At 37.9% G+C, this 144,179-nt stretch overlaps 4 protein-coding genes and 1 pseudogene across 5 annotated transcripts; 2 read left to right on the top strand and 3 right to left on the bottom strand.

The window, feature by feature from the left end:
• Positions 1-37,044: 37,044 nt before the first annotated feature.
• Positions 37,045-39,277, bottom strand: LOC132129711 (rRNA methyltransferase 2, mitochondrial-like; annotated as a pseudogene).
• A 473-nt stretch (positions 39,278-39,750) lies between these two features.
• nudt1 (nudix (nucleoside diphosphate linked moiety X)-type motif 1) lies at positions 39,751-42,307 on the top strand. The gene is made up of 4 exons (XM_059559019.1): positions 39,751-40,021; positions 40,282-40,436; positions 41,501-41,646; positions 41,748-42,307. The coding sequence occupies exons 2-4, from the start codon at positions 40,285-40,287 to the stop codon at positions 41,918-41,920; spliced, it is 471 nt and encodes a 156-aa protein (XP_059415002.1). The 5' UTR covers positions 39,751-40,021; positions 40,282-40,284; the 3' UTR covers positions 41,921-42,307.
• Positions 42,308-43,391: 1,084 nt separating this feature from the next.
• On the bottom strand, positions 43,392-57,708 carry LOC132149618 (sorting nexin-8-like). The gene is made up of 13 exons (XM_059559010.1): positions 57,561-57,708; positions 56,504-56,631; positions 56,192-56,321; positions 54,205-54,395; positions 49,673-49,793; positions 49,212-49,348; positions 49,016-49,096; positions 48,729-48,889; positions 47,591-47,720; positions 47,444-47,512; positions 46,120-46,269; positions 44,351-44,500; positions 43,392-44,235 (listed from the first exon to the last, which is right to left on the bottom strand). Exons 1-13 carry the CDS (start codon positions 57,580-57,582, stop codon positions 44,146-44,148), a joined length of 1,560 nt encoding a protein of 519 aa, XP_059414993.1. The 5' UTR covers positions 57,583-57,708; the 3' UTR covers positions 43,392-44,145.
• Positions 57,709-59,958: 2,250 nt separating this feature from the next.
• Positions 59,959-123,196, top strand: LOC132149587 (protein tweety homolog 3-like). 2 transcript variants are annotated; one of them, XM_059558969.1, is made up of 15 exons: positions 59,959-60,912; positions 83,566-83,735; positions 91,929-92,040; positions 92,200-92,420; positions 96,683-96,778; positions 98,864-98,936; positions 103,228-103,303; positions 108,155-108,210; positions 111,349-111,441; positions 112,741-112,833; positions 113,735-113,871; positions 117,046-117,219; positions 117,512-117,587; positions 119,437-119,537; positions 121,513-123,196. In XM_059558969.1, exons 1-14 carry the CDS (start codon positions 60,787-60,789, stop codon positions 119,515-119,517), a joined length of 1,584 nt encoding a protein of 527 aa, XP_059414952.1. In that variant the 5' UTR covers positions 59,959-60,786; the 3' UTR covers positions 119,518-119,537; positions 121,513-123,196. The 2 variants fall into 2 exon arrangements, with proteins under 2 accessions (XP_059414952.1, XP_059414961.1); XM_059558978.1 differs by lacking the exon at positions 119,437-119,537 and having other exon boundaries at positions 59,960-60,912.
• Positions 123,197-132,567: 9,371 nt separating this feature from the next.
• LOC132149576 (beta-1,3-N-acetylglucosaminyltransferase lunatic fringe-like) lies at positions 132,568-140,779 on the bottom strand. Its single transcript, XM_059558958.1, has 8 exons — positions 140,225-140,779; positions 135,662-135,710; positions 135,319-135,421; positions 134,955-135,105; positions 134,765-134,850; positions 134,502-134,667; positions 134,320-134,405; positions 132,568-134,218 (listed from the first exon to the last, which is right to left on the bottom strand). Exons 1-8 carry the CDS (start codon positions 140,642-140,644, stop codon positions 134,152-134,154), a joined length of 1,128 nt encoding a protein of 375 aa, XP_059414941.1. The 5' UTR covers positions 140,645-140,779; the 3' UTR covers positions 132,568-134,151.
• Positions 140,780-144,179: the final 3,400 nt, after the last annotated feature.

The following is a 144,179-nucleotide window of genomic DNA, read 5'->3' as shown; positions in this document are numbered from 1 at the left end:
TAAGGCTTTTTCACTTTGAATCGATTAGATACCAAACAAAACTACTCTTGACGAGAGTCTGACTGACAGGAAGATAACATGTACCATACAAAAAAACATTAGATAAGCTCATGACCAAAAAAAAATTGACACTGATGGAATTGATTTTCATCTGAAATACAGAGATGTCAGTAATGATTGTTTATCGTTTGCTGCCTGCCACTTGCAGATGCCAAAGACAAGCACACAGGCTTAGTCTGATAAAAAATGCCCGTAATGACCTGTGTGAGAAAAATCATATTTCACAGAAGTGTTTATTTCAGTAACAGCCAAAGATACAGTGTGTGGGTCTAATTCAAAAACAAAGCCGAGGATATTGTTTTTCTGTCCACAGATTAATTAGCTGATGGTAATAGGAACAAATCTCTCTGGATGCATTTATGTTTTAGAAAATAACTATCCTGCATCATTGCTTCTGAGCCTGTCACATTGTAATATGGTACTTAAATGAGGCTGATGCGTGCGGTAAGTCATCCTCATTATTTTCCTTCACAAAAACAATCGTGTGGCTAAGTGGACAAAAACAATGACCGTGTCATCTGCCATGCCCTTAGGAGACATTAAACTGAAAGTGGATGGCACGTATAATTTCTACAATCACTCAAAAACATTTGATGTATTTTACGACCAACATGAACACCAATATCCAATTAACACCCAGACAGGCCTCACTCAGATAATGCACATATTGGCAGAAGTTCATTGAATGTTTGTCTCATCACATTATTTCCTTTTTTCTACTCAGCCTCGGCTTTCATCTCAATCCGAGTGGAAACTAATAACGTTTTTTACGGCAAGAATGTTAAATCAGCTGTCCTCCGGAGACTGCCATCTGAAATATGATAACGTTTTAGCGGTGAAATTGGTTGACTACTAAACTAAACAAAACACTATTTTTTGTTTCTTTTGCCCTCTAATGTGAAAAGGGCAATTCATGGGATGGAAATATATTCAAAACATCTCAAAATCGTCTCTGAAAACAAAGCCTTGTTATGAAAATGACAGCCTGCTCTAATTGGCTGAAGCAGCATCTCAGACAAGAGCACAAAGAAAAAAACGAACATGACTCAAGGGCTCTATCCGAAACCTGACACATGTGACCTTCGCAGACAGTATGCAAGGCATCAAGGAGACTAGACATCTATGTCATTACCGGGACAGGACCTTCTCAACAGGACCTCCTTTCCATTTTGAAAGGGGCCACAAGGCTGGATATTTAGCATCAAGCGCCGTACTTCTAATACAAATACAAAATACTAATTTTTTACTAAGTTTGATAATGCATACTTACCTACTATAAAACTGGTGAAAAACAGTATTTCAAAAGAGTCACATGACCATGGCTATAGGACAAATGTGTTCGAACTACATTCATACCACACACTTTGATATAGAACATTTATTTAAAAGTCACAAAGCAACTACTTATTCAAAATAAAAAGTTACTCAAAGAGGATGCAATTTGGTAACACTTTAGAGTAATGGTCCATTAGTTAATGTTAGTTAACTACTTTAGTTAACGTGAATGTGACGAGTGGGGCGGGGCCGAGGGATGTGGGAACACGAGCGAGGCCGGTGGAGTGATTGGGAAATCCACGACCCACCACCGGTCTCGAATCCCACAGAGGAGATGGAGGGATATAAAACGGGAGCGACGACAGTGAAGGACGAGAGAGGACCAGGGCTGGGCTTTATTTTATGTTTTGGTTTTGGTTTTACTTTGTGCGCATCAGTCGTCCGTGAGGGGCTGATGCACTGTTTTGTTTATTTTGTGATTATTAAAGTTTCATTAGATTGTCCTCCGGTTCCGGCCTCCTTCTTCCCGATGATTATGGAGTTTTGTTATTACAGTGGTGCCGAAGCCCGGGGAGAAGGAGGGATGCGCTGCTGAAGATCCCTCGCCGTTGTGGTGAATCCGTGGTGCCTTGGAGCAGGCGAGGAGTGTGCCGCCATGGACACTCGAGACGGTGGGCTGGAGTGAGTTGCCGGGGACGGGCGAGCTCGCTGTCGGCCGCCCGCGATGTGGAGGGGCGGCTGCCGTCCGTGAGGGAGCGGAGGAGTCGGCGCCGTTCGCCAGGGGGCCGGAGCCTGCTGCCTCCGTAAAGGAATCCGGAGGGGCAGGGAACGGGGGACTCCTGCCGGCTGCCCAAAACCGGAGGAGCCGTCGCCGTCCACCAGGCGGCGGAGTGTCGTGTCGTCCGCCGAGGGCCGTCCAGTGCCACTGCCAGGCACCGCGGAGGAGATCACCCAGCTGGTGGAGGGCCGAGCAGCAGTGCGTCTGGGAACCGGAATTTTTTTTTTTTTTTCTCTCTCCCCTCTCTCGTCTCTGTCGCTCCTCCTTTCATCTCCTTTTCTCTCGCCTTGTCTGTCCTACCCCCAGGTTCCCGCAGGTCCCCATGAGCGGTCCAACCCCGGAGGGAGGGGGGGGAGTAGAGCGCAGTCTCGGGAGTACCCCCCGGCCTGCGAGGGGCGATGGGGGTATGTGACGAGTGGGGCGGGGCAGAGGGATGTGGGAACACGAGCGAGGCCGGTGGAGTGATTGGGAAACCCGCGACACCTGCGACCCACCACCGGTCTCGAGTCCCACAGAGGAGATGGAAGGATATAAAACGGGAGCGACGACAGTGAAGGATGAGAGAGGACCAGGGCTGGGCTTTATTTTATGTTTTGGTTTCATTTTGTGCGCATCAGTCGTCCGTGAGGGGCTGATGTGCTGTTTTGTGTTTATTTTGTAATTAAAGTTTCATTTTGATTGTCCGCCGGTTCCCGCCTCCTTCTTCCGGATGTATATGAAGGTTTTGTTATTACAATGAACTAAGCAAGAATAATCCTTCTACAGCATTTATTCATTTTAATTAATGTTAATTTCAAGACTAATCCATTATTCAAATCAAAAGTTGTGCTTGTTAACATTAGTTAATGCACTGTGAATTAACGAGAAATAACAATGAATAACTGTATTTTCAATAACTAACATTAACAAATACAGTAATAAATGTATTGTTTGTTGTTTGTTCGTTAATTAAAACATTAACTAACATCAATGGACCTTTATTCTAAAGTGTTACCTGCAATTTTTGATGCAGATATGTGTAGTATGCAGAATTAAGAAACAATTTCATAAAAAATTATTAAATGCTCAAGGGCAACTAACAGTGCAAATAATTATACATATAGGCTACATATGTGTGCATTTCTTGTCACTGTGTGGTGGTTAAGATATCAACAAAACAGACAAAAGAAGTCTATCGGCAATCAGGGGTGGTGTACACAGGTTAAGTGTCTATACTAACAATACTTTTTCGAAGAATGAAAAACTTAATCCTCATCTGTTAAAGCATGCAATGTCATGTTGGAGTGCTCTCCTCCTCTGCCTGCTCTCAGCATTAGTATGTAAATAGAAAGTGGATCCATGGATATGACAAGTAGGAACATCTCTTTAATTAACTCTAATCCGCTTTAGACCGCTTGGCAATCTGTTCCCAGAGTCTGCTACATGCCGCTTCATTCATAACTCACAGACACCTGCATATTTCCATCGTGCTAGATTAATTCAAACAGAAAGATTTTTTAAGTGGCATATGCGTGGAGTTCTGTCAAGATTTTATTGTGAGTGTTTTTTCTTTCTTTTCATTGAGCAAAGATTGCCTCTGCAAATGTGAAACATTCTCTGAATGCTGCTTAATCTAATGACATATCAACTGTGTTTACTGCATTAGATAGATAGATAGATTAGATAGATTTTCCCTAATTAACACCTCATTTTAGAGCCAAAAGATATCAGACAGTTAGGGTTGACCGCATCTTCACATCCAGGTTCTGTGGTTTTGCTGTGTGCTTATATAATCACAGGGTTAAGTCAGAGGTGAGGCAATTCCTAAATGCCTTTCTCTTAATTATATCCTTTGACAACTCATGGCACCTTGCTGACATTGGGTTATTTAACTGTGAGCAATAATTAGAATATAGCCGTTGCAATCAAAACCGCTGCTGAGGTCTGCCAATGTGCAATTTGCTAAGAGAATTCATAAATTGATTCCCAAGCCAAACATGAGATATAGCAGGCTATCTTTAGTGAGCAAAATTAGTCTAGACTCATATCATCAGCATAATGTGCTGTTTAAAAAAAATCACCAGCAAAACAAGTTACTTGCAAATTTAAAACCTCATCACATTAAGGCAAAAGGCTGTAGAAACTGGCCAGCTAAAGTCACAAAATCAAACCGATTAAATATAATGAGATTCAGAATAAAACATTTCGGTGACCCGAATTCCTGAAAGCATCCATGATAAGATGGAAAAACAACACAGGCAAAAAGCACTTTATTTGTGGCATGAGTGTTGGGCACAGTCGACTAAATAGATATCGACTTGGAACAAACATACCTTGATTGAGCTAAGAAAGTGAAAATGAAACACCATGGCTCATGCTCAATTTGATCAAATCAAACCTGAAGACAGATAAAGCTTTTCGATGTTCAGACACATCCTTCTTGGCATGGCTATAAATAGGGAAGTTGGTTGCTAGTATGTGACAGACAATAAAGCATCATTTGGAAATATTTGCAAGTTGTTATATCTCATAAACAGCTGTTAGTGTAAAGGTAGCTGATATTAACCCTGTGGAGGAAAAACTACCCCTTATCAGTTGGCAGAAGTAAGACTAGACTAGAAACTAATAGCGTTGAGCTTCAAAAGACCTTATTCTTGTCAGAAATTGGAGATGGATGGCCTCTGAAGTCATATTTACAACAGGAAACTCTCAGATAATTTTATAATTTTGATAAACAAGTTTCTGAGTTGGGAAGGCCATACACTTGAAACATGGTGGTGAACCATAGCTGTAGTATTGTGAAGTTTCTCCCACAAGTTTTATATTGCTTTATCTTGCCATTACAGTCATGTATAATGACGTAAAGTAACCATCAGATGTATGAATGATGTTTGATATTGACTCAATATCTTCTAAACCTTTTGGCTTTAATAAGATTTCTGCAAGAAATAAGCAAGAATGAGCTCATGAATGGGCCGTCCTCCATGATTCCTGTTCTTTCCAACAGCAAAGCACTTGAATGTGACAAACTCGTAATTACAACTTCCAATGTGGGAAGTAGGACATTTCCGATATCATATGAAGGTAGCATTCATAGCTACTACTTTGTCTTTACAATGGCATGCACCATGTAAAAAGGTCCTAAATGGCATACTTTTCACAACTAACACCTTTTTTAAAACTGTTTAATTAGCCAAGTTTCTATCCACTTTTGGAAAGTCGTATGCTGTTAAGCAACAGTACTATCCATTGAACACAAAGTACTTCTATGCCTCACAGCCTCCGTTTCATGTCAAAAATTAAATATGGTGCTGCCCTGTAAGGTCTATGGCCGTAAACAGACTAAGCTTTGAAACATAATTTTGAACATCCTTCTGGAAAAAAATAGCTTCAGCTAAATAATATATCTCAAACTATATCAGGTCATTTTCTTTTTGACACAGTTTTTATAATGTTACTAGGCACTTTAAAAAGGACACTTTTAATACAGGCGACCGCGAAATGGAAAAAGCAGGGTCTCATGACTCATTTCGTTTGTACTTCTTTTAGCGTTACTCGTGAACAAAACGCAAAAAAAAAAATATGAGGCAAAACAGTCAAGACATTCATCAGGCGCATGTTTAGATAAAAAAAAAAGAAAAAGCTCACAGTCAAGCCATTGTGCCTGTGAATGGTTAACTGCGGCCTTCCAAGTGGAATGAACAAACCAATTATTACTATAGCCTACTTACGTGCAAGAATCTAGAATTGACAGTGCCAGAGTAGCGGAGCTGAGATGATAATATTACAGTCTGGAAGAAACTCCATACGTATAGACATAGATGGTAGTGAAGGACTTATTTATTTTCCCTGCTAACTTGCATATTTATTATACATCCAAGACAGATCTTAATATAAATTAACATATGTATTAATAAATTGTTAAATTGAAAATATTGCATATTAATAACAACAACATATTACTAACTCGAATACCTCAATGATACTAAAATAACAATGATGTGTCAAAATATTGGAATTGTGCATTCAGCATTGCAGTGTGATCAACCTTGTTGTTTGTGATTAACACTTTTTGATTAAAAAAAAAAAAAACTGAAGACCAGTCACTATTCTTAATGTATTGCTTTGTTTAGTAGTATTACCAAAGTCTCTATAATCTTTGATATTGCTGACAGGTTATGAATTAATTACTTGCAAGAACTTTTTTACTTTTTATTAAGAAAAATTTCACTGTTCTACATACTGTTGTCTTAATTTAATGTGTATATTAATGTTATAAAAAAATTTGCCATTGTATCAGTTTTTGGTATCAGTGACAGTGGCAATCCAGGGCTTTCAGAACTTACTGTATATTTTTCTATCCTCGCATCTCATCCTTTTCTCTTGTAATTTGCTTAATGAGGAGGACTGTCTTGATGAGTTCCACTCTGCTGAGAATGCATAGTATTAAGCGATAACACAGTTAGTGTAGTACAGTAAATTTTTTTAATGATGTCTGTGTGTACCTGGCCCACAGTGATCACCACTGTGTCTGCTGACGTCTAACAATAATTTAACTGCTATAATAAACACTTCTCTTGCTGACACCTTGAAACAAAGAAAGCTACATGTGCAGTTCAATAAAGCAAAACTGTTATGCCATGGTCACACTAGACTTTTCATTCCATTGGTTTCCATTCATACGCAAACAAATGCGTCAGACCGGAAACACAAGCCCGTGCAAAAACAAAAATTGCATTTCAAGCTTGGTGAACTTGCATCACGTGATACCGTGTGAACAACTATGGAAGGCCGTTTCAGCATAAAAACGTTCCAGCGTTACTCGTCGTAATTATATTTTTACTAGTAACAATTAAATTAAAGAGCTCTATAATTTAATTTGTACTAGTAACAATTACAATTATAGAGCTCTATAATTCAATTTTTACTAGTAACAATTATGATTGTAGAGCTCTCTAATTCGGTTTTTACTAGTAACAATTATGATTGTAGAGCTCTCTAATTCGATTTTTACTAGTAACAATAACAATTATAGAGCTCTACAATTAAATTTTTACTAGTAACAATTACAATTACAGAGCTCTATAATTAAATTTTTACTAGTAACAAGTATGATTATAGAGCTCTCTAATTCAATTGTTACTAGTAACAATTCCTATTAGAGAGCTCTACAATTCCTTTATTACTAGTCATATGTCTCCATTGACTTCCATTCATTTTTAATTATAGAGCTCTGTAATTCAATTGTTGCTAGTAACAATTACAATTATAGAGCTCTCTAATTGAATTCTTACTAGTAACAATTGAATTACAGAGCTCTTCAATTGATTTATTACTAGTAAAAATACACATTAAAGATATGTGTAATTGCAGGGCTCTATAATTGAATTACAGAGCTCTCTAACTGAATCGTTACTAGTAACTATTGAATTAGAGAGCTCTCTAATCGTAATTGTTACTAGTAACAATTGAATTACAGAGCTCTATTATCCCAATTGGTACTAGTAACAATTCAATTAGAGAGCTCTGTAATTCAATTATAGAGCTCTATAATCAAATTGTTACTAGTAACAATTCAATTGTAGAGCTCTCTAATCGCAGTTCTTACTAGTAATAATTAAATTATAGAGCTGTCTAATTCAATTGTTACTAGTAACAAAGCCTAAAAAAAACTTTAGGCTAGATTTAACCTCGAGTCACAATTTATAAAAAAGTTTAAGACTATTTGGCCTAATGTTTTCTATTTTACTAAACAACAAACACAATCTTTCTATTATTGCATAACAATACTAAACACTGTAAATATTTCAAATTAATTTATACTCCTTAATATCAAGTTTGTCAAAAGGCTTTCATCTCAGGCATCATCTTAATTTTGCTTTAATGTGAACATGATTAATATGTTACCTAAGTCATCTGTAAAATATTTAATAAAATAAAATAAGTCTGTAAAATATTTCAGGATACTTTAGAACCACGTTACAGGGCTTTTATTTTGAAACGCACTTTTGTAGGCGGGAAATCTGCAATCTGTTTTGCATCTCATGAATTGGAGTTTCTACTAGTAATAATACAATTATAGAGCTCTGTAATTAGAATTGTTACTAGTAAGAATTGAATTAAAGAGCTCTCTAATTCAGTTTTTACTAGTAACAATTACAATTAGAGAGCTCTATAATTCAGTTTTTACTAGTAACAATAACAAATACAGAGCTCTATAATTCAGTTTTTACTAGTAACAATTGAATTAGAGAGCTCTGCAATAGAATTCTTACTAGTAATAAATTAATTGTAGAGCTCTCTAATTGGAATTTGTACTATTAAAAACTGAATTATAGAGCTCTTTAATTCAGTTGTTACTAGTAAGAATACAATTGCAGAGCTCTATAATTCAATTAGAGAGCTCTAAAATCATAATTGTTACTAGTAAAAATTGAATTATAGAGCTCTATAATTGTAATTGTTACTAGTACAAATTAAATTATAGAGCTCTTTAATTTAATTGTTACTAGTACAAATATAATTACGACGAGTAACGCTGAAACGTTTTTTACAGCTAATGAGGAACAAAAATTGTAACACCTATACATCTATAACATCTCAAAGTTAGTGTTTTTGAAGCAGCTGGCACCACTTTATCTTCCCACTTACAACATCAAGCTGTTGACCCCTCTCTTGTAAGATCATATGTATGTAGGTGTATAATATGTCCTCCTAGCTAGTTTGCTAATGTCATTTGAGAAGCAGCACTGTGAAAATAAGTTGGCAGTGCGATGTGCTTGTGTGGCAGTGAGGTTCTGCAACAGTAGGTGTATCATGTTCATTTTAGACATTATACTTTATTGCCATGGTAATGTGAAAAGTATACTTTAGAAAAGTCCAAAATAATTTTGTTTAAACATACTCAGTCTAATGGCTGTCCTAGTAGGCTTTTCTAATTATGACTGTGTTCCGGTTCATTTTTTTTATGCCCTTCACTAGCAAACTTCCCTCTGTCTTGTTTACTCGGATGTACGTCATTGATTACGTTGCATAAATGACCACTGCTGGCGGAACCCTTGGAATGGGCTTGATCACTTAGAATCTTCTATGGAGTTGGTTTATTGTTTATAATTTTCTACTTATTCATTTGTTTGGTGCAGCATTCTCTCTCACTCTCTCTCTCTCTCTCTCTCTCTCTCTCTCTCTCTCTCTATATATATATATATATATATATATATATATATATATATATATATATTAAGGTATGCTGGGGCTGTTATACATGTAAAAAAAAATATTATAATAATAATAATTTACATATTACGGAGTTGTTTGGGGTGGGGATAAATGCGATGACATCACAATCGTGTTGCATTGTGGTCTGTGAAGTGGTCTGAAGTGTGCATATGAAGCAGGTTCGCTCCCTCTGTCAAAATCGAGGGGTTGAGGGTCTGTCCATATAAACTTCCCTCGTCCACTTCACGAAGTGGAACGCACTTCAAAATGGCAGTGGGGATTCCCCCGAGGGGAAGTGATTAGGCAACTTTGCAAGTGTGTGCCTTAATGTGGTGTGGAATGTTGCCTATATCTAAAATGATCATTTTAAAGAGTTTAAAGGGATAGTTCACCTAAGGTTCTGTTATAAGCGCATGTCAAAGACTGACATAGAAGAGAAAAAATTTTGTTTGTGTTCTGAATATGAACAAAGTTCTTACAAATGTGAAGCAACATGAGGGTCAGTAATTAATTACAGAATTTTCATTTTTGTTTGAACTTTCCCTTTAAGGGGTAAAAAGTGTTGAGTTTGTTGTGTACTAAAATGCACCTTTTAGGGGTAAATAAGGTACAAAAATGTACCTTATAAAACCAAAATGACAGCTTTTGTATTTATTTCTAAAAGAATGTAACATAGAGACTGTTACATTTGTTTTTTTGTTTTTTTTATCATTTGGACATTACAAATAGTACATGGTGCATTAATTTTTAAAAACCTTCAAAAAAGTAAGTACGCCCCACATGAATCTCAAACCCATGATGATTTCAAGCAGCCTACAAACACCATCATAATGTTTTTATGTCCTCTGCTAACAACAAGCACAGATGGTGCTTTCTAAGACACAGTGAGAGACATGCAGTTTGTGTGATAGGACTAAATGACTTCTCCATCTTTACATTTTCAATCACATCATAGTTGAGATAAGCCTCCAAAAACACAGCGAACATATTTGTGCAGCCTAGTTTCCACCAGAATCCTAATGATTTGCTCTTTATCAATTTTGCAGTGACATTGCACATTCTGTGCTGTGATGTAGGCTGTGCTCATTTCAATTTTGTCACGGATAATGCTGCTTCATTTTCTGCTGTAAAATCCAAACAAAACATCCATCAAACTCCCCCCTACGATATCGTACTTGACAAGGCATTTAAAAACAAAAACACTTTACAATCTGAAGAGGGGGACCACTGGCACAGTGGTGGAACTCTTGTGGCTGCGCTGGCCAATGGGCTGCAAAACCACTTTCGGCATGTGTTGTTCTCCATTTCTATCATATTCCAAGAACATGCTGATCACTGTTGACATTTCATTCCATTTTCTAGATGACTATCAATTTGCAGTGTTGCAGCTGAAATAAGCAACCTTGCAAAGTACACAAACAATGAGCACCTATTGGCAGGACCACCACATTATAAGTCATAGGATAATATTTACTCAACAGCTTCTCTACCAGAAGAAGGTGATTTCTATTATCCGTACAGCAACAAGCATTTCATATTGATACGCATGTACTTGATGGAGGAGATTTTTAGAGAGATTTTATCAATGCATGTGCAAATGCAAAAGTTTGAGTGGATTTTCAGTACTCCAAGTTTGAGTGAATTAGACCCAGTAATCCATTCACCACAGACTGGAGCGGTAATGGAATGGAAGCAGGGCACCGCTGAGCATGTTCTGTGAACTGACACTAATGGATTCTGTGCTTGCATTTAACGAACACTGCTCGAAATATGAATTAACCCTATTCCAAACATTGCGCAGTATTAAACACGTAACAAATAATTACAAGCTATGGTTTTCTAACGCACAATAACAGGTGTACAATTCTGATAAGGCATGGTAAGCAAGTCCACAACTTCAGCATATTGTTGTGTTATTTGTCTTTAATTTGTTGACAAGCGGTGAAAAATGAATTTGTAAGTACACAGTGAGGCCTAATCTAGATTGACATGGATTTGCGGTGACTTCCCACTATGAGATAAAGCGATCAATAGTTATCGTTGTAGGAAAGCTGTTAGCCTGTTTTGACTGAACCCAGTTTTCCCGGCCTGGCAAATGAACTTGTCTTCCTCTGGTTCTTGTTCTTGTTCTCCATCAATGACTGGAAATCACAAACTCTCTAAATCAGGCGATGACACTTAAGACAGATCTTAGCTCTAAAGCAGTAGTTCTCATCCCTTTCCTGGAGGACCCTCTGCCCTGAACATTTTGTATGTCTCCCTCATCTATCGCACCTGATTCAATTCATCAGCTCATTAGTGGAGACTGCAAGACCTGGAGTGGGTGTGGCAGATATAGGGAGACATACAAAATGTGTAGTGCTGGGGGTACTTCATGAAGAGGTTGGAGAAGCCCTGCTCTAAAGCTTTCCACAGTTGTTTAAGACTCTCACAAAAACACAGTGAAAATCTCATCAGCTCCAACCCAAATAATAATAAGATTTTAATGCAAAAAAAAGAAAGAAAGAAACTGTAGATCTGAAAAAAAAAAAAATAAACAATTACAACACAGGTTTAATGGAATACATTTTCAAAAATGAAAATCAGTAGAAATTTAGTCACCCGCAGGCCCTCAGCCCATCGTATTTGTTTCTTCATCGAAAGCATTACGTCACTTTCTCACCAATGGATCGTCTGCAGTGACATCAGAATAACAGCTGATAAAAACATCATAATAATCCACATGTAATCCTCATGACTCCAGCCCATCAATCAATCAGTCTTGTGAAGCAAAAAACTGTGTTTGTAAGAAACAAATTCATCATTCATCAAGATATTTTTAACTTCAAACTAGGAAATACTAGTGCTCTGTCCATAATATTGCTTTTCTGAATCAGGAGAGAAATATGCACAGATCAAGCACTGTTTACAAATGGAAAAGAAAAAGTTCTAAATTAATTCTGACACTATATTTCTGTGGATTTTTCACTGGACGAAGCATTGTTATGGATAATGGTATTTTGGACAGAAGTGGATACATCATACAAACATGCAGCTTTTCACTTCACAAGACATTAACTGATGGACTGGATTATTGTGGGTTACTTGCAGAGGAACGACTGTAAAGCAAGTGATATAATGCTGCATTTCTCCAAATCTGCTCTGATAAAGAAACAAATGCATCTACATCTTCAATGCCCTCAGGCTAAGTAAATTTCCAACAATATTTTTGGCTGAACTATTCCTTTAAATTCAAGGCATGGAAAGACATGTTAAACTCAAGCCTTCATAAACCAACTAAAATTCTAAAATAGTGTTGTGTAGAGCTCATTATTTCTTTAAAGTTCAAAGGCTAGTGTATTCACAACGGTGAAGAGACTGACTGTAACTAAATATTTTCTGCTTATGATTTATGACACATCAATAATATGGACGATGTGTCTGTGCCCTGTGATAAACTCACTTCATTTCACTCCATTTCTCATGGGTTTACTCTCCAGCGTGGACTTTATCGTTATAAAAATGAGGCTTTACTGAGGCATCACCAGACATTACAATATGAAGATTTTATGCCTCTGTTTTCTAGTGTGATGTTTTTATTGGTGAACTGCTCCTTGGAGAATAACAACAATTGTGAAATATTATAAATAAGTTTTCTTCTTCAAGATAAGTCCCATACTGTTTAAAAAAAATGTGTAGAGCTGATTGTTTAATCTTGTGTTTCTCTAGTCTGCTATACCCTGGTGGGTAACTAACAAAATGAGAGAAGAGAGTTGCATCCCACTGAAGCTAGAGTGTTCATTAGAAACTGAACTCCAAATGCAGTCTATATCTGTACTCCAGTCCTGGTGCATCATGGTTGTACAAATGTCCTGGTATGAACCAAATTGTAACAAAGCTGAAAATACAGATGATACTGAATATGCAGATGATTATTTGAATGAAATGAGAAGGCATGAGTAGAAACACAGTCCAATCCAGTTAGATAAAATAAACCAATAAGAGTGAAACAACAGCATAAACTATGATAAATCCATCAAATATATTAATATGAAAGCTCAGAATTGCAGACAGGGCTGAAAAGTGCGTGTTGATAAATCATAGCATATAATAAAACAGGAAATGGAAACCAGGTGTATGCAATGAACAGTTCAGTGAATCTTATCAGTGACTAAGTCTACTGAGAGCTCCTTGTGCTGGGCCGGTGGGTGGGCCGCAGGCTCAGATGTTACAGTCAAGAGGTCACAGTTTGGCTGGTTAGCAAGGCCCTGTTAGTCTCCGGTGGTAGATGCCATAGCTACACCATCTGGACACATTGACAGCCAGTCAAAAACATTTCTAAAATCAGCATAATTCAGTAATGTAATAGCTTATACTATTATAGTGAAGGTTGTAACAGTGCCAGATTCTGTTTTGAAGGGCTCTTTAAACATAAGACTGATCTTTCTTTATATAGCTCCCTTTTATTCCATGTTGACATAAAATATTAATCTAAATATAACTGAGAGACCATGGCTGAGAGGACTTTAAATTATACAGATTTTGTTTATTTTTTCTGTCTGTTTGTTTTTTGCTACTTACACAGTGTTCAAATGTTTGGAATCCGTAATACTGTTGTGAAATATTACTTCAAATTAAAATAATTGTTTTGTATTGTGATTTAATTCGGTGATGGACAGCTTAATTTTCAGCAGTCGTTACTCTTGTCTTCAGTGTCACATGTTCCTTCTGAAATCATTCAGATATACTGCCTTATATTATATTATATTATATTATATTATATTATATTATATTATATTATATTATATTATATTATATTATATTATATTATATTATATTATATTATATTATATTATATTATATTATATTATATTATATTATACTATGTTATGTTATATTATATTATATTATAATCAACCAAACTTACTGAACCCAAGCTTTTGAATGGTAGTGTATTTTCTTCTCTTTTTGCTTTATATAAATCCATGTATTTTGGTATTAACATTTATATATATATATATATATATATATATATATATATATATATATATATATATATATATATATATATATATATATATATATATATATATAGGGTGTTTTAAATAAGGACATTGAGAACTGATTGCAAAAGAAGCATGTACATAAATTATGAATGGTTTACTCCCCTGAAAAAAATAAAAAAGTAGAAATGTTAATCTTGACAGAGTAGATAATTATTTAATTAATAACATTTCACTGCCCTTGTAATGGCAATGATGTCTTGAGCAAAGCATTCATTATATCCAATATATTATACAATTTATATATATATATATATATATATATATATATATATATATATATATATATATATATATATATATATAAATTGGGGGTTTGGGGGTAATTCCAACACATTTCCTATCAACAAAAACCAAAGCAGGAAATAAAGCATAGGTTTGCTTTATGTCTTATTTGAATGTTCTACAAATAAATCCTATTTCCTTTTGTGGTTCCCGAAAATGAGTTACCAATGCATTGTATTCAAAGAGTGTTGCCCCTGTTGATAAAAGGTCAGGTCTTTTAATGCAAGATAGGCTAATTACTTCAAAACATTCTCATCGTTAACGGGCCTACCTGAGACAAATGAGCGTCCACTTTATTGATTTCCCTCAGACAGCTGTTCATTTTGCAGTCTGAGCATGGAAAAGCAGAAAGCTGTGTCAATATTGTTTCATGCAGAATACTTTCTTACTTTTCTCTGAGTGTTTGCCCACTTCTTGTTTAACTTTATCACGTTTATTCCAGACACTGGCACTAATTATCTTTTACTTTCATGCTTCAACAGGGAGAGAACCTTTGAATTACTTGCTCAACTCTTGTCTGGTTTGGCCTATCAAGAGGCAACAGCATACATAATTCATTTGCACAGATTTCCCTGCGACGTCTCTGAGCCATCATCAACCGTTCCCCAGTAACTGCAAAAAATTACAGACAGAAATGTGTGGCGGCTTCAAACACTGATCTAAAATAAATCACAGTTGAAAATCCATAACCCAGATGATTATCCTCCACTGTCAGTGTCATCAACCTCTATATCAAAAGGGAAGTACTAATCTTTCCTGCTTTAATAGATACAGATTAATTAGAAAATGAAAACTATGTCCTTGAATGCATAAAAAGAATATTCAAGAAATCCCTCATGCTATAACAAAACAGAGATTCTATTCAGTTCTGTGGATCAATAACATGTCACTGCATTAAAGGGATAGCTCACATGAAAATGAACATTTTCTCATAATTTTTTCACCCTCATGTATGTCTTTCTTATGAGTGTGTTTCTTATGCTGAACATAATAAAAGATATTTTGAAGAATGCTGGTAATCAAACAGTTGATGGTCCCCATTGAATTCCATATCATTTATTTCCCTACTATGGGGAGCGTCAACTGTTTGGTTCTATAACAAATTCTTCAAAATATCTTCTTTTGTGTTCAACTTAAGAAAGAAGCTCATACAGGTTTGGAACAACATGAGGGTAAATGAGATAGTATTTTCATTTTTGGGGGAACTATTCGTTTTAAGGCCCATTCACAGCAAGGATTATAACTATAATACTATAATAAATACAAAGTTTTTATATTTACTTATATCCTATGAAAATAGCGAAGTCCACACCACAACTACAGCAATAGCGACACAGTAGAGCAATGTTTTCCAGATGATGATGAATGATAAAAACATTGACAGCCAATCAGAATCAACCTGACTTTAAAGAGCTTGAGCATTTTGCACATTTGCACAAAGATTTTGAGCCTGTGAGAGATAGAAGCACTGTGTATGGCATCAAACCAAACCCTTAATTGTAGATTTCTGAGAACAATCCCAGGGTGCACTGGGAATGCCACTCCCGAGGACTGCTCTTTGAGAACAGGAAATAACTTAATTTTTGTGGAGAAAAAAGCAGTATAACTAGTTTATTGAACTGGTGCATAAAAGCAATCACACTCTCAATCGTGCTGTAGATTTGAATTTCAGTTTTAGAAACAACAGCACACTTGTGGCTGTGATATTGCTTAATTAATCGCTTTGTTAATTTATTTGTTTGTTTAAAATTAGAGTGTCTTGTGCTATTTTCAATAATGGATGGCATTTCCGAGCTTTACCTATAACAATTACTTCGAAAATGCAAATATTGGCTCATGAAAATGAAGTTGTTTTGACTAAGAGATCCATGTACTCAGGCTCTGCCTCTGCCTTGTTTGTGTAAAGTGTTGGTTTTCTATTATATATTTCCAAGTCTGGAAATCCAGAAACGAAACCAAAGAGAGAGTGGCTAAAACTTTCAAATAAATCAGGCCAAATAAAGATAACTCATGCTGAGATTTGATGGAACATCTGTACCAAAGGCTCAGTCCTATGAGGAACAATGCATTTCAGATGTATTTCCTTCTTATTTCTGCACTCAATTAAGGCTAATTATCAAACTGCATATTCATGAAGACCTACACAGAATCACCAAGGGACAGCAATCTGGAGATCATCACAGATCTGTATGTAGTATCGGGAAGAACTCATTTTCCCGGATCAATGCATTGTTGAGTAAATAAGGCCATGATACCACTGGTGACTTGACTTAGATAATAGCTTGCCTAGAACACATAAAATCTATGGTAATTGGATTTAATTATTTAGATTATGTGCAACTGAATAACATAGCCTACTGGATGTACAAAACAAGATGTATGATTAGTACAGGACTGTCTGTCTTTTGTGGTTTTGCTCAAGGTAATCACCTGAAGATTTATAATGTTTTGTAACAAATACAACAGAAGTGTATTTCTGAGGATGTCTATCAATTTTGGGACATCATCCCTCACATTTTGGAAAAGGAAATTGCATTTAGTTATCTACATTAAGCCATACACCCTTCTTTCATTCTCTTATTGCAAGACACAAATCTCATTTTTCAAATCACCAAACACAGACACATTAAGATCAGACGTCCACACTAATATCTTTTTTCCTTTTTATAATAATAACATTTTTTTTTTTTTTTGCACATGAGTCATTTTACATTTTTGTTAAAATATTTGTTGTGATCTTCCTTCTCAGATATCCATGGGATATGCTTTAGCTTTACCTTGCTTGGCAAAACATATGCAGCAGATGGCAGATAGAACTTTCAAATAATCTGATAGTTTTTTATTTTAGGAAATCACTGCAGGAAATTATTTTATACCAAATTTACACTGCAAATGTGGCACAGAAGAAGACATGTAGCTATCTTTATACAGATGGTTTGATCCTGCTTAGAGTTGGTATGAATGCATTTACACAGCAATTGCATCTTTACACAATACTCTGATACTAGTGTCTAAAGGGACAGAGCAGGCATAATTTAGTCTGGCTTTTATGTGCAATTGCATCTTTACACAGAATTGTGTGTAGGCACAGAGCAGCCTTAACTTGGCTGTGCAGAGACATTAGCAGACATTAGAATTTGTTGTTCTATCCGTGGTTTTGGTTGTAAGGGTTAAAAAAAATAATTAAAAAAAATTATTACAAATATGGGATGCAAACAGGGTCAGGATGTTTTTATAGTTTTTTAAAAAAAAAAAATTTGTTGTTGTTGAACTGTCGCTATACACTTTAAATTCCTTGTTCAGCTGCAACAAACTAAAAAAGAAAGTGTTGGTTCAGAAAGCAGCTACAGTCTTTGTGCTACAGTTTCTCAAATGTCTAATTGGTGTACTAAACCCAAACCTGCCTTGATCACTCATCCAGATATATTGAGCCAAACACGGTCTCTAAACAGTGTCAGTCAAGCTAGACCCTCACTTACTCAGAGGATCTCGTACACTACATTCCTAGCAGTGTAGAAAACAAAGCTGCTTGGCAAGAGAATATAGATAGTAATTGTGCCCCCTGGGCTTTAAGAAACCCTGAATCTATATATAGCACACTGAATTATGAAAGGCTTCAAACTCAGTATCACTCCCACAGAAAGACAGGAGCCAGGCTTGAGGATAGAAAATGAGTGCTTTATGTCATTGGACATATTAGATCTTATAAATGAGACTATTTGTTTTTAAGCACAAATCTTAGTCCTCCTATAAGGTTTCAGGTCATTTGTATTGACATATTGACAACACATGACATTTGACCTTTCCATCTTAACTGTTCCCTGTACTCTGTTGCAGCACATTGATTGACAGGCTTTCAATATCAGAGTTAACAGCTGCTTTAGTGGGTTGCCTGCGGGGAAACACTGTAGGCCCCACATCCTAAAGTGTAGCAACTCCATCCAAGCACCCGTTCATTTCTATTCAACCAAGATAATACTTTTTGACTGCTGAATATGAAGCCCGGCTCATGGGGGATTTCGGAAACATTTAGGGTGATGATTTCATCCAAATCCGTTGCCCACACACAACAAAATATGTTTCAGTTCTAGTTCCTAGGGTCTTAGTATGATAGATGACTGCATGTGAAATATTATTCAGAAAGAATGTGTGAAAGAAAGTATGGAAATGAGTAAAGGTGCAAAAATGTATTGAGAAATTGAAGCATTTACTATGTAAAAAGGTTTACTTGATATAAGTGTCTATCCATAAAAGTACTTAAGTCAAAGTATTTTAGAAAGTAGTATTTTTCAGTTGATTTTTGAAGAGAAGAGAGATTTTAGAGATTTTCTCATTTGAGTATTTTTGATGCCAACAAACATTCTAAAGAATCCTGTTTCGAATGTATTTTTTTATTACTATTTTCACATTTTTCTGTTTGTAGCATGCAAAAGTCAGATTGAAAGCAATGTCCTGAAATTATTTACCTAATTATTTTCAGCTAAAATAAGCAGCAGATGATTTTACAGGGTTTTGACATTATAGTGATTTTCATAATACAGTGATTTTTAGACTAATAATCAGGAGTGATCATGAACTCAAGTTCATTCATTTACTGTGATGGTTATTATGCAAATGCAGGCAAGCGAATACGAATAGAAGATCGATTTCACTTTTCAATATATAAAGCTCATTTGCCCTTGGAAGCTATAGAATACATTTCATGACTTGTATGGACTACTGTTATAATGCTTTTTTTATGCGAGCATGATTGATTGGTTTGTTAGTCACATTAGAGTAAAGAAAAGTATGATTTATATTTTCAAATCATCGAGGAATAATGATGACATATGGCATGTTTGTACTTTTAAGCGATCATAAAATCAGAATAGAACAGAACTCAAAAAAAAAAGTTCAGATTCTTCCCAAAAATACTCAAGTATAATAGTTAAGTATTGTTCCTCAAATACTGGAAACTAAAACTCCTAACCTATGCTTTGTGCAAATATAAAACCATAACACACTGTGTACTGACTATGAATTTATAAATACTGTGTCAGTTTATTTCTGAGCCTCATGCTTGCTGTCTGAGATAATCTGTGTCTGTTCTCCTAAAGACAGACATTCTCAGTACTGACATGTTCAATAGTTCAGCCTAATCCTAATTGAAAAATGAACCATTATAGACAACATATCTCAACTTGATAAATGTCAGGCAATCTGATGAAAAGCATGTCAGCAGTCTTCTCATGTTAGCCCATCTGAGAGCATAACAATAATCTTTCATTCATTAGATTTTTTCTTCCTTTTTTGGCAGCTACCCAGAACCAAAGTAATAGAATGACTTGTCTATTATACAAAATGTTTGATAACAGCAGATAACCACTGGTTAAGACTCCCATCGGCTTTTGAAATAAAACAACTACTTTAAGCTCACAGGTATCTGACATCCACGGAATAAATGAATCATGATTCTAGAGTTGGGGTGTTGTTTTTTCTATATTAATTTAATGGCTGTTCCTGTTACAAAATACAAAAATATTTCACCCTTGAAAAAAAGTAATGTTCCTATTTTGTAAATACAAGTTCATTACATGATCTGATGTAGCTATATTAAATATTGTAATATTACTACAATTCAAATTTAATTTTTTTGTAAAAATAAATAAATAAATAATTCCTCAGTGTCACATTGTTACGGATCACACAGAACACAGGAGTAACAGATGAAGATGTTTATTACGAGACACAAGCAGAGGAGCAGGTAGTGAGAAGTGAAAGGAAGTTGGGATCCGTGCAGGTAGGCTGTGACTTCTCGAGGGATAGGTGAACCACACACACGCACTTCGGGGAATAGGATCCTTCGGAGAATATCCTTAGAGAGAGAGTAGAAGAGGAGTTAGTCCTAATAGTAAGCATACAGGAACGATCTTGTCGCGAACGTGACCGGACGATGACTGAGTGCGTGTGTGTGGCTTTTATGGTGCAGCGCTGATGAGTGGGTGATGGGGAGCAGGTGGTGATGGTTCAGAATTCAGGTGAGGGTGTGCGCTGTGATTGTGTGGAGGTGGAACCTGGCGTGTTTGTGACAGTACCCTCCTCCCCAGGGCCCGCTACTGAGGGCCGGGGACCCCGACGACGTGGTGGGCGTCCTCTTCCCCTGGGAGCTGGTCGATTGGGGTGAGTGGAATGGAAGGCGTCCAGTAAGGCGGAATCCAAGATGTCGTTGCGTGGGACCCAGGAACGTTCCTCTGGACCGTATCCCTCCCAGTCCACTAGGTATTCCAGCTGCCCACCACGCCGCCGGGAGTCCAGGATGTCCTTGACCGTATAAGCTGCGCCGTCATCTAGGAGGAGAGGAGGGGGGGCTTCCGTCTCGCCAGGTTCTGTGGAGGGAGAAACAGAAGGATGGTGAGGTTTCAGGAGTGACACATGGAATGTGGGGTGAATCCGGTACTCAGGAGGAAGCTGGAGTTTATAAGTAACCGGATTGATCTGCTGGGTGATGGTAAACGGGCCAATGAATCTGGGACTGAGCTTGCGGCAGGGTAGACGCAGGCAGATGTCCCGGGTGGACAGCCAGACATTCTGACCGGGTTGGTACTGGGGGGCCTCGGACCGGCGAAGGTCGGCTGTCGTCCTGCGTCTGCGAAGCGCCCGTTGTAACTGGTGATGAGCCGCGTCCCAGACCCTCTCGCTCTCCCGGAACCAGTAGTCGACTGCGGGAACATCTGAGGGCTCTCCAGACCAGGGGAACAGAGGTGGCTGGTAGCCGAGTACGCACTGGAAGTGGGTGAGTCCTGTGGTGGGTTAACGGAGGGAGTTTTGTGCGTACTCGGCCCACCCCAGGAATTGGTTCCAGGAGTTCTGGTGGCCGTGGCAGAATGTACGGAGGAAGCATCCGATCTCCTGGACCTTCCTCTCCGTCTGCCCGTTCGATTGAGGGTGATAGCCGGAGAATAGGCTGATGGCCACATCTAGGAGGGAGTGGAATGCTCTCCATACCCGGGAGATGAACTGGGGGCCTCGATCCGACACGATATCTTCTGGGATGCCGAAGTATCGGAAGACATGGTTAAACATCAGTTCTGCCGTTTCCATGGCAGTGTTTAGGCCCTTCAGAGGAAGACAACAAGCTTTAGAAAATCTATCTACTATTACCAATATACATGTGTGATTGTCAGAGGGTGGAAGGTCCGTGATGAAGTCCACCACTAGGTGTGACCACGGGCTATTGGGAACGGGCAGAGGATGGAGTTTGCCAGATGGTATGTGGCGAGGGCTCTTGGACATGGCGCAGCTGGTACATCCACTCACGTACCTTCTGACATCCTAGGCCATGTTGGGCCACCAGAAGCGTTCCCGTAGCAACGAGAGGGTTGACCAGTGCCAAGCGATGTATGGGTGGAGTGGATAAGTGGGGTGCGCCGTGTCCTAGGGATGTACAGGTGTCCTGGTGGGCAACCCGGCGGGGTGTTGTTGGGAGGTTCGGGAGGAGGGAGAGTCTCAGCTGAGCAGGTGATAAGTGCGACTATGACCTCGTCCTGGAGGATGGGTTCCGGATTCTCTGACTTCTCTTCGGGGGTGTAACACCTGGACAGAGCATCGGCTTTCACGTTTTTTTACCCCTGGGCGGTAGGAGATGGTAAATTGGAAGCGGGTGAAGAATAACGCCCAGCGGGTCTGGCTGGGATTGAGTCGCTTGGCCGCTCTTAGATATTCCAGGTTCTTGTGGTCAGTGAGAACTTGAAACGGATGTTTGGCTCCCTCTAACCAATGTCTCCACTCCTCCAGGGCGAGTTTAATGGCTAGCAACTCCCGATTCCCGATGTTATAGTTAACCTCTGCCGGGTTGAGTTTCCTGGAGAAGAAGGCACATGGATGGAGGCGGGTGGGAGTCCCCTGCTGCTGGGAAAGGACCGCACCCACTCCGGGTCCGGATGTACGAGGAGTGGGGCGGTCGTGAAGGCTTGCTTGAGGGCTTGGAAGGCTTAAGTGGCGGTAGGAGTCCAGAAGAGAGATTTGGGTTTCTGACGGAGAAGGTTGGTGAGAAGGCTGGTGATTGTACTGAAATGTTTAATGTATAGTCTATAGAAATTGGCAAAGCCAAGGAATCGTTGCAGCTCCTTGATAGTGGTAGGAATGGGCCAGTCCCTGACTGCGCTCACCTTCCCCTCGTCCATCCGGATGCCACTGCGGTCGATGGTATACCCAAGGAACTGCACTGAGGGCTGATGGAATGAACACTTCTCTGACTTTAGATAGAGCTGGTAGTCCCTCAGGCATTGCAGGACCTCCGCAACGTGGCGCTGATGTTCGGCCAGGCTCCGGGAGTAAATCAGGATGTCATCTATGTAAACTAGGATGGACTTGTGGAGGAAATCCTGGAGCACCTCGTGTATGAAGTCCTGGAATACGGAGGGGGCGTTTACAAGCCCATACGGCATGACGCAGTACTCATAGTGGCCAGTGGTAGGAAGCTTGAGCTGACGGCAGAGGGTGCCGGAGATGAAGTTTCCGGCTGACCCAGAATCAAGGAGGGCGGAAACTGGAAGAGATACATCAGCGGCAGTAAGTGTCACAACAGTGGTGAGTGGTTTCTTTTGGTATCGTGAAGGGATAATGGCACTCACCATGGGACGAAGAGGACGGACGGGGCACACAGCAATGGTATGCCCCGGTGCTGCACAGTACAGACATAGATTCTGGGCCAGCCGTCTTTGACGCTCCGCCATAGTGAGGTGGTAGGAATCCACAATCATGGGTTCGTTGGCTGGTTCTGGGGAGCTGACGTTATCTGGTCGGCAGAGTGGAGTGGAGGAATGTGCCTGGCCCTGGTGCTCTTCTAAGCACGACTGCATACGAGTGGCGAAGCGGATGGACAGCTGGATGAATCGCTCGAGGCCGATGGTATCCTCGTATGCAGCGAGATGCAACTGCACTCGGGGTTCCAGTCCTTGGCGGTAAGTCGTTAGCAAGGCCTGTTCGTTCCATCCACTGGAGGCCGCCAGAGTTCGGAACTGCAAAGCATATTCATTGACAGACATTTTCCCTTGTTTTAAATTGAACAGTTTCTCACCTATCGATGAATCCCAGGCAGGTCTGCCGAAAACTTCTCGAAAATGGTCAATGAAGCTAGAATATGACTGAATAACTGGGTTATTTTGAGTCCAGAATGAGTCTGCCCACAGTAGTGCTTTGCCTTGCAATTGGGAAATGATAAAGGCTACCTTAGAGCGATCCATTGGGTATGAGAGCGGTTGCATCTCCAGGACCAGAGAACACTGAAGCAGGAAACCGATGCATTCCTCCGCCGAGCCAGAGTAGGCCGCCGGCCTAGCCATGGCACTGGCGTGCACGGCAGGTGAAGGAGTGATGACGGGATCGGTGGAAGTGCTCGCTGGTGGTGGAGATGCTGGGGCTGACATGAGTGTACGATGAAGTGCATCAACCAGGTCTTGGAAAGGGTCCGTGAGGCTCATGCTTGTGCCTGTCGGTGCTGGTCCGGTCATCTGTTACGGATCACACAGAACACAGAGGAGTAACAGATGAAGATGTTTATTACGAGACACAAGCAGAGGAGCAGGTAGTGAGGAGTGAAAGGAAGTTGGGATCCGTGCAGGTAGGCTGTGACTTCTGGAGGGATAGGTGAACCACACACACGCACTTCGGGGAATAGGATCCTTCGGAGAATATCCTTAGAGAAAGAGTAGAAGAGGAGTTAGTCCTAATAGTAAGCATACAGGAATGATCTTGTAGCAAACGTGTCCGGACGATGACTGAGTGCGTGTGTGGCTTTTATGGTGCAGCGCTGATGAGTGGGTGATGAGGAGCAGGTGGTGATGGTTCAGAATTCAGGTGAGGGTGTGCGCTGTGATTGTGTGGAGGTGGAACCTTGCGTGTTTGTGACACACATGATCCTCCAGAAATCATTCTGATATGATGATTTGGTGCTTATGAAATTTTTTTTGTTATCAGTTGTGAAAACAGTTATGCTGCTAAATGTTTTTGTGAAAAAAAAAAATTTTCAGGATTTTTTGATGAATAGAACATTCAAAAGAACATCATTTATCTTAAATAGAAATATTTAGTAATATTGTAAATGTCTGTATTATCACCTTTGATAAATTTAATGTATCTTTGCTAAAATAAGTATTAATTATTATCAACAAAAACTTACTCACCCCAAACTTTCGAATGGTATTGTAGATGAAGTAGCAAAATATCTATTAAATATTGCATATATGGCAATACTGTATGCATATGGTAATCAGGCACCTGTGAAATTGAGTAAAACCTCATATAAACTCATGGAATAATTTCTTTGGTTTTCAGATACTCCCACAGCGAAAGTCATTATCAGTTAGCTGTTTGTTCAAGTCAAAATATACACTGTGAAACAGCAACATGATACATATGACAAGAATCATACCAAGTCACTCCTATTAAGATGTCTTGGCTTTCAGGATCAGCGAATCCCGGGATTCCTCGATTATGCTTCAAAAGCCAGTGTGTCACGAAAGATAACTGATAAATATAAAAGTGAAACGTTTCATGAATTTAAATCTAAACCTTTAACTGAAAGCTATGTTTCAGTAGCTAGATCAGTCATGCTCCTTTTGTGTGTCTTTCCCACTGTTATCCATCATGAAGGATGCATTAGACACTTTGCCAAAAGTCTTGTCTTTGGCCTCCTGCTGCCAGCCGAACACACTCCTTAGGTGAGACTGCACTTGTCATGCATGAGAATGGCAGCAGCCGAGAGATTACTTTCCCAGAGATGTTGGAAGGCCTGCCAGGCCCTGTGAACGGCAAGCAGGGGGTATCATGGCTTCAATGTGTGACAAACCCAGCTCTCCCCTCTCTAGGACCCCCGTGGATCTGACTACAGCGTTGTGTCAAACCATGCCTTCAGCATCTTTAGAAAGATTAATGACCATGTGCTCTAAAAAGACTCCCCAGCCTCCATCTGGGCTCCTTAAACAACCCGGAGGGAAATTCAGCCAGAACTAGAAATGCTAAGTGGATGTGCTAGACTCTGTGGGGTTTGAATTCAGTCATCATTTATTGAAATCAAAAGCCAGCGTGAAGGTGATGAACTCTGAGCTGCTGTTAAAGAAAAGACTTAAAATGTAATCATACTTGTTCACCTGAGCCTCTGCCACAGGGATGAACAGGCTATGTTGACTACATATGCTTGCTTCACACACACACATACTGTATGCATATGTGTCAAGTTTAGTCATGAAACTCTATAGATGGCGTGGGCTGATAGGTCTTTACATGCAATCTGTTTGCAACAGACCATGGGCAGACATTTTTGGGTGGCAGGTGCTTAAATGACAACTGCGAAAGCTTGTTTCCACCACAGGATTAATAATAATAAAAGAAAACTCAAAATGTTGTCTTTTTTTCCACAGAATTGAGAGTTGAGAATAATCTAAAGAAGAACTGTGAGTTAAAAATTCACAATGACCTTTTCATTTTTAATTCTGTAGTGAAAAGAAGAAGAAAAAACATTCTGAGAATTCTGAGAAGAAAAAATTCTCAGAAATATCTCACTCTTTAACCAGTTCTTACAAAGAAGGTGGCTGTTGTCTTTATGAATGGCTGATTAAATAATTGACTCACCAGATTCTGTAACAAATGTTGAACCATCCAAGAATGACACACCACTCTGTGCTGCTGAGAGATACAGCTATTCTTCTTTGACTGGAACTTTTTTCATTGGTGGAATAGAGCAAAATCAGTCCAAACCGACAATGTTGTGTTTGAAACGGTCACTTAATAACTAACTAACTTATGTTTTGAGCTGTTGTATAAAATGAATATCACATTTGTAGTCGTGCTAATATTCAGGAAAATAGCACTCGTGCTTATCTATGTTATCTTGACACAAAAAAAACAAGAACTTATAAAATGGTAATCCATATCTTGAATTTTGGGGGCATTATTATTATTTGAGGGGGCATTTCTGACATTGCATGATGATATTTTAAGCCATAATGAAAAACTTAATAACCCAAACTTTTGAATGTATACATGCGTCATAAAACATACATAGCCTATACATACATGTACAGAAACAGAACTAGAATTTTTCATTAACATTACAATAATATTGCAAACATGATTAGGAAAAAATAAAAAGCGCAAAATTTAAACCATCCTTTGAGTTGTATATTTGTAAAATCTACAGTAAATATGATAATATTATTTTAAGAAGCAGAGCACATAAAAAAAACAATTGCAGATATCTCTCTTAAAAATAATGTTTGCACTGTGGTGTAATCTGTGAAAACAACAGATAAACCATGTAGGCAACTTTTTGATTGTTTGATTACTAAACATTTTGTTCTTGTCTTTTCCAAGAGTCTTGTTTGACAGGTTATAGGTTGAATAAAGACATCCCAGAATTACTTTGTGTACCATATGTCAGTCTCCTGCTATTGTGTCCTCATTTCTAACTTCTAATTTTGCTGTTGTCCACCGAGAGACCATATTTGCTGATCCCATGCACCAATCCACACCTGTCCCCACACAGGTTAATTAAAGGATAGGAGTAATTGGTCCACTGTGGATGATCCCAAATTCTGTGAACTGTCAAACAACCAACATATTAAAAGAGAGCATCTACTGAGCATCTGAAACTGAAGCTCTTCTAAAATTCAATATATGTATGTCTGATGCTACTACAACATGGCCTAGAATGAGAAACATATATTGTGTGGATATGTCATGATAAGTGCAATGATCTTGAAAATGAATTATAATCGAGCTTTATATTTAATGGTGCTTAATTCAAAGAAGGTCTACAATACCTTGAGCTTTCATTCTTATGGTGTAGTTAGTTCCAGCATCCCACCCACAGGGACTAACTAGATCATGCTAACCAGCTAACCCCTCGTCCTTTAGGTCTAAGGGTATTTTTGGGGTCATGTTACTGGATCAACATGCTTGTTGAACTCAGAACAACACTCCTGTGAACCGATCAGATTATACAGCAGGTTTATATTTAGACATTCTTATAAACCAATCCCTTCCAACTGATTTTAAGGGCAGGTTGTGGTAAAGTATAGAAATGTATTATATTCTCACTTTTCCATTTTTCTCCTCTAATAAATATTAGTTGTTGTTGTTTTTTTCATTGAGTATGTTGCATTTATATCTTTTTTTTTTCCTCCTCTTTGGTCCCTGTGATGAAGTTAACTGAAATTGATTGTACAACAACAATAACAACAACAACAACAACAACAACAAAAATAATAATAATAATAAAGCATTGTGGAATAAAGAAAGTAACAGTAGTAATAAAGTTATAAGTAAAGCAAACAAAGAAACAAAATGCATTTTGGAGTACTTTTGATCTGTCCAAATGTTAGAAGCCGTAGCTGTTTCTCACATAAAAAGGATTAACAGGATTGTTTCACATACTGTAGGATTAATCTTAGGTTTTTGCACAAGTTCATATAAAGCCACTAAATTGTGATAGAGTCTTTGGTATCACATATGTTCTGAAGGAGATCAGATCCAGACACATATTTGATTATTTTGGACATTTGTCAGAATAAGCATTAGTGCCTGCTGCGCATTTGCAATCTTGGTAGCCAGGAGCTTCATCAGAAAAACCTCTTTGCAATTTAGAGGCTCTTCACGGGCAGAAACCTATCAGAACACAATTCTAGCAACCTAATGTCTGTGAAGCAATGAATATTCAGGCTCATGCTCCACTTCCCATTCTTTCTGGCAGGAGAAGGCCTTATAGCTCTGATGCAAAGCCACTCATAACTAGTGTTGCGTAGCCAGACTTATGGCCAGTGACTAATACACAGAAAGCTGATTTTAGTAAACACTGCTGATAAGAAGGTCAGATGAACCACCTGTTGATTGAAGAATAATAGTCTTTGTCTATTATTTTTGCCAAAGTGACTGAGTCACAGTGAACTCTATCATACATCCAAAACATCCATTTAAATTTGAAAACTTATCTACAGAGAGAGGGGGATGCATCAAAGCAAAGCGTAGAGTGACCGAGTGGCAGAGTGGAACCCCTCCTAAGAAAGCACTTAGCTCTAGTTCACAACAAAAATGGATCAAATAGAAAGATCTCGCCATGCATGCCACCATCTTTGAACATCAAGACAAAAGTGGTGCAACAGTGGCAACATCTTGAAATCACAGCTGGTGAATCTGAAGTCTAATATGACTGTCCATAGTTCTATGAATGCCTGTTGGGATATCCAGATGCAATGAAACACCTTAATTAATTTCCTTCAGGCTTCACGCATTAAATCAAACACTTCTGAGTAAACAGCAAGCGCACAGTTACATGCAATGTGTCAAAATATGCTTAACCCAACATCTACTGCAAATAGAGGATTTTAACCAGGCTTAAACGTCATTAGCAGTTAAGCACTATAAGTATAATTATATGCAACTAATATGCAACATTTGTGCTGCTTAATAATTTTGTGGAAACCATCCTAAGAAATGTTCTGAAACATTATGAAACATAATTTATGTGTTATTGAAATGTTCTGTCTTTACTGACACTTTTGATTAATTTAATGCAATAAAAGTACTTAAAAAAAATCATACTGACCTCCTTGAATAAAAGCAATATCATGCTGTTGTACTTAATATCAACACAGCTGTAACTACCTGCAGTTAACCCATGCCAATATTCATCATAACGGTGCTCTTGCCCATGAGATATTGCTTAAATGTGTCCCGAAAGCTCCCTCAGCCATCTGAGTTTTCTCATTCAATAGGCCTTTATGACAGACCTGTGACAAGAAAACTTTCTGAGAAAACATTCTAATCTCTTTCCTCCAGACCCACAGAAAACAGATTTGTGTTCATTCAGCACTGGAAGGTGTAAGTATCTGTTTATATCAGAGGGGTTCGTTGTCAGTCTCTGCAGCTTTAAACTCCATACAGAGCATTGCACAGCTGCTGAAAATATCTAAGCCGGCACTCCATCAAATGTTTTTAAGCATATCTTTATTTGTATATCACCGAACAAATCAAGTTTTCAGCTAAGTAACTTTATTTCTGCTGGGTTTCTTTGCCGGAAGCCAGAAGATTAAAAAGCTGATCTCGAATTCTCATAATTAAATTGTAGGAAGTATACATAGTCTCTGCCTATAATTTATCTTCCTTAATTGACTGATATTTACATACAAGCCACCAGCTGTCCTAACAAAAGTAAATTAACCTGACAGTGCACCATCCCCCTGGAACGCTCTTGGAACAGATTCATTTAATATCCAAGTGTGCAAATTCTCACCTGTGTGAAACAGCACAGCAACTGCCGGGGAATTGCTTGATTAAATACAAATATATTTTAGCTTCTATAGCCATGGGAGTAGTATCAAATGTGATCAAAACACTAAAGAAGGGAATTAGTGGAGGGAAAACAGCCTCTAACTCTGCTTACGGTTATTGCAATCATCCCAACATGAGAGACAAGCTGTGTTTTATTGGGTCACTCTCAAATTTGCTGGAACAACAATAGCCTGTTTCTCTAAGTTCATAAATGCATGCAAATAATACTGCTATAATGTTTACAAATTACATTGCATAGATTAATAATTTAAGACCCATTTTAGGTCTAATCTGATTGCAACAAGGCTATTTACTATGTTAATTCAAAAGCCATTTATTCATACAAAATATGTTACCCAAGGCAATGCGTTAATTGAATAAAAATAGACGCATTAGGAATTTTGGTTACCATTAAGGATGAGCTATGTACAGTTTCACAGTGAAGAAAGTACCTTGACGAATGCTGGTAATCAATGAGTTTTGGTTGCATTGGCTTCCATTGTACAACAAAATACAATGTTAGGAAGTGGGTACTAAAACTGTTATCAAAATTATTCAAATTATCTTCTTGTCTTTTCAGCAGATGACAGAACGGAACAACAGGTTTGGAACAACATGAAGGTTAGTAAATAATGACACTATTTTTTTTCTTTTTTTTTTTTTTGGTGGACTCTCTCTTTAATGATCCTCACTTCCTAATTTCTGAGTGTGAATCTGAATTGTGGATATTGATGGCAGGATAAGGAATTTACACAGCAGCAACAGGGGCGCCTCCAAGGGGTGGCCAGGGGTGGCCACGGCCACCATTGTATAAACTCTGGCCACCCCTGTGGCCACCCCTAGGATGATTTGCAGTGGGTACTATTAATTTAAATGCAGAATGTAAATTCACAATAGTTTAAGAAGTGAAAAAAGGTTTGCAAGGTATGAAAAAGATTGCAGATTGGCGCCACCAGAGTAGCTGCCCTTCAACCCTCCCCCTCCCCCCGTCCAATCAAAACACAGAGTGTGCATGTACATGTGATGTTCTAGACTAGTGCTCATAATCATTTAAAGTGCGTTCTTTCACTGGAAATTTAGAATTATCAAATTTGTCAATATATGGGACAGAACATTTATAGATCTATATAATTTCATATAGTTACTATCACACAAAGAGTGACGTTTTTCTCCAAAAGTCAGCATAATTACAAATGTGATATTGATTTTATACAACAGTTCAATAAAAACAAGAAGTTAATATCAAGAGACTTACCTTTTAGACAACATATTCCCTCACTGAAAAATCATTCCAAACACAGCCACTGTTTTGAGCAACATGATAGAGTTTCGTTCCTGAATGAATCAACCGTTTAAATGATTCGGTTCTACTGCAATCTATTGTAACAGTGACTCGCTGCCACCTACTGGCGGTTTTAATTTCACATTTAAGGTACCTTATCATTTTTTAAATAATTTCAAACATCAGTTTTCAATGTTTTACATTTAAAATATCAAAACACGATTTATTCATCTGTAAATGCAGGTTAAAGTATTCCATGTCCCACAGAGCTGTATTAAACAGTGTGTAAAAACATCTAAATGGCACTTCAGATGCAGCTTCTGTTTTCTCTGCATTGCAAATATAAATTTTGTTGATACTGATTGCATTTGATTGGTAACAGCCCAAATGCAAGTATTTGACCTAAAAGATGGTGCACACTTTTAGAATAAAAAAATGGCTTTAAAAAAAAGGTAAAAAAAAAAAAACCAGAAATCACAGATATTGTTTTATTTCAATATTACAAAACCCTTATTATTATTATTCTTTTTTTTTTTTTTTTATGTGCCACCCCAAGATTTACTGTGGCCTCATCTGGCCACCCCTATTAAAATTTTCTGGGGGCGCCACTGAGCAGCAATTCACTATATCACACAACAGAGGAACATCATTCATGAAGTAATTAATTAAAATAATTATGCATGTTTATCATCTTATTCAGAGAATACATTTTTCTGAAAAATTCACTAAATTATATTCAATACTGTCAAAATAATTAACTTTGTCATTTTTTGTCCTACAGCACCACCAAAATATTGACCAAGTTATTTTAAAACCATTTTACCAAAATAAACATTTGAAATTTTTTATTTGTTGACTACAGTATAACAAGCTTGAGAATTTAAAGCGGCAGATGAGCTCGCTCTTCAGTATCAACAGATGATATTGTCAGCTAATGTGGATGCTAAAATAGGTATCTTTATAGTTATCATTCTTGGTGTTACAGGCCTTAAAGGATGTCATGGAAGTCTACGTATTGCATACTGCAAAAACAAATATCAAAGGGTTAGTTCACTTAAAAAATTTAATTCTGTCATTAATTAGCCTACTCACCTTCATGTTCTTCCAAACCTGTAAGACCTTTGTTCATCTTCAGAACACAAATTAACAGATTTTTTTTTTTTATGAAATCCAAGAGCTTTCTGACCCATGGACAGCAACACATCTGCAATGTTCCCAGGCCCAGAAACGAAGCAAGGAGGATGTCGGTTAAACAGTCCATGTGACATCAGTGGCTCAACTTCAATTTCATGAAACTATGAGAATACTGTATGTGCCCAAATAAAAAAAAACTTCTCCCAGAGTTACTGTCTTCTGCCATTTTGAAGAGTGCCACGATGCATGTGCACACTTTCCCCAGAACATAATCAGCGTTGTTTACGTTCAGGAGAAAACGTCTGCATGCTGAACGTTAAACAAGATGAAAGTTCCGAAGAGGTCTTATAGGTTTGTTATGACATGAGGGTGAGTAATGTCAGAATTTTTATTTTGGGGTAAACTAACCCTTTAAAAAAGTCCACAAACATGTTTCTGTAACTGATTTTACATATTTATGAAATACATTACACGTTTTTCAGATGCATAAGCATAAAACGGTGTGAGTGTTGAATCTTGACACCCATATTGACAGTAGGTTTGCACATCACAGATAGTGATGTTTGGTCTTTCTTGACATTGAGGCATGGACCACAAGGACATGCGTTTCACTTTATACAAATACATTTTGTATCATAGACGTGTCATCCACATGGATCTGGTGTTTTGGGAGAAGAAAAACAATATTTTTTAAAGCGTGTCCCAGAGTGGATAAATCTGAAAATGCTGCCCTTGTGTTTTCATGTGGACAGCAAATCTGTATATTTACTGAAGCGATGACGTCATCAGCCCACGTCTCGCCCTTATTCAGACACCGTTACGTCATGTAACAGAAACAAAAACATGAACAAACACTGAATGATTATCTTTTTATTCACTAACATTATCACAGATTAATAAATGTGTTGCTCCATGTTCGTCTGTATACCCCGCAAGGTTTATGCACATAGTCCAAGTCTTCTTCTTTTTCAGTGTATCTCTGTGGCAGAATTACATCGCCACATAGTTGTCTGGAATGTATACTACATCGTTTTGTGTCAGTTTTGTGGTTTCATGTGGATGCTGATATTTCTTAAGATGAGAAAAAAAGGCTGTGAAACATATTAATTAATTGACACTCCTAATTGAGATTGTAGATAGCGTGTCAATGGTCCATTTGAGAGATAGGTGGCGGTAATGCACGTATAAGTCTGCAATCCACCATAAAAAAAGAAACGTATATCAGAGGTAAAAAACAATATAAATACTGTTCAGTTTCTTGCACAGACCGATCGTTTTGTGTCTTTACACATCAATGTATCGTCACGAGCCACAGGGTTTAATTTGGTTTTGTTTGTGTATGTTTTTTTAATGTTATTCTCTGTATGTTTTAGCTGTGATTCCCATCCACTTGCATTATAAGAGTGACAGACTGCAACGGTTTTAGTTAAAAATCTTGCTTTGTGTTCTAGAAACAAAGTCACCTACATCTTGGATGCCCTGGGGGTAAGCAGATAAACATCACATTTTTATTTTTGGGGCGAACTATCCCTTTAATGGTGCACAACCTCAGAAACGCAAGTAAAAAGTTTTGCCAAAAGTTTTGCTATATCCAACTCTAAATTCAGGTCTGTCAAAATGTTAGACAGCACATTATTACAGTGCGCTGGAGTGCCTGAACTCTGACCTTTTGAGAATTTGAGACTTCCAGGAAACCAGAAGGAAGCGAGTTACCTGCAATGAGCCTTATACAGCTAGAAAGAATAAAAGAGCAGAGAAAAACTTCTAAAACCAGGATGATCTCTTCAGGGGCCAAAAAAAAAAAGCTGTTATAAATTACTTCAACCACTTGTACTATTTTCATATCATTCAGTGTGGCTGAACCCCTGCAGACACTAGTTTCCACTTTTATAACCGTTAACAGGCGTATAAAACTAAGCTCTCAAATAAATTCCTTAATCTTCCATAATGAATTCTCCAGGTTCTTTTGACATGTCACTGACGCAGGAGTGGATTGTCCCTCAAGTGTATGTGTTGGATATGTCAGAGCGATGATCGAAAACCACAGCATTTAAATTGACCGAAGCGGCACACACATTAAACATGTTGCTGACACAGGCGCTCAGATTAAAGAGTGAGGATGCAAGAATTTCCATTCGAATATGAAAGCACCAGAGCTGCCGGGTGAATTAATTTAGGTATATTTGAGTCTCTCAGTTGAAGATTCTCTGAGCTTGAGATTAGAGCAATCCAGGGTCGAACCTGACATTCTTTTTCTGATGCTTTCAAATCCAACCTACAGCATACAGTGTGAGTTATTAAAATTTGAGGAGATCTCCTTGTACCTATAACTATAAAACTCCATGAGGCTTTAGTGATGAATAAAATCAGATCTATCCTCTATGAATCATTAAACCCCATTTTATTATCTCTGATGTTTCTGTTGTGCATACTACTAAAGGTTAGGTCTAAACTCTCCATGCAGCTCAAGCTGGATGTCATTCACAGCTGGACTGTAGAAAGCGAGTGTCTGAGATAATATAATGTGTCAGGCTAATATCTACGAGACTGCATTGCTACAGGGACAAAGGATTCTCATTAGTCATAGTGTCTATAAGACACTTATCCATCCTCTCTGCAGCTCCTCGGCTTATAATGAGAGAATGATTGCATTTTCTACACGGCTGGAAAAACTGATTTTCGGTATTGCGCAAACAATTTAGCTTTCCGGTTAGGGGAACACAAAATTAAAGTGTTGTCAAATAAGCCACACTTCAGGAGTTTGCTAAAATGCAGATGACAATGCTGGATTTTTAACTCTTGAACACTCGACTCTCAAACGATTGGGAAAAACAGTGTTCCCAGTAACAGCCGATCCACGCCGGGGTGTGAGAGTCTGGGTACAAATATTAGTCTGCTGCTGCTTTCACGTTGCAACTCAAGAGCACCATCTTCTGACAAGCTGAATGTCTTCCGTTCCAGTGTTTCTTGCACTTTTTTAGGTGATGGAACTAAAGAGCAAAAGCAAAATTACAGGCTACCTTACATCCCAATCTAATTTGGATAGTGAACCAGAAGGCTGAGGCCCATTAAGCAGCCTTACGGACTAAAAATAATTGCAAATAAGACAAACCATGCTTTAAAATAAATTAGCTTATTTCTTAAAGGGATAGTACACTCAAGAATGAAAAACATTTACTTACCCTCAAGTCGTTCCAAACCTGTATGCATTTCTATTTTCTGCTGAACAAGAGAAGATATTTTGAAGAATGTTGATAACCAAACAGTTTCGGTTCCCACCGACTTCCATTGTATGTATTTATTTATTTTTCAGTCAACAGGAACCAAAAACTGCTTAAGTACCAACATTCTTCTAAATGTTCCACAGAAGAAAGAAAATCATACAAGTTTGGATGGAGTGACATGAGGAAGAGTAAACGATGGCAGAACTATCCCTTTAATTTAATTCACCCCCAAAAAGTTTATTTGATTTTAATTTGAATCTACTGTATGGACACTTTCTTTATATTAATTCTATAATTTTGTCAGATTGTCATTTTGCTGTTATTATCAACTGTAACTAGACAGTTACTAATGAACCTAAATAATTAGACTTTTCTCTTCATAGGAAGTCGGACCAAACACTTGCATTTATTATAAATGTACATACATTATTCACATAAATGTGACTATTTATAACAAACAGAAACACTTTGCAAAGTCTTTAAGAAAATCGGCTTCCTCAAAACAATTGCTTTTATGCTGTTTAAGTTGTTTACAAAATTTGTAGCCTAACGATAAATCATGAAATTACTTTTGCTGATGCATAAACATGTTCTTTCATGTTAATTTCATTGGAATTAAATACATTGCTACTTTTAGCAAATGAGCATTAACTAGTAAAGCCTAATGTTAAGGCAGCATGAACACATTTTTAAGATGAAACAACAATATGTCTATTGAAAGTTTTATTTTCTTTCTCTAGGTGAGACATTCTATCAACTGAACAATCAGTATGATGTTAAACAACGGTCTGTTAAAGTGAGAGAATACAAACATAAATTATTGTCATATTGCTAATTTATTGTCATAAGTTGGTGTTTTTTCTTTTTTGTCAATTATAATTATTTTATTTTATTATCTATTTATCTTTTTATTTTTAATCAGTCAAAAAAAATCTAAATAAAAAACTCAACTGGAATCGTTCACAAACCACTGTTTGAGAAACACTGATTTAATCCAGCAAATAAAATATATATTTCTCCTTTTTTAATATTCTCTCTGTGCTTCTGTTTTATTACTAACAGAAGAGGGGAAAAAACACACTATAAATAGGGAATCACTCACTAAAAAGCGATTTAGATGCATGCCAGTCATTTCTTTATAAAATTATTTGTAACTCTAACACTGCTAGTCCTCCCTAATAAACTGAAAATGCAAATCTGGTTTAACATAATGTTATATTCAACACCTAAATCGAATTATTCTGCTGCAGCATTTATATCCAGGGTCTGTATTGAGTTTCTGGTTTTAAATGCACTGAATCTGGTTGCAGGCAAGTGTTTATATATATAAATATATAAGTAATAGGAACAAAACTATTATATATATATATATATATATATATTTTTTTTTTTTTTTTTTTTACAAAACATTTATTAAAATTCTATATATTAAAAATACTTTTGCATGAAAAAGACTTTATCCTATCTTATTCTGAACATCCTCGCCAGAAAGAAAAGCTCCAGGGACTGCTTGCTCTTGGTTTTACTGTTTTTACATCTTGAAACATAGAGGAAAGCCTTTGCTGGAGCTTACGGGCCAAAGCTCCATCCCAGTATTTACAAATCAAAGAGCCTCCAGGGTGCAAAACCTTGTCAGTTAAGTCCAGCACTGATAGACACATGGTGACCAGTCTTTGATGATCCAGTTCCCTGAGCCCGCTGGCATTGGGGGCCATGTCACTGAGGATGACATCTGCTCGAGCTTCAGGGAGGAGCCTCTCCAGCGCCATGTGAGTCGAGGGCCCAGTGATGTCATGACTGGACAGCAGCTGAGCTCCAGCCAAGGGGGAAATGTGTAATATATCTATTCCTATTACGCTTCCTTTAGGAAGATCCACACCTGGAATGAACAAAGGTATAGTGTTTATATCCTCATCAGCTAAAATAAATGACACCAAAGAGTGCATTTAGAACTGCACCAGAGGGGTTCAGCTCGGATTAGGACTTGGCTTTCTGCAGACCAGTCAAGTTCTTCCACACTGACTGAATCAATCATTTCTTTTTTTAACCTTGCCTTAAACACAGAGGCAACACATAGGCACTGTCATGTTAGAATAGAAAAGGGTCAGGTCCAAACTCTTGCTATAAAATTAGAAGCAAACCATTCCCTAGAAAATAATTTTATGCTTAAACATTAAGATGGAAATGACTAAAGTAGTCAAACCTGTTCATCGGAAGGGGGTTTCCCAATACTTTTGGCAGTATATTGTTTGTTTAAAATTAGTTCTGTAGGCATATATAAATTGCACTTATATATGAATAACTTAAAAAATAATAATAATAATGAAGATGGATTGAACAGTTGAGTAAAAACAACCAAGCGCTCAGAATGCAAGTAATTAAAAAAAAAAATCTATATATATATTTTTTATTATTCATTTATTTATTCCATAATGCAATTCAAGGTAATAAATGTATTTAATATTATTCTTAATTTATTTTTTATATATCTATTTAAATAATACAGACAGAATGTAATGAAAAAGTAGGTGTATCTAGACGTTTTGACTGGTAACATGTCTAATCTATATTCAAAAGTTTGGTTTTTTTTTTTTTTTTTAGAAATAGAGCTTTATAAAATTATATTTAAAAAATAATAATAATAAATACAAATAAAAAAATGCTCAAAAAGGCTGTATGTATTTGAAAGTGACATGACATTCAGCCAAGTATGGTGACCCATACTCAGAATTCGTCCTTTGCATTTAACCCATCCGAAATGCACACACACACAGAGCAGTGAACACACACACACTGTGAACACACACCCGGAGCAGTGGGCAGCCATTTATGCTGCGGCGCCCGGGGAGCAGTTGGGGGTTCGATGCCTTGCTCAAGGGCACCTAAGTCGTGGTATTGAAGGTGGAGAGAGAACTGTACATGCACTCCCCCCACCCACAATTCCTGCCGGCCCGGGACTCGAACTCACAACCTTTCGATTGGGAGTCCGACTCTCTAACCATTAGGCCAAGACTTCCCACTTCCCATTTGATCAAAAATAGAGTAAAAACAATAATATTGTTAAATATTATTACAATTTGAAATAACTGTTTTCAATTAGATTAACTTTTAAAAATGTATTTTATCCCTGTGCATTTTCAGCATCTTCACTCCAGTCTTCAGTGCCACATGATTCTTCAGAAATCATTCTGATATGAGTATTTGCTGCTAGAGAAACATTTCTTCATATTTTTAATTTTGAAAACCATTGCGCTGATTCATATTGTCGTGCAAACCATGAAACCTGGTTTTCAGGATTCTTTGAAAAATATAAAGTCCAAAAGAACAGCATTTATGTGTACAAATATAAGTGATTTTACTCTCCGTTGATCAATTGAATATATCTCTGCTAAATAAAATCTATTATTTTCTTTCAAAACAAACGAAACAAAACGTTTTGGCTGTAGTGCATGTACCCTAAGATGACATGCATAGATATTATATGATGTTACATTTGGTGATTCATAATTCAGCAGCAGCTCATTTACTTTCTCCTGTTGAGTTGACTCTCTGGGCTGCAACCTGACTCCATGCACCACGTGAACCATCCTTTCCACATCGTTTACAAACAAGTGATCTGGAAAGATACTTTTAGAACGTAAGTACAAGAAAACAAGGAGACACGTGTGCGTCTATGGTGTCCTCATACTGTCATAGATGCGCGCATTTTAAATCAATGAGTTATGCATTATCGTGCTTTATATGTCTTTGGGATATTGTTACTTATTTAGATGAAATGCATTTATCAGTTAGTGATCATTTCACTGTTATGCACGATTATCTTTAAGTTGTTGTGTCTAATGCTTGCTTTCAATATCAGTCGAGAATATTTAACTGTTGCACACTCAACAGGAGGACTCGTTCTTTTGAGTCGGATCTTTTCAATTATTTACATGTGGCGAAATGAGGAATAATAGCCTTTAGTAGTCGTATAGCAGAAATGTTACAATGCACTTGAAATATATTTACACTTTGGCCAAAACAACTTTTTTTTAGTCCGTTTCTGTAACTGAATGTAGGTTAAATTCGTTTTGTTCTGTTCAAAAGAACCGATTCACTGAAATGAGTCGCTTTTCCCATCGACAAAATTTCACTGTTGCACACAAACGTAGGTAGGTGGAGTCAAACTGTAATATGTTTTCGCAGATCTGTAGATCATATGTTGCATTTGGATAAATAACAAACTGAATAAGAAGCCAATCACTATTATGACTAAATTCACTGTTGTGAATCTGAAGCCTCCATGTGATCATCTGACCGCGAGCAACACGCGGGAACAAGACCGAGTAATTCAGCTGAGACGCAAATATCTGCATATTATTGACGTATCGGATTTTTATACTGTTTATGTGATTATATAAGTTATATTTTTTTGTCTCTGCTTATTACTTTGGACAAAGTAAGTAAATTATTTGGATGGAAGTGTCTGTGAAGTGAACAGTTCAATCATTGATTATCCGATCTGTTAATAGTTGTTGCTTGATGTGCATAGACGTAAAATAATAATAATAATAATATTCACGTTTTGAATGCTGATAAATAAAAGTGTAAACCGTGTAAATAAAAGTCAAAATATTATACTCTCCGTATAATGGAGATGAGCATTAAGGAAGTCTAATAGTCTACTAGCCATTAAAAAAACTTTATTTTATGTATAAGGTGATGTTGACTAATAAACTGCTGACCCTGGTGCTGGTGGTGCAGCCCGGCCGGGTGTTGTTGGGCATGAAGAAAAGAGGCTTTGGAGCTGGCAAGTGGAATGGGTTTGGAGGGAAAGTCCAGCCAGGAGAGACCATAGAGCAGGCGGCCAGACGGTGAGCCCCAAACAGCCATCCACACATGTGATGTTATTATAACAAGACCACACAAGGGACTTACTGTTGCCAAAGAAGAAGAAGAAGAAAGATTTATTTTAGTTTCAGTTATAGTTTTGGTTAATATTTTGAATTAGATTTTAATTTCATTTTATTTAGTCATTTTAGTTTTTTTATTAAAATATGTATTAGTTTTCAATTATTTAGTCAATTTAGTACTAAAATAAACAATAACAAGACCCGTTGAACTAGCTTTAATTTTGTAATTTTTAAAAAAGATTTAATATTTTTATTGATTTATTTTAGTTAACAATAATATCTGGTTCATATATGAAGGCCATTTCTGGAATGGAAAAAGGAGACGTTTCTAATTTAGTGGTCAGAACATAATTTAAATCTCACTTTTTATTTTATTTTTTGTGAGCCTATATTCATATTATAATTCATAATTATTAGGAAGTTTGCATGGTCAAACTGACTGTAACTGTTTTTTCTACAACGTTACAACAGCAAAATAAATGAAAACATGATTAAATAAAACTGTATTTAACAAATATTTAGTTATTTTATGTTTGTGCTCTTGGAGGCTATGTTTTTTTGCAGTGTTTTTACAGGGTTTTTTTAAGCATGCTGTAAAACATTCCCAGGGACAAGAAAATTGGACGTTTGGACACCTTTTAGTTAATATAATTGTCTTACAGTGCAAAACCTGAATCATATCATTGGTCTTCTTTCTGGAGCAAAGAGCCGAAATTTAGATAGACAGACAGATAGATATTTTTATATATATATATATATATATATATATATATATATATATATAATATTTCTTACACAAATGGACAGTGCTGTTTCCCTTTAAAAAAGTTTTTTCTTACAGTGTCTTTTTTCACTTTATTGAAGCTACAGATCAAAGTTAAACGGTTTGAACCTTGTAATGCTGAGAATGTTTTATATTATTTACTTGTCTGTAGAACTTAACAATGGTGTCAGCGTTTGGCCTTGTTCAATCTTCCCTGTTTTATTGGTTTCCCAGCTAAAAGAAATGCCATTTTATGTGACAGGGAGCTGCTAGAGGAAAGTGGCCTCACCGTTGACACCCTCCACAAGATTGGCAATATCAAATTTGAGTTTATTGGGGAAACAGAATTGCTGGATGTCCACGTTTTTAGAGCTGACGCCTATAAAGGAGAGCCAACCGAATCAGACGGTAATACAGTGCCACATCACTTAATGATCCAGTTTGAGAGACACATACTGAGACGCAAGGTCTAATAACGTGCCACTGAATCGGTTTGTTTTCTCTTTCAGAGATGAGGCCGCAGTGGTTTGACACAGATAAAATACCTTTCGGCCAGATGTGGGCAGATGATGTCCTGTGGTTCCCACTGATGCTTCAGAAAAAGAAGTTCTTGGGATATTTTAAATTCCACGGTCACGATGTGATAGTGGAGCAGAAACTGGAGGAAGTGGAGGATGTGTGATTGGGGTTTGAATACCACTGATGAACTTTGCCACTGTATCAGTGGAAGTTATCCAACTACATGCTTTCTTGGATACTATGTGAAATCCTGAGATGTACTGTAGAAATGCTGTAGTTTAATGTAATAAATGTACTGCATTTTGTACAAGCACCCTTCTTTTTCTTACCTGGGAAAATAGCGTCATCTGTTAGTTTGGTGTGCCATTTATATTTAGGTTAAATTCACACGTCTTCTGTTTTCTGATGTTTTGTTTTTACCACTTCCTTTGTTCATCATTCCTACAATGGTTGTTCAGTAGAGTACAACAAAAATCATACCTTTCTTCTTACCAAGATCTTTACTATTCATCTACTAAATAAAATAATGGAAAGTGCAGAATAAAACAAAGTATCCATCTACCTAATGTCTGTCTGTTGTAGTGGAAATAAACAACTGCAAGTAGTACAGAATGAATGTAATACAGGTGAAACCTAATTCTCAAACCATTTGCCCTCTGTGCCAGCAGGTGGCAGGATTGAATACATATTGGAGAACAACAACTTTTTTCTATTTCTTTAATGCTTTACCTTGTTCAAACATGTACAATTGATAATAATAAGCTCTGCTAAATTCAGTTAAATACAAGTTTATCTGTAAAGCGCTTTTTCCTAAAGGGGTTTATAGAATGTTAAACAATTAAGACAATAATATGCATGATGCATGCACTATCGATCAATAGCATCTATACAGCTTTATGGTAAATTGAAAGTACATCGTATTTTTTCAGACACATATTTTGAAGTATAGTTTACATGATAGCTTACTAGCAGTGTGACAATTTTAGACCTTCAAGACTCAATGAATGAAAACAGGTCTGTAGCAGATAGATCAGCTAATAAAAACTAGTTTATGCTCATTGTAGTTACTACTTAAGACTCTCTGAATCCAGGCTCAGGCTTAACAACTAACAAAACAAACAAAAAAGAAAACCTTTCACGATTTACAGAACTGTCAGACAACTAGTAGTCAACATTTGAAGTGGATCAAAAAAAAGTTAATCAACGTTGTCCGAAGAAAAGAATGCATTTTGGCTTTAGGTCCCCGTTGAAAAGACCAGCATATTCTGGTTAGGTATGTTTTGAAACTGGGATGCTGGTTTGAGCTGGTCCACATGACCTGCTAAGGACCAGCTTAAACCAGCTCAAACCTGCATCCCAGCTTCAATATATACCTAAGCAGCATATGCTGTTTTTTTTTTCAACAGGGGCTTTAGGACAACTTTGATGAAGGGTTTTGATCCACTTCAAATGGTGACTAGTGTAGTTTGAAAGTGTTCGCTTGTATACACTACTGTTCAAGAGTTTGAAAACCTCACAGTAATGCTCCGCAAGAATGCAAGTATATGCTGTTTTCCTGCTCAAGAAACATTCCTTGTCATTGTTGGACACAATTGTGCAGATTAATATTTTTGTGGAAACCATGATACATTTTCCAGGATATTTTGATGAACAGTGAGTACCAAAAGAACAGTGTTCATTTGAAATAGTATTCTTTTGTAACATTTTAAATGTTACTTCAGCTGAATTCATTGTGCTTTGGCTGAATAAAATTATTAATTGTTTCTAACTCCACACTTTTGAATGGTTCCTACAAATAAAGATCAAATGTGAAAAAGCTGCAAGCACAAGAAGTACAAATCTAAAGAATCAGAAATAGACAATCGGACAGAAAAATCTGTCAGTTGAAACCTCAAACAAGGAAGAATATGATGCCTCCGCAACTATAACATAATTTCTGCACATTTCCTGTGTTTGCTAAGAATATTCAACTGACCACAGCTCTGGCTTGCTGCTGGCTATTAGCTTCTCAGTTCAGTTCTCTATATTATACTAAAACAGTAGAAAGGTTATCTTTCATGAGTTACACGGTTTTGTACAATGCAAAATTTTAAAACAACAACATCAGCTTGGCACACGTGTAGATTAAACATTAATACAGTGTTGTAGCATCTTGCTGCATTTCCTAAACTTATTCTATACATCATTAGGTGTTTATTTTAGGCGTCAGTTTGTTCAAACTGTAGGAAGTTAAGGGCCCTTTTCACCAGACAGATTTTAGGAACTGCCACATAACACATTCACACACAAGAAGTTCCCCATAACTCCTGAATAGTAGTTCCTGAATAGATCCTGCTATTCAAAACAGGCCAGGGTTCATTCGATTCTGAGAGCACAGAGGGGAGCAGGCTATTTTGGGCTGAGAGGTGGAGACTGTCCGTTCCCGTCCCCAAAAAGACTTTTAAGCTTGGAATGAAGATCCTGCCACACCTCACCCATCTAGAGCAGAGCAAAATATTAGAAGGCTTTGTTTAAATCAAAATAATACTGACTAACTTTGGCACGCATCATAATGAATAGCTTTAACACAGAGATGGATAAAAGATCAGCTTACCTCTTTATGTCCCAGCACCTGTGAGTTCACAAATGCCCCCAGGATGTGAGACGTGATGGGCAGGTATGTGAATATGAGCTGGCTCTCCTGGTGCAGGCAGAACAGGGAGAAGTAGTTGCGCAGCTCCATGGCCTGGATGGCGTTTTCTTGCTGCCGTTGAGTCAGAGATCATAGTGAGGTTACGGCACGGTCACATCTTCCCACCCTAACTTTCATCATCATTATCATTATCACAATGAGCCACCCAGCAGTTAAAAACCACTGGATCGTGATATGCTTGTTGAAGGTTAGACAGAAATTGTATGTGCCTCACATGATTTGGCATTGCATCAATATCACTTAAGAATGAGGGAGTGTTTCTCTTGTCCTCCAGCTGGCCAGGGCCTTTATGTTGATTTATGACTAAATGAAATGAACATGCAAACTGGCTGCTCAAATGATCAATTAAATGCATTAATGAAAGTCTGCTCAGTGTATAACGTTTATAGACTTAACCAAATGAAACGGGTTGCTAGGAATTTTTTTGGTGGCTTATAAAATATCCTCAGTGCGTGTGATGCAATGAATGTACATTACTGGCATTAATTACTATTTCAGTAATATATATTTCTAATCTTTTTTTTTTTGAAAGACATCTCTTTTTCTCACCTAGGTTGAATCAGAAATGTAGTAAAAAAGTAATATTGTGGAATATTATTACATTTTAAAATAACTATGTTTTTAATCTCATTTCCTTCCTGTGATTGGTACTCCAGTCATCAGTGTCACATGATCCTTCCTTAATATTTTTGTGAGAAACAGTAATGCATTTTGATGAACAAAGTTTAAAAGAACAGCCTTTATTTGAAATCGAAAGCTTTTTAACAATAGAAATGTCTTTGCTGTAACTTTTGATCAATGTACTGCATCCTTGCTGAATCAGGGAGATTTACTAAACAGGGCAAATTAGCGTGAGAGCGTGATTCCATACAAGCGCCGATGATGAGGGAAAATTCTGAGGGTGATTTACTGAAAATGGCCACATTAAAAAAAACAGCTGCAACATCTAATTTCCTTAATGACCAGCACAATCTACCAAGAGAAGCACAGAACACTGTCTGCTTTAAGATATGCTTTTCTTTGCATTAAATAATGCAGCAAATAGCAGTAAAATGACGAGCATGAACCTTAGTAAATCACGTTGTGTGATTCATTTTAAATACTCTCCTCCCACATATGTACTGTTCGAAAGGGAAACTCCTGCAAATACATATTCAATAAAGTCGTAAAAATAATAAACTGTCCACTCCTTTTCAGTGCTAATTTCCCACTGCGTCTCTTTAGTAAATCCTGACAGTAGTTTTTTTTAACGCCAAATGAGGGTTTGCGCTGACGCACGCTGAAAATAAATCTGGCCCTATAAGTGTTAATTTCTTTCAAAAATAAATTAAAATAAGAAATGCAAATCTTACTCAGACCACATAGTAGTATATTACCAATATAATCAAATTCTGACAAATATAGGTTAAGTATCAGCCTTTACAGCCTCTCTAGACCCCAGTTTGAAAACCCAGGCCTAAACAAGATAAGATAAAAAAAAATCCCCCCAGAGGGATTTAGAGGATACAAGTCTTGCTCAAGGGCTTTGGTTTCAAGCCCTTCAGTTCAATTTCACCAACTAAATTAAAAGGATTTATCAGTGCCCCTCAAGCTACTGGTCCCCACATTTCCCCTCTGGTGATGCTGCCTGATAATCTGCTGTAGCTCTGTGTGTGTGTGTGTGGTCTGACCTGGACGATGCGGGACTCCAGCTGTTCGACAGAAACCTGTTCTTTTGGCTGCACCGTGGCACTCAGCATTTGTCTTTTCATGACACCGTACTTTTGAAGAGCGCGGTGGTGTTCGTGCAAGACCCCTTTCTCATGTCGTTCACACAAGTCCTGTATGACAACAAACATACACACTCAAAAAATGTTATGCCATGGCTGAGTGGTAACTTATATGCACTTTGAGCTTTGGTGCTCATGTGGTAACACATGGTTTGAATTAAGCTTGCAACACAAGTCTCCCTTGTCCTCTCTAGATAAACAGTGGATGAAAACAGCTAAATTACAACTCATTTGCTATATTCCAAGACTTCTGAAACAATGTCAAAAAAAAAAAAAGATTCTCTCATTACATTTACATTTATCCGTTTAGCTGACGCTTTTTATCCAAAGCGACTTACAATTGCTATATATGTCAGAGGTCACACGCATCTGGAGCAACTAGGGGTTAAGTGTCTTGCTCAGGGACACATTGGTGTCTCACAGTGGATTCAAACCCGGGTCTCTCACACCAAAGACGTGTGTCTTATCCACTGCGCCAACACCACCCCGGTAATGTTTTTCAAAGTCTCTTATTAATGCTGTATTTATTTGATCAAAAGTACAATAAAAACATTAATACTGTGGAATATTATTGCAAATTAAAATAAAAGTTTTCTATTTGATTATCTGTTAAAATGTAATTTATTCCGGTGATGTTAAAGCTGAATTTTCAGCATCATTACTCCAGTTTTCAGTGTCGCATGATTCTTCAGAAATAATTCTAATATGCTGATTTGCTTCTTAAAAATATTTATCATCAATATTTCTTTTGACTGCTACTGTAACAGCCCTCGAAGTCATATTTCAATTTATTTCCTCTAAATGGGCAAAAATACAAAGAAAAAGTTTCAGCTGTGGCTAAATGTTAAAGGGGTCATATGATGTTGCTAAAAATAACATTATTTTGTGTATTTAGTGTAATGCAATTTGTTTATGTGGTTTAAGATTCAAAAAACATTATTTTCCACATAATGTACATTATCGTTTCTCTTCTTAGACCTGCCTTTCTAAAACCCATAGTCTTTTACAGAGCTCATTGTTCTGAAAAGCAAGGTGTGTTGTGATTGGCCAGCTATCCAGTGTATTGTGATTGGCCAAATACCTTAAGTGTGTGACGGAAATGTTATCCCCCTTACCATACTGTGATGTCATGTGTCCCGGCACGACAAGACAAAACCCATTACAAAGAAAGGAAAAAAAATTTAAATCGAACGATATGACCCTTTTAAAGCACATTAATACTCACCCTGTACGACTGCAGCAAGTCCAGGAACAGATTCAGTTTTTCCACCACATAATCCTCCTCTCTTCTGCCCTGTATTAAATAAATTAATTAAATTCCTCTGTAGCAGTGCGCAGCCAGTTCACGTGGTATGTGTGGGCGGCACAGTACCTGTTGGGCAGCTTTCTCAGACAGAAGTGAGAACTCCACAGAAAGCCCTTTGACTGAGCGTCTGAGAGTAGCCCAAGGACTCTTGCAGGATGCCAGGATAGGCACAGGTGAATCGTCTGACCCCAAAGAACTGGAGCGGAGAGAGACCAAAGCTGAAATCTATGGCAGGTAATCATAAACCACTGAAAAAATCTGGGATTTTCCACCTACTCAAACAGTGAATGTTACTGTACCATTGTACATAAGAGATCATGTACAGACAATAGTCACCATCAAAAAATAAAGGTTGATTTCTAGACTTGTTTCATTTATGATTTATTCATTTATTTATTTTGCTGCAAGGGGTGATGTGGGTAGTTAAGGGGCGGGGGGGTTGGGGGAATCAAAGGAGTATTGAAATATGTATGTATAAATAAATGTGAATAATCGCATTATTTAAGTCACAGTGCTGGTGGGAAGATAAAATGATGTGTTAAAGTAAAGAAAAAAATATTTTTTATATAAGTAAAATTAATATAAATTATTTAAATCATGATTTTAATCACAGTTTTTCTATATATCTAACAGTACTGGGGATAGAAAAAAAAATATTTTATAGATAAAAATCTACAGCTGCCTTTATATTTTAAACATTCTAAACTTTCTCTATGTTCTATTCACACTTATAGGCCTTGAAATCACAATTCAGTATTTTCCTCTAAATGGCCAAAATCATCTTAGCTGAGCCATTATTTATTTATACATCTGACAGTACTGCTGGGTGGGAAAAATGGTCAGCCAATAACTTTTTTTTTTTTATAAATAAAATATATTTTTTTTATCATCAACCAAAATGTACAGCTGCCTTCATATTTTGAACATTCTGATTTTTTTTTTTTTTTTGGTCTTTCTACATGTCTAAGACAGGGGTTCTCAACCTTTTTTAAATGGAAAATTAAGTAACTACTGTAATAATTGTAATTAAAATTACAAAAAAATATTTCTAGATCTTTAGGGGTGAATTCAATGAAGAAATATCTCGTGAAGACCTCTTTGGAAGTTGTGCTTGGAGGTGGACCTCAGAGCCCAGGTTGTTAAGAACCACTGGTTTATGAGATACCACAAAGATTCAGAAACAGCCCTCAGGATGAGGTGGTACCTGAGCTCCTTCCCAAACATCAGCAGATCTGTGGCGTTCTCCTTTGAGCGCTCGGCCATCCTCTCTGCCCGGTCCCGTAACTTCTGAAGACTGCTATGGATATTTTTGATGAGCTCTCTGCTGGATGAAAACTGACTCTGGATATCTGCTGGGAGGTAATCCTACATGAAAAATCACAATGCAGACAAGCAATATTATTTACCAATTACTGCAATAAAGGAGAATATTATGACATTCAAACATAAACATACATTTAACATGTAAAGTAAAATAAAACTGAATCAAACCTTGGCCTGTGTTGCATATTTGCATGTCATGAACTCATCACCCAATTTTTTGCAAGCATCTCTAAGCTTAGTTTGGACATCCTGTGGGGCATAAATATTGAAATCTGGAATGTCCATTAAGAACAAATATCCTAAAAATGCAATCCCGTTTATCTAGAAATTCAAATCAAGTTCAGGGTTAGCAAAAAATCCACACCGAGCCACTGAAGGTGAGGAATGTTTTCACAAGCTCATCCTCGGAAAAGACAGGGTGGCGTGCCACAAGATTCAGAAACCTGTCCAGAGCTCGTCTTCGCCCTTCAATGAACTCTCGCTCTGACATGGAGGTCAGGACTGCAGTGGGGCCAAAGAACAGAGAAAAGATTAAACTTTCCCAGAAACAACAAAACATAGTCCTTACATTAATAAAACACAGCAAGGATTTTTCTGGTACTCGGTTACTATGGAAGTACAAGTTGCTGAAGTCTGCAGAAAAACAGAAGTTTACTTTTTTTAACCTTGGCAGGGTTATGATTGCTTGTCTGGTGCATTCCCAAAAAGCACTGAATGTGACAGCACAGTCTAAATGGGAAATGCACAAGACTATAATCTACAGGTTTGATTACAATTCTTTCACATGCTGAGACTTTACAGTGAATAAATGATTCAACGTCTTACCTCCTTTCAACGCCCTTTTGGGAGGAAGCTCCGGCACGACTCTGTAAGCATATCTCTGAAGCAGGAGCTCATGGAAGAGGTCAAAATCACTGTATCTCCGATAGACGGATACTGTAAAACGCTGCAAAAAGGGCACATGGTAGATAAACTATCAGTGATATGTTTAAATATTACAACAGTGACTGTTGCATGACTCGACAGTGTCTTTTTGGTCCAATTTTGCACTGAAGAGTTTTTTAAATTAATATTTTTGTGCCAAATACAGTTTTAACCCTCTCATACTTTGCAAAGTCAAGCTATTTTATCACAACTGATCAAGGAAAACAATTCCTCATAATATGAACCAAACTCACTGGTACTTGTTTACACCAACCCTCTACGCACACCACGCACACATATAGTAATAGATGAGCACCAGCCAATGAGATTGCCATTTGCACGTTGAATCTGCTCACTACCAGAGAAACAGGTGTCATACAGTCAATGGTCCTGACATTTTTTCCTACCCGTCAGATTTTTCTACCAGGGTTTATTGCGCCTGTGCACATCAATACTGCATCCTTTTTTTCATGCTGAACAACAATAATGTATCTGTTTTACTGTAAGAGTAGGTTTAGGGTTGGTGTAGACTTTAATAAAACAAAATCTAATTCTTTATTGTTGATTACCTGTAGCTGTATCCCTTCTAGCTACAACCACGAGTATTACACATAATTAATGTATTTGGATTACTGTAAAGGTAGGTTTAGGGTTGTGGTAGGCGTAGACGTTAATAAACCATAACTTTACAGTAGCATTTTTCATTGTCGAATTGTAGCACCATCTGACAGGGTAGGACAAAATCGACAGAACACCGGAATATCTTCTGCTTATTCTTAAAAGCTCAATAATTCTAAATGAACGCTGTTATTTTGACAGGAAAATACAACAAAGAATATAGTCTACATGTAGTGCCACAATTCAGCGTGGTATGTAAAACTCTCTCTTTACATGTGTGAGAAACAGTGCTATCAGCAAAGTGACGGCGAGACATGCGCCATCACACTAAGGTTTACGATGCATCAATTACAGGTACACTGCACATCCATTGAGATAAACTGAAAAAGTACAGATCGCTTGACAGAGTGAATCTTTGAAGTACTCAGAGTGTTCAGCAAGTGAAAATATGCCTGTGCTAAAGTTATAATAGCCTCTAAAGCACACTGGTGAGTAAAATATAAGAATTTATTAGCCAGTAGCTAACGATAGACAGCATATACGAGTGATTTACTAATGTAGAGGGCTGTGACATTTATCTTGGGCGGTCCACGTGTGAGTCAATCATTTGAGACAGACGCTAAAGCTAAAGTGAGCCATTTTACAGCTACATATGGAAAGAAGTACTTTTTGTTTGTGCACCATGACACAGCAACAATGACTCAACTAATGCTGGATGGGTACACACCAAAAGATTTTTCACATCTTATAAGATTTTCAAAATGTGATAGACCACAAACAGGAAGATAAAAAATCCTAGATTTAACCATATTGTATAAACATTCAGAATCAGAATCAGAATGAGCTTTTATTGCCAGGTATGTTTACGCATACAAGGAATTTGTTTTCGTGACAGAAGCTCCGCAGTACAACAGAATGACAGCGACAGAACATAAAACACATAATAAAAGAATATAAAAATACAAAAAATACAAATAAGTAGACAAGGAATGACAATATACAAATTGACAATTGTAGGCAGGTATATTACAAAAATGCAATTATGTATGTACATGTATATTATGTGCAAAATTTAAGTGTATACTAAGTATGTGTGTTAGATAAATTAAGTGTATGTGTATATAAATATAAAGTGTAGTGTGTTCAGTGTGTTCAGTGTGTATCAGCTGTTCATAAGATGGATTGCCTGAGGGAAGAAACTGTTCCTGTGTCTGGTCGTTCTGGTGCTCAGTGCTCTGTAGCGTCGACCAGATGGCAACAGTTCAAAGAGGGAGTGTGCTGGATGTGAGGAGTCCAGAGTGATTTTAACAGCCCTTTTGCTCACTCTGGATAAGTACAGTTCTTGAATAGATGGGAGAGTTGAACCGATTATTCGCTCAGCAGTCCAGACTACCCTCTGTAGTCTTCTGAGGTCAGATTTAGAAGCTGAGCTGAACCAGACAGTTACTGAAGTGCAGAGGATGGATTCGATGATGGTGGAGTAGAACTGTTTCAGCAGATCCTGTGGCAGGTTAAACTTCCTCAGCTGGCGAAGGAAGTACAACCTCTGCTGGGCCTTTTTCACAATGGAGTCAATGTGAATGTCCCACTTCAGGTCCTGAGAGATAGTGGTGCCCAGGAACTTGAATGACTCCACTGCAGTCACAGTGCTGTTCATGATGGTGAGTGCGGGGAGTGCAGGGGGGTTTCTCCTGAAGTCCACAGTCATCACCACTGTTTTGAGCGTGTTAAGCTCCAGGTTGTTGAGAGTGCACCAGACAGCCAGCTCTTTAACCTCCTGTCTGTAAGCAGACTCGTCACCGTCCTGAATGAGGCCGATGAGTGTGGTGTCATCTGCAAACTTCAGGAGCTTGACAGAGGGGCCCTTAGATGTGCAGTCATTAGTGTACAGGGAGAAGAGCAGTGGGGAGAGAACGCAGCCCTGGGGAGCTCCGGTGCTGATTGTACGGGTGCTGGATGTGTATTTTCCCAGCCTCACTAGCTGCTGCCTGTCTGTCAGGAAGCTGTTGATCCACTGACAGACGGAGGTGGGCACGGAGAGCTGAGTTAGTTTGGGCAGGAGGAGGTTTGGCATGATCGTGTTAAAAGCCGAGCTGAAGTCCACAAACAGGATCCTCACATAGGTCCCCGGTCTGTCTAGGTGTTGCAGAACATAATGCAGTCCAATGTTTACTGCATCGTCCACAGACCTGTTTGCTCTGTAGGCAAACTGAAGAGGATCTAGCAAGGGTCCAGTGATGTCCTTCAGGTGGGCCAGCACCAGTTTTTCAAATGACTATATGACTACAGACGTTAGAGCCACAGGCCTGTAGTCATTTACATTTGTGCTGTTGCCACATATCAACAAGCGGATCCTCCATCTCTGCTGTCCAAATCAATTTCACTTTGTGCTGCGCCATGACTTCTTCCGTCTTCCATCATCTCGCTTTCTGATTTGATATTGTTTCGTTTCACATGATAATCTCCAGAGCGTGCACACGTTTGTCCTCGGGGTTCCCCCCACACATCAGGATTTTTTATCGTAAATATTAAACATGTTGAATATTTATGTTTCGCGATCGAGGCGGCTCTGACGTTCTTCCGATCAGGTTCGGACACTCTTAACACACCTCACACCAAGGGACCATCTGATAAAATAATCTGTAGAACCATCAAGATAATTGGGACATAGCTAGGATTGTCGGAAGGGGGGAAAAAAAATCGACCCAGCATAATGGTTTAGTGCAGTGCTTGCCCAAACCTGTCCTGGAGGACCGCCTGCCCTGCACATTTTGTATGTCTCCCTAATCAGACACACCCAGTTTAGTTCTTGCAGTCTCTACTTAAGAGCTGATGAGTGGAATCAGTTGTGTTACAGAAGGGAGACATACAAAAGGTGCAGGGCAGGGGGACCTCCAGGACAGGTTTGGAAGCAATGGTTTAGGGCAAGGCTGCCCAAACTCGGTCCTGGAGGGCCGGTGTCCTGCAGAGTTTAGCAGCAACTTGCTTCAACACACCTGCCGGTAAGTTTCTAGTATGCCTAGTAAGAGCTTGATTAGCTGGTTCATGTGCGTCTAATTTGGTTTGGAGCTAAACCCCTCTTTCACACCGCAAGCGTGAGCGGTGCTGCATGACACTGGCCCTCCAGGACTGAGTTTGGGCTGGTTTAGGGTATACAGGTGGAATACTTTTTTTCCTGAAAGACAGAAAAACTCTACACTTGTAAACCAGGTATTTTAAAAGAATAATTCACTCAAAAAAATTTATAATAAGTTCTCACCATAAGGTCATCCAAGGTGTAGTTGAGGTTGTTCCTTCATTGGAAAAGATTTGGAGAAATTAAACATTACATCACTTGCTTAGCAATGGATCCTCTGCAGTGAATGGGTGCCATCAGAATTAAAGTTTAAGCCCACAAGCAATGACTCCAGTCCATCATTTAATGTCTCATCAAAGTAAGGAGGACTGTTCTTGCTTGATCTGTGCATATGTCTATCCTGATTCAAACAAGAGTTTTTCACTGGAAAAAGCAGTTTAATAGATATTGGACTCATATTTTAGCCAGAAGCAATGGTTTGAAGGTAAAAACCGTCTTAATGATGCATTAGTTGTGGATTATTGTCATGTCTTTATCAGCTGTTTGGACTCTCATTCAGACGGCACCCATTCACTGCAGAGGATCCAGTAGTGAGCAAGTTTAAGTTTGCTAAATTACTCCAAATCGGTTCTGTGAAGAAACAAACTCCTCTACATCTTGAATAACTTGAGGTTGGGTGAATTATTAGCAAATTTGTTTTTTTGTGATAAAGTTTAATGCCGCCTCTAAAGTCACTCACCTCACTGGTGACCTGATACTCCACGTGCTTAAGAAATAGCCCCTTCTTCTCAGGAATGAGCTGAACTTTGATGGTGTCCTTCTTCAACAGCTCTCCCAGAGTCAAAGACAAGATCAAAGGACTCTCCTGAACCGTCTGCATCTTCAGACTCTGAAGCTCCTTCGGCTCTCCCAGCTGAGGCTTCGGCAACTCTTTAAAAATGACATATATTGGTGACTTTAATGTATTTCAAGAGGTGATTTCTCTGATGTGACTGACCAAACATTGTGTGGGTGATCACAGTATCATACTTAAGGCGAGACACTTCAGGTGAATCAAAAAATCTGAACACTAGATGAAGTCAGTTTTTTTTTTTTTTTAATTATTTTGGAGTCATATGTTTTTACAGGGGGAATTCAGGGTATCTTTTTTTGACACTCCATTATTCAGAAAATACTTTGAACAGCCAGAAAACATATTTTTCACAATTTTTTGGGGGGGGGCAATGTTGTATATAATCAAGGAAATACATATGAACAAATCCCTCTGTAAAAACCTTCAGAATATACACAGGAATAAAACTGTAAAGTTTGGTGTGTGTAAGTAAATGGTAAACGGTAAATGGACTGCATTTATATAGCGCTTTCAACAGACCACATGGCCATCCAAAGCGCTTTACAATTTTGCCTCACATTCACCCATTCACACGCACACACCGACTGCAGTGTCTGCCATTCAAGGCGCCATCCAGCTCATCGGGAGCAGCTGGGGTTAGGTGTCTTGCTCAAGGACACCTCGACACTTGGTCAGGTGGAGCCGGGGATTGAACCACCAACCTTCCGGTTTGTAGACAACCTACATGAACCACTGAGCCACTGCCGCCTGCTACTGAAGTGGAGATTCATGGCTCAGTGTTGGAGAAAAAACTCATTTTGAGAAAACGGCCTTTAAAAATATGTATTGTAATTTAAATCTATTGACACAAATAGATAAAGTGCTATAAAAGAAACACTTAACAGTGTCTTTTGGATGTTTTCCTTCCACTAGTTTGAAAAAGCACTTTATGAAAAACAAAAAAAGCCCAAAATCTCAAAATTGACAGGAGCTTGAAAAAACAGTGTTTTTGCCTGCAGTGTCTCACCTTAATTATTTTAATTTAGATGAAGAAGATTGCTTTTTTCTTTCTATCTCTGTTCAATGAGAGTTTCATGACAGCAAATAAATAACAGCATTACAGAGAAGTCACAAGGAATGACAAAGAACAAGATAAAAACAATAAAATGTTGAGCTGTGTTTTTCTGTGAATTTCTGTGGTCTGTTTAAAATTTAGAACTGAAAATGGGAAAAAAAAACTACTTGACCCAGCAAAACTTTGCCTCAGCAGATTGAACACAGGACCTTTGCTTTTGTTTGGTGGAATGCAAAAAATGTGGTCATTCCTAAGAGAGATATGCACTTGGCGTGCAGTTTGCGGGATACTTGGTCTTGCTTATAGGAAAAAACAGGAAACATCACTTTTAAAGTGCACAGTCAACTGTCATACTGGCAACACCTGAAATAACACAGGAGGCCTGTATTGAAGAAAAACTAACTCTTCAGAGCTTTTATATGAATCATATGTGATGAAAAACACTCAAATACACCATCGCACAACCTGTCCAACAAAATCATAGACCTGAGGAATGTAAATAATACATGCATACTGTATAAAACAGGGTGAAAACACTTTAGGATTCTAAAATGCAAATTTTTTTCTTAGAAATGTAAAAAAAAAAAAAAGTAAAAAAATCTTCACATATTAAGCTCTGCTCTTGCGCAAATCACTGCAAACAGATGGTGACACTGAAATGCAGCTGGAATGCAATTCATTTGGGACAGGATGTAAGAGGCAATTTAACATCACAGGACGTAAACACAAGACTTAACTGGGGTTACTGACTTAAAATGACATTTGATCGTGCTACACATTTATCACAGTCAGCTGAGGAACAGATATGCTTATGCTTACCTTGTATGAAATTCTCCAGCAGTTTGGGACTAGGTGGTTTTCCTTGCTGAGCAAGAGCAATTAGAGCCAAGCCTTTATACAGCGAGACTTTACTTATGAATCCATCACCACTGTTTACATGTTCGGCTATCTAAAATGCAGATGAGATACCTTTCAGCCTTAAGTTCCACAAGAAAACCCAACAAAACCATAACATTTCCATTTCTAGCCACACAAATGCCATTAAACAAAGCTTGTGAGATGTAATTCAGCTATCTGTCAGCTACAGTCTTTCTAGCCAATAATGACAATGAATCTTAGTGCAAGTCTCACCTGGTTTTGAACGGTGATGGAGAGAGATGTTCTGCTGAGAACTCTCTGGAATACACTGATAGGCACTCGTTCATCAGTTCTGGAGCAGATGGCTTGATGTACTTCACGATAGTACAAAGGGACAGATCCTAAAAGACAATAAGAGCTTATGCTGACATAACAAAATTATTGACTTGGAATGGGTGACTGGGAGCATGTCAATTGTGTTACAAGTGAACACACTGAAATAATCTTTTTTTATAAGCCGATTGCTTCACCACTGTCAGAATATTGTAGTTGCACAATACCTTTGTATTTTATATTGAAGAGTTCAGTAAGTTCTTGTTAGACAAAAACAATGCAAACACAACATAACGTAATAAAAATAACATTACACACAAATGCCATCGCAAGCATGTAGTAAATTAAATAATTTAATAGAAATACATCTGAAATTTCCAGAGCTGTTTGGAAATGGATTGGCTTTTGTAACTTCATTCGCATCCAATGGCTTCGGACAAAATGTAAATATTCGCAGGGAAAATTATTTGATTGGTTTAAATCAGACTATGAAAAATTGACAACAATCAGCCTATAAGGATGGATGCAACTGACTGCATGCATAATCAATATAATTTACCATTCGCCTCTGCGCAACCCCTTCACAAATCGTTAAAATGGTGTCAAAGATTTGAAATATTTAGGATATGTATAAGATATATATTTTATGGACATATCGGATTTAAAATATTAACCATATGTGAGGTTTCAGTCTGGAAAAACTGAATTAACAGCTAACGTTAGCCTATTGTAGTCACTAAACAGGTGAAACCAGTGAAGCAACAACTAATAATAAACATTTAAACAAGAACGCAAAGTGCGTCAAGTTAAAGTGAGTCTAGTTGTCACTCGAGATCATTTAAAACACCATCAGAGAAGGTTTAGAACTTTCAGAAGTCGAGAAAAGGAATTCGCAGACTAACGCCAGCACAAAAGTTACATAAATAAATCCCACGGGAAAACATAATCTGAAACCGTAAGATATTTAGCTTAAATGCCTGTAACTTCTATTCCTTACCTTCATTGATATCTGCTGCCATAGTTGAGATGTCATGTGAGTGCGATCATGGCACTTCCATGTGATTTCCTGCAGAAAAGAGCAGCAGGAATGTCCCTCTCCTGAAAGTTGTAGTGATGTGGAGACACGTGTGACAGTGGGTGGAGCCTCAGGTTCAACAGGCTCTTTGAGAACAAACACGTCTTTATATGACATTATAGACTGATTTTATATGGTTAGAATGTTTACTAGAAGGTAATTCACTCAGAGATGTGATCTGTTGGCAAATATAGCTTACAAGACATTGCGGGAAAAAAAGACCCATACTAAACTCACGTTACATTGTTTATGATATGTTTTGCCTACTATGAACTAATCCATCCAGAGAATAATGACTATGCATGAGGGGAAGAAAAATGTTTTGTCTATGAAACCCCCTGATCACTTTCCACTGTTCCTCTTTTAATCAAAATAATTTTCTGTTGAAGTCAAAACAACACATCCTGGGCTAAATCCAATTTTTAGTTTGGGGAACTGAAAATAATAGTCATGAAGTATTTATTAGTTATAAAGTATTGAGATCAAATTGTATGTAAAAAGAAATAAAAATTAAATAAAAATTATCTGACCAAGAAAAGTTTTATGATATTTGAATGCATCAGTGAATACATGATTATATATATATATATATATATACAGTACAGACCAAAAGTTTGGAAACATTACTATTTTTTATGTTTTTGAAAGATGCTTCTTCTGCTCATCAAGCCTGCATTTATTTGATCAAAAATACAGAAAAAAAAGTAATATTCTGATATATTATTACAATTTAAAATAATTGTTTTTAAATTTATTATACTTTAAATTTCATTATCACATGATCCTTTAGAAATTATTCTAATATGATGATTCATTATCAAAGTTGGAAACAGTTCTGCTGCTTAATATTTTTTCAGAACATGTGATACCTTTTTAGGATACTTTGATGAATAAAAAGTAAATAAAAAAAAAGAAGCTATGTTTTTAAAATATCAATATTTTGTAATAACAATATACACTACTGGTCAGTAATTTGGGGTCAGTAATTTTTTTTCTTTCTTTTTTTTTTAATAAAATCAATACTTTTATTCAGCAAGGATGTGTTAAATTGATAAAAAGTGATAGTAAAGAAAATATATTATTAGAATTTTTTTTAATTTTGAATAGATGCAGTTCTTTTTAACCTTTTATTCATCAAATATATTAGACAGCAGAACTGTTTCCAACACTCATAATAAATCAGAATATTAGAATGATTTCTAAATGATCATGTGATAGACTGGATGTTACATGTGACACTGAAGGCTGGAGTAATGATGCTGAAAATTCAGCTTTGCATCACAGGAATAAAGTATATTCAAATAGAAAACTATTTTAAGTTGTAATAATATTTCACAATATTACTGTTTTTTTTTTTGTATTTTTGATCAAATAAATGCAGGCTTGATGAGCAGAAGAAACTTATTTCAAAAACATTAAAAATAGTAATGTTTACAAACTTTTGGTCTGTACTGTATATATATATATATATATATATATATATATATATATATATATATATATATATATATATATATATATATATATATTATCATGTATTCACTGATGCATTCAAATATCATTCCTTGAGACCTAAATACTTTTCATTCCTATTCATGTTGTATTAACATTTCCAGTAAGGTGTGAACTGCTCAGCATATTGCTGACTTAAATGCCAAAGATCAAAATGACTTGCACTTGTTAGCTCATGCAAATGTATTAATGCCAATGCCAGTGGAATGAAACTGAAAGGCATGTTGTTTATTGCCAAATCTGCTAGTCTAGACAGGAACCAGTTTTTGGTTATGGCTCTAAAATTATGCAAATGTGTAAGTTCTTTCACAAAGTAGTTTTTGATTTTTTAATAAATTTAATAAATTAATTGTATATTTTTATGAACAAATATGTAATGATATCAATCATTTTAAGCCAAGGAATTTTATGTTTCCCCAAAAAATTGTGTCTAATTTGAAAAATCATCACATTTTTACCTATAAAATAAATACAACTCATTTGATTTCATTTTTATTTGATTTTATAAATAATGTAATTCTCATACATTACATTAATATGTTATTAAATGATACATTTTCCAGTTATCATCATTTATTTTTTTAATCATGTTACCTTTAATGAAACTTAAAGGAATATGTGTAAAAAAAAAAATCAACCAGCTGGTAAGCGATATAATAGTATATAACCAGCCTCCATTTTCAAAAAGACCATTTAAAAAATAGATATAAATGAAAACATACGCAATAGTTGTGTCGTATGTGTAGTAGTGTGTCTGAGCACTAGATGTCAGCATTCTCAACAGTTGTGTCATGCCCTGATAAGGCTTGACTATCTCAACGTGAGTTTGTTTCGGTGGCACCGGGCTCGTCGCTTGAATATTGCTTCACTCATTCAAACACACTGCATTAGAGTTCAGCTCACCGAGTTTTGTCGACGGGGAGGAGTCGCGTGGCGTCCACTAACCCACACACGGACATCTCGACTTCACAAACACCTTCCCCGGTCATTTAGGACTAATAAGGACAAAAGGACGGAGGAGTTCCACCGTGGGAGTGACGGAGCCGCAGACAAACGCTTGGCACTAATCTCGGCCAATGACTGACACATAAAGCAAGGGAGATACATCTTATAACTGGCTGGCGCTGAGAGCAGCCTGGGGACTGAGGCTTGGCTCTCGAAAAGATTCAGCTCTGAATGCTCGCATATCTCAGGTTTTATTGTGTGCATGCGTGTAGTTTTAATGTAGCTATCCAAACAATAGGCAGTCTGAAGAGGGGACGTAGGAGCTTGTAATACACGCTTTTCTCGTGTTTGCCAGCCAGACGGTGGGCATAGCCGAAGTCCTGTTTTATACTACTGGACACTTCTGAAGCGGTTTAAATAATTAGCTCTTTACCGATCCACGTTGAATAATTAAACCCCTCGTTTTACTTAACAATTAGCTTTCGGTTTCTCTCCAGGGACTGTATGCGCTTGTTAGTCTATTTTAGCTCCATATCACCACGGATGAAGGACGATAGATGTGCTTTTTCCAGGGAAGAGCAGCTTTATGTGTGACTTTATAGTCTCTAATGATATTGTTTAAGCACTGACAGAAGTTTTAAACCTCCTGCTTTAGTTTCTCTCGGCTCGGAGTGTTATTGTCATAAAGATTATGGCAGCCGTTGTGAATTTTTCTCCTCCCTGGTGGGTTAACCTTCTTCACAGACTGCCTCACTTTAATCTGCAATTTGAACAAACCAGCAGTGATTTTCGACCCGAGGACTCCTCATACCAACAGGTAAGGCCATGTATTACAGTAACAATGCTACTGTTTGATACAGCAACATGTGTAGATTAAATGCTGTTCAATATCTCACACACACACGGTGCTGTTATTCTGCATATAGGCACAGCTGTAAACTGGTAGTAGCAGCCATGCTGATATTCAGTATATAACATGTCAACGGTTTGCTTGAATTAAGTGATTTAATTTGAGACATATATTGACCCAGTTAGTTCATTTATTTCTTCTCAACCAACTAAATTAGTTACAAAAGTAGCCAAAGCATCAAGAGTTGCTTGTCAGTTGTTGCCTTGTAAAGCTTAACTGGAGTTGCCTATATGACTGGAACAAAGCAATTTTCCTCCATTTGGTCAAAGAGTTCTACAATCATTCCAGATTTTCCATTTTATTTCCGGAACAGTATTGAACATTGCGTTCAATTCATGTTGAAAAAGTTGTAATTATGGGGACAATCCATATGCTTAATGTGGCTTAAAGGGATAGTTCACCCAAAAATTTTAATTCTGTCATGAATTACATCACCCCTATGTCGTTCCAAACACGCAAGACCTTTATTCATCTTCAGAACACAAATTAAGACATTTTTGATGAAATCCGAGTGCTTTCTGACCTTGCATAGACAGCAACAGAACTACCACAGTCAAGGCCCAGAAAATTAGTATGGACATCAAGCTATGATAATACTTTTTGTGTGCAAAGAAAACAATAATAACAAATTTATACAACAATCAGGGGTGTGATTCTTCCGGAAAAATCCGGAAATCCGGCTTTTCCGACCTGAAAATGATGCTCTCGTAAATCATGCAAAAAAAAAAAAAAAGTTCGGGGGTGGGTTCGGGTATTGGTAAACATAATGACCACTCACCGCTGTCAACGTTTTTTGTGCCTCTGATTCATGTCGTCGTGTCACTCCGCAAGTACAATAATTTGTCACGATTGAAGTTCAAAGTGTACGCGCACCGTTCTGAATGCGCACACACCCAACCATCTACTTACGTGAACAACTTCAGTTGACTGACGAAGACAGTGAACACGGATGATTCATGTAAGCAAATCCAATATATTGTCTTTGATTTTTATATGCTGGTCTAGTAAAATTTAACCAATCTATTGATCACTTTTGTCATGCTTCCATAACATTAATGTTAAATGATTCTGGGCTAATTTAGCAAAGTAACGCCATGTTGGTTATTGGTTACTTCTAGCTAGAAAGTTTATTTGCCAACATTTTTGTCGCATATGCTCCTGAAATTTAATCTGTGCGACCTAAAAATATATTTGGGAGTAACGTTATAGGCGTGGAGCATATGAGCATATCTGTCCACTAACGACACGTTCGATTTGCGAACTAATGACTCATTTGAACCGATTCACTTTAATGAATGCTTAAATCTGATCTGGGTCAAGTTTCCCGATAACAATGTATCTTAGCTCTGAAGAGCGCTCTCTACGTGCAAGGTTATAAACGCTCGCCGCAATTCCACACGGTTTTCCCAAAAACGTTACTTGACATGAACGCATTCTACGCAGACCTGCCAACCTGTATGCATTTTGCGTACCGGCTACGCATTTTGACCTCAAAGTACGCTGGTACAATTTGTAACTAAACTACGCAAAAATCTAGTGACGCCTCTGTCCACGCGCAGTATTTAAAACAAGCAATAGATAAAGGTGAAAAGTTCAACCAATCATAGCGTATTTTGTTTGTTTTGCATTTAAATAATTTCTGCGTTTTATTTCTCACCTAGTAGCCTATAGTTTATAGTTTCAGTTCAAAGCGGTTCGCGCTCGCCCCGTTAGAAGCTCTGACAGAAAGGCTGCGTGTGAGGCTGACAGAGACGTGTTGTTTAATGTGTTTGAGATGTGCTGTTTTCCTTAATGCTTGACTTACATTGCACAGGTATATTCTGTAAATGTTAAAATCCAATAGAAAATTTCCATTTTGCTGTCAGAAGAGCATGAGTTTCAGCTTTAGCGATTCTCAGCTAAATTCCACAGACTTCATTTAGAAAGAGCGCTGCCGCGCGCATGCGCTCCAAACAGACAGCGCTCAATGAAATATGAGCGCAATAACTCTGACTAAAGTATACATTTTGATGAAATACTTGTAGCTGGACAATAAATGAGACATGTAGAATTTTAAACCTACAGGTAAGTGTATTTGTATGATCGCACAAGTGTAATGGGTTAATCAAAATAGCCTTTTTACTTAATTAGTCTGTGATTTTTATTATTTTCATTTTTAGTTTAGTAACTAACTTATGCTTTAATATTTTTTTTTAGATTGCAATGTTAAAATGTAATGTGACTTTAACCCTTTTTGCACATAATATATGCCTACATGCTTACGTTCACTTTATTTGTTTAATCCATTACAAAATACCAAGATATATAGGCTACAGTATACCGCAAATCAGCTAAAAAATACAGAGATATTAATATTTGCTCATATTGCCCAGCCCTATACAGAAGTGTACTGGAGGTTTTTTTCTTTTCTTTTTTAATAGTAAAAAAAAACTAAACCGTTACAGTAAACAGTAAAAAAAACTCTAAAAACCGTAAACTCGAACACCCCCCCCCCCCCCCACCCCAATCATTGACAGATTTTTTGGAATTCATCCCTATTTTTGCCCAGTCTTTGAAGCATATTTCCCACATTACTCCTTTTATGATTTTTTTTTTGTTCAATCATTTAATTTAGATGCGTATTTATTTGTTTCTTCCCTTTTTAATTATTTAATTTATAAATTCATTTAAACAAAAAACAAGTACAATATTTTTTATTAATTTATTATCATACTATATAAATTATGTCACTGTGTGTGTGTGGGGGCGGAGGGGGTGGCTGTCGCCGCGTCATGGTAAGTGCACCATATAGTTTCCTGCTTTTTTGTCCTTTGCCAATCACACCTATGAACAATTTCTTCTCTTTCTTTCTTGTCTTCCATGTCAGTCTTCGATGCACGTTCATTAAAGTTCCACAATGTGCAAAAACTATTCCTGTAGCTTCATAAAATATCTGATGAATAACTGATGTCACATGGACTATTTTAATGATGTCTGTACTACGTATCTGTGCCTTGAACTTCTTTCAGTTGCGTTGCTGTCTTTGCAGGGTCAGAAAGCTTTTTTAAACATTTTTATGTTCTAAAACAACGACCAGGAGAAGACTTGTTTCTTGCCATAAACATTATCCACTAGGGCGGGGCAATAATTTGATAACGATAATTATCACTCATTTTAATCATGCCACACGGATGGTTTATCCACTCGGATCGAAGTTCAAACTGCCATGTGGGGCAAGCTTATTAGAGCAGATTGCTTTTTCTCGGTCACACAAGCTTTAAACCGCTCTGTGAGATCCAGTGTGAAGCGCTAGAATTCAGCGATGAACACAAATGAATCTGTGATTTAAACTAGTTTAAAGCCAAAAAGAAGAAACACTGTGTGCAACGAGGCAGTCAGAAGGCTTTTCAATCTACACATCACCATCATTTACCATGGATTTACTGTAGTAACACGAGCTTCACCATGGTATTGTGGCAGAAATTTGGGATATTCACACTGAATTTTATTACAGGAGAAATGTTATATAATTGCAGTACGTATCTGTTATGAAGTTATAGCATGTGCATTTATACTGAATGTTTTTAGATACTGTTTTTCATACAAATAGGCTACCTGAAAACAGTTATATTTTTACCATGGTATTGAGCTACATGTGTGTTGTTAACAGTTTATCATGATTTAAATGTATGCTACTATGGGAGACCAATGCTTAATTAAAAAATGTATAAATAAAAACTTGATCAGAATCAATTTAACCATATAAAACTTAGGTTGCTGCAATTTTTACAGATGTTACTGATTTTGATAATGAACAAAAATGTACCTCTGCATCCTAACTCAAGCTTCTATCAAATGTGCATTTCTAAGAGACAAAAGGTGATATTATTATTTTTATTAATATTAATCAGGCAACCCAAACCTGTTTCTTGATTTGAAACAAAATCACTCAGTAGAACATGCAGAAACTAGGAAATTATAATTTATTTATATGTATTTGTTAAGGAAAATTAATGGTCTGATTTCTACAAATTTCACTGGGAACAAAAATCTGGCTTTAAACTTGAGAGAAAGAAAGATTTGACATTTATTGTGATAATTATCTATATCAGCTGATATATTGTGATAATATTTTTGGCCACATCGCCCAGTCCTATCCACTACTAAAGACAATGGCACTCTAATCCAAGTAGCAAGACGAGATTTTTACATAAATGTTTTCCATTTAGAAAACCATTATAATGAAAATGCTTAACATGGCTTAATGTTCTTAGCAATTGATATTAAAAGAACAAAACCAGCACACATTCGTAATAAAAAATACTCTGTACAACGTGCAAACATACTTTTGTAAATGCCAACTGCCCTGGAGGACTGAAACACACTAACAAACCCATATATACCTCTTTGTCTAAGGAGTTAGAGCACTAGAACAAACTGTTCATTTTAGTTCAATAGTTAGTAGGAGCTTATCTCTTAAAGTGATTATGCAGTGATTATATATTTTTTTTTATGTGCACATTTCTTTGTGCCATAAAATGGCAGTAACTATAATTCAATCATTATTATGAATTCATTATTGTTATTAAGCCTTGGATCTCTCTAATGCTGAACACACCCATGCGTGGCTAGTGAAGGTAGAAAGTAGGCTTCTGAGCACCCTTTCAACTACTTGGCTGTAGTCTTTCATCATAGAGACAACAGATGGCATAAAGACAAGCCAGCAGTGCCATAAGCCTGGTGACAATACCTCTAATCAAAGCTCCTTAAATCAAGTTCGGCCTTTACTGTTGTTCGCTTTATGGAGTGTTGGGTCAAACCAGCTGGTAATTAGGAAAACACATGTAAAGAAGTCGTAATTGTGCTTGACCATCACCATAAACCGAAGCAAATGGCAAGTTTTAAATGACAGATTTGGTCATTTGAATAAAATTGAGAATTCGGGTAGCACAATATAGTTCCAGAACTGTAGGAACATAATTATAATATTTTTTTGCACCTATAATGGGGTTATTCCAGGTTGTCTGTGCACATATAATGATTTGATTGTCTTGTATATGGTCCATGACGTGTATTGGATCAAGGTGCTTCCTTAGACAGTTTTACCTTTTGTTCATCGACTAAATATCACCCCAACACTATTTAATGAATTGCAACAAAATGTAAGTCTAAACACGCTTTTAGCTGCTGTATATGTTCAAATGATTATGAGAATCACTTATTTTTCTGCTAGAAGTTTAGAGGAACTATCAAGGCAAGAATGAGTGAATTAATTTAGAAACAGCAGTCGCAAAGCTTAATGCTCACTCCCTGCTGGTCTTCTAGCATATAGTTGCTGGAAATCATGCAGTCACAGAGATGTAAAAGTTGCTCGAGAAAGCAGCTGAGATGGAGAGCAGAGGTGAAGGCAGAGAATTCAGTGCTTCTGTGTCATGAAGCCCAGGATAGACTCTCAGCTGTTTGAAAACGTTTTTCTGGGGATTTTCCGAAGCATCAGCACTGGAAGAATGTCTTAAAACAGCATGGCAGAAACAAGCTAAAGCACACGAGGAAGCAATTCTCTGTTTTTACAGTTGTGTTAAGGGTTCTAACCTCCTCTTGTCAGATGCCATTGTCATCAGGTGCATATAGAATTACAGACAACTGTACTTGAAATGTCTAGAAGCTCCTCTGCATGGTTGGAGGGGAAGGCCTGAGTCCTAAACAAGTTTTAACTAGTAATCGACCGATATATCACCAAGGCATTTTTATTTGGCTTTTTTTTTTTTGTATCAGCCAATAAACACATTGGCCAAGCAGAAAAAACTTGATTTGGGACCTCTATTTTGACTGCGCTGACACAGTGTTCACATTCTCCCTCTTGTTCGCCATCGTCTTTAACAGTTCTGTCTTATACGGATAGAAGTCTGTCTAATAATCAGATAGAACAGTTAATCAAAGGAATTAATGTATACAAAAGGTATTATAACGATTGCTTTTGTTATTAGTAATAGGCAAGCATTATAATACTTTCTCGTTTGTCGTCAGTATTAAGCAAATATGCATTTATATCATTTAAACACATCTTTGAATGACTAATGAACATTTAATATCACAAATCTTGCAAACTTAGAATCCAGCTGTGAGATTTTCTGAAGTGTGTAGTTTTATCCAGCATGATCGCGTTTAAATTATGCTGTGTTTTATGCATTTGCCCAGTGCCATATTCATGTAATTTACTAAAATGTGTTTTACTCTGGCTTTATTTTAAAAAAAAATAATAATAATAATTGGATTCCCAATGTACACAAACTTCCCAGAATACAGAGTGCCCTGTAGGTTACAGTGTTTACTTCTATTTTAATTATATTTTTATTAAATATTTATTTATTTTTGAAAAATACAATGCATGTTTATTTTACACATTTATTATTTTAAGTCATTGTCAAATGATTTAAAATTTCTTAAATATGAAAATTTGTAAAAAAAAAAAAAAAAAAAATGCTTTCCAACCTATCATCATCGACATTGAGTGTCAAAAAAACTATATTGGTCGCCCACTACTCTGAAGATTGAAGGAATGGCAGCTAAAAAATCAGCTTTGCTTTCACAGGAAAAAAAATACATTTTACATTCAAATAGAAAATTTATTTTAAATTGTATTTCACAATAGTACTGTTTTTGCTGTATTTTGATCAAATACATTCTTCCTGGCTGGTCATTTATGTCAGTCACTCTGCCATTTCCAATCTAAATGGACACAGTCAGGATATGGGAACAAAAGTTTGCTTTAGACCCCTGTGTTTTGCACGTCTCTACTAGAAACCATTTCAAAATGCTTGAATTCAAGACCTCTGCGTTGAATCTGGAGAACATGTCCATTACTTCACTGCTGCTTTACATTTCTGTGTGATGGAGAAACATGGGAAATTATTTCCAAAAATCAAGACAACCCAGTCCCTGCGGGGAATGCTAAAGTGATCTAATTTTAGAAGCCTGATTAAGCCTCATGCTGTATAGCCTGTGAAAACCACTTATCCACAATCTACAATGTCCACTATTCACAGTGGAACGTCAAGAAAAATGAATCTTTTGTGAGGTCTTCTGAATCTTTAACTGAGACAGTTCAGAAATAGACATTGAGGGTTGTGCGCCGACTTGTAACAGACACGTGGACATTTATGAACAGACACATTGAGGATAGACGAATAAACCAAGACAACTTCACTGATGAATATCCACATTAAGTAGCAGATGATGAACCATGAACCTCTTTTCTAGTCAATGTCACTAATAGACTAAACAGTTGTCGGATGATTAGACAGCCATCGTGACCCATTGCTAATATGTGACCCTGGACAACATAACCAGTCATATGGGGTTTTTTTTTAAATCGAGATTTTTTTGTAAGTTGTCCAAATGAAGTCCTTAGCGATTCATATTACTAATAAAAAATAACTTTTTAGATATTTATGGTAGGAACTTCACAAAATATCTTCATGGAACATGATTTTTACTTCATATATTAATGATTTGTGACATAAAAGAAAAATCGATAATTTTGACCCATACAATGTATTGTTAGATATTGCTACAAATATACCCCAGCGACTTGATGATCTATGCAACTTGTGATCTTAACACTTACCAGGGCCACTGAAATAGCTGTTTTACAATGAATCATCGCCTTAAATGAATCAGTCATAACTAGCCGAATCACTGTCATCACATTCGGTCAAGTCCAATTCAAACCCAAAACCATTTACTGCAACAATGGGAAAACGTGAGGCAGGATCTCATCTTAGACATATGAAGTGTGAATGATGATGATGATGATGGCTGATATGACATCTCAGGATGAGGAAATTTGTTAGTTGGTGCCAGTACCATCTGGGAGAATGGCCAGTAAGCACTCTTGAAATGATTAATCAGTGCTTAAATAGCCTCATTTACAAAGAATGGCAGATCTTGCCAGAGCTGACAACCTCTGATAATGTGTTTGGAGAACGTGATTAACAGCCTTTGCGTCCATGAGATCATCTCAGTGTACTGGCAGAAAGCTGTGCCTTTATATAAATACACAACGCAACTGAATAATCAGCCCTAGTAGAAAATGGCAGAAGAAACGAGAGGTTTGCATGTCTACTAAATCCATCTACTTTTTTGGTTTCAAACAAGAAAAACAAGTTACAAATAAGAAGAAACATCACATTAGCCAGTGTGGGGCGTTACTGCCAAAAACAGCTTTAAACGTTGTATCTACTTCCTGTAGCTCAGAGTGCTTGCAATGCCAAGGTCATAGTTTTGACTCTCTGGGAATCCATTAATTGAAAAAATGTGTACTTTAAATAGAATTCAAGTCGCTTTGGATAAAAGCACCTGATAATGCATTGAAGTCTACTTAAATCTAACACAATCTACACATTTTCAACAGACTTCCCACCAGTTAAAGATATGAAATACAGCTGGCATTTGCCAACTCGGAGTGCTTGTGTTTTCCTGTGAGAACTTGTGCCAAGGAGGTCACCGCAATTACCGAGATTTCAATCCTGCCATGTTTCTCGTTTTGCTGCTAACAGGAAAAGACCCAGACTCAGCTTTTCTAAACAGATGGTGATCTTCAGCAGATTATCTTAATGGATCTACTCTTTCCATATGCTGATTAAGGACGCGGTGTAGCGAGAGACCCCTTTGAGCAATAGCACTGCCCAAGAACAACAGCAGCATTTCAAACAAGACCACTGTGCTGAAGTGCTGCTGGCTGTAGGCCATCCGAATGGTATTTGCTAAATATGCACCACCCTTTATCCTGTCATGTTTCAGAGAAAGGAAGTTTTAGCCAAACATGGAATCTCACTGTGCTCCACTAAGCAAGGACAAATAAGCTATGCCAAGCTATGCCATTTACCGTTTAGTTTATTTAAAACAATTTAAATTAAAAGATTAAAATCTACATAAAACTACAGTAGAATAAATGGTGTAGAATCTATTTTTCAGAGTGAAAGTTGTTTTAAAGAAATGTTATTTTCAAGTTTGAAAAATCTGCACAAAAACAATCAACCATTGAGATGTTATTCAGCTTTATCAAGTGACTGAATTGTTTGTCGGCTTAATTCTCATTTTAGAGCCATGCATCTATGAAAGGGCTTGATTCTCTGATAGGAGACTGTGGCTGTGGTTCTTTGAATGAATGTGGCACAGCAATCAAACACACAAGCCGTTTCATTCAGTCTGGCAGAGACTGAAGCACAAGACCATCTAAACAACCCACGAAAAGAGTCTAGAATAGATCAGCCTGAAGCTTTTGAGCGAATGTTGCTGCTTCAGGAAACGACACAAGAAAATGTCACACCTGCCACAGGAAATAACACTTTTTTTTTTTTGCATCCAAAATAGAAATTCAAACTACAGGTTTAAAATCTAGACCAATTAGTTTCCAAAAAAAGCATCATGTGTGTGGGGTGGTATAGTGGTGGGTAACAGAAACCATGAAAAGGTGCAGGTTTTTATTCCTGATTCAGTTCATGCAGCCAAATGTGAACATGACAATCACTCACAGATTGTTTTGCAAGAGAATGTAAAAAATAATGACACGACTTGTGATCTGTTGACAACCCTAGTTTTAAACAGTAAGAGCCAATTTCATAGTGGGTAGACCCTTCAAAACAAAAGTAAACATGCTTGAGATATTTAAATCAGTTTTGACCTAGTGCAGTGACAGTATAAAAACCAGTCTCCCTTTTTGTTGTTTTTTGTTTTTTAATAAATAAATCTTTACACGTAAACTTATATAGCTGCCTTTTATAGGAAATATATATATATATATAAATATAATTAAAAAAACATATGAAAAACAAGCATCTCAAAGACCGAGATATATAGCTTATAGCTTAAAATGTACATGTTGGTATACCAAAGCATCGCTTTCCATTTAATTTTCCTCAGGGAGCCATATAGCCTCCACTTTGTCATGGAAAAGAGTTGAGATTCTTTTTCATTTGCAGTTGGAGCATCAAGGGGCCAAATCTGGGTCAGAAATTTTTTTCTTTTCTTTGGGAAAGCAACAGTAATCTGGGGAGGAGTTTGCAACACTTTCAGAGAGGATGTCAAAAGCATTTCAGCCTTTGAAGGCAGACTGGGTGGCAATAAACCTTCCCACACACATGCACAGGAAGTCAGTAGTTAACACCTACAGTAGATGTAAACTGTAAAAGAATCAGCCACGCAGATCAGATTTGGAGTCAAGTGAAAGCCGAGACATTCATATTGCAAACAGGGTTGTGTTTACACCGCTCCCTGAACGGCTCCTTCACAAATCCTTCATAACCAGCTGACCACGTGCTGAATGTATTGGCAATGTGCCACTATGAGAGACAGCTTGTGTTTCCTGCCAGGCCTGATGACAGGACGACCTCGTCCGTCTGTATCTCACCATACAAACATGCTGACAAAACAGATTACCAGCATCCCTGCTCCCACTTCCTGTGTGCCCAACGACATCCCTGAGAATGACACGCTAAAATGACTCAACAAACAACAGCGCTACAATTAGCAAAAATTTAAATGTTCTAGCGCTCTCCCCACGACATGAAGAGGCCAGTCACAAATTTCTCCAACCTCCCCCACAACCAGCCTGGGGAGTGGGTGTGGGAGTGGAAAAGCAACTAGGGTTTTGTTTTTCAAATTGCACTTCAAGCCGTGCTTAAACCCACATTCCTACAACAAGAAGACAGGAACTTTAACTAGTAAGGCAAATGAACAACACTACTAGGGCTGCAACTAACGATTATTTTGATAATCGATTAATCTGTCGATTATTTTTACGATTAATCGATTAATCGGTTTATGTACTTATATTTTAGATTTGCCCTTTTTTTTCCCCAAGTAAATTATTAATAAAGGGTCTTTATCATTCAGCATAGATTTTTAAAAGATTTTAACCATTTTGCATTGTCATATCCTCATCAAAAATATACCTGGAGTTGTTTTATTATGTGTTAGTAATCCTTTGTCGAACTCTTCTGCAATCAAAACACTGAGCCATAGCAAATTTCGCAAGGAGATTTCAAATAATGTTTTCACCATGGCAGTCCATAGAGCTCCTAAAGTAGTTTAACATCCCGAACAATGCTTAAGGAATCTTTCAGAACATCTTTTCACGAAGAAGGATAAAACAGAATAAAATTGCAGTACATTTTATTTTATTATTTACTGGGAAACAGCTTTATAGCTTTTGCTGTGAAATTGTAAACAATCCTTCGAAAAAAGTGCCAATGGCTTGAAACCTGAATGGAACTCGCATTTTAAAATAAAATCCATCAGAAGGTTGTCCAGAAAAAAAAATTGGACACACACAAAAAAACTGCTGTGTGAAAAAGATCAGTGAATACTTAGAAAAAAAGTGCATTTCAAATATATTTAAACATTTACCTCTCTCATTCAGTCATAATTAGGCTGCAAGACTGAATTATGAACTGGTAAACGACAAACTGATCACAGAACATGTTTGTAAAGCTTTAAATGTTAACTGTTAAAAAGCAATGTTATCAGCTTTTACGACTAAACATTTGCAAACAACATTGTACTGGAGAATCTGCACAAATAAAAGTCTTAGGGGCCGTTCACATATTGCGCCTAAAAAAGCGTGGGAAAAGGCTAGGCGCGCCGCTTTCTCCTTCTTTCCAAAGCGCTCGGGCAGAAGCGCGTCTGCCTTTGCTAAGCAACCATGACGTGCTCTCTCCAAGAGGCAGAAATTTCAGCAAAGGATAAATGGATTTGCAGCTCTTAAAATCGCACCCGCGGTGCGCTTGCGGCTCTCTGAAAAGTTGAGATGTTTTTAACTTGGTGCGGATGCGCCTGGAAAAATGGGCGCGTCGCGACCGCGTCGCTTCCATTATGAGCGCGCATACAGGGCCTACATTGGAAATAACAAACTTGAGAGCGCAAAAGACGCGATATGTGAATGACCCCTTAAACATTTCAGTAGTGCAGAGTTTACAGGTTACTCTTCTTTTTTTGAAGGCTCAAAGTAAAGTACTCCCACATCCTGCTGAATGCTGCAGAGACGCTGTTCGGGAAGCACGTGACATAAAACGAGGCCAGCTATTGGCTATTCGCTACTTCTCCTGCTGTACTGGCTGAGTAAAACCTCCGGTGGCTCATTACTGCCACACTTTGGTCACCGCAGATTTGAAATATGCACGAAATGAGTTGCTTACAGCAAATAAAAGTTATTTAGCAACTAATCGATGACTAAATTAGTTGACAACTATTTTAATAATCGATTTTAATCGATTAAATCGATTAGTTGTTTCAGCTCTAAACACTACAGTGATGTTTTTGATAAAGACCCCATGAAAATAACTTCAGCTAAATCTGCTTAGAAAGCTAAAGGAAACACATGGTTTAGCATGGTTTGATAAAGACTAAATATGAAAATACCATCTCTTTTTAAAAGTCAATATCAGATTACTCCAAGTAAGGTTTGCGAATGTCATATCCATTCTAGGGCTGCAACTAACGATTATTTTGATAATCGATTAATCTGTCGATTATTTTTACGATTAATCGATTAATCGGTTTATGTACTTATATTTTAGTTTTTTCCATTTTTTCCCCAAGTAAATTATTAATAAAGGGTCTTTATCATTCAGCATAGATTTAAGAGATTTTAACCATTTTGCACTGTCATTTCCTCATCAAAAATATACCTGGAGTTGTTTTATTGTGTTAGTAATCCTTTGTCGAACTCTTCTGCAATCAGAACACTGACCCATACTCTAGCAAATTTCACAAGGAGATTTCAAATAATGTTTTCACCATGGCAGTCCTTAGAGCTCCTAAAGTAGTTTAACATCCCGAACAAAGCTTAAGGAATCTTTCAGAACATATTTTCACAAAGAATAAGGATAAAACAGAATAAAATTGCAGTGCATTGTATTTTATTATATACTGGGAATAAGCTTTATAGCTTTTGCTGTGAAATTGTAAACAATCCTTCAAAAAAAGTGCCAATGGCATGAAACCTGAATGGAACTCACAATTTAAAGTAAAATCCATCAGAAGGTTGTCCTGAAAAAAAAAAATAGGACACACACAAAAAACCTGCTGTGTGAAAAAGAGCAGTGAATAATACTTAGAAAAAAAGTGCATTTCAAATATCTACATTTACCTCTCTCATTCAGTCATAATTAGGCTGCACGACTGAATTTTGAACTGGTAAACGACAAACTGATCACAGAACATGTTTGTAAAGCTTTAAATGTTAACTGTTAAAAAGCAATGTTATCAGCTTTTACGACTAAACATTTGCAAACAACATTGTACTGGAGAATCTGCACAAATGAAAGTCTTAGTTCACAAATCGCGCCTAAAAACGCGTGGAAAACGCTAGGCGCACCGCTTTCTCCTTCTTTCCAAAGCGCTCGTGCAGAAGCGCCCCTGAGGCGTCTGCCTTTGCTAAGCAACCATGACGTGCTCTCTCCTTGAAGACGCGGAAATTTCAGCAAAGGATAAATGGATTTGCAGCTCAAAAAATCGCTTGCAGTAGCTCTGCTACTAAATTTATTTCAAAATGGAAATCCATATACAACTATGATCAGCTGTTCCTTTCATCTTGACTGAGCTTTTAACGTTGTTACGGGAAAGGATGAAGCTGATTGGTTAGTTCTTGTCACATGACCCGCGGTGCGGTTGCTGCATTCTGAAAAGTTGAAATGTTTTTAACTCGATGCGGTGCGGTGTTGGAAATAACGAACTTGAGCGCGCAAAAGACGCGATATGTGAACGTCCCCTTAAACAGTTTAGTAGTGCAGAGTTTACAGGTTACTCTTCTTTTTTAAAGGCTCAATGTAAAGTACTCCCACATCACGCTGAATGCTGCAGACATAGACATCATATGATGTCTATGGCTGCAGAGACGCTGTTCGGGAAGCACGTGACATAAAACAAGGCCAGCTATTGGCTATTCGCTACTTCTCCTGTTGTACTGGCTGAGTAAAACCTCCGGTGGCTCATTACTGCCACACTTTGGTCACCGCAGATTTGAAATATGCACGAAATGAGCCGCTTACGGCAAATAAAAGTTATTTAGCAACGAATCGATGACTAAATTAGTTGACAACTATTTTAATAATCGATTTTAATCGATTAAATCGATTCGTTGTTTCAGCTCTAATCCATTCCTAATTCCGAAAAAAAAATATCATTCTGGTTAATCAACTCATGATAGACAACCCAGTGGTGACACACTCAAGTTAGCCTTGTGTGCCTTCCTCATCCGCTGGCAGGTCTGTCCTCACCCAAACAAACTCAGAGATCTAGTCTCATCCATCATCCCGTTGACTGGTCCTCCCCTTCACAGCTTGGCTTTTATCCACAGCGATTTGTGAGAAGCACTGCCCAAATTCCCACAGTCCTGGCCTTTGTAAACATGAGACATGCTTTTCTCAATGCAATACTCATTGATAGCCAACAAGAAGTGTTTAGGGATGGAAAAGGGTGAAGTTCAATATCAGAGATTGGTTCAGTCCACTCGAGTTCACAGATGGAATGCTGGTCCTACAAATTTCAGAGTTATCAGCAAATAGAAAGATATTTTAAATATGTCATTATTAGTCGATATACTGGATATTTAATTGTGCCTATAATGCCTATTCATTTTATTAATGCTATTAATTTAGCTTAATTAATACTTATACTTTGATAACACTGTCAAATGCAATCTTTAGAAAATCTCAGAATTAATAATCCATTTTTCGTGCCGTACACATGAGAATGTTGTGATGCTTTTGTTTATTAGTTTTAATCTTAATTTAATCTTTTAATATTATTTGGTGTACACTACCATTCAAAATTTAGGGTCAGTAAGACAATAAATGTTAGAAAAAAAGGAATCCTGAAAAATAAATAAATAATATATTGAGCAGCACAATTGTTTTCAACATTGATAATAATAAATGTAAAACCGAGCAAATCAACATATTAAGTAATGATGCAAAAATTCTTTACGATCACATTAATTATATTTTAAATTACATTAAAATATAGAAAACACTTATTTTAATTGTTATATTTTGTTATATTACTGTTTTTGCTGTAGATAGTTTCATACAAACAGAAGCTGCATTGGTGACCTTAAGGGACTACTTTCACATTTAAAAAAAAAAAAAAAAAATCTTACAGACCATAAACTTTCATCTACCATCTGTAGGATAAACAAATATGTCTGGTTAAAATATTATATTAAAAAAATGACATTTCACAGGCACACACCATTTTAAGGGCAGTAACTCCTGTGCTAAAGGTAAACTCATTACCCAAACACTTCTTTAGTACGTGCATTAGCTGGGCAACTTAACATTTCTTGACACTCAGTCTGCTGAGCAACATTAATAACCTGTCATCTCTCTCAATGCTACAAGCAGTCCACAACAACTGAATATTTAGGCAGCGACATCAATAAATAATGTTTTGACCTAAAACAGGGTTTCCGCGGGGCCGTAAAAAGTCATAAGTCATAAATTTAACAATAAGAATTTTAGAATGAGGAATCTGGGTGGTATCACACTGGTATCACAGCGTTCCAGAACTACAAGGTCCATGCGGCAGCAAGCATACAGACTTGTCAGAAGGACTTTCACAGAAACCCGCGTGAACTCTGAACACACTACATACTGAGTCACTGCTTAGCTTAATTGAAATCATCCTGGCTATCACAATGGGAAAATGTACCTTTAACAATCTATGGCTCGGAGACGGTGCGTTTAGTAGCTGGCTCAAGCCCGTCGCTAACAATCAGTATCAAGCATCCAAACTAGTGATGTCCGATTCGTGAACGAATCGTTCAATTTAACCGGCTCTTCTTAGTGAACCGGTTGAACCAGTTCACCAAATCGAACTGAATCGTTTGAAACGGTTCACGTCTCCAATAAGCATTAATCCACAAATTACTTAAGATGTTAACTTTTTTAACGTGACTGACACTCCCTCTGAGTCAGAATAAACCATTATCCCGGAGTAATTCATTTACTCAAACAGTACACTGACTGAACTGCTGTGTAGACCGAACTGAAGATGAACACCGAGCCGAGCCAGATGACGAACGAACAGGCCCACTGCTGGAGCAGTTCTCGTTCTCGAGTCAAGAGCCGGTTGCATTGGTTTTCGGATCACCAGTACACTGAACTGAGAATCGTTTCTGATGGACGCGTCCGATTTGAGAACTGATGAGCTGATTCTCGTTCTCAAGTCAAGAACCGGTTGCATCGATTTTCGGATCACCAGTACACTGAACGAAAACAGTTTCTTTCGGACGCGTCCGATTTGAGAACCGATGAACTGATGCTACTGCGCATGCGTGTAAAGTATTTCGGAAAGTGTGATAAAAGATCTATATACATTTTTATTATTATTATTTTTTTTTAAGATGAATGTTTCTAATCTGTATATTGTAGATTATGAATAGGCCAGAGGGGGTTACAGGGAAGTTGGACAATAATTAAGAACTCTAAAGACTCTATGTTTAATAGGAATAAGTGATGATTTATGAAATGTGTACTGTATTTATAGTTAATGATGACACATTCACAAATTGAGTTTGTAGTAAACAGAACATGAACACGAGTAGAGCCGCTGATTATACTGAACTGCAGCACGTGCCGGTTAGAGTGATTCTCATTCTCGAGTCAAGAACCGGTTGCATCGGTTTTCGGATCATCAGTACACTGAACCAAAACCGTTTCTTTCGGACGTGTCCGTTTTGAGAACAGAGGAGCTGATGATACTGCGCATGCGTGATTCAGCGTGAAGCCGACTGACTCACAGCGCGTCTGAACCGAACTGATTCTTTTGGTGATTGATTCTGAACTGATTCTGTGCTAATGTTATGAGCGCGGGTAAACCGAGGGCTTGAATGAAGGGGCAATCTGGCGAAACGTAAATTCATTTAATAACAAATACATCGCAATGGTTTATGTATAGTGTTTTCTGCGCTGATGACACCTAATTTATTTACTTTATATCTTCAAGACTTAAATCCTCATATGCACATTATTGCTGTTACTGTATTTGGGTGCGTTGTTGCAAAACTTAATTGTAAACTTTTCATGATTGTGAGGTTTTTAACTGACTAAAGTTATGATTACTGACTTTATATATTTGAATGTTTGATAGACGTGACGTCATTACGTCATAGCCAATGACGACATTACGTCGAGCGTAAAAGAACCGGTGAACCGGTTTTTTCAACCGGTTTATTGAATCGAACCGTCCGAAAGAACCGGTTCGCGGAAAAGAATCGAACTTCCCATCACTAATCCAAACACAAGACGCGGAAAAGCTGAACTGAGTAGCTGGTTACTCGCGTGCTGTGTTCGGTGCGGAGAGAGAGCCGCTTATCACGGACCAGTGCCTCCTGCACATGAACGAACAAATACTAATCGCAGTTTTGAACAAACAAAAGGATGTGAAAGAGCCCAATTCAGTTCCACGGTGTTCAGGGCTCACGCAGAGAAAGGAGTCTCAAAACGCTTGTACACCGAATTTGCTTCTTTTTGCTCTTGTGCCGACAAATACATAAAAAATATGTCAAAATACCCGCCTTGGAAAGTATGCTCGAAATGACTTTTTTTTTCAGTTATTTGTCAGTTATTTCTTAAGTGAAAGTAAACCGTTGAGGAAAAAGATGCGTTCATCGTCTCTTAAAGTGACCGCGCCTAATTTAGCTACTGGCTGCTGTAATGTTAATCCAAGAAAATGAAAGAAAAATCACTCACTCTTGACTGCATTACTTTGTAGTTTTAACAAGAATTTATGCACAGTCAAACCAAAAATTATCCAGACTCCAGATATAATTTTGATATACATATTTTACTAGTAGGTACAGGACACTAATACATTTATGTAAGTGAGTTTAAGCAAACTGTGACATATTATACCCAAAGAATCTTCATACAGTGTACTAGTGAAATAGATAAATATAAATGTTTTATCTATCTATATATAAAATGGGGACCAAACATTATTGAGCACCTTATAAAGCACCATGCATTGCTTATGTGTTTTTTTTTTTTCTGAATTGCTAAGGCCTAAAAAAAAAAAAGTTTGGTTCCGGTTGGTTGTCAGTTGAGGTCATTGGTCGGTAGGGTTTTTTTTTTATTTTTTTTATTTTTTTTTTTTTTTCTCCAGTGGCAGTTTTACACACACACACAGTTTTACGCTGATTTTAAATGTGTGTACCGGTACTTTTACGACAGTGATTCTGTATTCCCGTTTAAAGTCTGTTGTTGCCATAGACACGCAAAACGCACACACACACACAAAAAGCCTTCGCGGGAGTTTGACAGGCGATCTCATAGTAGATTAACATGGAGGATTTGAACTTGAAAAACGGAGTGTACAGACATCTTTTTGTAGTCAAACAACATTCTTTATGTTCATTTATGTGGTTTATTTGATTTTGATGCTATAAATTAACTAGAAGCAAGAGACGATCAGTTAGTTTTAACTGATGATCTAACTTACAGCGATCTGTTCGACACATTCAAGAGCCACAAAACGGTATTTATTGTTTACATTTCTTTAAAAAATGACCACATTTGAAAGGTGAAATAACCAAATGAGACTTTGTTTCATATTAAAAGTAAGCTGGTAATGTTAATGTCCTGTCTGTCAGCATGTTGTCAGTGCCCTCTCTGTTCCGCAATATATTGTTGACTCCCCCCTCCCCCCGTGTTTCTCTTAATGTTACGATTTCCAAACCTTAAGTTATAGCTCACTTTAGGAATTGACAGTTAAAGGGTTTTGATGCAATACTTAATGTTTTAACGGATTACTTAAGTGTAAAACAGCATTTAAAGGAAACTGTAATTTAATTAACGATGTGTGAAAGACCGTTCTTCCCCAGTCTCATAAAATAAATTTGGGTCGCACATAAATTGACAGGGTCGGTCGGAAACCGGAACCAAACAAATTTTTTTTTTAGGCCTAATGAAACCTTTTCACACCACAGTCTGAACAAAATGAAGCATTGCTTGGTAATTGGTCAACAAGGTATTGATAGTTGTGTAAATATTGTCATAATAACAGTTGTCTGTAGTTTTGGTTAATTGTAATCCATTACGTACATTTCTATCAAAGTTATGTTGTTAAGTGTTCCTGTGTTCTTGATACTCAAGAAAAAGAAAGCGAAGGCTCCAGTTTCTTAATCTTAAGAAATAATAGAATAACTCTTTAAATAATAAAACTTGTTACTTTCAATGAAAGTCAATAATAAAAAAAAAAGACTTTTGAATGGTATTTTAATGACTGAAGTTATTTATCGTAATTCGTGTAGGTCATAAATTCAAATCCTAATAGTCATAAAAAGGTCTTAAAATAATTGGACTGATTAAACCCTGCAGAAACCCTGTAAAAGCAAAGCTGCCTTTGTTCTCCTTTTAATGGAAACAGACCATCAAAAGCTGAAATTAAAAGTAGGACAAAGTTCACAGATAAGCGCATCAAGGAAACCCCAACTGGGACATCAGGAGTGAGCTTAACCTCTAACTAGTGGCCAAACGAGGTGACATCTTTACTTAATTCCAATCCTGTGAACAAGTGCCATTCAGTGGACACCAGGTGTCTTCTCTCTCTCTCTCTCTCTCTCTCTCTCTCTCTCTCTCCCCCCATCTTCAGCTGTGCAGTTTATCATTCACTATATGTGCGCTTTGACTCCAAGACAAATGCTACATAGAACAGGCTGCTAATACAATCTGCTCAAGCATCCTGTGCATTTTATCTTACTTTGTATAATAAATGTAGAAAATCAAAATATTTTTTCTTCAAAATTTCAGACATAAAGGGATAATATTATCAGTGTGGGTACCATATCTGAGAAATCTGATAAACTGATGTTCTTTAACAATTTTGATTTTAGAAAATTTTAATCATTTGACAATGGATTAAAATAAATGTGTAAAATAAACATACTTCTACTTTAGATGACAAAGTATTTTTCACAAATTGTATAAAAAACTAAATAAAAAAAAACTAAATTAAAATGGCAGTAAACACTGTAACCAACAGGGCTCTCAGTATTCTGGGAAGTTTGTGTGCATTGGGAATCTTTTATTTTTTATTTTATTTTTTTATAAATAAAACCAGGGTAACACTCATTTTACATACAGCACACAGAGAAAAATGACATGAATATGATAGTGGGCAAATGCATGCAAGTGCAGCCTGATTTGAAAGCACGAGTTTAAAGCATTCAGTTCACACGGACCGACCGTCACACAAAGAACACGTGATCATGCGTGATACACATACACACTTCACAAGATCGCAAGATTTGTGATATTAAATGTTCATTAGTCATTCAAAGATGTGTTTAAATGATATAAATGCATATTTGCTTAATGCTGACTTCAAACGAGAAAGTATTATAATGCTTGCCTATTACTAATAACAAAAACAATCATTATGATACCTTTTGTATACATTAATTCCTTTGTTTAACCGTTCTATCTGATTATTAGACAGACTTCTATCCGTATAAGACAGAACTGTTAAAGACGATGGCGAACAAGAGGGACAATGTGAACACTGTGTCAGCGCCGTCAAAATAGAAGTCCCGTCTCAAACACAGCGGCCAAGCAGAAAAAAAGTATCGCCCGATGATCCTTCAGAAATCGACTACTTCACAAACATGAAACAAATGTTAATATACAGCTGTATTGATTGATATCTTGTTTATTTGTTTACAGTTGCATCAAACAAACTTCTAAACTCACTGTCACAATTGTCAGTCCATGATTTCTAGTTCTTCTTTAGACAGTGTCAATAGATCACAAGTGGTGATATTACACTATAGTGTAAGCCTAATAAGCCCAAAGAATTATCTTGGGTCAAACAATCAGGCTTTATGTTTTAAAGTAAATGCGTTGAGCAATGATGCCCTTTTAACATTACAGTCTGTGCTTTAAAGACCTGCTCTCTTTTCCAGTCTGACTCGCTGGGCCCTTTTGAACCAGCACAATAGTTTTCCTGGCTCTCCTGTGATCACACACTGGGAGCTTGACGGACAGCTTGGCACAGCTTGAAAGCCGTATGGAAACTGTGATTTGGGAGATTTGAAATGCTTACATGCGAAGAGGGGTTTAGTGAGTCCATGCAGATTAACTGATTCAATACCGGGCCAAACCCATCATGGGTGTCTCCGTTTGAACGATTCCCTGCTAATCGGGCGGGGCAAGAATTGGGTCTGTTTTTGAGGAATGTGAGTGCAGACGATCTTAAAGTGCTTAATCCCTGTGTGGTTGTCACAACAAGATTGCCAGAGTGAAGTGTGTCTTAACCGAGAATAGCTCTGACCTCATTATACAGTACATTAAACTTTCCCTGCAGGTTACTTGTCAAGTGAGTTGTAGTGGGAAACTCAGTTTAGAGTGACCTATGCATAGTTTTCAATTTTAATAAAAGGGGAAGTGTTATGAGATGCCTTTGATTTTTCTTAGTCATTTTTCGAAGTAAAAAGAGTCATTGTCAAGAAAAGGAACAGTAAATTAGGTCATTTATATGTAGCAGCATGTTATTGTTGTTGTTTAATCTACAAAAAAACATTTTTGTAGATTATTTTTGCAATATTCATTTAATACATAAGTTCAGATCAAAAAGAAATACAAACTCTGTGCTAACTAAAAGAATTAGAGATTATTTCTTGGCCGATTCAGATTTAATTATTTTTTTTTTTTACCGATTTTTGCAGATTAAATGTTTTTATATTATAAGCGCTTTAATTGACAGCATATACAAACCTAAATCTAATTTTATTCAACACAGTTTTATTGTCATAAAAAAACACAAGTAAAAAGTCAGTAATAAATTAAGAACAAAAAAAAAATAGCAAAAATGCAATAGAAAAAAAGAGAGCTTTAAAACTAGGTTTTCAGGTTAAGTAAGTTTATATTCATGTAAGAAATACTAAAGAAATTAAAGTAATAATTGTAAATTTTTGTCAAATTTAATTTCTGTAGTCTTCTTTGTACAAAATTAAATACAAATGAATGTTTACCCATAAAGTTATAACACGTATAACTCAAGAGCAGAGAGTGATTTTCTTTGTCTTTTATTCTTTGATTAACATGACAGACAGCAGCAGGGATATTGGACTGCGGTCCCTTTAAGAGTTTATCCATGGACCCAATATACTGTTACACAACACACGTTCTCGTTCTCCGCTATTTAACGTTCCAAAACTGACTGTGTTTAACTGGATACTCACCAAGACGGGCATTTTGACATCATTTTGTATGTATTTGAACGTTTTAGCGCAGTTAGCCACTCATTTTGGTATTTGTGGCTCACAAGCTGTTTGAGAGACTGAGCTCAGGGAGCCGGTGATTTGTTGTAGAGACTAATATAAAGTCTTTCAACGTATACTCTATTTGGTTCTCGACATGAGCACTAGAAAGTTTCATCTTTGTCCGGTGTCTAGGCTATTTCTCTCCAGATGTTATAACCGAAAAATTGAGGGTATCTATTAATATTCAGAACCAGAGAAAGCCATAATGATAATGTCTTAAATAACTGATTATTTGGGTGGCTCTTGTATCTCTTGTGCAGTCTATCCTGCTGCTGGGCAGTGTAGCTCTGGCATGCTTGGCCTTGGACCTCCTCTTCCTCCTCATCTACTCCTGCTGGCTGTGCTGCCGCCGTAAGAAGAGCGACGAGCAGCCAAACGCAGACTGCTGCTGCACCGCCTGGTGCGTCATCATTGCCACCCTCGTCTGCAGGTGAGTCTGAATGCATTCTTCCTCATATCAGCGGCTCGTTCAAGCTGAAGATGACAACTGTTGTCAGAGTCTCCAGAGAGATGCTTTTATCAAATGATCCCAGCTGGAAAAACGTCATTCTGTTTGTTAGAGTGAAAAGGGAGGTGTATTATCTGAAGGGCTGCAGGGTTTAATTTCTGGAAGGGAACTCATTTCTGTACTAATCTCTGTAGTTCATTTGGAGCTCTCTCTGGGGTTTGATATAACTGCAGGCATGGGGTTATTTCTACCTGTTGCCCCAAAATGCCTCAGTGGCTAGGGCTAATGTAAGGATTATCCAAATGGAAATGTTCACTGTATGAATATGAAAGTTCATCAGGACAGAAATAAATTGGCAGTAGGGCAGTACTGAAATGCTTAGCCAATACTTACTGTTTTTAGTGTGTTACTTTGGTGGTTGTTTCAACCTTTTTGCACTCATTGGCTTGAGGAGAAGATATTTTGAGAAATATAAACTGTTTTGCCAGCCAAACAATTTTGGTTACAATAGACAATGAGACATTTCTCAAAATATCTTCCTTTGTTTCACACAAGTAAGGAATTTATAAAAGGTTGGAAGGGCATGATTGTGAATAAATTACAGAATTTTTCATTTTTACATGAACTACCCTTTTAAGGTATTACCAGTGCCCAGATTTTGTTGATCAGTCCATCTGGTAAAGAAGTCAATGGTAAGAAGGTTGATAAGATGAGTGCTTTTGATGAAGAACTGATCACTGGAATTGCCAGAGTTTGCCAGGTTATTAATGGCATCAGAGTTTGAGTAGAAAGTGAACTAGATATCCATGAGACATTTAGTTTCTTATTCAGGCAGCTGAACTTGAACCAGATTGCTTAGCGGGATTCTCTTCACTGTTGCTCTGCCATGACGGAAGCACAGATAAAACCCTGAGTTTGTTTGAGTTTTGGGCAGTTGACGTAACCAGTGTTGCGGCTTAACACCGGTTACACCGTATATATTGACTTTCGCAGCAAGTCAGCATATACACCAAGTATGGCTTAAATGGTGACCAAATCATGGGTTTATTTTCATTTTGTGGTGAACTATCCCTTTAAAGGTCCTTTGATCACGACAGAGTCATTTGGATTTCGTTGTGCAGTTTGAAAAGAATTGAACATTCAATGCAAATTGATAAAGCACATTTGACTACTTGAGAATCAACTCTTGGTCCTTCTACACACAAGTCTTGGATTGCTTGAATTAATCACCAGATGACTATTGATTGGTTTGTGAAATTTGCTGAGGTGAAACATTGACCGTTTAATTCCTGGTGTGTTATAATGTCGATGATGACAAAGTGCTGAGCTGCAGAATAAAGTGGGCTTGTGCTTGAGAAAGTCATTACTTCAGACACAACCTTCTGTCTGGTGCTGTTGCTATAATGCATGCAATCACAAAGAGTGTTTCTGCTGTCCTTCACTCTAGGTTTCCTTCATTGTCTTCAGAACCAACCGTAGTGGGTTTTTTTGTGCGTTATAATCCATTAAAATTCAAGATGTCAAGATGTCTCTGTGAGTGAGTGCAAACCAGTGGAAGGACTCATAAATAAACAGATTGAATAACTAAAGCTGGCTTTTGTTATGATGATGTTTGATGCACAATGTGAATGAAAAGAATTTGGTGGGAAAGTTGAGGCTCCGCTATTGTCCAGTCTGACATCCTGTCTCAAATAAACACTGTTGCTATGGCAGCGTCTTTCCCGGCAATTATGGTTTTTGGCATTACAGCCATCGTCAAGGACTCACGAAAAAGACCACCTTTCCACCTCCACCCCCCACATCTCATGACCGATCCTCCAGTTTTTTCCATGTTAACGTGCGCTCGCTCTTCAGGGAGTCCGTCCCTGATAGTGTCAGCATGAGAGGCCTGCTGTGTGGTTTTGTGAGTTTCTGTTCTTCAGTGTATGTTGATGACAGGTGTGAACTTTATGGTCACTAAGAGTTACACACCAAGCAGTATATCCTGTGTTCAGTACAGTTCAGCTTTTTTCCCCAGCTCGGAAGTTGTAAAGAGCTCAGACGAGGCAAAAAAAAGCCTGTGTTGCGGTGTCTTCTTATCTTCTCTAAAGCAACCATGGAAGCAGACTTCACCCTAATAGTTACTTAATAAATATGCTGGTCTTATTTAGATTATACATCAATGCACGTTTACAAAAACATATGATATAAAACAAAATGTAAATCAATAACAGAAAGTAAATTACATGTGTTTTAGACCAACATAGTTGATGATGTTGTTTATTTATTTCTCTTTGGTCTGTTCTTTGGTCTTTGGTTTACTTCTTTTTAGTTTGGTTTGTTATGATTTGGTATTAGTTTGCTTTGTTTTTTTGTTTTTAGTTTGTTTTCTTTTGCTTTTTGTTTTTGTGGTTTGTTTTAGTATCTTTAGTTTTTGTTTGATTTTTAGTTTTTTGATCTTGTGAGGGGAAAGGGATTCCATGTGGACCTACTTGTTCAATCCATGAAGAGATAGTCTCACAAATCCTTACTCTCTGTCAGTCTCGCACTCAGTTCACTCTTTTGCTAAATCAGTTACTAAAACTCTTCTCTCTCGGTTTTTCTTGGTCTCAGGCTTTCTGCTGTGAGTTTGCACTTCTTTGAAAGTTTATCAGTGCACATCTGGTCCTGTGTGGAAGTGGAAATATGGAGAACACTCTCTTTGTCATGTTCACAGGCTCCCTGCTGATTCCTCCCTATGGGGAGGAAGATGAGCCCATTTTCAACACAAACACCATTAATAATCATCACACCTGCGAGGGACATGACTCAGGATTTCTCATAATGTGATATTAATATTCTCATAATGCATGCCTGCAGCCAGTAATGCTTTAGGCAGATTTTATTCTCACTTTATTGGTAAACTTTAAGTATAGGATGAAATGTTACTTTTTATTTTATTTTTATTTATTCTTTAAGGAGATTCACAGAATTTTGGTGAATAAGAGGACCTATTTTATTTTGATGCACATATCTGTACATTAGCAGGAATGTTGCACAATATGGATGTGAAGGCAGTAAATGTAATTAGCTTGTGTGACAATAAAAAATTGTTTTGGTTAAAATCAACAAATAATCGTGCTAATTAATCGTGATCTCAATATTGATCAAAATAATCGTGATTATCATTTTGGCCCTTATCGTGCAGCCCTAGTGTCCACTGAAAATAAAAAATATTCCACTTTAAAGCGGCGAACATCAAACATTATCTTATTTCACATCAGCACGCCTGCACGGTAACTGCACCAGCAGAATTCCACTGAAAGTTCTGCCTATTTCCACGTAATTCTTTTGTAAGTCATTCATACAAATCTCCTCACCCATCTCTTGCGTTTGAGCTTCAAGCTAAATTGACCATATTTAAGTTTATTCTGCAAATCTCTGAAGATATTCTACACCAATCAGCATGGAAAATGTGTAAAAGTGCAGATACTGCATGGACTGCTCATCACTTATGCATGAGGAGGAAACAAGCTCATGCCGTCCATACAGTGGACAGCCTTCCTGTAGACTCTGTGGATATAGACACTGTTATAGTAAGAACCCATTGTAATGTTTACCATCTGAAGGTTATCATATTTCACCAGATTTGGTATTAAATATGCCAGATAATTGTTTCTATTGAAATAGATATCTGGAGTTGTGCAATTTTTGGTCTTTCTTGGAAGCAAATTGTATGATGAAACTTCCTGAGAATTGCTTATGAAGGCACATATTTTGAGAGCTTAACAAGAAATCTCAGTGGACGCATTTGAAGGAACACATGAGTGATCAAATAGAAACCAGAGAGTACAAGAATGTTTTACAAAATGTGGTTGAGACATGCAATCCCCTGTCCTGAGTCAGTGATTCATGAGGTCACAGAGGAGTCTTCGTAAACGGTAGAATTAGTCATGTTACTGTAGATTCCTTCACTGTCCAATCAGTCATGTCATCAGTCATTTGACTCTAAGTGTTTCCGGTTTATTTTGAGTAACATTTCGGTTTCATGTTGTTATATGCTCCTACATAGGAGTGTTTCTTTTATGTCTCTGTTGAGTTCTGTTGCACCACATTCATTATTTAGTCCAGATGAAATCCCTTCAAATGCACACTGTTCAGTCAGAATTGGTGGCATGGAAGTCAAGACGCATGAATTTGCTCTGTTTTCAGTGATTAAAGTTTGATCCTCACCTCTGTCAAATAGTTTGATTGTAGTTGGTGTGAAACAGCCTCGAGGACTCGATCCAGATGCACAGGCCACCTAAGTTTCACGCTTGGACTTTTGATGTCTGCAGGTTCAGGCATATTTTTGCCATAGCGCTGCATAACTAAATATTATGCAAATTCAGAGCAAGACTCTGAAACCTTTACAGCGTTTATGCTAATCAGCTCATGACTTGTCATTAAAGTCCCTTCAACGGCTCTGATAGCATCACAGCAGCTAGTGTGCAGTTCATTTAGGAATTGAGATGGGAATATATAAGCTTGTCCATCCAACATTTTTGTATACATACATTTTATACATAAAACTATAAAGATAAATATAAGATTTCCATTTTTTTCCTCACTAAAATAAGCTCTTTTTAAACACTCTCGTATGTGTATTCAATCTGAATGTGGCAAAGGTTTTTATTTGTTTTAGGTTTTTTAGTGCTGAGCATTATAACCAATAACAGACATTAATTAAATGATTTCCTGCTAGCTACACATTGTTAAATGTTTAGATTGAGAACCATATTTAAATGTGGGATTGAATTTGAAAATGCTTTAAAAAAAACATTTGATAACTATAGCAGTGCAGCGATCAAAAATCTGCACATTAAGTTTTGCAAACTAATAGACCTGCCATTTCTATGTCATGTGTAATGTTTATTTTATTTGTTTATGAGTTTTTATATATATATATATATATGTATGTATGTATGTATACATATATATACAACACCAAAGGCCGCTCACTCTTTGGGTACAGTAACCAAACTAGTCTCGTCATAGCTGTGAGACGCTCCACTTAACCAAATCCCCACTGCTTCGCGATGCTGTGCTTTAGGGGGAAGGGCGCACCAGGATGAGCATGAGTAATGAGATTGCTCAACGTGATCTGTCCAGTCAGTGGAGTGTTATTCTCTAAGGAGCATTTAACCCCATTCACATTGATCAACAATCACAGGTCATTACTTATTATATATTATACAACTCAAGCGCTGGGATAGATTTTGATGAGTCATGTGGCTTATTTTTGTTATTTATTTGTTTGCAGTATGTCTGTATGGACCCATGAGAGCTGTGGCCCAGAATAGAGACTGTCTGACAGACTGAGCTTTCTTTAATACAGGACAGCAGTGATATGGGACCACTAAATGCCACAGCTGCGGGAACATTGATTGATCTGTCCTCGAGTCATATCTTGCCTTAGAGCCCACATTCACTCTCCCTTCTCTCTGCAGAACTAATATCTGGGATGTCTCTTATATGGTTTGATGTATTTGACTCTATTAACCTCACAGCTTCCATTTTTGCCATTTTTTTAAGCTGACAGTTTTATAGCTGACAGCCTTATTTTGCCTACCCATAGCTTTTTTGATATGATTACAATGGTCATACCATAGTATTCTTAGAAGTAAGTCACATTGGCAAAGTCACATTAAGTAAAAACATTTAACAAGGTGTTTTTTTATCAACATACTGCATCTATTATTTGTTTAAATTCTATTAAAAAAAGAAAATCTGTCATTTTAAAACCCAGAATGCTACCTTACACAAATAGTCCAGAAGTACTAATTTATTTCTTCCTGCTTGGAAAATACAGTATGAACCTCTGCTTCTAACAAACAGATAATTTCTTAGTGAAGTCATTGCATAGTTCTGGAGTAGTGTAAGCACAGGTAGCATTATAATTTGTTTTAATACAAACAAAATGAGATGTCCATCGTATCACTCTCGAACCATTCATGTTGTGCTATGAGAGATTAGACTGTGGTTTTTGTGTATTTAGTTAACTTTGCTCATGCAGATTATCCACCAGATTTACAGTGTAGCAGGAAGGCTGGGAACTCCACTGAGACCTCTCTAATGGGTCACATGACCGTGGCTTTGGGGCGACGGCGAGGTGACATCTGCTTCCAGATCTGCACATTCGTGCTGCAACACGCCCCGTCTGAACAGCACAGCGCATGGAGAATAAAACCAACAAAACACATCGGCTTAGCACAACTAACTGCATGTTTACAAAATATAGAGCTAGTTTGAGAAATTCTCCCTCAAGCCATTTCCTGCGTAGTGCTTCAGCCACAATGGGTCCTTCACACTCAGACGTTATTGTGAAATCTTAATACTTATGCTTTGGCCCATTTGCGAAGCAAATGATAAGACTGGCAAATACACGGAATGTGTCTTAAATGTACTCTGGCCGAGAGCTGTGGGGCTTTTCCTGTGGTGAATCGCTCTTTGTTTAGCCGCAGAACCCCTTTAAGCGGGGTGGCTGCTGATTGTAGCTGCCATTGAAGGCTTTACAATGGAGTTGGGTGACATACTTGAGCGAGAGAGGGTGGGGAATGGGAATGAGTGGGATTGAAAGCTCCGGCAGCAGTTTGTTCTTTTCTGCCACCTGGTGGTGAGGCAACAAGTTCAAGTCGGATGTGTTGGTGGTCCTATCTCTGGTGCAGATGGTGCAGGTGGTCTGTACATTGCTGTGAACAGCCTTAGTGGGTTTGTTGGCAGCCGTTTATTTGTGACCCGATTCTCTGGTTGGTCAAAGCTGTTACCGCAATCGATTAGTTTTCATCCATCTTCTCCCAGCGCTGTTGTTGTAGCCCAACAGTTTGAGTCAATGTTGTGTTAAGTTTCACAGAGTGCTATCGATCATTTGACCACTAGTTCAGGTCCTCTTGTGGTTCTCACATGTGCACAGACGCTTGGACTAAATGGACTAAAAGCATTTTGTTAGTGGCAAATTGTACAAATATATAAAGCGAGTAGTCATTACGTTAACATTTAGGGATCTTATTGCATTCCTTTGGAGCAAAGGGCTATATGTTTTATTGCATTTATAAGGCTTGAACCAGCATCCTTCTGGTTATGAGCCATATGTAATGCAGTAATGTTCAGAATTAATTTCTCTCAGACAATACTAAACTCTTTCCTATTTATGGTTTGATGTATTTGACTCTATTAACCTCACAGCTTCCATTTTTGCCATTTTTTTAAGCTGACAGTTTTAGCTGACTCTCTCCACCTTCAATACCACGACTTAGGTGCCCTTGAGCAAGGCATCGAACCCCCAACTGCTCCCCGGGCGCCGCAGCATAAATGGCTGCCCACTGCTCCGGGTGTGTGTTCACAGTGTGTGTGTGTTCACTGCTCTGTGTGTGTACATTTCGGATGGGTTAAATGCAGAGCACAAATTCTGAGTATGGGTCACCATACTTGGCTGAATGTCACTTCACTTTCACTTTCACTTTCTTTCACTATTTACAACCCATCAAATGTCCATATAAAGCTGATTTTAAATATTTTTAAGCTGTATGGCTTTTTATGCTGTTCACATACTCTACTGTAGATTTTCGTTTAGTTTTGAAAGTCTCTGGTTTTGAAAGGCTACATTTATTTGATCAAAAATACAGTAAAAATCTGTAATTTTGTGAAATTATTACAACTTAATTTTTATGAGTTCGTTAGTCAACTCCATTTTATAGTGACGTGATCCTTCAGAAATCATTCTAATACGCTGATTTGATGCTTAAGAAGCATTTTTATCAACGTTAAAAGCAGGATGCTTTTTTCAGGATTCTTTGATTAATAGAAAGTTCAAAAGAACTGCATTTATTGTATAATTGTCAGTATTATCAATTTTATGTTTCTTTACGGAGTAAGAGTTTAACAAAAAAATTTCAAACAAATCTTAGCCAAAATAATTTTAACAGTTGTGCATATTGCATATAGTGTATTTATGACTATTACAAAAATAAACACAAGATTATTTTTAGGATTTTATTATAATTCGTTTTAAATCTTTACATGTATCCCTGAAACATTCCTGATTAGAAATGAGTGCTGTAAATCAGTGCCCTGAATGATCTGTGAGAATTCACTCTTATTAAATAAGTCATTCATGTGTGTTCAGATGAGTTATGAAGACAATAGAGTCTGAATGCCTCTCTCTTTGTCTCCTTACAGCGCTGGCATTGCTGTTGGTTTCTACGGGAATGGTGAAACCTGTGATGGCGTGAATCGGTTTACCTACTCCCTCCGCCATGCTAATCGCACCGTGTCAGGAGTGGACAGACTGGTGAGGCACTGATGCGCACTGGGTTATGTTCACTAAGTGCTCCTTCTCCCCAAAAACACACCAGAGCTTGACAATCTCACGGACATACTCAGATGTTATACTGTCTGATCTGTAGCTCATGAGAAAAACAACTTAGAAAGCAAATGTGTGTGTCTGTAGGTGTCAGAAAGTACATCAGCTCAGAGCCAGACTGTGGACGAGAACCTTCGGCTACTAAAGGACCAGTATGCAAAGCACACTGATTACCTGTCCATCGTACACAAACTCCAGGATCAGCGGAGTGAGCTGGTTCGTCAGATGACTGGCATTCCCTTTTGGAGCGATCTCAGCATCTCCCTGGAGGATCTGGCAACCCAGATTGAACTATATGACTGGTACAGGTATGAACTTTGATTTCTTTCACAGGAATGGCAATATTACATGTAATATTCTTCATATGTAGGTATAAATATTCTAGTTCAGTACCAAATCAATTCTAAAAATTGAAAAGAGAATACAGATTTATTTTTAAAAAGGAAATTATTATTTATTTATTATTATAAAACATTTGCACAAAAATGTCATGTTACCATTAAGTGACATCAGAGAGCTGTGAACATGTGAGAGTGTTATTAAAATATTAACTTAAAATATAAGGGTTGCTTCAGTGAGTAAACTTATTTGGTAAAGGAAATGTGGCAAAAAATACTGGCAAATACTGGTAACTGAAATTTTAATGCTGTGACAACACAAAAAAATTTCTGACAGACATTTTGAAATGAACTTCAGTTTGTTTGAAAGTGTTGTAAAACCTTTCTGACATCCAAAAAAAAAGTCTCAGGCGAAAAAGAAAAAGTGCTCAAAGGATTTCTCTGTATCGGATAAGTTGTGAACAGTGCTCTCTCAGAGAGAATAGAAATTAGTATTCTGTTCACTCGCTGCCTCTTTCCACCTCTCGACAGCCATTTACATTTCTCTCTGAAAGTAATTGCTTTGGGGTCTGTTTGCTTGCCTTAAAAGCCAAATAAGTTAAATTTTAGGCTTCCAAAACAGGATAAAGCCAGAAAACCAAATAATTTTGGCTTTGATTAAAAAAAAATAATAATAAATAAACTTTTCTGAAAATGTAAATGGATCACTGAAGCTTACTGAAGACAAGTAAACAGTCAGCTATTAAATAACAATAAAAAACTAATTACAAGCAAAAGTACAAAAAAAAACTACAGTAGAACAGTTAGAAAATGCTACATTGCATAAAGTTAGCACATGTATTAACCCCTTAACTGTCACTCACATTTTTGAATATTGACTTTGTAGTGCACGATCCAAACTTAAATTTTTATAATTCATGAATTAAAATATTTTGTAACATATTGATGTACCATTTTCATGGTAATGCAATATCTGATTTTAAAATGGGTTTCAAAGGATGAATTTTGAGATTTTAAGTTTTCAGTCGATATATAATTTCTGATGATTTCTAAAATGAGAAAAAGGCCACAAATTAGTCTTTTTTTTTTTTTTTAACAAAGGTCAAAACTCCAGTTATAATGTAGATTTTTGAGGGTTATCTTATCATAAACTAATCGATTACTTTTCCTACATAATTCTTTGCAAAAAACATATCTAAAATATCTATTTGGGAGTCTTAGACCTTTCCAACGATATATAGTTTGTCAAGATTAGATTAGATTTATTTGTAATATAGTGAAGTAAATGTGGGACGCCTACAATTCATCCTGGCAGTTAACAGGTTGAAAAAATTACATTTTCTTCACTAAATTAAATAATTTTTCTCCTTATTAAAGTAACAGAAGTGATTTAGTCGAGAAGTGAGAGATTTTCTGTCTTTTGTTGTTTGATTAACATGAATGACAGAACGCAGGAATATTAGACTGCTGTCACTTTAAGAGCTGACCAGATCCAATAAACTATTACACATTTTCTTTCTCAGCTGTTTGCTTTCACTTAAAAGTTTAGTTCACCCAAAAATGAATTTGGCTGCATTTTACTCACCCCCAAGGCATCCTATGTGTATATGACTTTCTTCTTTCAGATGAATTCAGTCGGAGTTAAATAAATAATTGTCTTTTATCTTTCAAGCTGTATCATTGCAGTCAGTGGGTGTTGCATTGCTTAAGTCCAAAAGACATGAAATAAAAAGCAGCTTTCCATAAAAAAAAGTGTCTCACATGGCTCCAGGGGGCTGCTTCTGTCTAACTGTTGGCTAGATTAGAGTGATTATTAAATTTTGAATATGCATCTTTTTCTTACAAATATGCATCGATGTGCTACAGGAGGCCTTTGTTCACCCCCCAGAGCTGTGTGAGACACTTTTTTTTGTATGGAAGCCCACTTTTTATTTCACTTCTTTTGGACTGAAGGAATGCAACACCCGCTGACTGCGATGATGGAGCTTGACAGATCAAAGACGATCTTTAATAGAACTCCGCACCTACATCCTACACCTAGGATGCCTCGGGGGTGAGTAAAACGCAGCCTAATTTTCTTTTTTGGGTGAACTAATCCTTTAAGACCTAAATTACAGTGTTTACGAGGATACTTGCAAAGACAGGCATTTGACACATACAACTGTGTATTTAACATCCAATGCCTGTAACAGGGTTCCTCAAATCTTACCCTGGAGGGCCAATGCGCTGCAGAGTTTAGCTCCAACCCTGATCAACCAAAATTTCAGTATTCGGTACCGATACCAATGAAAATCCACGGTTCTCTGTACCAATTTCGGTACCAAACCAAAGTTTAATTTAGACAAAATTTACCAGTAAAAATTCATTGTTCTCTGTACCAAAGCAAAACACAAAAACATGCTAGCTGAACAACACACCATTTTTATTAATAAAGTTAAACAATGCCATTCTTTATACTTGTTTAAAATTGTGTTTCAAGTTTTTCCACAAGTAATACATGAAAATAAATTACAAACCTAAAAAACTAATTTTTTTATAAATTAAACAAAATATGCCATGACCAACAAGTTATAAACTAAAATATTATAAATGTAAAAAAAAAAAAAACAATGGCATGATTTAAGTATTTCAGACCAAGGATTGTAAACATTTGAGTAATTAAATAACTACTGTAGATAAATAACAAGCATTTTTTTCAAACAAGTTTCACTTACTCTATATTAAAAAAAAACAAAAAACAAAAAACTCTACTGTGTAAAAGCAGTAAACGCCTTTATATGTCGTCCTGTTTGTTTTTTTTTACCTTAATTAAATGTATAGAAACTTTAAATAGTTAATAAAGCATCTTAATTCTAACACTTATCATATTAGCGTTAGCCACATCACTGATGCTAACGATTTAACGTACTACACAAACGGCTGTTTATTTCTATCCGACTGATTCCGACATTCAAATTAAAATGATATATAATTCATAACAGAAACTTTACATTTGAAATTAGTTTGAAATGTAACTGCTTGAACTCTTTCATCAGATCCGTGTGGCGGTCTTTGAGGTGTTTTATTAAGTTAGATGTGTTTCCTCCTTTTGACAGAAAACTTTGATGACATCGTTTGCAAGGTTTTTGATTATCAATGATGTTCACCTTGTCATCAGCTGCAAATCCGAAATATTTCCACACACTGCTCTTTCCTCCCTTTTTATCAACAAGTTTTACAGCTACCACATCAGCTGCACCGCCGGTCGCCATGTCTCAGCAAGCAACTGTACATGCTCAGTACATGCGTGCATGCATGCGCATTAATGAACCGGGTTTGAACGGGTCCTCGGTACCACCGGTACTTAAGAAAACTTGCTACCATGACGTTTACATTTTTTTAGTACCGACTTGGTACCGAAGTACCGGGTCTTTTGACAACACTACTACCTGTGATTTTCTAATGATCCTGAAGACACTGATTAGCATGCTCTGGTGTGTTTGGTTAGGGTTAGATTTAAACTCTGCAGGAAAGTGGATCTCGTGGGCCAGATTTGAGGATCCCTGCTTTATTGTATAAGGCAGGGTTATTCAAATCTTGTCCTGAGGGCCAATGCGCTGCAGAGTTTAGCTCCAACCCCGATTAAACACACCTGAGCATGCTAATCTGTGTCTTTAGGATAATTAGAAAATCACAGGTAGATGAGTTTGATCAGGGTTGGAGCTAAACTCTCTCGTATATTGTGAAATTAGTTTTTCCTTTAGCTGCTAATTGAGTTTCCATGGCTCAAAATCACTTGTTTATTAAATTGAAATGCTTGAAATGCGTAAGCGTTTAACCACGATAAAGACAGTTGAAAATCTCTACCGGTCTACAAATTACTACTGGTATATCGCCCACCTCTACTTACCAAGGCTGCACTTATTTAAAAAAAAAAAAAAAAAAAAATGCAATACTATGAAACACTATTACAATATCATTATTATTATTTTTTGTTACCTTATGAATTATCAATTTTGTGCATCCTTGGTTAGTAAAATTTCTCTGACCCCTTTTACATATATTTAGATTGCATTATTTAAATATACAAGAGACAACTGATCTGTGAAGCATCTTGTACTATTTGTTAATGAATTGTTAATGTTTCTTAAAATGTTTCCATTTTTGAGTTTGCTATACATTGTCATAGAGTGTTCATTATATTGACTGTGGGTTTTGCTGTGTTTGTAATGATAATGTGGTGTTGTCTTTAGGTGGCTGGGGTACCTGGGTCTGCTGCTGTTTGATGTGCTCATTTGCTTGCTGGTGCTCTTCGGCCTTATCCGCAACTCCAAAGGAACTCTGATTGGGTAAGGCTCGACATATGGATGTGTCTTTTGGGTCATGTGTGGTACACCAGGGAAAATAAAGCTTACGGAAACTAGCAAATGACCAGCAATATTTGATCTGCTCTTGTCACTGACCCACAAAGGTCCTTCAGTTGTCAGGGAGCCATCCACTCCATGAGGCTGTGATGAATAATTTCTGACTCTGTCAAAGCCGTTACACCAGATTGATTTATGAAGTGTTAGTTATGCTCTTCTGTTTGTTCCAACAGAAAAATTATAAAGTCTCATTCTCTCTTATTCCCCCCTCTGGGAAGTTTTAAATCAGAGATGACACAGAAAAACAAAAGAACAACAGTGTTACAAGCTCTCCACAGTGCCTGAACAACATAGCTCGAAAAATAGACACATTAGCACTGTACCAAAACCGCTCTATATAGAAAGTAACTTCCTGCCACACTTCCTCATTTAAAGTGCTAAAAGACTCAACAATAAGAGTATACCAATGGGTTTACTTGTGCACTCTTCTATTCTCTTTTGTAGTGTGTTGACACTGAAAATTCCAAAAAGAAAAAATGCATTTTAGCCTCAGATGCTGACATGGCCTTAAAATCCAATACTGCCACTGTGGTTTTATCTGATTTTCAAATACTTTTCTGCTTCAAATCAAAGGTACAAAACTGTGTACTGTATTTCCACTCTTGAATATGATTATGATTACAAGTTAAAATGATGCTGATGGCTTAAACAAAAGCATTTACCATTGTTTAACAATTTCATAGCTCACAGTAGGTCTGTCTGTAAAGCTCTGTAAGTTATTGCTAAATCTTTTCCTGTATGGAGACAATAAATGGATTTTTACTTCTGGAACCCCACTGTTGCATTCTGTACTCTAAGAATAAAATGTTTAAAAAGCACACAAAACATTAAGTAAAATGTATATTTTTATAATATTGAGTGTTTTTGAGATATATATACTGTTTATAGGTTTAAAAATAAATATATGTATTTGTAGTGAGATTTCGCTGGACAGATGTCCAACAACTTCTTCCAAATTCGTTCTAGGTTGCATTCTCATTGAAGCATACATGCTGTGTTGCCTTAGCTGGCATTCCTATCCTTTGAAACAGCCTTTGTGTTGGAAGTGTATAGCTTAAAATGCTGTGTGGGTAGGTAGGCGGCATACTAGACTTTGGAAAAGTGCTATTGTAAGTAAGCAAGCTATTCTCTGGAAGATTTCTTCAGTTGTATGTTGGTTTCCTATTTGTGCTGGAGTACCTCAGGGACATGGTGTGGGGCCAATCATGTTCAGTCATTTAGTAGATGGTGTTTTTGGCAGGTCTGATGGAAGGAGTTATGCACTGTGTAATGGATAGAGCCATTGTGTTTCTAAGGCCGTTTTTAACCTGGTAGTTTAACCTGCTGTGTCTTATAGGAGGAAGCAGTGCATCGTTTCCCCCCGGGCTAGAACTCCCATTAAAGCCTGCCCTGTCTATCCTGAAGCTGGCTTACCGATTTCCTGTAGCTTATCTTATTCACTATACGTTAAGACATTTAACATTTCACATTCACATTATATAGCGAAAAAGTTGGTTTGACTTAAGGCTGTGTCAGAAGGTAAATGTCAGGATATTGATTTGCTTGCCCTGCAATAAAATTTGCTACTCGCTAAAAGCTTGTAATCTTTAGGTTACCATAGTTCAATCCCAACTCAAAGCATTTCATGATACTACTTGACTTGGCATTTATTTAAAGGAACAGATGGAGGCATACTTTTTATTAATGTACACATCACCCAAAAAAATTCCCTTTAGTGTCTGACTGTTTTATCTGAAAAATGTTGATTTTAGAGTTCTTATGCTGCTAACAGTTTTTTTTTCCCAAGTAAAATAAAATAAGCGTCCTCAAATAAATTTATATAAATATAAAATTAATAACTAGTTGCTTCTATACTTTTACCACCAGTAAATTCATATTATAGCTGAAAGCTGTAGTGGGATGAAGGGTTTTTATAAGCAGAAATGCCCATTGAGGGGATTTCAACCTTTTAGAAGATGTGTAGACTGTATATAGTGAAAGCAGAAACGCTGATTACCTGTGTTCTCTCAGGGTGTGTTTTCTGGGTGTGTTGGCGCTGGTGATCAGCTGGGGCACACTGGGTCTGGAACTGGCGGTCTCCTCGGTGAGTGTCTCCATGGCAACGCTTCTCCACACAGACACAGGACAGTATTGTAGTGATGCTTCTTCGTCTTGAAATCTCACTGCATATGCCCAGATTATAACTGTGGAATTACATAAAGCAGCCAGTAATAGTTTGTCTCTGTGATTAGCAGCCTCTTAGGCATAGTTATATTATACAACTGCTTTAAAGGGATGTCATGCTATGTTTTTGTTAACATATTCTAACACTCAAATCAAAACACCAACAGCATTTAGTCAAACATAATAAAGGTCATTTTTATATTAGCAATGTACAAACCTACAGTTTAAAGTCAAAGCTAGTCAAAATAGACGAATCAGTGGGTTGCCAACTACTAGTTGGCAAATCAGTTGTATGAAAGTCCCTGTATGACTAGGTTACTTTCAGATTCACCAGGCTTGATTGCACACATTTATTTGGGGAAATTTAGATGTTTTCTTTCAATTGCAAAATGCAGTTAAACGGAATTGAGGGATTTCAAGGTGCATTTTTGTAAAGTTAGACTATTTTTAGCTTGACATGCCATCTTAAAAACACAACACTTGTCAATCAGTTAAAGCACAGCAAGCTGCCAGGATGCTAATTAAACACTGTTGCTAAAAAACACAGCTTAAAATATAAACACTATCCTTTAAATGTTTGGAGTTGGTATGATGTTTCTGAAAGAAGCCTCTTACCAGTCACAGAGACTCCATTTATTTGATCAAAAGTAAAGTGTAAAGTGAGTAATATTGTGATGTATTTAAATATATAATTTATTCTGTGATGTTTAATTAGAATTTAACAGAGGAGAATTTAATTAGAGGAGATGACGACAGCCTTCACGCGGCCTCCTCCGTGAGTAGCAAGAAATGGTGCAAGAGCAGCTTGCGAAACTAATGTCGCCAACCAGTCATCATCTAGCTGGCAGACCGAGGTGCAAGAGACCGAAGGGACATGGTGCGTCCATGTCAGGACGAGTGACCATCCCGACCATCGAGTACCAAGGTCTGTCAGTGTTCCAACTTAATGTAGAGGGCCTTACCACCGCCAAAATGGAAGTCTTCTACCATCTCGCTGACTCCCAAAAAGTAGCAGCCGTCCTCCTCCAGGAGACACACCGTGACAGTGATAACATCCTCAAACTGCCCGGTTTCCAGCTTGCTGGGTCTACCCACAGCAAACAGCATGGACTTGCAACCTTTGTAAGGAACAACCTTAGTTGGACAGCCACTGGCCAATCTCCACCAGGCTCGAGTATCGAATGGCTGTCCACTAAGGTGCAGACCACAACGGTTGTCAATGTCTACAATCAATGCTGACCATGACATCACTTCCACCGGCACCTGCACCCGCCATCTATGCAGGGGACTTTAACTGCCAAAACATAGACTGGGGTTACAGTCATACTACAACAAATGGAGAGACATTAAGCCAATGGGCCTCCAGTGCCAATGCGTTGCTATTGTTCGACCCCAAAGAACCTCCAAGTTTCTTTTCAGGACTTGGCTTTCGCTGTGTGGCACACGGCTCAAAAGCCAGAGAGACGTGTCCTGGATAGGTTCCCCCGCTCACACCACCGACCGTCCATCATAAAGGTCCCATCCCTGGTGCAGCCAGTTGCAGGGAAACCCGTCAGGAGATGGAACTTTCGTAAGGCAAATTGGCAGTCATTCACTGAGGAGACAGAAAAGACATCATCCTGTCTCCCAGACCCAGACAACGCCGACGTGGACGCTGGGTATGCAGCCTACTGCAGAGTACTCCTTGGGGCAGCAAGGAAAACCATCCCCCGTGGCTTTAACATAAACTACATCCCGGGCTGGGATGGAGAGTGCAGCCACCTCCTGCATGTCCATCAGCAGGCAAGCTCCAGGGAGGAAGTGGAAGAATCTGCAACGGTACTTCTGCAGAAGCTAGATGCCACCCGAAGGTCAAGGTGGACAGAAGTAGTTCAGTCAATTGACTTCACCCACTCCAGCCGTAAGGCGTGGCGGACAATAAACCAGCTGAAAGGTAGAACACCATCGACCTCCCGGTGCCCAATAACAGCAAATGCCATCGCATCCCAGCTCCTTAAGAACAGCTGTTTCCCTGATGCTGATAAGAATTTTGCCCACACAACATCACACCAGGTGACTTCCCTGTGTAGAGCAGCTAGTGTGGACGCCAACTTGTCAGGGGAATTTACAACAGCTGAACTCCAGGCTGCCTTGAGTAAGACCAAACAAGGGAAAGCACCAGGACATGATTACATCCACCCTGAGTTTGTGACTCACCAGAGTGTAAGAACATCTGTATGGCTCTGCTCATTCTACTCGACATGCCTTCGGAGGTCCAAGCTCCCGAAGATATGGCGCCGCGCTGCTGTCCTAGCCCTTCCAAAACCAAACAAGCCTGCTGAAGACCCCAAATCCTACCGACCCATCTCACTGCTCTGCGTCCCATTCAAAACCCTGGAGAGGCTGATCTATAATCGTATCGAGCCAATAGTGGACCCTCAACTCCAACGGGAACAAGCTGGCTTCCGGTGCGGTCGGTCAACGGTTGACCAGGTGACACTGCTCACCCAAGACATTGAGGACAGCTTTCAGGAAAAACAGAAGGCTGGAGTAGTGTTGCTTGATCTCACAGCCGCTTACGATACCGTCTGGCACCGCGGACTCCACCTAAAGCTACTAAAGATCATTCCCGACCGGCACATGGTGAAGTTCATCATTGAGATGGTGAAGAACCGCAGCTTCACCTTAAAGACCAGCGACGGTCAATGCAGCAGGCTTAGAAGGCTGAGGAATGGTGTTCCGCAGGGTTCTGTCCTCGCACCGATGTTATTCAATATCTACATCCACGACTTACCGGAAACAACATCCCGGAAATATGGTTACGCTGACGACCTGGCCATTATGACGAGACGACAAACATGGGAGCAGATGCAGGCCAGCCTAAACCAGGACATGGACACCTTGGCAGCCTACCTGCGTGAGTGGCGTTTACAGCTCAGCATCGGCAAGACAGTTGCAGCAGCTTACCACCTGAACAACAGTGAGGCCAGACGGGAACTGGACATATTCGTTAATAACAAGCGCCTTGAGTTCCAGCAAGCCCCACGGTACCTTGGCGTACGCCTGGATAGATCTCTAACATTCAAACAACACCTTGAAGAAGTGACGGCCAAAGTGTCATCAAGGGTCGCAATAATTCGACGTCTCGCTGGTACTAGCTGGGGTGCAACTGCCAAGGTGCTTCGAATATCAACAGTAGCTCTCGTCTTCTCCACAGCTGAATACTGTGCCCCAGCCTGGTGCAGAAGCCCACACGCCAGGAAAGTCGACATTGCCATAAACACCGCCCTTCGGACTATAACTGGCTGCCTGAAATCTACCCCTGTCTACCATCTGCCAACATTAGCGGGAATTGCCCCGGCCGGCCTCCGACGAGAGGCTGCTACCCTCGCTCTTGCAAGGAAAGCCCAAAGATACAACTGGCATATCCTGCACAATACCACCACAACAGCACTGCCTCCTCATAGACTGAAGTCCCGCCACCCGTACAACAAGGTGGCACAAGACCTGCTCAGGTCCATCCCTGAGGACCTGTCTACAGAGGCATGGCTCGCGGCAGCCTGGAAGCAGGAGTGGGAGTCAGCAGGGCCCTCACGAACTGGGGTTGGACGTTACAAAGCATCTATGAGGAAGTGGGGCCTGGAGGACAGAGCAGTGTGTGAGTGTGGGGAGCCAGAGCAGACTGCTGAGCACATAATCACCACCTGTCCACTGTATAAACCACTGTCGGAGGCCGGCCTCTTCAACGTGGGACCTGAGATGAGAACGTGGCTGAGTTCTACTGAGCTGGACATTTGATGACGACACACGAAAGAAGAAGAAGAATTAGAATTTTTAGAATCATTAGTCCAGTCTTCAGTGTCTCATGATCCTTCAGATATCATTCTCAAGTGCTGATTTTTATATTATCCAAGTTGAAAACTGTTGTTGCCTAATATTTTTGTGAAAGCCATGATTTGTTTTTTTTTTTTTTTTTTTTTTATTCTTATAAAAAGTTGAATAGAAGGGGAAAATGACATAAATAGGAAGTTCAACATGCAGGACCAGCATTTATTTGAAATGGAAATCTTTTGTAACATTTTAAATATCTTTACTGTGAATTTTGATCAATTTAATGGATAAGCTACCTGTAGTAGTGCACATTTTTTAACTGCAGGGAAAAATAGCATGCTATATAAAGTGTAGAATATACTCCTTTAATATTCATTGTTTGCTTTTCTTTCTCATTTTAGGGCTTCAGTGACTTCTGTGCAGCGCCTGACATGTACATGACAGAGGTGTCAGAGCAGTATATGCTTATCAAGAAAGGTTTGTTTCATTTCACTCCAATCCAGAGTTTTCTTTCAAATCTCACAGATATAACACATATTTTTTCTTTCTTTCTTCCACCTCCTTCTGATTTGTAAGAGGCTTAATCAAACAGTTGTTATTTTGAATCTTGCAAAAGTAGGGCTGCACGATTAATTAAAATTAAATTGGAAAGACTATAAATCGCGATAAGGCAGAAGCTGCGATTTGTCATGTGTATCTTTTAGTGAAGCACGGTTCTGTGATCAGCATTAAATCTCCATCCGAACGCCACAGGGCGCTCTCGCACTGAAAATCCAAATCAAATAAGCCTTGCAGAAGAAACCCAGGAAATGCCTAAAGCGGTTACTGAATAAACAGAAAATTTTACTGCTTTCATTAATTCAACGTGACTAATAAATAGACGATTACGGCAATATGTTTTATCCGAGTTCGTCTTATAATTTTTATTATAATAAAGTATATAATAATGTAATGCTAATCGACATAGCCACACTGCTTAGAATACAATTAAATATGTTGCGTGCCTTATTCTGTGTAAGAAGCCACATCATGTCACAGAAGGATTTATTTCAAACACTTAACTGACAATATGAAGTGAGTTTGGAGTAAAAACATGTTATTAAATGTGGTATTTTCACGTGCATTTACTACACAGAGCTATAGTTCACTGAAAAGCTACACAAACAGCTTTCGTAATCACAGAATGATTTCTTTGATTTTATAAAAGCGCAATTAAAGCATATGCGATTATGAACACGATTTTGCAAAGCTTGTCAGTGAAATATGGCTTTGTGTAGTAAATGCTGCTCCATCTGAAAGCACATGGAGATTTACTACTAATCAAAGAACCAGCTTTACTGACAATTTGCGAATGACAATCGCATTCAGTTAATCGTACAGCCCTTCTTGCAAGTCTGTCTGATTTTAGTCTGTCCTACATCTCCTGACGGAAGGTTGTGTTCTCTGATTGATAAACAGTCACTCAGGCTTTAATTTCCTGTTGGCTCAGAGAGGAACTGTTACATCTGACTTTCTCTTCCTCACTTTATCAGCATTACACAACACAGCAGTTCCTCTTTAAAGTGACCTTATTATCCACAGGAGGCTGGATGCTCTCAGTAAATCAGGGGAGGAGACAACCATGTGGGTGTTTCTCTCAGTGTTTGTTTTGCGTGTCCGAGTGTTCCTTTTTGGGTGGCCAGGGCAAGATGTTGATGATGGAAAGTTATGCTTACGTATTCTGGTTAAAACTAATCTAAGTGGACTCTGGGTATACGGCCCATTGGAAATTGGTCTTCCTATGACTTACTCCTTGGAAAGGAAGCATTTGCACTGGCCTGAACCTGTGTGAATCCTGTTAAATGTGTTTAAATAGTTTCATTATGTTGGACCTGAGGTTAGACACTGAGATGCAGAGATTATATTGGGACTTAATGAATGTCGGCTAGAATTGGTGCTATGCAGGAAGCAGAAGTGTGTTTGTATGCATCTGGATCTCTATATGCTTTCATGTAGTAGAAGCAGGTTTGATATGTCAACTTTGACGTCTGTTCTGATTAATCACTTTGTTGGTCGTCCGAGAAGAGAAGAGCTACAGCAAGAACTTCTGGAGAACAGAGGAGAGAGATAAGAGGAAAGGAAGAGAAAACTGCTGAAGGATGGGGATGATAAACCATGTGACTATCAGCTTCACACACCCATGTAATTGTGTCTTCTGGGCTTTATTCTTATCTTTGTTCTTTCTTTCTGCAGTGTTCCTCTCATTTTCTCTAAATAAGTCCTTAAAAGAATACATATTGGCAGAACGTTAAATTTTCGGTGAACTATCTCTTTATGTATAGTTTTATGGTGATTCTTGTTTGTCTTTTTGGGGATTCTGTCAGTCATTGGCACAGTGTATTACTATGTGGAAAAGAGAAGCAAAATTAATAGTTTGGATAAAATATTTTGCTAGTGGGTTTTTAAGAATTGGTCTCGCCATGATTCTAGAATAAAATAAGTCTTTGGAACATCATCAAAATAAGCCCATCAGATTTTAGCATACACCTTTCCACTAATTACATCTCTTTAGTCCAGAATTATATTTGGTGCAGTAATTCAGTCGGAAGCATTAATGACTGAAGATTAAGATAAAGAAAGCTCTGAGTGTGTTCCTTCTGGCTGTCACTGTCCTAGACTGACTCATCCTACTCCGATTCCCTAAAATATAACCAAGACATTTCTGAATCTGCACTTACAGACAGCACACATGCCTGTGCCATCCATCGTGTCTCTTCTGTGAGGAAAACCAGAGTATGGATCCCAGCATATCTTCTGTGCTGTGCTGTTTAATACTGAATCTAGTGGTTTAAAGAGACCATATGGATCCATTATACAGACTGTGATGCAGTTTTGGAATTATTAAAATCATAAATCTAGGAAACTTTTTCTTTCATTTCTAATAGTACACTTTTGTTTTATATTAGCCTGGCTTACAAAAAAAGTATATTTATTTATTTTACTCATTTTTATAGCAAAAACATCTGTTTTTAGGATTAGGCCAAATCCTTTGACTACTTAAAGCTCTGTTATGGTGGGCTAACCTAGTAGTTCATGGTATTTCTTTAATTGACATCACAAAGTTTATCCATATGAAGTCTACTTGATGTTCACTCGATATTAATTTCAAACTGAGAAGATGACAATAGTCCAAACATGTATCTAAATTAAATGCTTTCCTCTTAAAAAAAATTAACAACAATGCATGCTATAATTGGCCTCCATTATGAATGTAGTTTACTCATCTGATAACGTTGCAGAAGGATGTTAAGTTTTACAATCATCATTGAAGAAAATCTGTGAAACACTTCATAAATAAGATCTGTCAGTGCGCTGGCGTGTTCCCTGCCTCGCATGAATCAGGATCTTTTACAGCCTGCAGTCATCGTGGCGTGAGTAGGATTTAAAGCTCTGCCTCCTCTCAGATCGTTTTTGGAAGCCACTCCATTGTCTTTGTTCGGTTTTATATGGGCATCACCAGTCACCCAATATTATATCCAATTACTGGAGGTCATTTACACATGACATATGAGCCTGTGGGGCTCTGGCCCTCTCACTGAATTACAACCTATAAATCCAGCACTGAACTCCACTACTACACTAGAATTGAACGCTGCTCAGTTTAGCCTTTTGTATAAAGCCATCCATGGATATAATTGAGAGGCCAGTTTATTCCCCTCATCATTTGCTATAATTATGCCATTTATAGTGCAATCAAGGAGGCTGGTTGTAAGGGATGGGGGAATTGGCTTGTTTATAAGCAGGTTTTACTTTTCCCCCCTAATCGCTGCCGTGTGTGATGATAGTGATGAAAGAATCACACTCAACTCCTCCTCAACAAACCCACTGCTCTGACGCATGTGTCTGTTTTTGATTCGCGTCCACGCAACCCGCTGCAAGCTGCGCATGAAGATGACCCAAGACTCCATCTGCGTTGGCGTGTGGAGGTTTGTGAGCGGACTGTGTGAATTAGTACCATTTCCTGTGCAGAAATAGAAATTATTTTTAACACTGCAGTCTAGATTTCAACTCATCTTTACATTCACAGATTTGATTTATTGCATGGTAATTTTACTTCACAGTGTGGGACGCCAAACTTTTGTGTGTGTGTGTATTGTACATTTTAAACTTGTTATTTAATGGGATTTAAACCCATGACCTTGGCGTTGCTAACATCAAGCTGCACTGTTTGAGATACTAACTTGCTATTTACGAAGTCTTCAGCTCTTGGCTTCAGTGACCTGACAGCACTCTTCAAATGTGTGCTTGTGTTTTCCGTTCGCGTTTACTAAAAAATAGAAATCGCAATGAAATTCAACTGAATATGCCACCTTTTGCTGATGAGCATTTATTAATAAGCAACTGAAACTTACAACTTCCTGAACCAGGCAAGAGTTATTCCTGAACACCCCTATGACTTCCTAGAGTCTTATTCATTTATTAAACATTTTTACTAATTTATGATGCACTCATAATGTCGTTCCAAACCCATAAGATCTTCATTCATTTTCAGAGCACAAATTAAGATATTTTTGATGAAATCCAAGAGCTTTCTGACCGTGCACGTACAACAATTTAACTGACACGTTTAAGTCCCAGAAAGTTAGTAAAGACATTAAAATAAACGTTAAAATAGTCCATGTGACATCAGTGGATGTAGCTACAAGAATAGTTTTGTGCACTAAGAAAAATAATGACTTTGTTCTACAATTTCTCGTCTTTTGTGTCAGTCTTCAATGTGAGTACCACAATGCATTTCTTTGTGCACAAAACACGTTCTCGTAGCTTCATAAAATGAAGGTCCCAAAGCCCTTGAATTTCATCGAAAATATCTTAATAATCCCTTTAAATGGACACATTTTAGCATGTTTGAATTCATCCTACAGATTTTCCTTCAAGATCTGCAGATTTGGTCTGGGATTAGTTTACTCATGTGCAGTGACTGGGATTCTTTTCTGCATGAGAGAAATTAGATGCTCTGCTTAGCTTGGGTGAGCGAGGCATCTGTGGATGGAATCTAGTGTTGCTGGTTGTTGGAAATCTAGCTGTTCAGATACCTGACACGGCTGCTGTAGGTTCTCTGAGCTCAGTAAATGACAATGTGTCAGTGTGTGGGTTCGTCTGCTTTGGGAAAAGAGAAACGATTTGTAGAATGTTGCAGGTTTATAATGACTTACCTTGCCTAAATTGTATTATACGCTTATAGATGCAAAGAAATTAAAAACTGTCATACCTGAGTGGGTCTTCATCTAGGTAATAAATGCTGATTTCTTTCATGTCTCTTGACCTACTGCCTCTCTCTCTTTACAGATATCCTGCAGTATTACCTCACATGTAACGTGGGTCAGGTCAACCCCTTCCAACAGGTAATCATAGCTTCTACCTCCCTTGACTGCATTGATTTCAGATTTTCTCTGTTAAATAAATCCCTCACTTTCAAATCTCTGAGATATGTCCTCAGAAAAAAATACATTGTCTCTGTTCCAAACAATAGTGAGCTTCCCAGCTGGAGAAATCTGGCATCTTAGAGACATTCCCAACAGAAAGGCTTTTGCAAATAGCAAATTTATGCACCATTATACATTCCTGGCAAAAATGTAATACAGCATTACATGTGTGCGTCATGGAAATGATAATCCCAGAATTTATTGCTATTAGGTCACTTAAAAAAAGTAAAACCGGTATTATATTGCATTGTTTACATTATTTTATAGTATTATTATTTTGTTCTAGTTTAAATTCTAGTTTGAATTTTGGCATTCTTTTGTCTTTTTTTATAATTTATTTAGAGTTTTTGAAATGTGTATAAATTAGTAAAGTTCTAATTTATTTTCTTTTATTTCAGCTTTCAGTCAATAAAAAATGTTTAATAGTTTAAGTTACTGTTTCAAACATCAGACTCTGGGAGAGTTATTTTAGTCCTGTGCACTGTGAGGGACCATTAATGTCGTTCCTTCTGTAGATAGTTAATAGACAGCAAGGTATCTAGCTCGAGTTTGGAAAACAGCCAGTCTCCTTCCTCCTCACACTCCATTACAGGGGAAGTGCCGCCCCCTGTTTAGTTTGCCACTGTACATTAGCAGTCTCATTGCGAGCTGCTCAGTGGAAATGTGTGTTCCTTTGGCTTCCTGCCTTTCCCCTTAGTTAATGGAGTCAGACTCAGCATCTTTATTTATACTTATACTCTTAATTGATCATGATTGATGGGTTATCTCCATGACCGCTCCATTGTCTTGATGTCATTTTATTTAAATCAAGGGCAATGCCCATATGGAGATTGAATGCTCTACTTTGTCAGCTACTTGTCTCTGAATGGAGTTCCTCCAGTTCTCATGCAGCATACTGATGAAGTGAGCCTGATTCACATCTGAGACAACAATCTTTTGAAATGGATATTGATTTCAGATTTAAAACGTCACCAAGGAATATTTTAAGAACATTTAAAGAGAAATGTTGAGGTTTAATGCTTTAAATCAGCTATCTACAATGCACACAAGCAGTTAACTTCACAAGACATGTTCTTGCATTCAAAACCGCTAGAGGTATTTCATCTGTGAAGGATGCCGGAAGTTTGGGATTGGTTGGATTTTTTGTAATGTTTTTGAAAGAAGTCTCCAGTGCTCACCAAGGCTGGTTTTGCTGTGTTTTAGATTAAATAAAAATAGTAATTTTGTGAAAAATTACATTTTAAAATAACTTTTCAGTTTGAATATAATAAATATATATTGTAAAATGCAATTTATTCCTGTGATGCAAAACTGAATTTTCAGCATCATTGCTCCAGTCTTCAGTGTCACATGATCCGCCAGAAATCAATCTAATATGCCGATTTGATGCTCAAGAAAAAATTTTCTATCAACACTGAAAAAGTGCTGTTTAATATTTTTTTTTTGTGGAAGCCTATACATTTATTCAGGATTCTATGAATTAGAAAGTTCAAAAGAGCAGCATTTATTTGAAATATAAATCTTTTGTAACATTACATCTCGACTGAAAATGTGATCGATTTAATGTGTCCTTGCTCAATAAAAGTAGTAATTTGTACTAAGAAAAAGCACTCACACTTTTGAATTGTAGTGTATATAATACTGCATTAGAATTTGACCAAAAGAATGTATCTTCTAAGGAGCATAACTTTGGAACAAACTTGAGTTGCATTTGTGTTTTTCACAATTCTTGTTAGCAGCACTGAACCTTGCTGATGCTGCAGGTTGTCTGTTTCCTGCCATTAACACAGTAAGCAGAAGTCTTCTGTGAGCTCTGTAAAGAAGGACATGTTGTACTCTTCATTGCCTCTTACTCACTGAATGTCAGCGAACTTCCCAGCCTATCATTGTTGAGCTGTTGGCAGACACAGAGAACACTGTGGCCATTTGGCATCTCAAATATTCATGTTTTCAAGACCTGTGCTCTTGAAATGCTCTGTGACACACCTAAAAGGCCGAATGCAAGAGCCTGTACTGACTTTTGCTGCTGGGTGTAAATGCACGGTTGCATTATGCAAGCAGCTCTCTCTCCTGCTGCAGAACTAACAGTGGAGTGAGCGTGGGTGTGTTCAGTGGGGAATGAACACTGAGGAAATACTGCTGCACTGGCCAGGAAGTGGCTGTTGCGCAACCCAGTTTGTGTTACCTGTCGAGCTCTTTATATTGCATTTGTGTGCCTTCCAGAAAATAACCAGAATCAAATAATTACACGCCTTATTAATAACAATATAGTTTTATGACTTATACGAAGAAATCCATACTTTGTTTAGCGAAGATGCATTAGAATGACCATAAAGGTATTTATAATATTGTAAATTATTTTCTATTTAAAAAATAGGGCTCTTTTTAAAATTTCTATTCGTTAAAGAATCCTGAAAATGTATCACAATGTCTATTACAAAAATAATAAGCAGCACAGCTGTAGTATTTTCAACATTGATAATAATAAGAAATGTTCTTTGAGCACTAAATCAGCAGATCAGAATGATTTCTGAAGGATCATGTGACACTGAAGACAGGAGGGTAATGATGTTGAAAAATCAGCTTTATCATCACAGGAATAAATGACATTTTAATATATATATTAGAAAACGGGTATTTAAATATATTATTATTATTATTATTATTATTATAGTAATTGTCACACTATTGTTTTTACTGTATTTTTGTTCTAATAAATGTAGCCTTGGTGACTACATTTAACTTTTTTTATAATTCACTTTTCAACTGCTGTCTTTTAGTTTCATCTTATTTTTCATTTGAGTCACTTTAAGGTTTACACAAATGTGTTTAGATCTGTAGGTTTTTGTGCTAGATTTAGTGTATTGTACTAACCAGATTACTGTATGTCTCAAAAAAACCAATGGAGTAACCTGAAAAACCTGTAATTGTTGAAAAAAAAAAATATATATATATATATTTATAATTTATTTCTATGTGCTTTTATAAGAATAAGCTTGTAAATTAGATGAATTTTGCACACTGCATGTAACAGGTTTTGTTTTTGTCTTGTTATAGAAGCTGTCAGGCAGTCACAAAGCACTGGTGGAAATGCAGGACGATGTGTCAGAACTACTGCGCTCTGCAGTCCGAGAATACCCCACAACAAAGGTGAGCGAGTGTATGTCGATATCTGCATGTCTCTGTGTGTTTTGAGAGCATGCATGTAGTATGTATGGCCCATTTCTCTCAGTCCCTGATGAACAAAAGCAGGTCCTTTTGTAGTGTCTGTGTGTGTGTGTGTGTGTGTGTGTTCACTATCCCTGGGCCTCTGTCATTGTGCAGCATCTGTGTGTGTTCTGGGACAAAGTGATGGCTGACATTCTGTACATGTGAGAAAGAAAGCCGTCCTCTTGCTCAAACACAAGCGCTGAGAGAAACCGCTGAATCAATGGAAATAATTCACCCTTATGACCAGCCAAAATCTGATTACCACTGCAACTTCATACAACTTGGAGCCTTTAAAAGAAAGAAAACAAGCATCTCTTCTTTGACATCCTGCTGTCTGAATGTTTTGGTTTGTCGTGTGTGCCATTGTGTGCTGGACTCATAAAAAATGAATAGAAATGAGGATATTGATTATACTTCCTAATGTATGCATTGCATTTACATTTTAATTTCTAAAGTGACTTACAAATGAGGACAATAGAAGCAATCAAAACCAACAAAAGAGCAATATGTAAGCACGGTGACAAGTCTCGGTTAGTCTTAAAGTTTATTTTTATTTTTATAAAAAGAAAACAATTAGATAGAATGGAAGAATAGAGAATGCTAGTATTAGAGGGTCATTTTTTAGATATACAGAAAAGAAAAAGAATAGAGAATGCTAATGTTAGATGATCTTTATTTGTAATGAATAAAAATAAAACAAGTAGATTGAATAGAAAGAATAGAGAACGCTGGTGTTAGAGGGTTCTTTTTTAAATAAAAAGAAAATAGGTAACCGAATAGAAATAGAATAGTGTTGGAGCATCAAGGTTTTTTTGTTGTTATTTTTTTCAAATAAATAAAAAAGATAGTAGAGCAAAGAGATTCTGTATTTTTTTTACTTTCTTTTCATCAAATAATCTTTAAACAAACTGTATCATGGTTTCCACATAAATATTAAGTACCACAAAGCATTTTTAGCAATGAAAATAATAACAAGAAATGTTTATTGAGCAGCAAACCAGCATGCTGGAATGATTTGTGAAGGATCATGTGACACTGAAGACTTTACCATCACAGGAATAAACTACATTTTAAAATATATTCAAATAGAAAACGCTTATTTAAAATTTGTATAATAGTCTGCAGTATTACAGTATTTTCAACATACATATATATATATATATATACATGAGAATATCTATTTAGACATTGCATTTATAGTAACCACTTTATTTCAAACTATGTCTTGGTGTTTTTTAGGGAAACCTTGAGCAAATTCAGGGGGGTTTGAACACCACTGAAGTCGGACTGCACCAGCTCACTGCTCTTGTGGACTGCCGCAGTTTGCACATGGTAAGAAAGTGTTTCAGAGTATATGACCACTTTAGGTTCCTCTCTGACTCTCAGCACATCTTGCCGCCATCTTCACTGTAACCTCAACCTGTGGGCTTCTGTGACATGAGAAACCAGGGTTTTGCAGCCCACCTGCAGTGTGCTTACAAACAAACACACACACACACACACACACACACACACATTTGTGTGTTTCTATCTGCAGTCTGGAGCCTGTCCTCTTCTCTAGAGTTCCTCCTCAGGGCTGAGAGACAGAGGCCTGCTGTTGGGTGGTCCTAAAAATGCATCTCCTTCCCATGAGAAACAGAAAGTAACGGATAAAATGTGGACTTTTGGAAATGAATTATACATTATTAATGGTGTTTTCATTCTGCAAAAGCAATAACATACTTTATGGCCCAAACCATCTGCATCTGGGCTGTATGTGGGAGAGTTTGTGCTGGAGATGCAGAATAGCGCAGGCAGTAATTACAAATAGAGCGATTTTGCAGTTAATGATGACAGTAATTTGGAGGAGGGAAGACTCTTCCATGTTTCTCTGATAGCAGCATGTGTAGGGCTGGTCACGGCCCGCTCAGCATGTAATATTAAAAGCCCTGTTTTTCTCTGCAGCATATGGTGCCGTCTCCTGCAGGAAGTTCTCAGTCAGAAAGTCTAGCTCTGGATATTATCATACTGTTTTCATTTCTTTTCTGTCTATTATCCACATACCCAGAAGAGACTGGTTTCCGTGTTGTTGCATGCAAGGCATTTAAAGTGACAGTTGACCCAAAAATTTACTTTTATTCTGTCATTATTTTCTCATCCTTGTGATGTTATCCTAATTGTGTGCCTCTGCTGTTGAAAGCGAGTCAGTGATGGCAAGTGTATTTGGGATGTGTGTCTTTGTGTTTGTGTGCAGGATTATGTGCAGGCATTGACTGGAGTGTGTTATGATGGACTGGAGGGTGTGATCTATCTGGTGCTGTTCTCATTCATCACAGCTCTCATGTTCACCTCTGTCGTCTGCAGTGTGCCACACACATGGCATGGCAAAAGGTGAGATCTGAAGAGAGAAAAAAAATGTTCCAAATATACAACTATACTATTACTAATAGTATTCACCTGATAGTGACCTTATACTATATATTCTTAACAGCATATCACTACTTCACAGCATGAAATATGTATTATCTGGCTTCTTGTGCATTAAAGAGAAAGGAGCAGTTTTGTTATGGTCATTTAACACATTTAACACATTGCAAGTTAGTGTTAGCAGTATGACGCAGTCTTTTTTAGTGGAACATCCTCATTTTTGTAGTCAAATGCACTCAGGAGGATTAAACCAGAGCTAAAACAACTGTTAGTGGTGTCCATGGGCATTGTTACGACGACTATGTTTGGACACCTCGTGCTCCCATCACGCTCTTCGGTCAGAATCTAAACGGAAACAGCTGCCTCGCTCCATCTCTTCCCCCTTGTTCCTTCCTTCCAAGCGATCTGTGTGGGAATCGCTCACATCTTCCTCCCATAATTACATAAACTGCAATAATTTCCCGGTCCAGGCCCATGCGGCAGCTCTCCCAGGACAGTCCTGCATCAAGCAAACAGGATTACACTGGCAGAGATAGAAAGGACAAAGACTCCAGCTTAAGCATATTATGTAATTATCACACTCGTAAGTGTGTCTCTCATGGTACACAGCTATTCACACTACCTATTCATTATAGATAATTAGCAGTTTCTGAATATGAGTTTAGGCAGGCAGTGGCAGGCCGTGCAGTGTGGAGGTAGACACTGATTATGTGTGGGAAATATTCTGAGCCATTTGAAGTTAGTTCATGCATTTTTATATGCAAAAAAATGTTTTGTTGGTGTTAAAGGTGCACACAGTTTTTTTTTATAATCTTTAAAAATGTAATTTAACTTTTTATATATATATATATATATATATATATATATATATATATATATATATATATATATATATATATATATATAATTAAGCTTAATGTCATGTTAAGTGATCAGCCCTAGACCAGTGGCGCCATTGACCAGCACAACATTTAAAAATAAACAAAAAGTACCGAGTACCCCTTGTAAAAAAAAGAATAAAAAATGTAAAAAAAAAATTCAATACAAAACATTTTTTTTTTACATGTATACTTCTCATGCATTGACAACAATAACAAAAAAAGAGCTATTTTTATTTTTAGAAATACATTTTCTTAATGCAAATAATCTAAACAGTATTGTAACAATTTTTTAACATCTTAAACAGAGGTGTGGAAATACCCTCAGAAAGTAGTTAAGAAACTGACATTATGTATTTTTGTTTTTGGTCAAAGTGACCTGCAAACATCATAATCCTAATAAATTATGTACACGCATTTCCGCAACATATTAGAGTGTTGAAACCTTGTTCATGACCCTAAATCAAAGAGTTACAATTTCAAGAAAATCCTTTTAGGTTAACCAGTATTTCCAATAACTCAAAAAATCGAAATGTACTGCAACTAAATGGCACAAAAGTATAATTATTTTTGTCATGAAACCTAGTACTGAAAATTCTGACTTGGTGTGAACAAGTTGTTTACTGGATCACCTCCGAGTTTTCTTTTGTGGACAATAATGCAAACACACTTTATGCCAATGATAACTTTCAAGCTACCACGTCCGGCAGGGAGCGACCCAAATCTGATCACAGCCCTCCTGATAGTGTTCATTTTTCTCCCTCTGGTCATTGTCAGCTTTTTCTATCCTGTTCATTAAGCTAACACAGTGCAGATACAGCTCGTTCTGTTCCTGGTCGCATGTAATCAAATCAGTGACAGGAGAACAGACTGTTAGTAGTCTGTCAAGAGTCACACGATCACTGATGCAGGTTTTTGTGTGGTTCCAAGCTTTCCCTCAAATGATGATATGTCGTCCCACTTGGCCAAATGCATGCTACTTTTTTGTTCCCTGTAGCTGAAAGCAAGCAAAGCACATGCCTCTGTGTGGACTGGATGTGCTCTTCCTGTTTGTCATTAGTAACACAGCAGAGAGCGCCCTCTGCTGTTCATACCACAGTGTGACACATTGATCGTGAAGATCAGATGGAATTTATTCATGTACAGTTGGGAATATCACAGTGGTATGATTCAAATTTTGAGTGGATTCATCCATTTCTCTGAAGTTTTGGCTTTCCACTTTGAATGAAGGTTAATTGTTTTATTTATTGGACTACACTGATGATATGTGTGACACTGGACCACAAAACCAGCCATAATGGTCAGATTTTTTTAAATTGAGTATTACACATTGTCTGAAAGTTGTAAAAAATAAGCTTTTCATTGGTGTAATACTAATCAAATATTAAGTTTTGATATATTTAAGGTAGGATATTTAAAAAATATCTTCATGGAACCTGATCTTTACTTAATATCCTAATGATTTTTGGCATAAAATAACAATTTATCATTTTGACCCATACAATGTACCGTCCTTGTTTTTTTATAATGTTTTTTTTAAGTCTCTTATCTGCATCCAGGCTGTAATAATTTGATTAAATATACAGTAATTTATCATTTATCCCTGTGATGGTAAAGCTGAATTATCAACATCATTGCTCCAGTGTTCAGTATCACACGATCCTACAGAAATCATTTTAATATGCTGATTTGCTGCTCAATGTTGAAAATAGTTGTGCTGCTCAATAATTTTGAAGAAACTGTGATGCATTTTAATATTCACACTTTAATGTGTCCCTTACCAACCCCAAACATTTGAATAGAAATTAATTTGTTCCTTTATTAATATTTTGTCCCATATTCATTCATTCATTCATTCATTCATTATGGATTGCTTGTTTAGCATCAAAAAACTTAATAAAATGACATGATTTTTACCTGACAGTACTTCCCATTTGTTCTGGCGGTGGTGCTAATCAACAGCGGGTATTTAGCTTCTGCCAAGAGTTGGGTACAGATGACAACTCTCTGATCTCTTGAGAGGTCCCGTCTGAGTTTGACACTGCTTGTCAGCTATCTGCAGTGTCTTACACTGCTAACTGGCAGTTTTACTCTCATTCACACTCCCACAGCGATCATGGCTTGTGCTTTCACTGACATGACTTCACAGCAGTTCACAAGTCGTGTGACATTGGGCTGTGTTGACTAATTCAACGATATCAAACTACAGCTGATGTCCTCTGAAATCAATGAAGTATGTTGTGTGTGTTTGTGCATACAGGCCTGATGAGGACAGTGAGGAGGAGTCCATGGCTCAAGGAGGCAGACAGAATCATGATAACCTGTACCGGGTGCACATGCCCAGTCTCTACAGCTGCGGCAGCAGCTACGGCAGCGAGACCAGCATCCCTGCAGGAGCACACACTGTCAGCAACGCTCCTGTTACTGAGTACATGTGAGTTAAACACACACAAGTATGTGTGAACACATACCGATCACCTTTTTCCTTCTGTCAGGGATCCATGGAGGTTTTTGTCGAAATAGCCTGATGTTCAGTTTGACCGATACTACCTATGTTTCTTTAGCAGTAAATCAGCATATTAAAAATACATTTTAAAAAATCTTCCCATGCCCCAAACTATTAAGTGGCAGTGTAAATAAACAAGTACAATACATTTGAAATAGATTAGTAACATTAATGCAGCAGGATTTTGGATCTTTGTAAAGAGTGTGTGTCTCATGTCCAGGACCCAGAATGCAAACTTCCAGAACCCTCGCTGTGAGAACACTCCTCTGATCGGGAGAGAATCTCCTCCTCCGTCTGTAAGTACCTGCACTCGTCCTCAGTGAATGACGACACACACAAACACACTTATGCACAAACCACAGAGTCATTTTGACAGCCTGAATGCTTCAATATCCTCCTCAAATAGCACCTTCTAGTAGTTTGCTTGTGTAAAACAATGATCTCCCCCACTGTAGTCTCACTGTACACAGCAAGTCATTACAAAGAGCCCTGACCCCCGTTCAAGTTATATGTCTAATTAGATCAAGTTGAGTAAGTGGACCTTTCAAGCCAACTGCTGTTGGATAACTTTTGCCTGTTGGGAACTTCTTGCTTGCCCAATCTTACAGAAGAGTTTAGGCTGAGTGGTGATTTATAGCCATAGACCGATGTTGCATTGATTTGTTTGTGTGTGAGGTAAAGGAGAACAGAGATTGTGAGCCAGCTGCCCACTTACTGACTGGAAACACCTCGATAACTGAAGCGAGATATCCACACGGTCACCTGTAATTGCTGAAATAGGGTTTGTTAAATTCAGTGCTCTGACATGGAAGAGGGCTGATTGATTAGCTGAGTGCCGGAGGCATTTCTCATAGACTTTTAATGTACCTCAACACCTCTTTTTGGCAGCCAATCGATATGAAGTCTTCCTGTAGGCTACTCTTTGCATTGAACATTTTCTGAGAAAAAAAAAAAAACTTTAAAAGAATGATGTGGCTAAGAGTTCAGACAGTGTGGTGCATCAGTTTCATTCTTGTTTCATTTAAATGTTGGCATTACAACTGCAAACATTAGGTGGCGCTGTGGATACATGGTGTTGAGGAGACAATGACGAGTGCTTTCAGACACATTGTTTATGCTTTCAAGGTTTTCTTGGCATTTACTGATGTTAGGCACATTTTCCTGGGTGAAATCCAGTCATTTCATGTGAAGGCGAATGGTTTTTGCAGATTTCACGAGTTCAAGTTCAACAGAAAGCTGCTTGGTTTGAAGGTGACTTCTGTCTGAGCTGTGCTTCTGTATTTATAGCTTTTGATGTTTATGTTAGACAATGGAACTTTTTTTATTTTTATTTTCGGGTGAAATTTCCTTATTTGGTGTATAGAGTCATGTATCCCCCTCCCAGATCCAATCCAATTTTATCATCTTAAAAGTAACTGGATTGATGAAGATGGCTCGTGAGATTAGTGTATATTATTAAAAGACATTTTTATATAGCTTCTGGTGAGCGCTAGTGTCTTATTATTGTTGACTTTTGCAATTGCGTTCAATGCATTATCTTACATTAACTTTTGAATAATGCATTTCTAATTATTGTTTGTTTAAATTTCACATACATATACTCATCTTTTTTAACTTGCATTTTATTTGTTTATTTATTTGTAAGATTTTTTGGTTTTAGTTTTTTTGCCTTTTATAATGATAGGATAGCAGCTAGGCAGGAAGTGAACTGGGAGAGTGAATTGGGAGACGAGATCAGGAACTCAAGCTCGAGACAGTGGCACTGCTCACAAAGCTATTGGCGCAGATGCTTGCATTTTCATTTTTGACAAATCCATTACATGACCACATAATTTAAGAAACATTATCACTGGACAGATTTTAAATGAAGCAAAGAATCTGTGTTAAAATGTGTTGGTCGTCTGGTAGTCGAGGTGAGATACAGATTGTCAGGACTTGCTGATGTAAGTTAACCCCACTCATAGCGTGTGCTTGTGTCCCCTCACACCTTCATGTCTGGTCTTGTGTCCTCTAGATGCTGCGTGTGTGTGTGTGTGTGTGTTTGGGAGTGCATGTGTACGTGTTTCTTGTGAGCTGGAGATGCAGTCAGTGGTGTCTATCTGCTCTACAGTTTCTTGTCGTTTTCTTTTTTGCAAACCCACACAGTTGTATTTGACATCCACGGACAGTAACAGCCGTCACAGCTGGCAGTTAAAGCCATCGGAGAGTTCCCGCTCGTTTTGGTAACAGCCTCGCTATTCCAACAGGTACTCAAATGCCCCACTCCCACTTACTGGCCCACCTTCCTCCCTATAAAAACAAAAAACTGATTCCTTCCCAGCCCACCTTCACTCTGACCCAAGCAAGCTTCCCTGGCCCCTGATGTTTCTGTTGTGTGGCTTCCTGGTCTGGCATGTTAATCAACCCTTCACGTATCTGACAGAGAATCCAATTTCCAAGAACACAGGGAGGAATAAATACATTAAGGCAGAGAACTGCTGTTTAATTCAGTTTGGCTAATGATTAGCATCCTTAAGGTGCATTCACACTGACAGTCCTTAAATTGATGGAGGTCACTGAGCCGCTGTACTGTTAGGTTTCTATGTTGACCGTTGAATCAGACAGTTGATCACTGTCTGCGCTCCCATTGGCAGTTGACACATCACATCACTGCTCATTTGAGTAAAGAATGCCCACTGTCACTCATTTCGGGGGAAATCAGCAATTCTCTGTCAGGTTTTATTTGAATGTTTCCTTGTAACAATGCAGTTAAGCACTGATTAATATTAATAAGCAATCTCTGTCCGTGTGAACAAAAGTGCCTTGTTATGTTATGTAGTCGTGTTTTGTGTAATATTAGTTACACCTTTCACAAGGGATTAGTACTTTTATAAAGTAAATATTATTAGGTAGTCCTATTAGGGATGCATTATGACTGGTGTAATATCAGCTTGATGTGTTGAAATTTAAGTTTGACTAAGATTTGTCAGCTCTAATCACTACATATGCATCTGTTAACTGATGATTATTAGTGTACACTGGATTTGATTGTACAGATTAGACTTGTCTTTCATTTAGAAACGTGCGACTGAACTTGTTAATACCCATTTTAGGGAATTACTCATTATCTTAGTATTAAGTCTGAACTAAATAAATATCTGCAGACAGAGCATTCAGCAAGTTATATTCATTTATGTTAATATTAGGGTCATTTTAGGTCTAGAAGTATAAAGATACGTCGTCTCATTTATGTATATCAAATCATGTTAGGGGTTAGGTTACAAGTAGTATTTATTCTTGCGTGTATCTGTTCACTATATCAGAACACCAAGCAGTAAAAGTTAAAAACTGCATTTTTGTTTTGCCATTTAATCGCCAAGAAATAAATGATATTAGTTGCACTAGTTCAGTCTCTGCAAGCATATTAATATTGAGTCTTCAAGGCTGTCTAAATGATTCTAGGTGTGCTGTGACAGACTTTATTATTATTATTATTATCATAACTTTGTTCAATGTGATATACGATGCATTCATTTTATGATAATTTTTGTTATTTTTGTTTGTTGTATACATAATTTATATATAAGCTTGTCTGTTTTTTTATTGTTATTTTTTTTTTCATTTTAATTCATTTCCAAATATCTCTACATAATTTTATTAAAATTTTATCACAATTTCAGTTTTTTTATATATTTTTTTTATTGTTATTATTTTGATATTTTAACTTTAACACACTCATAATGCCAAAACAAGTGTTTCAAATCTTTCAAGGTACAGCTTTGAAAGAAAATTACAATCCAATCAGAACTTTTGTAAAGCATGCATTATGCATTAGGCACACACAATATACAATATCCATAGCATTTTTCTTATTAGCCAATATTATTTTTTTTTTGCATTTTTGGCATCATGATTGGTTATTTAGTTCTGCACGCTAATGTCTTTTTTAACATATAGAATACTATCTAATCTTTAAATCAAGTATATTATAATGAAGTATATTTTTATAATTTATAACAATTTAATCATAAAATAAGTCATTTACAGTGCATGCACAATGCAATATACATTCATGAAATCGAGGAGCATCTGTTTTTAATAGCATGTATTAACAGTGCCACTGTGATAGGCATGTCCACACACATCTATAGTTTTCACACAGAAGAACATGCTAAGTCTAAAGTCTAAATGATTTTGTGTTTGTTTGTTTTTGCTTTTTTCTCAATGTTTGTCTCTCTCCAGTACACATCCAGCATGAGGGCCAAGTACCTGGCCAACTCCCGGCCCGACCCTGACAGCAGCACCTCAGCAAACTAGAGGAACACCGTCATCTTTCCTTTCCGTCTAAAGTTCCCACTCACCCACATGTTGTGCCCAAAGCCCAGACTGCTTTCACCCATCCAGCCATGTTGATATCTGATGCGTGCTCTCCAACCCAGCTGATAAAGGACGTCCTTGCATCATGTAAATCCTGCTGTCAGAGCAATGTTCCAGAGGCCTCTTGTGCTGTTTCCAGATGGCCAGTTCAGTTCAGGCAGCTAGTAGGGTTACTCTCAGCCCTGAGTGTTTGTGTGTGAGCGTCTGCAATGAGTATGAACTTCATTACATAAAGATACATTGAGTGTCGTGTGTGCGTGCGTGTATGTGTGTTGAACCATGCTGCCTTTGGTCAGTTGTGGTGCTCTTGCCAGAGGTTCAGAAAAGGTCCAAAACTGAAGAACTGGACTGGGTTTAACAGTAACCCTACATTTGTGCGTAGCCTCTGTCCTCTGGTCATTTGAAGTAATGTGACCTTCTCCATTTGCAGGACCTACTGCCACATCCCGACTCTACCGTTTACATCAGTGGCATCTACTGTAATATTACTGAACCAATCTAATCTGAACAGCATGAGAGCAATGAAAGTTTTCCCAGAATTCAGTAATTGGAATCCACTTGTTGAGGTCAGCAATTGAGTATCAGTATCAGTTGTGGTGATTTATGGAAGTGAGTGTACTTGATTATGTTCGCTATAGTTTCAGACACCAAAAAGTGCACTATATTTCAGACACAGCCCAAGTTTCTCTTCAAAAAGTTGCTTTTTCGTGACTCCAGTGGACCTTAAAAATAAAAATTTGGCCATGGAAGTTTATGGACATTGCTTGCTTTAGCAAACCTGTTGCTTTATGGATTCCGGTGTAATGCATGAAATCAAGCCAGAGTTAGCGCAGCTAGCTTTTGCATTTTTGTACTTGTGTATAGTGTTTCAGTACTAAATCTGTAGCATATGCTGGTTGTGAGAAGTTATTTTTGCATTTTTCATCTCATTTGCAGACTTGAGTTTTCAGTTAGTGTTTTCTTGTTGGGTTCTTATCAATACACATGGACTGAATTAAACCAACTACTCATTTAACTGGGCTTCATCCACTGCCATGACTGGAAAACTTGGATAAGCAGATCTGGACAAACCAGCCTAACAAAGAGGATGTTGAGGAAACCTTATCAGATTATTGACCAAACGCTGATGATCTGGACAACCTCAAACTGCTTTTATATCCAAGTACTTTCAGTCTGACTTCAACAGAACTCTTAAAATTGCTCATGCTGGGATCACATCTGAACATTACATTTGTCCTAATACTGTACAAACATGGAGACACTGGGACCAGATTGGACAGTTTGTCATCTCTTATCTGTTCTAGGAAAGAAGCTGGGAGAAGTTCATTGTAGTGTACACAGTGTAAACCTTGATTTTGCTGATCGGTTTAGTCCTAAGGACAGGGGACACCAATATGGCAGGAAGTAAAGTCATCAATGTCCTGTCTTTTTTTGTTTTTTTTGTTTTTTTTCATTCAAAGAAATGGAGGAATGTCACAAGCCTCTGTAAATTTTGCTGTAATTCAGTGACTTTCAAAGCCCGCAATTTCCTGGGCTAGTTGCTTCTGTACTGCAAATTGCTTTCATTCCAAGAGTTAAGGGAAAACTTGCCGTCCCTGAAGAGGACATAAAAGTGATGTGCTGTCATCCAGAATATTTTCCCCTTGATGAGATTGATGAGAGCACAGACACACAGGAGGCTGGCATCTGATCAGGGTGAACTCCCTTCCTCTCAAAAGACCTCTCTCTGATGTTATAGACCCAGTCTAGTTTGAACACGTCTCCCCTCTCAACCTTATAAAGTGGTGCCAATGTTCTCATATCATGGGCATCTATGGTCCCACCTTCACACACACACACCTCAGGACTGACTGCCCCCATACTGCCAACATCACAATTCCAGGAGACCCAAGTCCAGGTCAAATCCTTACCATTTTAGGGCTCAACAACAAGCATTAAAAAATGCTGCTTTTTTAGTAATCCACATGCTCTAAATTCATAACGATAAAGGTTCATAATTCATGAAGAATAGATGAAGCATTGGTTCGGTTGTTCATTCTTATAGTTGAGCTCTGATTTCCATCTTCTAGGATCTGCGTGGGCTCTGCGTGCTTCACGCTGTTTAAATACAGACTGATAACAAATGCTAATGTGACAGCGTTGCTCCTGATGTCCCAGACTTCTTCGAAAACAAGCAAGGACTTCATGGGGAAGGGGTGTATTACAGCTATAAGCAAGCAGAGCCTCAGCTTGTGTTCTTCAGCTATTATTGGACCATGTGAGTTCTTTTAATTCTCAAAGGCATGATCGTCCTAGAAACATTGCACTGGTTTCTCAACTGATGCTTTTGTGTTCAGTGATGTGGTCCATACGTCCTCAACTGTGCCAATAACCGACATCTTTCCTGTATTTCTAATCGTTTCGCATCTTTGCAGTGGACTCTTGTGAGCTCTGTGTGGCCTGTGCAACCAGATGAGACACCTGTGAACATGAGCCTGACGGATTTTTATTTTTCTCTGTAATAACCATGTTAGTGATGATGCAGTCTCTGTTTTTATGTCGCTATTTACTTTGGTAATGTCATACTGCAAGAATAATGTATATACAGTATATTGAACAAATGTTTGCAAGGAAATGCCCCATTAAGGACAAGAAATTGTGATTATAGTACAAACATGATTTTCTTTTCTTTTTTTTTATTTCATAGTCCTCGTGGCATATTTTTAGACATGTTAGGAAGCACAAAATATTTTCTCTTGTATGCGATTTAATGATTTTGGTCTTTTATCGAGATGTTTTTATATGACTTCACTGTAGGATGAACTTTTTTTTCAGTTACTAAAATATTGTAAATGTAAAACCTGTGGTTTTATTGAGCTTGAACTCTGTTTTCAGATTAAACCTAACCTTAACTGATGAATGTGTCTTTTATGTTCAACTGCATGTTTTTATGTCTACAGCAGTGAGTATATTTCGATTACAATATTATAATGGTGACCTTTCTGATTAATCCAAGATCCTAAGAAGGTTTATTAGGTTGAATTAGGTGTAACTAAGATCACTTTTTTCTTGATCTTTTTTTAATACTGTTATAGTATTTATGGTTATAGCGCTTTTTTCATGGGTTTTTGTGTTTATAAAAATCTGGCATTTTATATAAGTTCTGAATGGATTTAGTTCAGATTGCGCACTTATTTGTACTAGTTTCCCGTGACTCATGGGTAATACCGATTCAGTTTTAGCATATAAACACAAGAGGGCAGAATTGTGTCATTCAATAGAGAGTATATTCCTTGCTACTCAAAACAAAACTGGGTATTACTTCGTATTAGGAAGTAAAACAGTGGGGTTTTATTTTATACATTAAATCAAATTGTGTGAAAAAGAAATAAAAAAGTTATAATAAAAAAAATAAGTTTGGGAAATTATCCAAAAAAGTCAATTGCATTACATTGTAGGATGCAGTTCTCTACATAAGATTTAGCTCTATTCGATTTTTAAAAAAAATACTTTGATGCTGCAAGAATAATGTACATACAGTATGTTGAACAAATGTTTGCAAGAAAATGCCCCATTAAGGACATGAAATTGTGATGATATAGTACACTTGATGTATTCTGTTCTGAATTTTATTAAATTAATAAAAATTCATTTAATAATTACTATATATGTTCATGCATTTTAGTTGTCTAAAATAAAAAATAAAAATAATAAACTACATATGTAAAATTATTACATGTTGTTTAGTCTAATGTATAATAAATGGCAGTAAATGATTGTGTTGAATTTTTTTATACTGCTAATATACACTAAGAAAGCCTTCCAGTTTTATGGAACCGCACAGACCAGCCACTAGTCAGGTGACTATACAGAAAATGGAGAAACCACACCATTATTTTAATTTGCCATTTTTATGATTTAATTAATTATTCACTTTCCATAGCCTCACAAACATGCTCTTTCAGAACCCCAGTTCAGGAAACCATGGCATAATGCGATATTTACTGCAATTCATGATGTTGACAACAAAGAGTGGGATATTTTTATTAAGGGTTAGGTCAAAAATAATCTAAAAGCCATCAGATACTATATGTATTCCAATAGATTGTGTCACTAACTGCACTTTGGTGATCGTACACTGCTTTATAAAGATGAGTATTGGCATTATGTAATCTAGGCTGCTAGCCACATGATTGTGAATTAAACAGAATTTGACGTGCCTTTGTTGTTTTGATTTGCTAATAGATGGTTTGACATTTAACCCAAAATTCCTAGAAAGTCACTGATGTTTACTTCCCTGATTGTGGTTGAGGTTTGAGGATTGTTTTATGTTTTAAAACCAAAAGATAGTAAATGCAGAGGCATTGAATGCTGTCTGGGGCCTGACAGGAAAATAGAAATCAAAGTCTTGTGTTTATGCCCTCACTACCATGTCATCAGTCATGGGGGTCAGGTTCACAAACAGGACAGACACCCAATAGTGGCTTTCCTGTCAGCCGCCAGGCAGCTGCCGCTTCAACAGGCCTGTGTGCGTGTGGAGGGGAAGAGGGTGGACCTCTGGGAAAACAAAGAGCAAAATAGAGGGATCTTTACACTGTGCACACCCTGCTTGTCTCCTTTCATTGTCAGTGGAAATATAAAGCGTTTATTTTTGAAAGCCAAACAATGTCACAGACTCAAAATGTGAACAGGCATCAAAGAAACTAATTAGCTTGGCGATCCACAAATGTTACGGGAACCGTTTCCCTCTAATAGAACATGGCACAGGTTTATTCCGTAACAGGGATCACAAATGGAATTCCGCACAGCCTAATTACATTGGAAATTGAGTTGGGCTCCTATTGTTGGGCTGCAGGAATGCGCTGCGAATGCAGTGGAGTGGTTAAGTGAATGGAAATGGGGGTGATGCCAAGCTCCTGTGAAAGCCCCCAGCAGATTTGCTTTTATTAGATAGGGCTCCATGTCATCACTTTAAGAGTAGCTTCCTCTTTCTTTTCAGTTGTGCCTTTTCTGTTGACGTGGACATCTCAGTGTTTCTGATCATAGGTGAGATTTCCTGAGAAGGTTTTTAGCAATCATCTGCTTGAAAATGATTTCTGTTATTTGGGAAACTTTGGGGGGCTTTCTTTGCAGATGTTAACTCTGTTGTGCTGTTGAAACTCAACAGGCAGATTCCACGCTTACTCAAAAGTAAGGACAGACACATGGCACACACATACAAAAAATATTCTTTTTTAAAAAGCTTTTAAGTAAAACAAGAAAATACTTCTATTTCACTCTTTCTACTTCAACTTTCTACTTCATTTTGTTTAATTCAGCAGGCCATTTGTAGTTTTCTGTAATCATTTGTGAAATTTACTAACAATTTCTGATTGAAAATAATTTTTACACATTGTATCTCTCTCTCTCTGTTTATCTAACTAAAATTTACCTTCTGCCACAACTCAATGTTATAGTTAACTAAAACTATAAAAACTCATTTATTGAAATAAATTAAAAAATAAATAAATAAATAAATAAAAGTAGCCTTGGCAAATAAATAAGTTTAAGGTGAAAGACTAATGTTATTATTATTTAAATGTTAAATAAAAATAAAGCAAAATGAGTATTTTAAATGACTAAAACTTAAATTAAAATTACAACTGAAAGTATGAAAATTAAGTCACACTGATGTAAGTTTCAATTAACCAGCGATAAAATTCATAAGTTGTTGTAAATAAAATTGACCCTTTGCAAAAATAAAAAAAATACAGATTATAAAAAAATAATAAATTTACTGACCTGATTCTGATCCTATCTTACTAATTACCTACTACTGGCATCCACTGCCAACCCCCCCCCCTCTTCTTTTTAATGTCAGTTTATGGATGGTCTGTGCATTCGAATAGTTTTGAACACTAAATTGTGCACAAATATGGTAAGGGTAATGTTCGCTGGGTCTTTTACAAGGTGGTACCAAGTAAAAACAAATTTCAGTCTCCACAGTTTTAAAAACGTAACTACGTATTTTAACAGTTTAATGAAAAACATCAGATAGAAATGTATGACACTTTATTTTATTGTCCATCTTACACTTTACATGTTCTTACACTAGTAATAACAGTAAATTATGCATAATGACATGCAACTAACCCTAACTAACTCAAACCCTATGTTTTTAATTAATATGGCTCACTACTTAAATGGATAATTACACTGTTACAAGGACACCTTGAAATGAAGTGTTACAACTCCACTCAATTTGAGCACTTTTACCGAAAAGGACGCTGTTGTCAGAAATCTCAGGTCATTTCCATGGGCTTTTCTGTAAAGCTTGAGCTAGCAACCAATGAGGACGGAAGGTCAGTTAGGTTCTTTCCTGTCCATCAAATGCTGTCAGAGCTGTCTCTAGTGTGTAAATTCCCCTTACACTCCATCTCGAAGGACAAGATTTTGAGTCATGATAACAGGACAGGTTCCTCAGAGCCATATAGAGGGCCAGCTGTATTCAGGAGGTCTGCAAACCCTTTCCTCACACCCCACTGCTTCTTTTTAACATCGTCCTCCACCAGCAGGAAGGAGCCTGTTGTTCCCTGTCCTTTCTTCATTCCTCCAGTGCTGGCTTTGATTGTCACTTAACTTCAAACTCCACCCACTGCTCTTCTCTAATACCTACACCATTCAGAAACATCTAAGACTATTTATTCTCAACCATGTGTCCTATTCTTACCCATTTTGTCAGCTTTATTCCCCCTCACTGTTGTGCTTTATATACCTCAGTGCTCTTGCACCACAGCACAGGGACAAGAGAAAGTTGACAAGGTATAGCCCACATTAGTGCAGCACGCAGCTCCTGAATACCCCAAAATATCTCAAGAATGAACAACTGCTGGAAGACAGTATTGTGCCAAAGGGCAGGAGAGTTGAGCTGTATGAGTAATTTCTTTCTAAAAGAGGTTTGGTCTGTTGTGTCCGTTATGAAATGTGAAAACTGAAACCTTGAGGAGAGCAGCAGTTGAGTTTTTACTCATAACAATTGGTTGTTGTTATCGATTACTGTCCTGTCAAGAACTTTTGCAGGACGGTAAACAAACTGAAGATGTTAGATGTGTTTAATAGCACCATCCTGTCCTGGACTGGGAGAAATCTGTAAGTTTAACTGATTTTCTGCTTATTTGCATCCTGCTTTGCATAAATAAATCACCAACAGATCACTTTCCCCTAAAAGAGTTTCTGATTCTAATTCCCTTTGCAGTCAAAGCTCAAATGAGGGCAACAGTGTGTGTGTTATTTATATATAATTAAATTGTTTTTTTAAATAAAATAACAATGATTGTTATTGTCATTTACGCATTATTTCAATGAACAAAAATCATTTAAATAATTTCCGTTCAGTTAACAATAACTGGGTCAAAAAAAATAATGAACTAATACTTTAAAAAGATTATTTTATTTATTTATTTTTTTTTTCTGTCAGGTTCACTTTCTGTTTAGGTTCCCCGTCAACTCTGTAACTGTGCTGAGGAGAAACTTTTAAAATCGTTTTAGCTATCGTTGATAGCTATTAACATTTTCATGCTCTTTGATTGTTGCTGAGCTATTTCTTTTTTTAAGTAAATGTGTCAAAAAATAGCTTAAGTGTCGGCGGAAATTATCTTAGTACATGACGTACATGAAACTTTCTGTTTCAACTGGAAATAGTCAGTTGTTCATTTATGCCAGAGACTGATGAAAGGAGGCTAAAAAGGCCCAAATAAAGATCATATTTTCCAGCTGTCGGAAAGATCTGCTTGTACCTAGCAACATGCAGATGGAGGGAAGTAGAGAATGAGATCACACATAACACTGAACCCCCACCACTGGCAGAACATCATTTCCTGGAGTTTTATTCTAAATGTGCGCTGGTTTATGAAATGAGGAACAAAACTTTTGAAATCACCAGACTGTTTCTGGTCATCCAGGTGAGAGTTCATCAAGGCAGCTTTACCAAGGAAGTCCAAGTTACAGAGAAATGAACTGCTGAATGAATAAGTGTTGAGCACATGGGACACCCAGGAGACGTCTCTCAGCACGCTTGATAACCCTCCGTGAGAATCCATGAAACAGACATTTTTGCTCTGTGAGGTAAAGCCTGTTTGGCAGAGGATATCTGATAGCTGGATTAGGAGATAGTTGCTCAGTTCCTTTGAGCACATGTTCATGGGGATTTCAGCTCTGGCCAGTGGCTGGAGAACTTGTGGAGCTGGCACTTGCTTGCTGACTGCTCTCAAGAGTGTTAGCCACTGCTGTCATGCTAAGCTTTAATGTTTACTTTCAAATTTAACAAAAGCACCTTTCCTGTTGGTTCGATTGATTGAATCTTTAATCAGATTAACTGGAAAATGCTGCATATAAATAGCAACATAACAACATGCTAGAACTGCTCAGAACTTAATAACAATGACTTTGCATTGTGGCCGTGCATTTCGACAGGTAAATTAGGAAAATATCAAAATTTCAGATTGAAATAATGCTAAAGGGAAAGTAACATCTTTATGAGAGGAATTCGTTTTGTAGAATAAGCAGGAAGGCTGCCTGATCAATATCTAACAGAGGTTTTCACTATGAATTTGCAAGCACTTTCACTTCAGTTTTTTTTTTCTTCTTCTTCTTTTTTATCAAACATAGAACATGCATCCAAAAAAGGTTCAACATAAATGTGGTTTGAACAGTAAGGGGCATAAAATGCATTGCTGTGATGAGTTTCGAGAGTTCAAAAAGTCTGAAGGATAAAGATATGTGGACCACAGGGCCCTCTGACTCATAACAAAAATGCTGCCATCTTCCTTCCAAGAAACCGTGCAACGGTTGCTTTGCTCAAACAGCTATTTATTTTTCTGGCAAACCACGATGTGGTTGTGGCCTGATGTTTTCACATTCAGTGTTTTGTTGGGCTCCCTGAGGTGAAACTGGCATCTCAAGACACATCAAGGACAAGTGTCAAAGGAAGTTAGTGTTTTGATCCAAGACTTCATATTATAGATCTCCTGAGTGGTTTTTGTTTTAGACTTAAGCATCATTTTCCAGCCTCTTATGGACTCAGACATTGTGTGGTCCAACTGTATTTCACGAATCAGTGCAGAAGCAGTCAAAACAGACCTCAAGGCTTTAATTACAAATGAGAATTTGGCTCGAGGATGAGAACGGAAACGGATTCTGTTTCTAAAAGTTGGTTCTGCAATGTTTGTCATACCAGCCAGCTAAGTGGTTAGAAGTAGTCATTAATAAGCAAGACAGCTTTGTTTATATGCCACACTGAAGACGTAATGTTTTGTGTACGGATGGGTTCAAGGCACCTGTTTTATTTGAACTGATAACTATCTTTCTATATTTAGGCAGTTATCTTTCCTCTAGGCAGATTACCTTTTCTGGCTGACTGCTCTGCTTGAGCGCTTTGCATAATTCAATCTTGCTCTCTACCTTGAATGTAAATGTAGTATTTCACCAAAACAAAAAGATGTTGGGCTTCCTGGAACACAGACTTCAAGATGAACACCCATAATCATAGCTTTGGTTTATTACAGTACAGTGGGAGCGAACACACACCCATATGTGTCTGATGCTCTGGCTCTTGCAGACATGGTTTCTGACATCTGCAGCCACATATGACATATGAACTGTGTGAAGTCTTTGAAGAGGGTTTTAGGGGGGAAGAAATATGATTCAGGATGACTTAAGGAAGTCTTTTTGCTGTGGTGGTTGATTTGGGGGTGCTCCGTGTCTCAGACTTACCCTGAAGAATGCAGAAATCCCCTCTCTGCCCTCAGACTCATGGCAAAACAGGCAGCCGTGGCTTGAGAATATAAACTCTCACACCATTAAAACAGGCCCAGATGTGACTTAATCAAAACATGATTATGTTTGTTATAAGATCTTTGTGATCTGGCTGGACTGTAAAAAATTGTGGTTTTAAAAATATACTGAATGGTGTCAGTGGGGTGTGGAATTAGTGTTTGTGGTGGAGCCTGTTATTAATGTCGAAGGAATAAAAGGATTTGTATCATCTTGCAATAACATTTACAACATTTCTGTTGTTAACCTCCCGTTTATGTGATCTGAAGCAATACCAGTCTTCATAATGTATTTAGTCATCCAAGAAATCAAGCTTCATTTCAAGGCTTTTCCCATTTTTGCTGCATGTTTTACTGATTCCGACTATGAAGAGCATGCACATTATACTCTTTCTCCATTAACTTTTTCAATGAGACCAGCCCAAAAAATAAAAAGTATGGCAGACTATTTCCATATAAATAGCACTTGCCAGTCTATATCTCAAAATGTGTTGTATAAAAAGTGTAATGCAATTATGATCAACAATTGACAATTTACCTTGTTCTCCCCTATATTTTCCAGGCCTTAAATGACATAAGTATATAGTGTGTTGAAAGGCCCGGTAGTGAGGAATTGTCCTTTCCCATGGCAATTCTTGTAGAATAATAAATTACATTTGTGTGAGACTAAACTTTCAAGTGTGTTTCATTAATACAACAAGCAACACAGAACGGGTCAGTGCCAGCCCTCCAAACCCACGAGAGGCCGAGTTTGTTTTGCTTGCATGCTTCAGTAACAGTTTTGACAGAGTAAGAGACACTGGCCTCTGAACCTCTGCGGTCTGGCAATGATTTTACTCTAAATGATTGATGCAGTCGCCTGTGTTACACTATAGTAGTGAGTGTGTCCTAGTATATGTTGTTGAAAGGGATAGTTCAACAAAAAATGAAAATTATGTAACTGATCACTCAATGGAAGGAAATGTTTTCAAGAAGTGCATCAGTGCCCGATCACCATACATTCATTGTGGATTGTGGTCTTTATTAATCATATAATAAATTTGTGTTGGAAACAGCTTATATGTAGGTTTTAGTTGTTGAAATATGTATGTAGTGTGTCAGCTGAAAGAAAGCAAACAACAGTGCAGGAAAGTTTCTTAGCGAATATGCTGCTTTATTTAAAAGCTGAAAGGTGAATTACCAAGGTGGCACATGGTAACAATATCAGGATTGTGATCCCTGAGAGGACAACATTTGAACAAAGAATCCAGATACTGGAATATAAATTACAGCCATTAGCAAAAGTCAGAGCATTAAAAAATCTTTTTAGAGGAATCACCAGAACAAGGTCTGATCCATAGGTGACCAAATGCATATAATATCTAAACAATTATGTACAAATACAATTGTTTTGAAATGGCACAGTACATAAATACTGCTTTAAAGTAAAATATACAGGCTCACCCAATATGGGTCATTCTCATAGAGAAACTGCAACTCTGTTAGGATCACTGTTGATGCTCATGTAAAGCTCTCACTTAACATGTTTTGTATAGTTGGCATAGTGATACTGTCCAACTGTCGGCCGTGAAAGAATGGGGAAAACTGTGGCTCTAAGCCAGATCAGTCTGTGCAAAAGGGATCAGAGAACTCTGATCGATGCTATAAACACATCTTAAACTTTAGCTGGCATCTGTTTTAACAATGTACATTGTGTTGACAGTGGCCCTGGTGCCAATTCAAAAGAGTAAACGGCATTAAGAGATTGCTAGGAGATACTTTACTTGAGCAACAAACAGGCATTTTAAACCAAGCTGTGCAACTCCCACTTCAGTACATCTTTGAGCAAAGCTAAAAAGAAATTATAATAATAAATCATGCCAAAAATCTCAAATCTATCTGCCAAGATTGTTTGAATGCATTGGCTTTAAATAATATAAAGATCTAAAAATTTAGGCACTTGATACATTTTCACACAGCTTTAAGATATAAAAGTTCATTCGCCATAAAATGCCCAGAGGATTTAGGGAGAAAAGTGCTCAGTCCTCATACACCACAGATTAAAATAACCTGACGGCATATTTGGAAAAATTGCCTATTGCCAGCACTAAAGGTCATTAAAAACTCTTACAATAATAATTATAATAACACTGACATCAAAGAAATCAATTTGCAAAAAAGTGGACCTTCATCTCATTAATTTTGTCCGGAGTCCTTTAGAACTAGATAATAAAGCACCCATGTAACTGATTTCATCTGAACATTTTAAAGAACTCAATCATTAAATCAAACCTGAGGGAAAGAACATCCTGAACGGCATTTGCAGAGAATAAAATATAAAGTCTGTGCTAATTTGCTAATTAGAATTTAAAACTAAGCATATAAAGCTGGCAAAAGGCTTGGGTATACTAAGTTACATTCTATGAGAATTGCAAATGGGATACAAGCAACAGTAATCACATAAAGCACAGTTGATTGCCTGCAAAGCTTGGCGCTAAAAGCATCCTTCTGAAAGCCAGGCCCTTCATAATGTCTGAGTTGGACAGGAAGCTCGGGCACCAATCAGGAAGGAACTGTTTAAAGGCGGGCCGCACAGCAGCCCAGTATAACCACAGAAGGCCATGCGCCACTGCAGAGTAAACGCAGCGGCCACACGAACGAATACCACACTGGTCCCTCATGCCTTTCAGATACCGAGGCAATGAGGGACGAGGATACAACAGAGGAGCCAGTCGCCTTAATAGGCAACCTGAGGAGGGCACCACGGAGTGTCTGGGTACAGCAGACAGTGCACTGACTTAAACCTGAGAGAGAATAAAAAATAGATGTTAGATTTGTACATGCACGAAAATGTAGATAAAAGCAAAATCCAAATGTGATCTAGAGTGTTGAGAACTTGTTTTACCTGGATGGGTCCTCCTCAACAGAGAAAGCCCCTTTCATGCTGATGATATTCCTCTTGTTTTCAAACATTCCATAACTCAGTGTAATCTAAATGGAATGATATGAAAGACTGCATTAGTACAACTACACTGCATTTTACAGAACTAAAGTATTTTACACAAGTGCCTGTATCAGGTTCCTTACCTGTTTGTGTACTTCTGATTTGGACACCTGTTGCAGGTTCTCCAAGTGTGAGTGGAACAAGCTGCTTCGAGTCAAAGGGACCCCAAGAACTGACTCGATGATGTAGCCGATGGTGCAATCATCAGGAAGACGGATCTTCTCGGCAGTGTTCATGAAATGGCCACCACTGCCATTAAAATAGTAAAATAAATCAACATAAAACATCTTAAAACACTGAATATGCTCTTAGACACTGCGTTAGGATAGTTGAGAGTTTTTTGCACCTTGCCCAGGGGCTCATCTTCAAAGCTAGCCCACGGCTGATACAGAAGCCTGCACCTCCAGTAGCAAACCAGAAATTGACAGGTCTCTGCAATGGAAAAACAAAAACATCAGTTTCTATTCCTAATGCTCCTTTTTTAATCTTTACAACCAGTGTATATATATAAAATGAGGATATTTTGGACCACCTACCATCTTGTCCCCAAGTCTTTCCGTGGCCTCAATCGGCCTGTCCAAACTGGGTTTCCCAATGTACATGTCCTGAGTGTGAGGGTAGTTGGACAGCAACTGCACCAGGGTCTTCACGTTGACATAGTTGTCATCATCCACATGACAGAACCACCTACACCAGACACAGATATCATTAGAACATCCAATATGGTTTGGTTTGACACTAAAACAAAATTAAAAGAAATAAACATTGGAAATATATCAGTCTGTGTGTAATGAATGAATATAATATACAAGTTTCACTTTTTGAATGGAATTAGTTAAATAAATGAATATATGACCAGCACCTGTATTTACAACGTGACTGTAATCATGCAATGCTTACTTTTTTCCAGACTCTATGTACTTGTCATACTCAACAGCCATCTTGCAGGACAGAGCCTGGCGGCTGTGGGCAGCAGAGCAGTTGGTGTTGATAGCATGGCTTCCTGTGTGGACAAGAGGACAGATACTTTGTCAATGCTCATGTAATACTCCACTTATGTGTATCACTTGAGAAATCCCCATTATCTAAGAGGTCAGGTGACTCTGCACGCGCACTAATACCATCTTCCCAGCTCCCTTTAGCTAACCACTTGTTTTTAAGAGGATTAGAAGGCTGAGTCTAAACTATGTGCATATCAAAGTGGGAATGTCTTGTGACTGCCTCTTGAGGAAGCTGTACTTACCAATTTTCTTCTTCAGTTCTTCATCTTCACCATCCGTGAAGATGTATGTCTGCAAAAACAAGACAAAGCCCTGTTAGCTCTATCAATGAAGTCACACAAGTCCATCAATGAATCACTGCACTAGAGCAAAGATGAAACAGGAATTGGACGCGAGGCAAACTGGAATCATGTGTCTTGAAGTGCTATTTATTCCAAGCGGACTGATTAGGAACCATTGTCTGGGTTTTACGCCATGGAAAACTCAGCAAGTTAAACAAGCCAAAATCTACCCCCCAAAATAAAGGCCTCTTGTTCTTGTTGTCAATCTCTCCATAGCAACTGCTCCACACCCCAAAGCATCCCAGGCCCAGAACAAAGCGTGGAGCAGACCACCCCACTTACCCCCATCGCCCACAACTCTCCACCCCCATTCCATTGCCCCTGACCCCCTCCCAAGTTTTTCCATTCCTCATCCCTCTATCCACTTAAGACATGTCCCAAGAAGGAATGGCCAAGTCATCTGAAAGAAAAGAAAGAAGCACCAGGTCCCATTCTCCAATGGATGAATAACATTCACACCAGTGTGCATTCACTGACGTCTGACCCCTCAGGGTTTTGTTAACGTTAAAATAGAAGGGGTGGGATTAGGAGCTCATTGTGGAAGATAAGACAGAGCAGGTGCAAGGCGGCAGCCTCGGCTCAAAGGAGCCCTTGAGAAGACGCCGCCACACGCCTCAGACAGACTGATGAAAAGGTGGCGCGCCCCTGGCCATGCACTGCCGTTAACCTGTTTGCTTTCCACCTCAGGTGAGACAGCACCTGCCACCCGCCGCCTTATCACAGCCACGTGTCTGAACAGGTCAACCTGCCCACGCCCAACTGGCCTTGAACATGTACATCTATGCTACAAAAATCTTCTCTTATGAGCTTCAGCTGTTTTGTGATCTTTATCTCAACAGTGAATTCGTTTTTTTGTTTCCTTTCAAATGCCAGCACGCACACACGTGGACTCATTCCCCCCTTTTCACAGTCGCATTTTTTTGAACGTTCAAACATTGGCAAATAATGTTTGATTGGTTTGCAGAACAAACTCTGAGCAGATGTTTAGCGCAGCACTCTGGGGCCGAGGCCCAAGGCCGATGTTTGTTCAGGGAGGGCTAGCGGTTGGACAGGGTAAAGGATCAGAGGCTGGCACTGTTTGAGCAGAGTTACACTGAAAGGACAGACTAATCACACAGGCAGCTGCCAAGGCAGTCAAGGCACTGACAGAGAGAGAAACCTCAGAGCTGATTAGTGCATTACAATGTGTGTGTGGCCACTCACCCCGATCCCTGCTCCCACTGTCCCTGTGCACAGAGACAATGAGGAGTGGGTAAAGCTGTCACTGGGTAAATCCCAAATATGTTTGCCTGGATTTGCATACAGCTGCAGTGGTTAACTAAGAGAGGCCTCTCGTGGCACATGGCTTTGTTTCCCAGTTTCCCTTTTATTGAAGATAATGTGAGCCAAAATGACCCTTCTGTGGTTTCTTTCATAGATGTCAAGTCTTTTCTTCAAAATGCACTTTTCCCAGCATTCTTGGCACACAAGAAAGGATGAGGGTTTGGTTGTTTGAGCAGGCAAAGATTGGTAGGGCTCCCACCCCGCCAAATGAAGGTCTGGCATAGGGCAGGCTGAGCGTGGAGCCTGGCTGTCTGTCTCCTTCTTCCCGGGAAGGAAGTAGAGAGATGTTACTCCCTCTATTAAACACCAAACAGTCCTGCTCCCTCTACCTGTGCCAATCAGAGACCAGAAATTTGAACAGACTCGTGCCACAACAGATCTGCACTGCTTTCACTGTCTTGTTTTCAACCCAGAGAAGTTACTGCCACAAACAGAGAATAGTTATGCAGTTAAGTAGTTCAGAAAGAGATAATTAGGTTGGTCATGGCACTTGATTTGCATCGAGCAAGTGTGCATTTGATCTGAATGGCATTCTGTGTAACTGGACACCGGATACCGCAGCCGCGGCACAGGCTATTCTCTCATTGTTGTGAATTTCTCTCACTGGGGAAGCTGCATTGTTCCAGGGGGGAAATTTAGAGAAACAGCGGAAGCCAGAAGCTGCACAATAAACAACTCTAAATAGAGCAGATCTGACTGAAAAGAATAACACTATTCAAGAGTCCTGATTCATCAAGTCAAGACAATTACAAAGCATGCTTTTAATAATCAGAAAGTACCAGAGCTCTTTAGGGTTTCACTCGCTTAGAAAAATACTGATAATTCCAGTGTATTAACTAAGCTAGGGGAGTTTCTTGCTGACCGTGACTAACTCTAAACAAAGACAAGACAGTTTCCCACCAAGAACAGCCACAGGCAGCCATGAGTGTCAACAGCAGACACAGATTGGATCTGCTTTCAGTGTTTACATGTAAACAGCCCAAGACAGCGAGCTGTTCATCACCCGTCAAGGCAGCACCTGAAGTAGGTAAACAAGATGGAGAGATCCTTCCTACACAAGTTTCTAACCCCTATGAAACACATTCACAGTGTCGGTCATGCATCATCTCACTTGACATATGTGACAAAGTTCCCATGCTGTGGGTCTGACAACCCCTGGCTCGCTGAAACACTTTGTGGCAAGCGGCCAAACGTTACACCGGAGTCCTTGGGATAATCCCCGAGCGTTCAGATGACAATAACTGGAATTTAACATACTCAGGTGTTGCAAGGATGAATGTGGAAATCATTTTGAGAGCGGCTCTCCGTGTGCACATGTTGAGAATGTGAGGACTCATATAGCTGGCATTAGAGCCATCTTTTGTTCTTTGAGACCCAGCCACCTGGCACTCATTCTCCAGGAACTCCCCCTTGTATTCTGGTCTACGCTGGTCTTTTATGTCTGCGCTGCTCCCCACCACCTGCTGCTATTAATCCCTGCTGTTAACTCTCTCTTCTGTGGGTTAACTTCCATCAACTCCTGTACTAAACAAACCTAGTCCTAGTTTTCAGTCTCGCCTATAGCCTGTAGTGGTCATATCAGTTTAGCTGGATAGCAAAAGACAAATCCGAGCTGACTGAATGAGTACAGAGCTAAAGTGGTCTGATTTAAATGTTCACTTTCCACATGCTTTGATATTCACAGAAACATCACAAACATAATGCCCTTTGTACTGAGACGCTGCGGGCATTTAAAAGTGTTGCTATGGCTGTGTCATATTCAAATGACAAGAATAAAACCCCTCTTGTCTAAGGTGTGAGGGAAACAGATTGTGACAGAGCCCCGAGGCAAATTAAACTGACTTTTGCAAAATGTATGAGCAACTACTCTAGGTGGTGGATAAAATCTCTTTGACTGCTCTGTGCTCGCTGCTGTCGATGTGCCGAGAGTGCTTTTGTGCTGGCTGCAAAAGAGGCCTGTTTCTCAGAGCTGTATTTTCATACTGTGAGCCACTCGGCATGCTGTTGAAAAGCCTTCCCTTGCCTATAGATGCTGTCCCTTTGTACCCCCCAGCATCTCCATAACGAAGACTCAGTTTTCCCACCGCTTGGGTAGCTTGACCCAGCCTCTGCTCCAGATCCCCAGTTCCCATGGAGAGTGCGAGACAAGGGGCTGGCAAAGCTTTTCTTTCCCCCTTCAGAAAGATGCTTTGTTAGTGCTGAGAAGGGGACAGCTCTGAAGCCGCTGCTGTGATGCATCCTTAGCCCCAGCGTATTCACGGGGACACCCCAAACAATGGAGCAGGAGGGGAGAAAGGGGGGAACTTACAGCCACCCATCTCTCTTTGAGTAACACAGCGTTTGCTACAGAAAGCACTGTGAGTTTAATAATGTGCTTTTTAATATGCCAGGCAGATATAAATATAAAATATTGGCCACATCTGAATTAGTTTTGTGGTCCTGTTGTAGATATTGATACTATAGATTGACTGATGATAGGTTTAACTTTTTTTTTATTGTTGTTGTTCACACATTCGTTTACTTAATCAGTTCTTTATTAACATGTTTACTAATAAATGCAATCATTCAGAGGATCTCTACAGAGGAATACCATTATACCACTATGTTCAACAGGAAACAACAATGGTCACAGGTACACAAGTGACTTAATGTAAGAGGACAATAAACTTGCAACCATTCAGACTGAAACAAATGCATATGTGAAATTGCATTCATGAATAATAAAATATTTAAGCTACATTTAAATGTATCCATTTGTTATCGGCCAATTAAACAAACATCATCTGTATTGGTCATTAAAAGCAAAACTGATCTATCTCAAGTTTAAACTATTTAAGTTAACTTTATTATAATTTAATAGACAGTAATGCAAAATATAAAATACAAATATTTATAAAATAAAAGACTGTAACTGGATTTTTAAAAACTCGGAAGATTATGAATATTAACTAAATGTATGGCTAAAAATGTCATAAAGTAGGACAAAGCGGTTTGAAGCGGAAAGACAGTGCCCACCTATTATCATTAATACCACGAAAAAACATCCCCTTTGTTTCCGGCTGGTTAAATATGTAACAACAGAGTGCAACCAAGTTATGCAAAGTTGTTGCAAACAGTTTGTAACAGTGCAAACAGACATACCTGCTGCATGTTTCTGGATATCCAGGTCTCCAGCAGTAGATCAAGTCTGGACCGGTGAAACTTCTTAGTGGTCTTTACTGCGACGAAGATGTCACTCGCGCTGATGTCCTCAGCAGGCGGCGCGTCTGTCGTCGCTCCGGACGCCTCGGTGGGCTTATCCGCTTCCCTCCTGCTGCGGGTCAGCTTGGAAAAATAGGCAGAGAATCCTTTCTTTCCATTCTGCTCAGGCTGAGCTCCATCATCAGCCTCTGATTCCCCCAGACTCTGGAGCGAGCGCAAGCCGACCTCGCTCTCGTTCTGCATCCCGTTCATCTGTGTTCGCTGATGCTGTGACAGAAATAACAGCAGCCCTAGACAGGTGACGGTCGACCCCGCGAGGGAGAACACAGCTTTCCTGCCGTACGCTTTTGACATGTTCATTCAATTCTAAGGGAAGAACGCTATCTTTGTGATATACACAGCATTAACCTAAACTTCCCTCCAATAGCCTACTCTAAAAAAACAAGCGTCTCATCCGACTGTAACATAGTAGCGCTGAGAGAGTCTCCTCAGTGTAACTCGGTGGGGCTTTTATAGACTGCCCACAGCGTTGGTCACGCCCAAGGGGCGGGGCATTGATGGCCATTGTGCTGTGGGAACCGCAAAGAGACTGTCAATAAGAGGACGCGTTAAAGGACAGCAGGCGAGGGACAAAGAGGGGGGAGGGTGAAGTGCACAAACAGGCGTAAACATTTTCAAAGTGCATGCTTTTATTAAACAAACTATGTATACATGCGCTATAATATTCTTAAATGCATGTTTTGCATTATCAGGAGTAGGTCAGGAGAAGTATAAATAATTATACAAATTTGTCTAGGCCTAAATTTGAGTATCAGTGTTAGGTTTTAAAACTGACAGACAACACACACACACACACAAACACACATACACACACACACATATATATATATATTTTTGTCATGAATAATAAAATAAAGTTGTTCAAAAAGTGCAATAAACTCATCTTAAGCTGTAATTAACATATTATATATATATATATATATACATATATATATATATATATATATATATATATATATATATATATATATATATATATATATATATATATATATATAATATGTTAATTACAGCTTAAGATGAGTTTATTGCACTTTTTGAACAACTTTATTTTATTATTCATGACAAAAATGTCATTAAAAAGTAAACATGACAATGATTGTAGTTAAATAGATTAAATGTATTTTTAAACACTTTTTGCAAGAACCTGACTGTCACAATGCAAAAATTGTTTCACAAACAGAAATCAGTTTGTTAATGTATTTTATTATTATTATCATTGCCTTAGATTTACCTCAGAAAATAAGACTACTGGCATAGGACATCTTCTATAGACAACCTGGATCACATCAAGCACCAGCCATATCTCGATGTCAACATCAAAATCAAGCTCACAATGGTGGTGCGCTCCAGTCAATCTACGGCAGCTGACCTTGTGAGGCCTTCAAACAACTGCATGTTCCTTATGCTTGCTTTAAAATGCCGCCTCTTCTGCGGTGAAGAGCCAGTAGATCTGGGAGCATGACCCTGGCCATGACTTCCACCTGAGCTCGCCAACTGCTGGTGACAGACTTAAAGGCTTCACATCCTACTTCTAGACCTCTCAACAGCTTGCTTTCAAAACAAGCAGCAGTCAGACACTACATTTAAGTCCTCACTTCCAAGTCAGGCTGAACAGCTGAGATGTTCTTGGTTTTTTGATAACAGAGATAATTAACACTCAAGAAATGGTCATTTGGGACATATCGTTAAGAATCGAACAAAAGTTGTGCTCCTTCAGAAATTCCACAGGTCCAAGACAAAGCGCAAAGCTTCAAACTTTTCATTCAGACATACAGCTTCTTTTGTTAATCTTTTGAAGCAGCCAACAAAAAAAATGTGTTAAACGTGTATAAGAAACCAGGCAGAGGGGTCAACCTCCCCTTTTTTTACTCGGGAATGGAGGAACACTCTGGCAGGCCCCTTGTCAGACTCCTCAGACAATCTGTGCAATAAAAAGCAGGACTAAACCACACACAATGCGAAAGTTCCGCTTGTATCCCAGATTCATTTCAGTCACCCCATTCCCCCTCCTCCACCTCTGACGGATAACAAAAAAGGGGAGAAAAAAGTTTCTTTTCTTCCAACCTCTCTTTCATTCTCAAAAAAAGGCTCCCCCGTCTGCCCTCCATACCACATCCTGGATCCTTCCCCATCTGAAGACGTTACCGCTGAATTCCAATTAAATGAAATCTCCCATCCAAGCACAACCCACTTCCCCACAAGAATGCCCAGTGAACCTGCTAATAAACACAACCCCATTCTCGCTGTCCCGCTGTGGCATCTGGAGCAGGATGATGGAGAATCTCAGAGGAATGGATATGATTATGCTATATATAGAGTGACTTTAATGTGTGTAGCACAAAGGCGAGGTACAACATTTCAGTGAATGTGGCTGGCATCCTTGTTAAATGAGACTGGACGTGCCCTGTCTGAACATCCCCTTTTCCCGCCTGCCAAAACTCAAGCTCAAGGCTTGGCGCAACTGTTTGTTTTGGGATTTGAATGTTTGCATAGGGTAAACAAAACCATTTCAGCTTGTTAGCTGTACTGGAGGACAGAGCTGTCTTATCTGACCGTTCAGTTTAAACAGTTCCCTTGATGCAAACTGACTCGCTTTGATCTTAATACCCACAACTACAAACACAGATACTCTGGGTAATGAGAGAGGTCTGTTCGGAGTGGTAGAACGCCATCATGTTGATAAAGGCACATCCTTCCTTCATCCGTTCCATATTTATTTTTATTCATTTCTGTCTTTTTCCTTACCCTCCAACCACTGGACAGATTCTTTGAAGATGGAGGTTAAATTCACAACAGCTGTGTGAGAGGATGACGGCTATGTGGCGTCTTACTGTGTCCTTGTACAATGGGCAAGGATATAGTGTGATGGTTAGTGGTTGTCTGTCAGCCTACAGTCTCCTGTTTATTATTCTGATCCACATAATGGAGCATTTAACTGTATTACAATCATCTGGAGTTACAGTATGTGTCCTGTAGTACATCTTTTGGTGGTCTATTTGATTTTTTGGGGATAATTTCTTCCTTTTGGCCAGCTATGAAACAGTACTTTCAAATATTGAATACAATACATGACATATAGTCATCTCTTTCCTCAACTAAAAGGGAAAATATGGCTCTTTGAGATGCCGTCATGGTTGTTTGACATATTTAATGGGGATCTGTGAAATGTTTGATTGAATTATGCAAGCACCAAGTCCTGCCAAGTTCCAATCTGTCCTTGGAGCTTTATTGTCTTATTGTCTTGTTTCATTCTTTCTTGTTTTCCAGGTCTCTGTTTTATCTTTCTCCAAAGCTCTTGGATGAAATGGGATTCCAGACAGTGATGGCCCTGGATGATATTCCTATGGTGTGAGTGCACAGTGATAATGAAACTATATTTGTCCCATCTGGGTAAAATCTATTTCAGTTGATGGAAAAAGTATCTATGTGCTCTAGCCAGATGAAGGGAAAACATTCTTTATTTATTTGTCTTTTTTGGGCTATAAATCCTGCAGTGCATATCCTCTACGGTTGTGTCCCGGGCAGGGAAACATAATGCAGATTCTGAAGGGCCGCAGAGTCCCCTGGCTCTCACTTCTGGTGTGACCTGTAATCCTATCAATGCTAGCACAGCCATGCTGGGAGAATAAACAGAGCTATTGGCTTCTGCCACTGCCCTTTTTATACACTATGTCCTTCTCTCACACAACGCATTTCAGCTTTGGAATAAATGTTCATGAACAAGAAAATGTACTTGGATGACTTGGGTTTGCGCATCTTTTCTTCTTTTTTTTTTACTTTAACAAATAAACATTGTCTGTTTTCTCAGAGTTCATCCAAGCCTCTGATTCGC

This window comes from Carassius carassius, chromosome 1, assembly GCF_963082965.1.
Source record: "Carassius carassius chromosome 1, fCarCar2.1, whole genome shotgun sequence".
NCBI classification, from domain to species: Eukaryota; Metazoa; Chordata; class Actinopteri; order Cypriniformes; family Cyprinidae; genus Carassius; species Carassius carassius.
The sequence above is the reverse complement of the archived record's forward strand: the minus strand, read 5'-3'. Positions and strand labels throughout refer to the sequence as shown.

Coding starts and splice junctions, on each gene's coding strand:
- nudt1 (XM_059559019.1), top strand. CDS start 40,285: ATGTTGACTAATAAACTGCTGACCCTGGTGCTGGTGGTGCAGCCCGGC. Junction 40,437..41,500: donor ATAGAGCAGGCGGCCAGACG/GTGAGCCCCAAA, acceptor TTTATGTGACAG/GGAGCTGCTAGAGGAAAGTG. Junction 41,647..41,747: donor AGAGCCAACCGAATCAGACG/GTAATACAGTGC, acceptor TTTCTCTTTCAG/AGATGAGGCCGCAGTGGTTT.
- LOC132149618 (XM_059559010.1), bottom strand. CDS start 57,582: ATGGCAGCAGATATCAATGAAG. Junction 49,349..49,672: donor CAAAAGGGCGTTGAAAGGAG/GTAAGACGTTGA, acceptor GCCCCACTGCAG/TCCTGACCTCCATGTCAGAG. Junction 46,270..47,443: donor ACTTGCTGCAGTCGTACAGG/GTGAGTATTAAT, acceptor GTTGTCATACAG/GACTTGTGTGAACGACATGA.
- LOC132149587 (XM_059558969.1), top strand. CDS start 60,787: ATGGCAGCCGTTGTGAATTTTTCTCCTCCCTGGTGGGTTAACCTTCTT. Junction 60,913..83,565: donor AGGACTCCTCATACCAACAG/GTAAGGCCATGT, acceptor TCTCTTGTGCAG/TCTATCCTGCTGCTGGGCAG. Junction 98,937..103,227: donor TGGAACTGGCGGTCTCCTCG/GTGAGTGTCTCC, acceptor TTCTCATTTTAG/GGCTTCAGTGACTTCTGTGC.
- LOC132149576 (XM_059558958.1), bottom strand. CDS start 140,644: ATGAACATGTCAAAAGCGTACGGCAGGAAAGCTGTGTTCTCCCTCGCG. Junction 134,406..134,501: donor AATCAGAAGTACACAAACAG/GTAAGGAACCTG, acceptor CATTCCATTTAG/ATTACACTGAGTTATGGAAT. Junction 134,219..134,319: donor GTTGAGGAGGACCCATCCAG/GTAAAACAAGTT, acceptor ATTCTCTCTCAG/GTTTAAGTCAGTGCACTGTC.